The sequence below is a fragment of the Puma concolor genome, chromosome B2 (assembly GCF_028749965.1).
Source record: "Puma concolor isolate L17-30 chromosome B2, mPumCon1.1.hap2, whole genome shotgun sequence".
NCBI lineage: Eukaryota > Metazoa > Chordata > Mammalia > Carnivora > Felidae > Puma > Puma concolor.
The window spans coordinates 78,457,213-78,601,391 of NC_141671.1; the positions used below are offsets into that span (position 1 = coordinate 78,457,213).

Here is a 144,179-nt window from a genome sequence, read left to right on the forward strand (position 1 = left end):
TCAGCCACATTTCAGCCACTCTTCCAGCTTTGGCTGGCCTTCTTTCGATTCTGACACTTTTCAGGTTTGTACACACTGAGGACCTACACAGAGAAGTGACTGATCCCCTAACCAGGCCTGAGAAAAAAGCAATCAGCCATGCTCTCCATTTGACACCTTTTTCAGTGAAGCAATAGTGTAATTTTCTTCCTGATCTACAGAACTTATTCCAGGCTTGACTCCAAGAATTACTACTACTGAAACATAGGAATCCCTAATAATACCAAATAACACAATAAAACAAAGCAAAACAAAAAACCTACTAGATTGATTTGGTATAGTAGATACATGGGGCTAGATTAAAATGTATATGAAAGATCTGCCACAAGAAAGTGCTCAATAAGTATGTCTCCCTACTTGCTGAATCTTCTCTAGTACTTAGCACAGAATGTTTACTAAATATTTGCTGAATAAAACCAAAGAACAATAAAAGCTGAGACCCAAACAACCTTGATTCCAATATCAGATCTGCTACTCATGGAGAGTGAGGTTGAATAAATCATTTTACTTCTCAGAATTTCTATTTCCCCATCTATTAAAGAAGTTCATTGAGGGGCACCTGGGTGGCATCAGTTAAGCATCTGACTCTTGATTTAGGCTCAGACCATGATCTCATAAGTTTGTGAGATCCAGCCCCATGTCAGGCTCTGAACTGACAGCACAGAGCCTGCTTGGGATTCTCTGTCTCCCTGTCTCTCTGATCCTCCCCATCTCATGCATGCTTCCTCTCTCTCTCTCTCTCTCTCTCTCTCTCTCTCTCTCTCAAAATAAATAAAACATTTAAAAAAATTAAAAGAAGTTCATTGAAACAGATACTTTTTAAGATCTCTTCTAGCTCAAACATTTTATAATGTATAAAAAAAAAATCTCCAGGGCACCTGGGTGGCTCAGTCAGTTGAGTGTCTGACTTAGGCTCAGTTCATGATCTCACAGTTGGTTCGTGAGTTCGAGCCCCACATTGGGCTCTGTGCTGACAGTTCACAGCCTGGAAACTGCTTCAGATTCTGTGTCTCAGTCTCTGCCCCACCCCACTCATGCTCTGTCTCTCTCAAAAATAAACATCAAAAAAATTTTTTTTTTAAATTCTCAAACTCTTTCTCTGACTTCTCACTGCTTTAAAAATATTCACATGTCCTATCTGCCATTTAGGATCTTCCCCATTTGAATCCCAACTTCCCTTTATAGCAAAATAGCCTGCTACTCCCCTTATATGGACCCCTTTTCCAAACAAAATAAACAGCAAAGAAAACAAAGATTGATAATATCTGATTGGAATATCATCCCTAGTGTAGATGTGGAGAACTCAACACACTCACTGTTAGTGAGAAGACAAATTGATATAACTTATAGAAAGTAATTTGCCTATAATGCTTATTGCACTATTGTTTTTAATCCTGTACATAAGTGTGTGTGTGTGTGTGTGTGTGTGTGTGTGTGTGTGTGTGTGTATTATTATATATATAACCTAAACTTCCAGTAATAGGGGACTGACAGGATAAATTGTAGTGCATTCACATAGTGCATTATTCTGGAGCCACTGAAAATAATGAAATAGCTATGGATGTCCAAACATGTAAAGATATTCAGGTTACATTCTTAAATTAAAAAAAAAAAAGTCAGGGCACCTGGGTGGCTCAGTCAGTGAAGCATCTGACTTCCACTCTCCTAGTGATCTCCCCAGTTCGTGAGTTTGAGTGCCACATCAGGCTCTGCGCTGATGGTGTGAGCCTGCTTGGGATTCTCTCTCTCCTCTCTCTGCCCCTTCCCCACTTGCATACTCTCTCTCTCGCTCTCTTTCAAAATAAATAAACTTAAAAAAAAGTCACCTATAGAATAATGTAGAGTGTGACATTTATTCATTCAATTGAGCACCTTCTTTGTACTAAGCTCCATTGTATGCATGAGGCTTATAATGATGTATGTCAAGATATAGTCATAGGTGATCCCTGACTCATGAAGCTTGCAGGTCTGTATGTATGTGTATAACCAGGTAAGCATGGCTATAAAGATTTTTGCTTCTATAGGAAATAATTACAATTAGAGATAAGGATGGGGTGGAGGGAGACCATCACTTTTTACTTCATACACTTTGGTTATACTTTTTACGATAAATATGTATTTTTATTTTTTTTTAATTTTTTTAATGTTTACTTTTTGAGAGAGAGAGAGACAGACAGAGCATGAGCAGGCGAGGGGCAGGGAAAGAGAGGCAGACACAGAATCCAAAGCAGGCTCCAGGCTCTGAGCTGTCAGCACAGAGACTGACACAGGGTTCGAACTCGTGAATTGTGAAATTATGACCTGAGCTGAAGTTGGACGCTTAACTGACTGAGCCACCCAGATGCCCCAAATATGTGCTTTTAAAGAGTTAATCATTGTGCTTGCTTCAGCAGCACATATATTAAACTGGAAAGATACAGGGAAGATTAGCACGGCCCCAGCACAAGGATGACCTGCAAATGTGTGAAGCTCCCATATTAAAAAAAATTTTTTTAATTAAAAAAATTAAAAATTAATTAATTATTTATGTGCCTCATGAGTGTCTTTTTATCCATGAAGTAGTGAAAGGGTTAATTTCACTACAGTTAATGAAATGCAGGCATATAGGCATGCCTGTTTGAATTTTTTGTCATCCAAAATTCTTCCACTTAGTGCCACACTGTTTAGAAAAAAATCATATTTTCTTTTTTCTACATTTTCTAAACTTCCTTCAATTGCCATATATTACTGTGCTAATGGAGAGGGGATCCCAGAATTAACATAGGAAAAATCCACAATACACCATCATTCTTTCCACAGAACCATAAAAACTTAGAACCAAAAGAGACTGGAAGTCATTCAATTCCATCTTCCTAGTAATCAAGAAATTTTTTGGGGAAAAAAAAGTGGAGCTTTTTTTCCTTAAAATAGATTTTTTCCTTAAAAAGTGGATTCTTTCCTTAAAAAAGAATTTTTGCCTTAAAAAAAAGAAAGTATTTTGCAACATCCATGACATCTTATCTTTATGGTAATTAAAGAGTTGATGTGATAAAATTAATTCCTGCTTTGCAAAGACACTGCTAAAAGAATGAAAAGAAAATCTACAGACTGGGAGAAAATCTTTGCAAAGCACGTTATTTGTTAAAGGACTAATATCCAAAGTATGCAAAGAACTCTGGAGTGCCTGGCTGGCTCAGTCAGTGGAGCATGTGACTCTTGATCTCAGGGCTGTGAGTTAGAGCCCCAGACTAGGTGTAGAGATTACTTTAAAAAAATTAAAAATCTTAAAAACATATGTGAAAAGAATATTTAAAACTCAACAATAAGAAAGCAAAGAACTCTATTAAAAGATGAACAAAAGTTCTGAATAAATACCTCACCAAAGAAGCTATACAGATGGCAATTAAACATATGAAAAGATGCTCAACACCACATATCATTAGGGAGTTGCAAATTAAAATAGGGAAATACTACCACACACCTATTAGAGCCAAAATCCAAAATACCGACACTAAATGCTGGCAAGGATGTAGAGCAACAGGAACTTTCAATCATTGCTAGTGAGAATGCAAAATGGTATAGCCACTTTGGAAGACAGTTTGGCAGTTTCTTACAAAATTAAACATACTCTTGCTATATGATTCAGCAGTTGCATTCCTTGGTATTTACTCAAATGAATTGAAAACTTAAGTCCACACCAAAACCAAAAATGTACTGGGTGTTTACAGCAACTTTATTTATAATTGGCAATCTTGAAAGGAACTGAGATGCCCTTCAATAGGTGAATGGATAAACATACTTTGGTATTCATATAATGGAATATTATTCTGTGCTATAAAGAAATAAGCTATGAAGCCATGAAAAGACACAGAGGAATCTTAAATACATTTTGTTAAGTGAAAGAAACCAATCTGAAAGGGCTGCAAACTGTATGATTTCAACTGTATGACATTCCAGAAAATGCAAAGCTATAGAAAAAGGTCAATGGTTGTCAGGAGTTGAGAGGGAGGGAAGGATAGATAAATGGGTAGAACACAGGGAATTTTTAGGGCAGTGAAATGACACTATTATGATACTATAATGGTGGATACATGTCATTATACATTTGTCAAAACTCAGAATGAACTACCTGAAGAATGAACACTAATGTAAACTGTGGACTTTAGTTAATAATAATGTATCGATATTCACTTGTCAGTTGTAACAAACATACCAACTAACACACAATGTTAATAATAGGGGACACTGGGGTAGAGGAGGCCTGGGGAAAGGAGTATATGGAAACTATATTTTCTGCTCAGTTTTCTTAAACCTAAAAATGCTCTTTAAAAAATCTATTAATTTAAAAAATGCTAATGTATTTAAAATTTTTTTTTCGTGTTTATTTATTTTTGAGAGAGATACAGAGTGTTAGCAGGGGAAGGGCAGAGAGAGAGGAAGACATAGAATCTGAAGCAGGCTCCAGGCTCTGAGCTGTCAGCACAGAGCCCGACAAGGGGCTCAGACTTACAAGCTGTGAGATGATGATCTGAGTCGAACTTGGCCACTTACCTGACTGAGCCACCTAGGCGCCCCCCAAATGCTAATGTTTTAAATATATTTGAAATGGTAGACACTCCTTCCATTGCTTTTTAAAAATCTTAAAAAAAATCTTTTTAGGAAGAGAGAGAGTGAGAATAGGGGAGAAGGGGTGAAAGAGAGAGAGAGAGAGTGAGAGAGAGAGAGAGAGAGAATCCTAAAAAGGCTCCATGCTTAGCGCCCAACACAGGGCTCAATCTCACGACCTGGGATCATGACCTGAGATGAAACGAAGAGTTGGACACTCAACTAACTGAGTCACCAAGGCGCCCCTCTTTCTATTGCTTTTAGCTTCCTTTTCTTTTTTTCTTGTTTTTAAATTTGAAGTCCAATCTCAGGGGCACTTGGCTGGCTCAGTTGGAAGAACATGCAACACTTGATCTCAGGGGTGTGAGTTCGAGCCCCACATTGGGTATAGATATTACATAAACAAACAAACAAACTTTAAAGAAAAAAAGAGCCCAGTGTCATTTTGGCTGTTTGCATTTAACTTGTACAATGAAAGGTGACTGATTAAATTATAAGAAGTCACAAACTTTATACAGGTAACTACAAAAAGAACAATGATTATGTAAACATAAACCATAATGGTTTTATCAAAATATTCCCATTCTATTCTGAATGGACTCCCAGAATACAAGCAATCTTTGGTGGCTCAGATTTTCATGATGAATCATGGCACAAAAGAGGAAAATATAGTAATAATCTTATACTGAACATGCCCATCATGGTATGTCTGAAAGCTCTTTCCAAGGGTAACTTTGCCCAAAGTCCCTGCTAAGGGAGCAATCTAGGCTGTCAGAGTTTTACTCTGTATTACCACTCATCCTTGCCTTGCCACAGTTTATTAAACCAGCATCAGGCACCAGACCATTTCTAGAGAAAAACCAAAGATAGAGTCAGTATCTTGAGGAGGAAGTTAGAGCTGAACTATAGGAGATCATGTCAAACTAAAATTATAAGGAAACAGAAACCATAAATAAGCAGAAGGTAGGAGGAATCCACTTACTACATTCATCATTCCACGAACACATTTTGAGCACCAATTATGTGCCAGGCACTAAATTAAGCACTAGGAGAATAAAGCAGAAATATACCTCTTGCCTTCATGGAAATCACAGGTAAGTGAGAAAAATACAGAATAAATAAGGAAACAAAATATTTATAAAATATGATAAATGCAAAGAAGAAATTAACATAATATAGTGTTACAGAATGACAGGAAGGAGGACCTACTTAGGCTGGTCAAGGAAGGCCTTTCAGAGGAAGTGACGTATAAACCAAGATCTGAAAGAGTAAACCAAGGGAAGTGAGGAATAAAAGGGAGCTGGAAGAATATTTCAATGAATAGCATGTGCAAAAACTCTGAGAGAAGAAAGAGCTTGGTCTTTCCTGAAAGGAAGCCAGTGTGGCCAAGCATATTTGGTAAAGAAGATAATGGCTCAAGATGAATTTTGAGAAGTTGATAGGAGCAGAGCTAAATTATGCAGGACTATGTAAGTGCAATGGGACACCATTAAATTTTTTCACATGTTTAGGAACAAAATAGATATTGGGGGATGATGATAGAGGTGGAACCAGCTAAGGATGAAGTTACTTGGACGAAGGTATTGCAGAAGAAGTAGAAAGAGGTGGGACATATTCAACAGTGTATTTTGAACCTAGTTTGCCAAGGACCAAGTAGTGGACTGAAAGTAGGGAGTTAAGGGGAAAATTGATGGATGTTGATGCCATTTCCTGAGTTGAGGAATTCTGAGAGAACAAGATTTCAGGAGCGTATCAGTTAAGAATCAACCAGGGAAGCAGAAGCACTATGAGTATTATGGAGTAAGGAGTTTATTATAGGAATAAGAATTAATATGATGGGAGAAGAATAGGAAGCAATGGTTCAAAAGGGAAAGTTGGAGGATGAGGGCTGAGTCACTAACCAGCCCTCCTGAAGCCTGGGTGAATAAGGGAGACATTGAAGGGGAATACAGGAAGCTGGGCACATCCAGTTGCTGGAGTGGGGTCATGAAGGAGAACTAGTGGAGAGCTATAGGGAAGGATGTTCTGTGGCCTGTGGCAGGCCTGGAGTCACTGTTGGTTAGTAGGATTAACAGTTGGGAAAAAGAGTTGGATGCAGACCAGGGGAGGCAGAGACTAAACTGAAACCAAACAGAACCTTTGCATCTGTTTTTCACTACATTTAACAAAATTCACACATTGCATTTTATTGCTTTTTTATTTCTTTCAACTAAAATTTTTTTAAGTAATCTACCCCAAGATCAAGAGTCACATGTTCTACTGACTGAGCCAGCCAAGTGCCCCTCTTTTGTTTCTTTTCACCTAGAACAAAACTGTCCAATACCATAGCTACTAGCCGCATGTGACTATTCAACTTAATTAACATTGAATAAAATCCAAAGTTCAGTTCCTGAGTCACACTAGCCTCCTATCAAGTGCTCAGTAGCTACTTGTGGCTGGTGACTATGATATTGGGTAGCACTGATACAGAGCATTTCCATCACTGCAGAAAGTTCTATCAGACAGCACTAATCTATGAGCAATCACTCGCATTTTCAATTATCTTGTTATAAGAGTATTTATTTTCTTTTAATGTTTATTTATTTTTGAGAGAGAGAGAGAAAGCAAGTGGGGGAAGGGCAGAGAGAGAATGGGACAGAGGATCTGAAGCAAGGTCTGTGCTGACAGCAAAGAGCCTGATGTGGAGCTTGATCTCATGAACTGTGAGATCATGACCTGAGCTGAAATCAAGAGTTGGATACTTAACCAACTGAGCCACCCAGGTGCCCTTGCCTTTGTTTGTTTGTTTGTTTGCTTTTTAAATGTTTATTTATTTTTGAGAGAGACAGAGATAGAGTGCGGGAGGGGCAGAGTGAGAGGGAGACAGAAGATCTAAAGTGGGCTCTGTGCTGACACACAGTCTGTGCCACCCAGGTGCCCCTGTTTTGGTTTTTAAGATGGCAGAAGCATATTTACATACCTGTGGATAGAATTCAGTAGAAAGAAAAAGATGGAGGATACAGGAGAGAGAAGAGTTAACAAAGGAGTAAGGTTTTTGAGAAAACAAGAGTGAAAACAGTAGATATAAATAGTAGAAAGGGAGGGATTAGGCCAATGGGAAGCAGGAGGAAAAGAGACCAAAAATTCAGAGATGGACAAAAGATACTCTGAGAAAGAAAGACCATACACAGCAAGAGAGAAGACACAGAGTTGTCAGTCCCTTGAGCCTCCTGGGTCCTGTTGTCTCCCCAGGTCCATTTCTTGTGAGTGCTGACTGGACAATCAGTCTATCACTGAGTCTCAGATTCTTCAGTTCCACCCCGTGCCCCCAATGCTCATTCCCCTCCCATGTATCCTTCATGTAACAATCTATTTGGCTAAACTGAGTTCCTTGATCAAGCACAAAAGGGCCCTATTTGAATACTATCTAAGATTTAACACTTTATATGAATCTGTTGCATTACTTTGTCTATTTCTTCATCATAGCTGGTAAAATATGACATAATTTACTAGTTGTTTTTCTCCTTGTCTATGCATAGTGATTAGTGAAGTGGTAGAAAGGCCAGCAAGAAAAGTGTGAGGAAATATGGGGTGCCTGGGTGGGTCAGTCCGTTGAGCGTCTGACTGAATTTCAGCTCAGATCATGATCTCATGATTTGTGAGTTGGAGCCCTGAGTCCAGCTCTGTGCTAATAGTGTGGGGCCTGCGTGGGATTCTCTCTCTCCCTCTCTCTCAAAATAAATAAATAAACATTAAAAAAAAAAAAAAAGAAGCATGAGGAAATAAAAGTCCTAGGTAACTGGGTCACAGAATCTTCCAATAAGAGAAAGATCATCATATAGTTTATCAGACTACTAACTTGCATATCTTCAGTTTTGTTTGCATTTTAAATATATTTATTATTTTTTTATAAAAAATAATATATGCTCTTAATGAGAATTCAAGCATTAAATAAATACATAAAATTAGAACTAAAAATGTCCAGAACCTCATTTTCAGGGACAATTACTGTATAAAAATACAATTTTCTGATTTTTATCTCTCCAGATACTAATATTATATTCATATATTTGACAATAATTGTCTCATACCATATATGTGTGTATATATATATATATATATATATATAACTGATATAAAGTGCTTTTTTCACTTAATATGTGTATTTTACCTACTTTTCACATCATCACTAATTATTGCAATATTATACTCTTACAATAATAAATATACTATTATACTTCAGCTGACTGATAGGATTTCCATATATAAAGCATATGGTTTTTTCCTACAGGAACCTCTAAAATGCTTGTCCTATAAACAAATATTAAAAACATATCCAAATGACCCTCGTACACATTACTGATGTACCAAATCTGATTAAAAATCATAGTAATATACATGACCGCATGGTCATTAGTTTCACACAAGTTCAGAGCTGCCTTGAATTTTTTTGAAGTCAGCATTTGACAATTTAGTCTTCCACAGGCTAAAGGTCAAATGTAATAGTGTAACAGCAGATTTTAGCCTCATTCCAAACCCAAAGCCAAATTTCAGTGTAATATTCATAGCAAAATGTGTAGGCTGCAGCCAAAGCTTCACTTATAGGCAAATTTATGATGTTACGTATTTCCACTGTGGGAAAATACAGAACGATAATAAATGAACTAAGCATAACATTCCAATCAGAAATAGAGAACTATGGGGGCACCTAGGTGGCTCAGTTCGTTAAGCATCTCACTCTTGATTTTGGCTTAGGTCACAATCTTACAGTTCATGAGATTGAGCCCCACGTCCAGCTCCATTCTGGCAGCACAGAGCCTGCTTTGTTGGGATTCTCTCTCTCTCTCTCTCTCTCTCTCTCTCTCTCTCTCTCTGCCTCTCCCCTGCTTGCTCTCTCTTGCTGGTGTGCTCTCTCTCAAAATAAGTAAAATAAAATAAGAAATAAAGAACTATGAAATAACATAAGGTAAAATTTAAAAAGGAAAAATGAGGGTGATGGGCACTGAGGAGGGCACCTATTGGGATGAGCACTGGGTGTTGTATGGAAACCAATTTGGCAATAAATTTCATATTAAAAAAATAAATACATAAATAAAAATTAAAAAAATAAAAAGGAAAAATGAGGAAAAACAGAAAAAATTCATTGAAAAATAGGAGAAGAATGTAATTCATTTATATACCCCAAAACTATTTTTCCTTCTAAAGAATCAGTAATACAGACTAAAGTCAGGCAGCTTAATTGAGGAAAGAGGGTAAAAACACAACTCAGAAAATTAAGAATGATAACACAATTACATTTACAAGATTTTGTTTTTAATCATGAATACTTTATGTACTACTCCATAATGCTGCGCTGTAACTCTGGAAATTTGATAAAATTGAACATTTCCTAGGAAAATGTGTTATCAAATAAGTGAAGTAGAAGACAGAAAAGAATTAAAAACTAAGGGAAGGGTGCCTGGGTGTCTCAGTCAGTTGATTTCTGCTCAGGTCATGATTGCACAGTGGACAGATTGAGTCCTGCATCAGGCTCCATGATGGGCATGGAGCCTGCATGGGATTCTCTCTTTCTCCCCTCCCTGCCCTTCAAGTGTGCATTCGCTCTCTTTCTCAAAACAAATAAACATTAAAAAAAAAATACAACAGGAGAAATTAAAAAGATAAAGAATTAACTCCTCAAAGGGTTTTGGGCCTAGATAGTTTGAAGAGTGGATTCTTTCATGAAAAATATAATCATACGTTATAGAAATGGTTACATAGAATGGAAAAAGAAAGTCTCTTAGTTCATTTTATAAAATCAGCATAAACTTTGATATAAAACCTGACAAAGCACACACACACAAATTCAGAACAATTTCCACCATTAAAGAAATGTAAAAATCCTAAATAAAACAAGTACTTGCAAGTTAAATTCTCCAATTGGTTAGAAACATGGTCAAGTTTATCCTCAAACACCTGATCTAATACATCACATCAAGAGGTCAAATAGATCATTGCGACAGATGCCTAAAAGGCATATGAAGGGGCACCTGGGTGGCTCAGTTGGTTGAGCATCCAACTTTGGCTCTGGTCGTGATCTCACGGTTTGTAAGTTTGAGCCCTGCATTGGGCTCCATTGCTTCGGATCCTGTCCCTCTTTTTCTGCCCCTCCCTCTCAAAATAAATTAACATTTAAAAAAGGCATATGATAAAAATAAAACCTACTTTCGAGTTTTGTTTTGTTTTGTTTGAGCGAGAAAGAGAGAGAGCATGAGCAGGGGAGGAGAAGAGAGAGAGGGGGACAGAATCCCAAGCAGGCTCCACAAAGTCAGTGTGCAGAGCCCCATGTGGGGCTGGAATTGTCCAAACTGTGAGATCATGACCTGAGCTGAAATCAAGAGTTGGACGCTTAACTTACTGAGCCACCCAGGTGCCCCTGAGTCTTTTTAAAAAGTAATCTCTATACCCAGGGTGGGGTTCAGAATCACAACCCCAAGATCAATAGTTGCACACTCTACCAACTGAGCCAGCCAGGAACCCCCTATATTTGAGTTTTATTTTTCATTTTTAAATTCTTTTTTTTAAATTTGCTTTAATGTTTATTTTTGAGAGACAGAGAGAAAGAGAGAGAGAGAGAGAGAGAGAGAGAGAGACAGAGCATGAGTGGGGGGGGGGGTGGTGGTAGAGAGAGAGGGAGACACAGAAACTGAAGCAGGCTCCAGGCTCTGAGCTGTAAGCACAGAGCCTGATGCAGAGTTCGAACTCACAAGTTGTGAGATCATGACCTGAGCCGAAGTCAGACACTTAACCAACTGAGCCACCCAGATGCTCCTTAAATTCTTTTTAAAGTTTGTTTATTTGAGAGAGAGAGAGAGAGAGAGAGGGAGGGAGAGAGATGGACCATGCATAGGGGAGGGACAGACAAGGGAGACAGAGAATCCCAACGGGACTCCACTCTGACAGCATAGAGCCTGATGTGGGGCTCGAACTTATGAACTAGGAGATCATGATCTGAGCCAGTCAGATGCTTAACAGAGTAGGCGCCTTTTGAGTTTTAATAATAATAAACCAGAAAGTGAATAGAAATTCCTTAAGATAATAAAAAATACTTTCATGAAATATAAGAAATATCAGTTAACACTGAAATACTAGTGTTTCTGTTAAAGTACAGAATACAAAGGGGATCCTGCCCTTACCAGTATTTAACAAGTTTAGGAGGGTTGCCTTGGTGGCTCAGTCGGTTGAGCATGACTCTTGATCTCAGCTCAGGTCATGATCTCAAGGTTGGTGGGTTTGAGCCCCACATCGGATTTTGTGCTGACAGCCTGCTTGCAGTTTTCTCTCTCCTCTCTCTCTGCCCCTCTCCCTGCTTGTGTGTGCACTTTCAATTTCTCTCTCAAAATTAATAAAGAAAAATTAAAGAAAAAAACAAGTTCTGGAAATTCTAGCAATAAAGTGAGATGTGAAACAAACAAGAAGCATAACTGTAGAAAAGAGAAAATACATACATTATTATTTACATATAAGGTTGTGTACATCTATAACTAAAAGATCAATACAGCAGCCAGATAAGAAAGCCATCACCAATTCTATTAGATTTCCTATATGCCAGCAATACCTGGTAATAAAAATATGGTGGGAAAGACTTCAGATTCACAATAATAAAACTTTACACATGTGTGTGTATTCACACACACATACACAAACATATATAAAATGCATATAAAAATATAAAACATATAAAAACATATAAACATCCCTTTAAAAACATATAAACATCGCTTTAAAAACATATAAACATCCCTTTAAAAACATACAAAAATCCCTTTAAAGGGATTGTGAAGATCATATATCAGGAAAATTATAAAACTTATACTCAGTGCTCTAAAAATAAGACTTGTATGAATGGAGAGATATAGAGATATATATTCTAAATGAGGTCGACTGTTGTAAAAATTATCAATAGTTCCTAAATAGATTTGGGACAATAAGCCTCTGGAAATGAAGTTAATATATGTCGAGGATTTTAAAAGGAGTATGTTATTTAATCCAGTAATAATTTTGCTTCTAGGGCTTTATCTGAAGAAAATAATCACAGACCTTGAAAAAGATTTAAGTACAATGAGATGCATATATAATAGTGTAATATATTTTACTTAGAAAATAGAAAATATGTGGGGCACCTGGCTGGCTTAGTCAGTAGAGCATCTGATTTTTTTTTTCAAAAAAATTTTTTTTAAATGTTTATTTATTTTTGAGACAGAGACAGATTATGAACGGGAAAGGGGCAGAGAGAGAGAGAGACAGGAATTGGAAACAGGCTCCAGGCTCTGAGCTGTCAGTACAGAGCCCAATGCGGGGCTCAAACTCACAAACCTCGAGATCATGACCTGAGCCGAAGCCAGACGCTTAACCACCTGAGCCACCTAGGCGCCCCTCAAAATTTTTTATTGAAATTTTTTTTTAATGTTTATTTTATTTTTGAGAGAAGAGACAGAGCGTGAGCAGGAGAGGGGCAGACACAGAATCTGAAGCAGGCTCCGGTCTGTCAGCACTGGGCCCAACGTGGGGCTCGAACCCATGAACTGTGAGATCATGACCCAAGCCGAAGTTGGACGCTTAACTGACTGAGCCATGCAGGCACCCCTCAAATTTTTTTTATGTTTACTTATTTACTTTGAGAGAGAGAGAGAGAGAGAGAGAGAGCGCACGAGCTGGGGAAGGGCAGAGAGAAGGAGAGACAGAATCCCAAGCAGGCTCCATGCCATTTGTGCAGAGCTCAATGCAGGGCTCAAACTCACAAACCATGAGATCATGACATGAGCTGAGGTCAAGAGTCGGATGCTTAACCAACTCGGCCACCCAGGTGCCCTAGAGCACTTGACTCTTGATCTACAGGTTGTGAGTTTGAGTCTCATGTTGGGTGTAGATATTACTTAAAGGAAAAGAAAAAAAAAAAAGAAAAGGAAAAGAAAAGAAAAGAAAAGAAAAGAAAAGAAAAGAAAAGAAAAGAAAAGAAAAGAAAGGGAAGGGAAAGGAAAGGAAATAGGAAATGTGTTTTTAATTCAATGCAACATTATTTATTGAACACTTCCTATATGCCAGATTCTGTGCTCAACAATAGAGGATCAGATAAATAAAATAGTCATTGTCACTTCCCTCACAAGACCAAAGTCAGTTGAGCAGTTATACAATATGGTGATGAATTCAATGCTAGGAGAAAGGATTATACTGGAGCCCTTAGAAGAGTGACTCACCTGAACTTAGGGGTCAGAGAAGGATTCCCAAAAAGGTGATGTCTATACTAGATCTTCAAGACTGAGTATGTGTTATCTAAGTGAAGAGATAAAGAAAGAAGATTACAGGCTGAAAGAAGGCATATGCAAGCACTCAAGGGTAAGAGAAACATGGTGCCTTCTAGAAATTGAGAAAAGTTCATTGCAGTTAGAATGCAAAGTGCTGGGGCACCTGGGGGGCTCAGTCGGTTAAGCGTCTCACTCTTGATTTCAGCTCAAGTCATGATCTCACTGTTCATGAGATCAAGCCCCACATGGGGCTCTGTGCTAACAGCACAGAGCCTGCTTGGGATTTTCTCTCTCTGTCTCTCTCTCTGCCCATGCCCTGTTCCAGCTATAAATAAACTAAAAAAAAAGCAAAGTGCTTAGATAGGCAGAAGGCAGGTCTGGGAAAGGAAAATTAATATTGTAAGATGTGATAGTGAAGAGATAATCCACAACCTGATTATGAAGGCCTTTACCATCTAGAACTGAGGCTTTCACACTTTTTTGACTATGACTTAAAGAAAAAGATAGAGGGGTGCCTGGGTGGCTCATGTGGTTAAGCATCCGACTTCAGCTCATGATCTTACCATTCGTGGGTTCAAGCCCCGCGTCATGTTCTATGCTGACAGCTCAGAGCCTGGAACCTGCTTCAGATTCTGTGTCTCCCTCTCTCTCTGCCCCTCCCCCACTGAAACTGTCTCTCTGTCTCTCTCTCTCTCTCAAAAATGAATAAACACTAACAAATTAAAAAAAAATAAAATTGTCAGTACTGGAATATTATAAAGAGGAAAAAAAATTTTAAAAGAAAAAGATATAATTCACAATGCCACCAGTTTACAAATTTCATAGATATGTATACATGAATCATATTTCATGATAATATTTTTACTATGTGCAAACACTCCTATATTTTCTATTTCATGCTCAATTTTACTTTTAAAAAATGCTGTTTGCATCCCATGAACTTACACTAAGCCTTTGTGTGAATTAGAAATAAGCATTCACTCTGGGCAGTTGCAACTTGGAGACTCCAGGCCTGGCCTTGGAGAGTGAAAAGGGCAGTGGAGGGTGTCATTATCTAAAGAAGATGCCACTTCCTCATGGTGGATGAAACTCCACAGACTTGCCCCTAACATTTGCAGAGCTTAGGGCAAGAGTACAATTAGAGGTCCACATCTTAAAGTTGTAGATCACTCTAATTTACTATTGTGTTGTTCTATTCTAAATGTGTTCTATTCTTCTAACCTGACACTTATAACTTCATAATGACCTAAAAGACCAAGTTCAAATTCAAAATTCTTAGAGTCAGAGTTCAATGTTGGCATATGACTTCAATCCTGGTCCTCTTCTCTTCCTACTTCCAAGTCCATCCTATACCAAAAAGGGCCTCATTCGTATACATGTGGACTTCTTGATCCACTTGTCTTAGTTCTATTCACTATTCCCCTATCCCCCAGCAAACAGTTAGAAATAATTTCAGAATTGTTTGGACAGGGAATTCTATAGTTCTGGGTATCTGAGCCAAAATGGGTTTTTTATATGAAAGTGGCATTGCTTGAGGAGCCCAAGAGTAGGGTTCTCTAAAGCCTTGCTACTCAAAATGTGGTCCATGCACCAGCAGCATGAGTATCACATGAAAGCTTGCAAAAATCCAGAATATTGGTTGGCACCTGGCTGACTCAGTCAGTAGAGTATGTAACTCTTATCTAGGGGTTGTGAGTTTGAGCCCCACATTGAGTGTACAGATTACTTAAATAAAATCTTTGGGGTGCCTGGTGGCTCAGTCTGTTAAGCATCCAACTTAAGCTCAGGTCATGATCTCACGGTTTGTGAGTTAGAGCCCTTTATCAGGGTCTCTGCTGTCAGAGCAGAGCCTGCTTCAGATCCTCAGTCTCTCCCTCTCTCTCTGTCCCTCCCTCACCTGCCCCCCCAAATAAAAATATAAAACTTAAAATAAAAATAAAATAAAATAATTTTTTTTTTAAATGCAGAATCTTGGGCCTTATCCTAGACCAACAAAATCAGAATCTGCGGTTTAACAAGACCTCCCATTGATTTGCATGCACTTTAAATTTAACACTACTACAAAGCAAGCAGGCCAGGGTAGGGGCCTCTCCCAGGTCTAAGGTCAGTATCATACCACATGTCAGAGTGTGGTATGCAGGGCAAAGCAGGGCAGGTAGGGTGTAAGCTGGATTTCAGATCCTTTTCTCTTCCTTGAGCATCCTTGTGTAGAGTGCAACTGTAGGGTAAGGTTTTGACAAATTTCAGAAAGGCTTTAAACAAGAAAATGACTTAATAATGTTTATAATTTAGTTCATACTTGCTGTAGGATGGATTGGTGAAGAGCAACCTGAGCTGGCTACATAATTTGCTGGGTCTAGGACAAAATATATATGTAGGGCTTCTTGTTGAAAAAAGCAGGAGAAATGTGTTATAGGTACTAAAATATAAACCTTTTTTCATTCTTCTGCAGTCTTTTTCTTCATTTGTCATGGTACTTTCTATTTGTTATTTAACATTCTAACTAGAGAAAAATTAAAAATTTAAATTATTAGCATAAATTTTACCATTCATCTTTATATTGTGCAAAGTCAGTTTTAGATGCAAATATAAGAACAGTCAACTCATGAAGAATCGTTGAAATTTTATAATTTGTATTTCATAACTGATACATGCATATGTATTTTGTTCTTTCAGAACAGTGGAAACATTGTACAAACCAGCTCAACTTTTTCTTTAACTTTTTGATAGGTGCATTTTCTACCAATACTCTTTTGCATGCTGTTGTGTCAGGAGGGCCTTGAAGGAAAAGTAAGTATGGGTTTTCCCTCCTTCCTTTCTTTTTCTTTCTTTCTTTCTTTCTTTCTTTCTTTCTTTCTTTCTTTCTTTCTTTCTTTCTTTCTTTCTTTCTTCTTTCTTTTAAATATTTATTTATTTATTTATTTTGAGAGAGAGAGAAAAGGAGTGTGAACAGCGGGAGGGGCAGAGAGAGGGAGAGAGACAGAATCCCAAGCATTTCTTAGAATACCATTACCTTCTTTTTAACCTCAAAAGAAGTTGATTCCCCAGTGGAAACCATGACTTTCTTCTACTGACATACACTTAACACTCTTGCCTTGTACTCATTTGAGCCTCACTGAATTCCCACACATCGTGGGTCTACTGGAATTCTGTGCTCATGAGGCACTGTGGCCACAATATAGAAAGAGAGTGACAAGAAAAGGCAGACATGTATATTGCCTTTTTCTCCTCTGCTCACACACATGCTGTATTGTCCCATTGGATTTCACTTATAAAATATAAATTCAAAGATAAAAATATTAAGAATTTCAAGATGGTAGGGCACCTGGGTGGTTCAGTTGGTTGTGTCCAACTTCGGATTAGGTCATGATCTCACAGTTTGTGAGTTCAAGCCCCCCATTGGGGTTTCTGCTGTCAGCATAAAGCCCACATTGGATCCTCTGTTCCTCTCTCTCTCTGCCCCTCCCCCATTTTCTTTCTTTCTTTCTTTCTTTCTTTCTTTCTTTCTTTCTTTCTTTCTTTCTTTCTTTCTTTCTCTCAAAAATAAACATAAAAAAAAGAATTTCAAGATGGCAACTTCAGAACATAAAACCAAGTGAAGGGCTCTTTTGAGTGAAGGTTCTGCATGACTGCACAAGTCATCTGCCCCTGACACTGGCCCTAAGAGCAACGACAGAGGAAGGAGACAAATAAAAGAGGATGGTGTAATAATTGAGATGAGAGAGGATTGTGGCTGATCCTAAGAAGTAGCCTTGAAAATGAGGGAAAGCAGAGTTTCAAGAAATATTTGGACACCCAGACCAGTAGCATGTGTAGATTGCTTGGTGGTAGAGGGATAAGGGAAAGGGAAGTGAGGAATAAGTTCATGGTATGGTTTTGGCAATGGGAAGAATGGAAATGTTGTTTTCTGGGCATGTTAGAGAAAGAACTGGAATGGAGGGATGGGAAGGAGGTTAAAAATGTTAGTCTGAGGTACATGTATCATATGGTAGTGATGTTTATAGACAGGATATTCAGATCTGAATCTCTGGAGAGAGATATGAACCAGAGTTATTGACTTGGAACTATAGTTATTGATTTGCTTAGGAAGAGTGTGCAAAGTAAGAAAAGAAAAGGACCCAGCATACTATCTTGAGGGACATCAACATGTATATATATGGAAGAAACATCTTCAAAAGAATCTGAGAAGGACGAGCCCTGCATTGGGCTCTGTGCCAACAGCTCAAAGCGTGGAGCCTGCTTCCCATTCTCTGTCTCCCTCTCTCTCTGCCCCTCCCCCACTTGTGCTCTGTCTCTCTTTCAAAAATAAGTAAACATTAAAAAAAATTAAAAAAAAGAATCTGAGAAGGAACAGTCACAAAATGTGGAGAAAATATAGGAAAGAATAGCTTTTCAGACACCAAATGAAAAGAGAATTTCAGGAAGATAGAATGGTCAACATGGTCAGATACTGCTGACAAATCAAGCAAGGAGGGATTTAAGGTTCCCCTGGCTTTAATGACAAGTTCATCTGGGGACCTTGGCAAAGGGAATTTCAGTGGAATGGGGAGGAGAAAGGTGAGAATACAAAGGGTGAAGTGTGAGTAGAAGATCAATATATAAAGCAAGTATAGATGACTATTTCAAGAAATTTGGCTGTAAACAAGGAGCAAGGAATAACTGGTCAGTTAGAAAGGAACGCAAAGGCCAGGGATATTTTAATTTCTGCATGAAAAGATACTGGACACTTAAAGTTGGGAGGAGCCAGGAGAGAGGGAGAAGTCAAAGATAGAGGAGAAAGAAGGGATTATTTTGATATGCAGGTTTTGAATGTTTATTTCTTTCTGAGACAGAGAGACAGAGCATGAGTGGTGGAGGGGCAGAGAGAGAGGGAGACACAGAATCGGAAGCAGGCTCCAGGATCTGAGCTGTCAGCACAGAGCCCAACGCGGGGCTTGAACTCACAGAGGGTGAGATCATGACCTGAGCCGAAGTCGGATGTTCAACCGACTGAGCCACCCAGGTGCCCTAACATACAGGTTGTTAAGAAGGCAGGTAAGCTCCACAAACAGGCCAGGGATTGTTGCTTTGTTCACTGTTTTGTGCCTACGGCAGTATATTTGTTTCCTCGGACTGATGTAACAAAGTACTGCAAGCTGGGTGGCTCAAACAATAGAAATTTAATGTCTTACAGCTCTGGAGGCTCGAAGTGTGAAATCAAGATATTTTCAGAGTTATGCTCCCTCTGGAACTTTCCTTGCCTCTTCCTAGCTTCTGGTAGTATGCAGATAATCTTTGGCTTTCCTTGGCTTGCAGCTGCAGAACTTAAATCACTGCCTTCATTGCAACATGACATTCACTCTGTGTCTCTGCTTTCACATGATCATCTTCTTATGAGGACACCAGTCATATTGGATCAGGGGGTCTACCCTACTCCAGTATCACCCCATCTTAACTAATTACATCTACAATGACCCTATTTCCAAGTGAGGTCACATTCTGAGGTACTGGGGTTTAGGTCTTCAACGTGTCTCTTTTTTGGGGGGGCAGGGATATAACTTATAACAAATATAGGAAGTGTTGATTCAATATTTATTGCAAGAATGAATGTGATTTGTAGAACTGGAGGCAGAATTTGCCTTAGACCAGAGGGGGACACCATTCCATTATAATGAGATGGAAGGAAAAACTGGCTACATACAGTGCCTGGCATAAGGAAATCGTGTCAGCTGAAGTCTTGAAGAGAGGGCTGAAATCTCTGAGGTGAAGGGACAGTTGAGGTAGGGGAGTGAGGAGTTGGGAGGTTTGGAGGAAAAAGTAAGGCTGAAATGGGGGAGAAAACTAACAAGGGAAAGGGTGACTGCCTAGAATCACTGAGGGGCTGGTTGAGAGTAAAGGCCATGAATATATAATGGCATAAATCTACCTGGCTGTATCATTTAAAAAAAAAATGTTTATTTATTTATTTTGAGAGAGAACATGCATGAACAGTGGAGTGGGGCAGAGAGAGGGAGAGAGAGAATTTCAAGCAGGCTCTGCACTGTCCTCAGAGTCCTATGGGACCCCATGAACCGTGAGATCTTGACCTGAGCCAAAATCAAGAGTGAGATGCTTAGTTGACTGAGCCACCCAGGTGCCCTGGGAGAGTCCCCAGCCCTGCTATGCGATTTTTTGCAGCAGGGCAAATGGCTGGGGCAAGTCAGCCATTTGGTGCATCAAATACTGTATATTTGATATACCGTAGCTCCCCCTTATCCACAGTTTCACTTTCTGTGGGTTCATTTACAATGCCTACATCATTCACTTCACTTCATCTCACATCATCATGAGAAGGGTGAGTAGAGTACAAAAAGATATTTTAAGAAAGAACATGTTCTGGGGCGCCTGGGTGGCTCAGTCGGTTGAGTGTCCGACTTCAACCAGGTCACGATCTCGCGGTCCGTGAGTTCGAGCCCCGCGTCGGGCTCTGGGCTGATGGCTCAGAGCCTGGAGCCTGTTTCCGATTCTGTGTCTCCCTCTCTCTCTGCCCCTCCCCCATTCATGCTCTGTCTCTCTCTGTCCCAAAAATAAATAAACGTTGAAAAAAAAAATTTAAAAAAAAAAAAAAAGAAAGAACATGTTCACAGAAATTTTATCATAGTATTTGTTATAATTATTCTATTTCATTATTAGTTATTGTTATTTTAAAATTTTGAAAAAGATTTTAGTTTTACTAATTTCTATACCCAATGTGGGGTTCAAACTCACAACCCCAAGATCAAGAGTTGCACGCTTTACTGACTGAACCAGCCAGGCGCCCCTTAGTTATTGTTGTTAATCTCTTAATGTGCCTGGTTCATAAATTAAACCTTATCATAGGTATGTATGTATGAGAAAAAAACATAGCATATATAGGGTTTGGTACTATCCACGGTTTTAGACATTCACTGAGGGTCTTGGAAAGTACCCTCTGCAGATACAGGGAGACTATTGTATAATGAAGAGGTTCTTAATCATTTGTGCCGTGGACTACTTGCCACTCTGGTGAAGCCTATGGACCCCTTTTGAAAAAAATATTTTTAAGGGCATACAACAAACTACATAGGATTACATATAAAGTCTTACATTAAAATACAGTTATAAAACTATTTAAACAAATTAAATGTATGCTATAGTAATGTAGGTGTGCCATGGCCTGAATGTTAGTGTTCCCCCAGAACCCAAATGTTATAATCGTCACACCAATATGATGGTGTTAGGAGGTTGAACCTCTGGGAGATGATTAGGTCATAAGGGTGGAGCCCCCTCTTATAAAAGAGACCCAGGGGCACCTGGGTGGCTCAACCAGTTAGGCGTTCAACTTTTTTCTTGTTTTCATTTTTAAGGACAATTTTTAATGAAATGGGGAAAAATCTTTGAAGTTATCTCTACCACACAGATGTATGCTAACTTGGCAACTAGAAGACATTGGTCAGAAATTTTACACTTCAAACTGTAGTTTTATTTTTATTCATGGAGGAAAATTTGTCATCACAGAAAGAGTCATAATCTGGATAAAGTGAATGAATATATAGTTTACTTTCAAATTGAAGAGTAACTGACAACATGATTTTTAACCTTCTCTTTTAAAAATTTTTTCTCACATTTATTTATTTATTTATTTATTTAAAAAAAATTTTTTTTTTCAACGTTTTATTTATTTTTGGGACAGAGAGAGACAGAGCATGAACGGGGGAGGGGCAGAGAGAGAGGGAGACACAGAATCGGAAACAGGCTCCAGGCTCTGAGCCATCAGCCCAGAGCCTGACGCGGGGCTCGAACTCACGGACCGCGAGATCGTGACCTGGCTGAAGTCGGTCGCTCAACGGACTGCGCCACCCAGGCGCCCCTCACATTTATTTATTTTTAAGAGACAGAGAGACAGAACACGAGTAGGGGGAGAGGGCAGAGAGAGAGGGAGATACAGAATCTGAAGCAGGCTCCAGGCTCTGAGCTGTCAGCACAGAGCCTGACCCGGGGCTTGAACCCACGAACTGTGAGATCATGACATGAGCCAAAGTTGGACACTTAACCAACTGAGCCACCCAGGCGCCCCTAACCTGCTCTTTTTTTCAAGACTGATCACTACCAATTAAGAATATTGTTGTCAATGCTATTAATAATGCTGTTAGTAAAATTAGAACACTGAATGAAAAGATTTGATTATGGGATTTTGCTTAAGATTTGATTATTTGATTATCATGACTTATGTGCATCAGAACCCCAATCCTTTATTTGGGGGGATTTCCCACTTTAAGAATCTCGGAATTGACATTTGGATGCATTTGCTCTGAATATTGAATTGGGAGAAACTGACGCAATGAAGCAGGGACCACAGAAAACTCATTTTGATGGTGGTGGCAGACGATGTAGTGATGTCAAGACCAGCAACATTCAGAAGAATGAACCTGGACTACTTTCTTATGCCATACACAAAAATAAATTCAAAGTGGATGAAGGACCTAAATGTGAGAGAAAAAAACATCAAAATCCTATAGGAGAAAACAGGCAGCAACTTCTTTAACCTCAGCCACAGCAATTTATTTGACATGTCTCTGAAGGCAAGGGAAATAAAAGCAAAAATGAACTATTGGGATCTCATCAAGATAAAAAGCTTCTGCACAGTGAAGGAAACAATCATCAAAACTAAAAGGCAACCAACGGAATGGGAGAAGATATTTGCAAATGACATATCAGATAAAGGATTAGTATCCAAAATCTAGTACACACAAAACAAATAAGCCAGTGATGAAATGGGCAGAAGAAATGAATAGACCCTTTCCCAAAGCGTCCATCTCTTGATTTCTGCTCAGGTCATGATCTCACAGTTTGGTTCATGGGTTCAAACCCCGCATTGGGCTCTGCACTGACAGTGCGGAGCCTGCTTGGGATTCATGCCTCTCTCTGTCCCTCCCCCACTCTCATGTGCACTCTCTCAAAAATAAATAAATGTTAAAAGAGAGACAGAGAGAGAGAGAGAGAGAGAGAGAGAGAGACCCCAAAGAGCTCCCTCACTCCCATCCATTATGTGAGGATATAATGAGAAACTGTGACCCAGAAGAGTGCTCTCACCCACCCATGCTGGCATACTGGATCTTGCACTTCCAGCCCCTATAACTGTGAGAAATAAATTTCTGTTGTTAATAAGCTACCTAGTATGTGGTATATTGTTATAGCAGCCTGAATGGACTAAGATAATGTGCTTCTTTGCATTAAACAAGATCTAGTGGCAGGCTTAAAAAGGACCATAATTCCTAGGTAGAAATAAGCATAAATAAATTTTTTTAATTTTTTGTATATGATAGCAACTGAAATGCAATGTGTATAAAAATAGCTGTGTTTTCTATTGGTGATAAATTCATAGATACTGCTAATAGTTCTCTGGTATATTGCCTACTTTTGTTATTGAAATAAACATTACATTTCAGTTGATGCTTCATGAAACTGAAGATAATAGCTTTTTCCCTACCCAAGTTCATAGACCCCTTGATTTCCATCATGGCTCCTTGAAGGCCAGTAGATCCCAGGTAAGAGTGCTGGGTGTAGAGAGGAGAAAATGGAAGAAATCAAAGAACTGAGAAACCAAATTGTTAAGACATTGATGTGCAGACATTGGAAACAGATGATACAGAATAGCACAGCAAAGCTGGTCCTCAACTCCTCAAAATTTAATAAGGGTAAGTAACTAGACAGTTGGAAAATAATAGCCTTAAGGCAGGACACAGGGTGGCCAGTCAGGTGGAATGAACATGAAAAAAATCAGGGGGTTGTACATAAAGATGGAGAAATAATTGTCAAGAAGTGGCAGTAGGGTGCAAGGAAGATATTGGATTTTAACTTCCACACATGAGGGATATGGCTTCAGAAGTCTGCAAAGGGGGGCACCTAGCTGGCTCAGGTAGTAGAGCATTTAACTCTTGATCTTGGGGTTGTGAGTTTGAGCCCCATTTGGGTATGGAGGCTACTTAAAAAAAAAAAAAAAAGGATGCAAGGGGAAGTGGTGCCCTCAGGAGAGAAGCACAATTTACTTAAGGCAAGGAGCTGGAAGGTATGTATAAAAACATGGTTAAGGATGTTAGGTAGTTTCTTACCCCTATAGACTGCGCAGTGTAAAAGACTGGGAGAGAGGGTACATGATGGGGTGCAGTATGGACTAGAATGGCTGCAAATGGATGTGAGAAGATACATTATCAGAAATGTTTAATTCATGGATGGTAATATAAACTCACTATCCAGAAATAACCAGTGTAGCATTATTGTTTGGAATATTTATTGCTGTAAAATTTGTCATCATGACAAAATTCAAAGCAATCGAAATTTTCAGTCTTAGGGAATTGGTTAGTTATTGAATATCCATAAAAATGAAGTTTCCTAGATGTTGCCAATGAGAACAATGAGTAGAAGAATTTTTAGAGGCACTGAAAATTGTCACTATAGGGGCACCTGGGTGGCTCAGTCGGTTAAGCGTCCGACTTCGGCTCAGATCACGATCTCACTGTCCTTGAGTTTGAGCCCCGCGTCGGGCTCTGTGCTGACTGCTCAGAGCCTGGAGCCTGTTTCAGATTCTGTGTCTCCCTCTCTCTCTGACCCTCCTCTGTTCATGCTCTGTCTCTCTCTGTCTCAAAAATAAATAAAACGTTAAAAAAAAAAAAAAAAGAAAATTGTCACTATAGAATATTAAGTAAAAAAAAAAAATTAGGGGGACCCCTGGGTGGCTCAGTCTGTTGAGCGTCCGACTTCGGCTCAGGTCATGATCTCATGGCTTGTGAGTTCAAGCCCCGTGTCAGGCTCTGTGCTGACAGCTCAGAGCCTGGAGCTTCTTCAGATTCTGTGTCTTTCTCTCTCTCTCTCTGCCCCTTCCCCACTCACACTCTGTCTCTTTCTGTCTCTCAAAAACAAATAAACATTAAAAAAATTTTTCAAAATTAGGATAACAAACCATATACAGCATAATTCAAATTTTATTAAAATTTATATCTGCATACAGAAATAAATAAAACATTTTTTACAGTGGTTATCTCGGATTTGTGGAATTATTAGTTATTTTCATTTTACTCTTAATACCTTCCTTCTTTTTACATTTTTATATATTTTATAATTTTTTCTTTTTATAATTTCTTAATAGGTAAAAAAGAAAAAAATATAACTTTTAGGAAATTAGATACATTTAAATACTCCAGAACCTGTGCCTAAAGTTGAAAATGTATATTTTACTTACTCTGGAAGTTCGTGTTCTGTACATCATTCTTTTTTTTTCTTCTTCTTTTTTTAGAGAGAGCAAGTGGCATGAGAGCACATACAGGGGAGAAGGGGGAGAGAGGACAGAGAGGGAGAGAGAGAGAGAGAGAGAGAGAGAGAGAGAGAGAGAGAGAAAGAAAGAACCCCAAGGAGGGTCCTCGCTCAGTGCAGAGCCCAATGTGGTGCTTGATCTCACGACCCTGGGATCATGACCTGAGCCAAAATCCAGAGTCAGACGCTCAACCAACTGAGCCACCCAGGCACCTCCATTCTTCATTCAAGTTAAAAATTGATAAGTAATTTAAATTTCTAGTAAATGGCAAACAGAAAATTGCATAGGAGACAGTTTATTTTTTTTAATTTTTAGATATTTATTTATTTTAATTTTTGAAAGAGAGAATCTTAAGCAGTTTCCATGCTCAGTGCAGAGCCCAATGTGGGGCTCAGTTCCATGACTCCAGGATCATGAACTGAGCTGAAATCAAGTGTCAGATGCTCAAGTGACTGAGCCACCCAGGTGCCCCAGGAGATGGTTTCTTATATTTGGATTTCACTGGATCTAAATTTAAGAGGTTGTATTTATTCTATATTAAGAAGAATGTTCAAAGAAATTTGGGGTACTATAATATGAATCATCTATGAAACATTTATCTAGAGTAAACATTACCATGGTATTGAGCATATTTCCCTTCCTGAGATATGGCTGTTTATTGAGGTAGACAATGATACTATAGTCAGGACTGTTATCACTAGTTGACAGAAGAGTTTAAAGTGTATGAAACAAACTCATCTCCCCAAGATGCAACTGAAGCTGAAGTGATAAATCTCATGCTATTTTATTCATGTTAATAACTAGTTTTCTAGAGTTTTGTTAGACTCATTCAAGGAACTCTTTTTGGGGAGACTGGTGAGACATCTTGCAGATGTGTGACATTATTGCAAAGAATGGAGAGTGCTAATATCTTAGGGTAAATATATCACTTTTAATGGAAAAAATATTTAAAGCATATTTCCTGTGGAAAGTGGCTCTTTAAGTATCAGTATATCATTGACATGCCTCAAAACATCCAATCAACTACTTATATTCAGTTTGCTTCTCTTTTTCTTGATGTTAGCAGCCATTGACGATCATCGCTTAGATACATTAACTCATTAGATGTTTGCAAAGTGGTGACATTCTAACTATGTCAATCTTTTTCATTTATTAACTAGAAGACATCAATAAAGAGAAACTTTCTTACCTTCTATTTGATTATCTGTTACTAGAGTTGGTGTTGGAAAGTCTCTTGATTTGCCAGTTCTGAAATTGATAAATTGGTTTACCAACATCCTCTAACAGCATCAAAATCAGTTTTGTTTTGTTTTGGTATCATTATGAATTCATAGATTTGAACATATTTTATGTGTTTCTATCTATTGTAGTTATTATCCTTTGTAATAGTCTACATTACATCTTCGGATGGTAGAAGATACTCCAGGTTGGCTCCTTAGTTCTTTTAATACAATCTTAGCAGTCTTTGACAGCTTTCATGCTCTCTGCTATAGCAAAGGTGTACCAGGTTCATCTTATACATTTCTTGCCTCAGATCTGCAATCAGTCATTTCTCCAATGCGCCTTGTTTCCTTTTAATGGTAAATGATAGAGACTACAATCTGGGCCCTAGGGGGTAGGGTTCACATGTTTTGATGCTATGAATCACCCTTTGAGTTTCTGTTTCCTTTTTTTTTTTTTTCTTCTTTATTTTAGAGAGAGAGAGAGTGTGGGGGGGGGGAAAGGGGCGGAGGGAGAGAGAGAATCTCAAGCAGGCTGCAGGCTCCACGCTCATCACAGGGCTTGATCCCACAACCCTGGATCATGACCTGAGCTGAAATCAAGAGTCAGATGCTTAATTGACTGAGCCACCCAGGCACCCCTCTGTTTTCTTTTGCAGTCGTTCCCAATTTACTCAGAGTAAAATCTTTTCTTTTTTTTTTTTTTTTTGAAATTTTTAACGTTTATTTATTATTGAGAGACAGAGCATGAGCATGGGAGGGGCAGAGAGAGGAGGAGATACAGAATCCGAAGCAGGCTCCAGGCTCTGAGCTGTCAGCACAGAGCCTGATGCGGGGCTCGAACTCACAAACTGCGAGATCGTGACCTGAGTCAAAGTCAGACACTTAACCGACTGAGCCACCCAGGCGCCCCTAGAGTAAAATCTTTTCAATGATCCATAAGATTCTACATGAGAGGCAGGTCCATTGATTTCAAAACTAGCCTAACATTTCTGGGTATATGATCAGACTCTGAGCAATGTTATTGCATTCATTTTTGAAAAAGAAATGTAATATAAGCTGAAAGTCTTCATCAGTGATGAAACTAAAATATGAGAATTGAGATGTACCAAAGAATATAGCTTACTATTGCCTCAGAGAAGTTTAGTGAGCTTAATGTCTATGTTCTAATGTAATTAAATTGATCAACTATTGGCAACATTTTTGTAAAAATGGTTTATTAAAGTGACTTGGGGGTGCCTGGATGGCTCAGTTGGTGGAGCATGTCTCTTGATCTCAGGGTCTTAAGTTTGAGCCCGACAATGGGTATAGAGTTTACTTCAAAAGTAAATAAAATCTTTAAAAAAATATGGATTTCAAGGGCGCCTGGGTGGCTCAGTTGTTTAAGTATCTGACTTCAGTTCAGGTCATGATCATGTGGTTTGTGGGTTCGAGCTCCGCATCAGGCTCTGTGCTGACAGCTCACAGCCTGGAGCCTGCTTCGGATTCTGTATCTCCCCCTCTCTGCCTCTCACACTCTTTCTCTTTCTTTCTTTCTCAAAACTAAATTAACATTAAATTAAAAAAAAAAAAAACCAATATGGATTTCAGGCTACTATTGATATAGCAGGGTTAAGCTTAATCTGAGATTCAGATTTGTCTGGACTCATGAGGCTGAACCTTCCAGATTCTTAGGATGAATTGCAGGGTGAGAGTCTGCTAAGAAGAGATTAGAGATGTGGCAGAGAAAGATAGGGAAGTTCTAAACCCAAGCCTGACTACAGGCACCAGGTCTTAGTGCCATGGAAAAACATCTAGGATACGTTTTTATTTTTTATTTTGTTTTTTAAAGTAGGCTCTACTCCCAATGTGGGGCTTAAACTCATGACCTCGTGACCAAGAGTTGCATGCTCTACAGACTGAGCCAGCCAGGTGCCCCTCATGGAAAAACATCTATGAAAAAATGCTGAAGGGACTGTTTTTTGAGGGGCTTTGTGAGACAGAAGGAACAAGAAGAACTGCACAGATTTCTCTTTTATGAGGCATAGCAGTAGGAGAAGATTATGAGAATACAACACCTCTCTGTACCATGATAGTGTCAGCAAGAAAGGAGACTTTGATGCTTAGTGGGAGGCACTGGATGTATGGGGGTACCCAATAAAGGGGCCATAGTAATAGGCAGAATATCAGGAAGAGCATTGGGAGACTTATTTGTGAATACATGTGAGATACTCTAATGGGCCTCTCTGAAGGAATTTTATACGGGCTAGAGGTCCTGTGTTAACAGATGGGCAGTGAGCGAGTACAACATAATGTGATTTTACCCACTCTCATGGATTAATGAATTTTGAGGAAATTTATATTACCACTGGAAAAAACTGGGACATTACACTTATTGGACTGAATACTGGACTGAAAAAGGGATAGAAGATATTGGTTGTCATTTTGGACATTAAGTAGCTGGGTTACCTTGGGCAAATCAAAAATCTGAACTTAGACTTAGAAGGGTCTTCAAAGTTGATTAGGGCCAGCCTCCTTCCTCCAACTCACACTGACAAGAGACTATGATATGGAGGCTGCACATTCTCATGTTGGGAACTCATTTTTAGGCTCATTTGTGGATGGTCTCTTTTTATTTTATTGATCTCCTTTATGCCTTCTAGAGAAACATTTAACTACTCCTTTGGGGAAGGAATTTAGTGGGGGTAAGAACACCATCTCTAGACTTACAGTGCCAGATTTTAAATTCCAATTCCTTCACTTCCTATGCGACCTTCATTAGGTTACCTTTCTAAGTTTCAATTTCCTCATCTGTAAAATGTGCATACTAATAGTACCTACTGATGCCTGGATGGCTCAGTTGGTTAAGCGTCCGACCTTTCATTTCAGCTCAGGTCACAATCTCACAGTTTGTGAGTCTGAGCCCCATATTGGGCTCTGTGCTGATGGCATGGAGCCTGCTTAGGATTCTTTCTCTTCTCTCTCTGCCCCAACTCTGCTCATGTTCTTGTGTGCTCTCCCTCAAAATAAGTAAATAAACTTAAAAAAATTAATAGTACCTATCACATCGGATTATTATTATTACTATTACCCCATCTGATACACTTTCAAATATCTAAAACTAGTCACCGTGTTTTTCATTTTTTTGATGTTTAATTATTTGGGGGGGGGGTGCAGAGCTCAAGCAGTGGAGAGGCAGAGAGAGATGGACACAGAATCTGAAGCAGGCTTCAGGCTCTGAGCTGTCTGCACAGAGCCTGATGCAGGGCTCAAACCCACAAGCCATGAGATCATGATCTGAGCCAAAGTCAGATTCTTTTTTTTTAATTTTTTTTTTCAACGTTTTTATTTATTTTTGGGACAGAGAGAGACAGAGCATGAACGGGGGAGGGGCAGAGAGAGAGGGAGACACAGAATGGGAAACAGGCTCCAGGCTCTGAGCCATCAGCCCAGAGCCTGACGCGGGGCTCGAACTCACGGACCGCGAGATCGTGACCTGGCTGAAGTCGGACGCTTAACCGACTGCGCCACCCAGGCGCCCCAAGATTCTTAACTGACTGAGCCACCCAGGCACCCCTAAAATAGTCATCATGTTTTCCCTTGACTTTCATTTCTTCAGGTTAAATATTTCCAAGATCTTAAAAGATCACCCAAAATGACATGGTTTCTAGAACCTTTGTCTTTTTTTTTTTTTTTTTGATACTTCCTAGTTTGTCACTGTTTTCTTAAATGTGGCACCAAAACTAAAAAACAATACAAAATACATTAGATGATGAAATCATTCCTTCCACTGACCTGGAACTCAACCAGCTTATATTTTAAATATCTCAATCTTAGTTTATCACATATAAAATAAATGAATACTAAATAATGCCTACCTTATCTACCTTCCAGGGTTTCTCTGGGGGAGAACCCAAGATAATATATGTCAAAGTATTGTGAAAAATAAAAAGAGCTATGAAAGTGTAATTATTTTATATTAAGCATCTTTCATTAAATAGGGAACAATATCATGATAGGTGTGACCTATCAGTTATAAAAAATGTTAAGTTAAAACTTATTGTAATCTTTTTTTTTTTAAGTTTATTTCATTTATTTTGAGAGCGGGAGGGGAAGGGAGAGAGAGCGTGAGCAGGGAGGTGCAGAGAGAGGGAGAGAAAATCCTAAGCAGGCTCTGCTCTGTCAGCACAGAGACCTACATGGGGCTTGATCCCACAAACTATGAATCATTGCCTGAGCCAAAACCAAGAGTCAGATGCTTAGCCAACTGAGCCACCCAGGTACCCCAAAACTTACTGCAATCTTAATGTTTCTATAGAAAAAGGAAATTTTAGACTGAAATATTTAGTAAGCCTAAATAATTTGTGATATGAGGTGATTATGAAAGAAGTAATTTCATTTATATTAAAAAGTTTTTCCTGTGAAGCATAAGACCTCAGACAACATTCACTTTCTATCCAAGATAGTTTCATTTCAATTTCTGGTTTCTTTACTGATTTATTTTTATTTTTTAAGTAAGCTCTATGCCCAACATGGGGCTTGAACTCATGACCCCAGGATCAAGGGTCACATGCTCTACTGACTGAGCCAGCCAGGTGTCCCTCTTCCCAGGTATTTTTTATTGAGAAATTACCTATTTCTCAAATAATTGAACTTGATGATGAAACAAGTGGAGAGGAAGCTTTGTGACTAGCAGCTGTGTTTGCTAATATTCAATAAGAAAGTACATTGTAGATTTAGTTCCAGTGTAATAAATAGAAACCTAAAGGGAAAATGTATAAAGCCAGAGAGATTACATTGCATGGGCTTTTTTCATAGTTATTACTCATAATTCTTTAGCTAAATATAAACTCCCAAAATTATAGCAGTGGCCATTTATCCTCTGCTTCTTAGTCTGTTAGAGCTGCCATAACAAAATATCACAGACTGGGTGGCTTAAACAATAGAAATGAATTTTCTCTCACAGTTCTGGAGGCTGGAAGTTCAACATTCTGAGGCCTCTTGTCTTGGCTTGTGGGTGGTCACCATCACACTGTGTGCTCATGTGACCTCTTCTTTGTGGGAAGAAAGGCTAGGGGAGAGGGAGAGAGTGAGTTCTCTGGTGTCTTTTTTTATAAGGACACTCCTCCTCCCAGATCAGAGCCTTACCCTTATGAGCTTATTTAAACTCAGTTAACTTCTTTTGAGCTCTGTCTACAAATATAGCCACACTAGGGTTAGGGCTTCAACATATGGATTTGGGGGAACACAAGTATTTGTCCAAAACACCTTCCAACTTTTATTTCTTTTACCCCTTTTGGAGAGGTTAAATCACATCATTGTTGCCCACCTTAGATACACAAATTGAATTCCATTTAGACAATTTCTTATGGGAGTCATTACATTGTTCTAGGCAAAATTTGAGATTAAATGGCACAGTTTATTTTTGTAAAGGATTCACATTCTAGGGCCAGAGAGAGAGAAACCAACAATCAGAATACAACACACTATGGGTCATTTTATGGTATAACTGGAGAGGGCCTTATTTTACCTAGTTTTCAACAGTAAGTTTTCATGGTACATATGATCTTTGTCTCACTTGGGACCCTCACTTGTTTTGTGTTTTTCCCTAATCAGACTGGATCTCAAGGTTAATAATTTTAATAACACTTTTACCAAATCAATTCTCTTGGCTTGTTATTGTTTTGCTCTTCCTGGCCACTTTATTCCTAATTTTGGATGAATCCACTGATCTGCTTCCTGCTCCCAGGCAGATAAGTCCCATAGAACAGTGAATAATTATGCTGATTAACTATTAAAATCGGTAGTTTTTAGCCTCAGCAGGCACTTTGGCTCTGTAAGACAAACCTCTAACTTGTCTGTAGCTAACTCCACTTCTCTAAGTCTGCAGTGTCTGATGAAAACCCTTATCATACTTCCTAAATTCCTTATCTTATTCTTTCCTGAAGACTACTTTGCCCGATAATTTACAAAGTCTTTCTCAGATATTAACTCCTTCAATTTCTATGCTAAGGCTCTGCATTAAATCAAGGCTATCTTCAGCCCTATAGCCCAATTATTTGCTTAGTTTTCACCCTTGCTTTTATTCCAAAACTCCTTGATTTTCCATCTAGTTCCTTTTCTTGATATAGCAGTTGGACTTGACAATAGATTTCTGCTTCTCAATTTTTGTCCCAGGCACAAAATAATCTCCAGGATTTTAACTAAACCCAGAATCCCCTACTCTTAGAATGTTCCAGGACTCAACTCTTGGACCACTCCTTTTATCTATATTCACTCCTTTGGTGATCTCATGTAATCTTATGGCTTTAAATACACCATCCACATGTGGATGATTCCCAATTTTATTTTTCCAGCTCAGATCTCTCAACTCTGTACTTCTCTAAAACTTATGTTTTCACGGGTGTGTATCAAAGGAAAAACTCATCAAACTGTACATTTAAAAATGTACAATTATACTTTATATAGTTAGGAGGCAAGGATATGTCAAAAGTTTACTGACCTAAGTAACACATTATATGTGTAAATGTTATTTTCCTCAAATGCTAATTTCTGAGTATTCTTAAATGCTTTTTACATTATTACTATTTTGAAAAGAATTAGAATCAACTGAATGGGCATAATTAAGTTTCCAAAAAGGTTCGATTATAGTGTACTCAGGAATCTCACTTAAATGACATTAACTCATTTTGTTGTAACTCAGCCACATGGCATGACAGGACTCTAGCAGTGGACTAGTAATAAGGGGAAGAGGCCAGGTCTTGTAAGAATGAGACCAAGGAGTTCGATTGTCATTTTGAAAAGATACCCTCTCCTCCACCCCAAGATGGTCCATAAACCTTCCAGCACCTCATGGCAAACTTGTGCTTTGATCTGATCTTCATACATACCCAAATAAGTAGAATCAGTGAGGTGCAGCAAGGCCAGAGGCAGTGGCAATATTCAGTCAGGCAATTGTAATTACTATACTATGCTGTGAGTGCTACTTGGATCCAGAACCAAGCTTTTGGGAGGAAAGATAAGAGAGTCCCCACCTAAAGGGAGGAAGGACCAGCAAAAGATAAGCAGACTATCCTAGAAGACTGGAATTCAAATAAATATTCTAACTGGGAAATTGGGTGTTAAAAACCTGAGCACAACCAAGATTCCACACAGGATGGGTAAACAGTTAAGGATTTATGAAGTGTATTATCAATTCAGAGAGCACTTGATTGGGAAGTGCAGTTGATACTAGATTTCTGGCAACAGAATTTTAGAAAGCACCAAATGGTAGGTTTGAGCCTACTGTATTTGAAGATAACCTGGAAGCGTGATGGAAGGCATAAAGCATTCCTATTGGTTAAAGCCACTAAAGCCAGACACATGTAGGTTTTGCTTTCAACTTCTGGTATCAGTCCTAATGAAGCAGATCCCAGTCTATTATAGCCGTAGTCTTTTATTCCTCAGGTCTTGAAGGCTTTGTCTCCATTAAGTTCTCTATTAAATTGCACATATGCTCAGAGGGTTAAGTCCCTTAGCCAGGGACTTGAAAGGAATACCTGGTATGTTAACATTCATAAAACAGAAGGCTAGTAGAATGACAGTCCACACCACGTTGTATGAATGAAAAATACCACTTAGGTATATTACAGGTTTGAAACAATTAGTAATTTTAATGGCAGCTGATGTCAATTATAACATGTTGAGCTTTCAAGCTTAATTCCACTAAAGCGTACCTTTTTGGACCTGACTTACTTGTTCAAGTGTACACTCTGTATAGAGTCAAAGGGACTAAATGTGATTTTCTGCTATGTGCCTTCCACCTGAAAAAAATGTTTTAGGGAATTCAAATAACCATAGGTTTTTACTGTCACCCCAAAACATTTCAGCCTATCTTCTACCTTGTTTGTCCTACATCTAACCACACAATTGATACCTAAATTTCAAATTCATCATTCTGAGGTCCTGGAGCATATAATCTTTGCTCCAAGTGTTTATGCCAAAAATGTTATCTTTCTCACATCTCATCTGAGATAGTTTTGACTCAAATCCACTTGTTCAATCTCAAGACATTTTTTCTCACTTTCTTTATAGCCTGCCTTTGGTTTTCTTGGCATTTCATGTCACTATTAACAAAATGAGGACATAGTGTTTTACTTCTAACCTCCTTAGCAGAGCCCAGTAACACTGCAATCCATAAAATGCACATTATAATAAAGACATGTGACATATTACCAGATCAATTGAGAGGGTAAGGAGCAACAATAGAAATTGCAGGAAGAGGTCAGAGTGCTCCAAAGCAAATTTTATCTATTTCACAACTTGTTTTGAAGTGAGGTGCCAGCTTTGTCAAAAAGGGTAGACAGTTTCTTTTTTTTTTTTTTTTTTAATTTTTTTTTTTTCAACGTTTGTTTATTTTTGGGACAGAGAGAGACAGAGCATGAACGGGGGAGGAGCAGAGAGAGGGAGACACAGAATCGGAAACAGGCTCCAGGCTGAGCCATCAGCCCAGAGCCTGATGCGGGGCTCGAACTCACGGACCGCGAGATCATGACCTGGCTGAAGTCGGACACATAACCGACTGCGCCACCCAGGCGCCCCGGGTAGAGTTTCTTGAAAAGGCTGTACAGACCCCAATCACTTTTCTTTTGTTAATATAGCAAAATCTCATTACACACGTAATCTGTTATGCCAAGTGGCTTTTCCCTTTGCTGGATTTTAGCAAGCCTTAAGGCCTTTGCATTAAGGGGACCACACCTTGGTGTCTCAGTTTAGGGAGCTCTTGCTTCCTATGAATAATCCATGTAAAGCATGGTTATTTCCTGCAGACTTACAGTTCATTCTACACGTTCTCATGACTTATGGCCACTGTGGAATTCCTTGCACCTACCATATAAGTGTGTGGAGACCCAGATTATTTGAAGTCTGACAGCATTAATACCTATTTTAATATGGCTTCAATATACATTTTCCAAGGTGCATTTTGTACACCATTGCAATACGTGAGCAAATCTACTATGTACCTACCCACTAAATGGCATGGTTGTCACTGAGCCTCTTAAACTACATGGGTCCAACGTTGCATTTTCACTAAGAAAACATTTTAGGAAAAAAGGTAGTTCATAATCATAAGCTGACAAGAATATTCTTTTGACTAACACTGAAGTATAGGCTTAGCAACAATTTATTCATGTAGCTATTTAGGGAAAATGATCATGCATGGGGCCAAACCATCTTGGTTAGATCAGATGCTATTACTGTCTACACTAAATCCATTCTATGCAATGTTTGGTTTTATCAGTGAACTTCCCCCATGACCCGTTGTCATGCTGTGCTCTCTTCATTTTCAGCATTCCACATTTTCCCATCTTTTTTTTTTAAAGTAGGTTTCATGCCCAGCATGGAGGAGCTGAGATGTTTTACTGAGCCACCAAGGTGTCCCTCACATTTTCCATCTTAAGCATCCTTTCAAACTATAATTCATTAGGACCAAACATTCCAGAATTCAGTAATTAGAACCAGTAATACCTGGTATTTTCCCCTCCCCCAGTAATAGACTCAGTCTTTCCGTTTTGCTCACCACTAATCCAGTAATATTCAGTACGCTACAAAACCCAACATGATCTGTACCGTGTGATACTGCCAAAATGAATCATCTCTCCATAAAAATCTAAGGACTTTTCCACAATATTCAGTGTAAATTTTCACTCAGCTTTAATTACAATTGTAGATTTTAAATTCAAACAGGTGGCCAAAGGTGAAACATTCACAATAAGCTGATTACAAGTCTGGTTAACTGAAATCAAAGACTTCTCCATTAAAAATATGTACCTTCCTTTGCATGCCTGTATTTAAAATAGAAATAGATCTACAAAGTAATCTGCTTAACAGGTTAGGATTCTCTAGGGCAGTATGACATAAAAAGTAATGGCTTAAATCTTACAAATACATTAATCTAAATCTGATGCGGTTTCATAACCTGTTTACAGAAATAAAAAAATATTGTCTTGATTTGTAGGTTTTCTTCCCATGTCAGTTAAATGAAGAGCTTTTCCTTATCGATTTTTCACAAGTAAATCTGGTGGTATTAACCCTAGAAAAGGAAAAACATTTGAGATTTACAAGACTACCAACATCAAAAGAGCCAAAGAATTTTTAAAAAATATCATTGTCCTTATAATGGTCTATCTCAGAAGCCAGATCCGTATAAGTTTTCTCAACAGATATTCAGGTTCGGGATAAGATCATCATGGATTAAGACCAAGGACAAAGTACTGATGAACTGTTAAGGGAAAAAAATCTCTACTCACAGAAACGGGTTACATCTTAGGAAGGTCACAGCAAACTGGCCTCTTTCAGTGGAAAGACAGCGACCCCTCACTGTTGGCAGAGAAAAAAAAAAACCCACAACACATTTTGAGGTAGCAGTTCTCCCCCTACAAGATTTATAACCTAACAGAACCCTCTCAGTTATAAAATCCAGACTATAAAAACTTCAGTCTTATCTCAGAAGCCGAATCCGTATGTTTTTCTTCAGGTGGTCAGCTTCGGGATAGATTTCATCATTGATAAGACCATAATCCACTAAATTATGTTACAGTGAAATTTACCGTAAGCCAAAGCAACTTTAAGAGGTAAGCACTATATTAGAAACACTACAGTTGATCTTGTAAGTCACACAACTTACTTTAAAAATTACATTGCTAGCCAGTGACATTTGTAAGTCTGTTAGTATTCATCAACTCCCAGGATGCTGTTCAAGGACAAAAAAAATTTTCATTTTAATCTACATATGGACTAATCGCACTGAATCAAAGTAGCCCAACAATCAAATTATTAGCCCAACACATACCTGGGTAAAATGGTCAGGTTCCAACCAAGTAATTTCCCAGGAAATATTCCCTCACGTATTTTCTAGTTTTCCTTTGTATCTAGTAGGAAGCAAATTTCAAATGATGCACCATCTTTTCCTGTAAATCAACAGGTTTACTTCTTCAGTTTAAAAACTAAGCTCAACAGTACTTACGTGAACATCTCCAGGTAACAGCTCCGTTATGCCACTGAGAGCCATTGTTCCTGAAGGGGACCAAAATATTTAAAACTAAGCATTCTTACAGAATGACAGTTGAAGGTTTTCAGTACTAAAATCTTCCCAATCACTAATCTGGTTTGCACACAGCGCCACCTGGGCACAATACAACTCAATCTCAGGCAACGTCAGGGCTGCCCATTTTCAAATGACCTTTTGATCCGCGACGAGAAAACGACACTCTCCTTCTTAAAGGCCTCTTGCTCAACGTAAAACTCCCTGCCCCAAATACCGGGAATATGGTTTTCCCGCCGCCGCTCAGGCTTGGCCAGCCGGATGTCGGCGTTTAGCAAGCAGGCCGCGCACAGCGCTCGTGGCCATCAGCACCAGCCTCCACACGCCTAAGCTCGAAGCCTGCCGCCACCACTACCACTCAGGACACGTGGCGGCCCGGCTGCGTGTTTTCCACGTGCAAGTTTTCTACACACAGCACCCTAAACTTAAATCTCTAATCTTCCCACAATACTGCAGCGAACCTCAGTCTATTCCAATACGGCCCGCGCGGGTCCTCGCCCACAGCGCCCACTCACCGAAAACGACACAACGCCTCCCAAATCCAGACGTAAAAGACCGAGCTGCGCTGCCAGCAGTTCCCTTTATAGCCTCCCCTGAGTCAGACCGAGGCCGCCCCACCCTCTCGCTTCTATTGGACTCGGGAGATGACGGGGGCGTGGCCGTTTCCTGAGGGGAGAGAGCGGGAGCGCGCGCGGCGGCTCTTTTCTTTCGGGGGCTGCTTCCGGGGCGTGGTGCGCGCGTCGCCCTCCCGCTGCACGCCCGCCCAGTCCCCGGTGCGCGCCCGCTGCGCTCGAAGATCCGTCGCTTCCGAGTATAGCTCTACGTGGCGTGGGAGTGGCGCCAGAATTCAAACTAACAGCCGCAGTTGGAGGCGAGTCTACCGCCTGCCCCGGGCCAAATGTGCCCTGAACAGATTGGCCGGCTTGGGGCCGGGAGTGGGCTTGAGTTTTGTAGCGCAGGACGGCCTCAGCATTTGAGCATCTCGAAAAATCGGGCTGACTTGTCGCGGCGGGAGTTGACGCCCAGCGGGCGCCGCAGGAGCTGGCGGGCACTGGTCTCCGCACTCACAGAAAGATAAATTGGCGTGCAGAAGTGCTTAGATGAAAAAAGTATGTGAAAGCACCGCCTTTCTCCTGCGGTCCATGGCGAGAATACCGCGCCTCTGCGGGACAGCCGGCCCGCCGCGCCGCGCGCGGCCCAGTTGCGCCCCAGTGCGGGCGTCCGCGCCCTACCCGCCCCACCCCATCCCTGTTCTTCATTGTGCCAGGCGCTGCTGTTGCGTTATGTGGTCTGCGCTTAGAGTTCTCCCCGACGCAGCCAACCCGAGAGGTAAATACCCCGTTTGGTGGAGGAGAAAATTGAGTCCTAAAGCAGCTAAGTAATTTGTCTAAATTGACACAACTGAAAAGCTTTGCTATTTTTAATTTGTTTGGCCGAGTTCGTTATAATGAATGCAAGAGAAAATTTAGTTTGAGAAATATCCCAGAATACTATATACAAACGACTCTTAAAAAATTCAGTAGCCAAGATTGTATTAATATGTGTAAGTGAATACATGTGTATACACACACAAGCACACATGACATTTGAACATTCTAGCATTTGAAAACTCAGGCCTTCATGGCACTCATTACTAATTATTATTTATGTCTGGGTTTGTTTATTGTCCTCCCCATGTCTAAGGAACACATGGTTTTGTGTCCACTTTTTATTATTCGGCCTTAGAACAGTGTTCTGTCCAGCATAAAGTAGGTTGTCTGTAACTATTGGTTGAATGAATAAATGAATATATGTGGTGGCCTTTTAGAAAATTAAAATGAAGACCAAATTGCAGCTTAAAGGATAATAGTGTAAATCAAATTTCTGTAACAGGAACCTAAGTGATGAAATATTTACTTGGCTAGGTATTACATAGATATTTTAACAGTATTTTGTAATGTAAATGTAAATTTACATGTTGGTCATAGTAAAAAAAACTAAAACAGTACAAAAGGATATAAAAAGCAAAAAGATCCTTTCCATATCACTGGGAATCTCCTCACTGTTAGCAGTAACCACTATTAACAGTTTTTGAAACTTTTGAATTGTATATGCATATACAAATATTTCTATGCAAATACAAATACATATTTTTTAATATTTTATATGTACAGGTAAGATCTGCATACTTTTCTGCAACTTTCTTGCCCCCTCATAAATCTAAACATTTTTTCATACCAGTACTTATAAATGAACTTATTCTTGTTTATAGCCTGCATAGTATTCAGTTGGATATATCATAATTTATTTCCTCAGTTTCCGGTTTTTCACTATTTCAAATTGTGCTGAAGCGAATTACAGATATATTATAGGGATCTTGTTGGAAGATCTGCAAGATCAATTTCTAAAGGTGAGTCAAAGGTTATGTGCACTTAAGTTTGTGATAGATACTGCTTAATTGTTTGTACCATCCTTCCACTACCACAAAATAGTCATGTTGTGATGATATATTGAAGAGTTTTGCTAATTGAAAAACATGCATATTACTTTATGGGATGGCAGTTATTACACAATCAAAATTGAAAACTATTTCTCCGTGTTATCTTTGAATCACTGCTGTGTTGAAGACCATCAAAAGCAGTACAAAACAATAATTCCCTACCATGACTTATCAATTGAATTACTTGGAGAGCTAAAAAATATCAGATTTTTGGGCCCTAATGTGCAACAACCAAAGCAGAATCTCTAAAAATGGGACCCAGGGAACTTTTTTTTTTTTTTAATGAGAGAGACAACTGACAAGTGGGGGAGAGGGAGAGAAGAGGGAGAATCTTAAGCAGTCTCCATGCGGAGCATGAGCTTGATGTGGGGCTGAGTGCAGGGTCTCCATCCCGTCCCTGGAATCATGACCTGAGCCAAAATCAAGAGTTGGATGCTCAACCGACTGAGCCACCCAAGCACCCCAACCCAGGAAACATTTTTAAACAACCATATGAGCCAATGCTGTTCAACAGGAATATAACATGAACCACAAATGAGAATTGCATATGTAACTTTGAATATTATAGTAGCCACATTGTAAAAAATAAAAAGATTTGGATATAATTAATTCTAATGCATTTTATTTAACCCAATATAACTAAAATATTTTCATTTCAACATCTGATCAACACAAGTTATTGAGATATTTTCCATTCCTTTTTTGTACTCAGTCCTTGCAATCCAGTGTGTATTTTACAGTCACAGCATATCTCGGTTTGACTGTCCACATTTCAAGTGCCCCATTGCCATATGGTTAGTGGGTACTTTATTGGATGGCACAGGTCAATGGTGATTCATATACATATAGAAGTTTGAGAATCACTGTTTTAGGGTAAGTGTGGTACAGCATACCTGAAACATATTCCAGTCTTTAAAGAAAAAAAAATTTTTTCCATATTAGCTTTTGACTCCAACTAATAACTAACACATGCAATGCAAAATAAAATGAATCCAGAACTTGCTTATTGACAGCACTGCCCTCCAGTGAACATGAGTGATGACTGAAGCTGTTACACAACTCCTTCAAGGTGTTTATCTCTTCAAGAAACAGAAAAACAGTGAGGGATGAAGCCATCAGTCATTGCTCCTACACCTAAAACAGTCAAGCAAATTGCTACCAAATATTTGAAATGATTAAAGAAAGACCATATAAAGGTCAGAACTGAAATTTAAGTGTCCTTGAAGAAGGGATACAGGTGTGCTCTTTCAAAGGGGCACATGTACCCCAATGTTTATAGCAGCACTATCATCAATAGCCAAAGTATGGAAAGAGCCCAAATGTCCATCGATGGATGAATGGATAAAGAAGATGTGGTATATATATACAATGGAGTGTTACTCAACAATCATAAAGAATGAAATCTTGCCATTTGCAACTACATGGATGGAACTAGAGGGTATTATGCTAAGTGAAATTAGTCAGAGAAAGACAAATATATGACTTCACTCATGAGGACTTTCAGATACAACAGATGAACATAAAGGAAGGGTAGCAAAAATAATATAAAAACAAGGAGGGGGGGGCGCCTGGGTGGCGCAGTCGGTTAAGCGTCCGACTTCAGCCAGGTCACGATCTCGCGGTCCGTGAGTTCGAGCCCCGTGTCAGGCTCTGGGCTGATGGCTCAGAGCCTGGAGCCTGTTTCCAATTCTGTGTCTCCCTCTCTCTCTGCCCCTCCCCCGTTCATGCTCTGTCTCTCTCTATCCCAAAAATAAATAAACGTTGAAAAAAAAAATTAAAAACAAGGAGGGGGACAAAACATGAGACTCTTAAATACAGAGAACAAACTGAGGGTTGCTGGAGGGATTGTGGGTGGGGGGATTGGCTAAATGGGTAAGAGGCATTAAGGAAGACACTTGTTGGGATGAGCACTGGGTGTTATACAAAGGGGATGAATCACTGGAATCTACTGAAATCATTACTGCATTATATGCTAACTAACTTGGATATAAATTTAAAAATTAATTAATTAAATAAATAAATAAAAGTATCCTTGAAGAACTTAACATGCTAAAAATAGTTATCATATTCTTAACATACTTTTAGATGAGATCATCATTTTAATAATTTTTTTGGAGGAAATATTCATTGAGCTTCTGGTGTATGCCGTGTGCTTCAAGGAAAGCTAATACAAATACACAGAAGTCCTTGTCCTTCCTGAAAGAGTTTATAGTTTAATAAGAAGTCTGTAAACTTAATTTTAGATATCTCTGCTTTAAAAATTAAAATCATTAAAGTCTTTTTGATGAGATCATAATGTGAACCAAATAGTGTTTTAGGAAGTGTTTGGAGGAAAGATTAAAAGCACAGTTTAGAAATTAGTGCAGTCATTTAGATGAGATATTGTGAAGGACACCACTATAATGTTGGCAATGGAAATGGAAGGCAGGGAAGAGAAGAACACAGAACTTATGTGGTGTCAAGTTCTTATGTGTATTAGATCATGTAATCTTCAAAACAATCCTGGTATGTATTTTTAACCTTGTATTAGAGGTAAAAAAAAAAAAAAAAAGAGGCATAGAGATCTCAGTGAACTCACATTCTCAAGTCTTTCCCCGAATTCATAATGTCATGAGGGCATGATATTGCTGTGTTAAAGGAAGAAAAAGTAGGATGTGATGATGAAATGTGGGAGAAGAGAGAAAACAATGGAGCCCAGGCAGCCAAGAGAATGACAGCTCCATTGAGAGGAAGAGGTGAGTCAGAAGTTACTGATTTGGGAGAAGTGAAAAGAAGATTCATTTTTGCTTGTGCTAAATATGGGGTAGAACATTGAGTTCCATTTGTCCAGTGGATAATCAGAAATGTAGAAATGAAGCCCAAGAGAAAAGTCAGGGCTGGAGAAGGCTCATTGAGCAAATGAATGTAAAGAGGATGATTGAAGTTTTGTGCACAGACAAGTGTGGGAAGAAAAGAAAAAAAACACCAACAACAGTAGCCTAGAACTAGTACCATAGTGTAATCAGATATACTGCAGTAGACAGCTTTTGAAAACATTTCAATACACACAAAGATCTGGGTAGATAATTCATGAGAATAAAGTTCACTATTATAACTTTTTCTTAAATCATGGTAGAAGTATATATACCATATTAAATAGCGTAAGCATAATTATTCCAAAGCAGAAAAAAAAATCAGACTTCCAATATTAGAATTAAAGAATCTTCTCTTAGTACAATGTTCTTTTGTCTTCCTAGTTTCTAAACTGAACTCGTCAGTAAATTCTAGGTTTGATGGCAGAACAGACAAATGTAATTTGAAGAAAATTTGTGAAAACTCTGAAATAGTAAAGTGTTAAGTTCATGGAATAAAATTAAAGAACTTAAATTAGAGGAAAAGCCTTGTATATGTGGCAACATCAAGGACAGTTTGATACTTGAGTCCGAAGTTCAGAGGAGAGGTCAAGGCTTGAGTGTCTTTGGCATGAGTAAGATATTTAAAACATGACACTGAGGTCATCAGGGAAAGAGTATAAATAAAGAGGAGAAAGCCCAGGACAGAGCAGAGCCTTGGTGCCCTGCTAACTTTAGGGTTTTAGTAGAGAAGGAAGTGACAGCAAAGGAAACCCGCCTAAGGGGAAAACGAAAGTGTGATATCTCTGAAAGAGGTAAACAGGGAGAGAGATTCATTTATTCATTTGGGATGCTCCTGAAAGGACAAGTACGATAACAGAAATAACCTTTGGGTTTGGCAACATGAAGATTAGTGGTGATCTTGTAAACATGGTCTCAGTGAAATAGTGATGATGAAGAGATGAAGATGAAGATAATGCCTTGGGCCTGGAACATTTGCTTTCACAAAGATAAGGAGTCCTGATAGCCTGCTGGGCATATGGACTTATCTGGGATTATCTTTCCTGATTCAGGATTTCATATGTCCCTCTTTGTTCTGCTTAAAGCATGTGCGTCATAAGGCACCACACCAGCCCTACTGCAATATCTGTTTCTGGTGGGAAGGGAAGAGTGTTCTTCACCTGCTACATAAGAGGATTGAGTAGAGACTATCTCCCTGTGCCAACTTTGGGGCAAGATGCGCTGGCCATGATGGACTGATACTCAGTATTGAAGCTGATCTTGCTCTATCTCTGTGAATAAAGTATTATTCCATCCAGTGCCTGTGTGAGTCTTGTCTTTCTTGGCAGTGCCAATACCTGAAAACTCTAGTAGTAGGTTGACATCTTGCCACTGCTTTTCCTGGTGTTTGGTAACAGGTGTCAATTGCTCAACAGTTTAGTGCAGTGAGCAAGGTCACCAACCATGTTAGTACATGATGCAGATGCATGGCGTTCCTCAGTCCAGCCATCCTAGAGTGATGTCAGCTTCCTGGGGGGAGGAGGGCGTGACTGAGATACTGTGCTGTCTCTGGATGAGTAGGAATAAGTGAAACGTAGGCAGTCTCCCTGTCATCAAGGATAAACTGGTGTGATGGATGAGGGCAGAAATGCAAGAGGTGGGCCCTAAAAATATTGGGAAGTTAACCTGGCTTCTGGCCATCTTCATACTTCTACACTGTCCTCTAACTTCCACATGCCAGGAGCTGCAGATGACACCCAAGGGGGGTCAAAGGCCCCTGTGTAGGAAGCTCTGTTTGATCCAAGTTGCTTAAGAGCCCCAAGTAAGACTTGTTTTCACTAAATGCAAACCACCAATGATGTTGCTGAACATGAAACTGATCAAATGAGATCCTTTTTGGAGAGTGAAATACAAAAACTGAAAGATAGATTTGGGCAGAGGCCAGGGAATTCTCATGCAGCTTGGTTGGTGCCCCTGTTTGACGAGAAGGCCTTGCAGACCCAAATGTCCCAGGCTGGTGCAGTCGAAGCTAACCACTGACCTTTTGCTGCAATGCATTTTAAAAATCTACATTGAGTAGGGCAACCAACAGGATGAAGTGTGCATGTCACTCTTTTTTTTTTTTTTTTTAATTTTTTTTTTTTCAACGTTTATTTATTTTTGGGACAGAGAGAGACAGAGCATGAACAGGGGAGGGGCAGAGAGAGGGAGACATAGAATGGGAAACAGGCTCCAGGCTCTGAGCCATCAGCCCAGAGCCTGACGCGGGGCTCGAACTCACGGACCGCGAGATCGTGACCTGGCTGAAGCCGGACGCTTAACCGACTGCGCCACCCAGGCGCCCCTCTTTTTTTTTTTTTTTTTTTAATGTTTATTATTTTTGAGAGAGAGAGAGAGAGCGAGTAGGAGAGGGTGAGAGAGAGAGAGGGAGGCAGGATCTAAAGCGGGCCCTGTGCTGACAGCAGAGAGCTCAATGCAGGGCTTGATCTCACAAACTGTGAGATCATGACCTGAGCTGAAGTTGGACATTCAACTGGCTGAACCACCTAGGTTCCCTTCAGTCCATGTCACTCTTGATCTAGATTGCAAGGAGTATGAGAACAATATTCTTAACTGTGAGGACTTCCCTAGGACTAAGACCCCCTGGAAAGCCATTCATAAAGCCACAACTGCATTTCAGGTAAAAGCCATACCTGATTATGTGACCCTGTGGCTGGGTACATGGATGATGTATTGGAGGCCTTCATGCAACAGGACCATTCCCAGTGGAAGACCCTGCTATCACTGCTGTTGACCCTGAAATGACTGTGAGGGAAGCAATGGAAAAGCTCCACTGAAAAGTCTTGCTTGGGATAAAAATAAAATGATTTCAATGGTTTCCAACAACTTGGGCTGAACAGATAGAAAACAAACAAGGGGAAGCCATGCCCAGAGGGCCAAAAGGTGAATTCAAGAGATTACAAAGGGGGAAAAAGGAGAATAGGGTTGATCCGCAGAGCAATATGGCTTTGATTGGTAAAACTGGATAGATAAACGAAAGTAATGAGATTCCTACAGAAGACTTCCACCCATGCTATGTGGTAGAGAGAAGTCCCTCTAAATTGGGGGTTAAGGCCCTACTTCCATATTCCCATGTGATAGCCTGAGTGGTACAGGTCTCACTCAGACCTCCAAGCCATCCAAAACCAACAAGACTCAACAAACTCACTAGCTAAGGTGGTGATGAATAATTGAATAGCCTTGATTATCTGTTGGCAGAACAGTGAGGCATTTGTATTATTGCCAACTGTTGTAGACTCTGGGTCTGGAGTTCTGTCTTGTCCAGCAAGAAAATGGGATGCAGGATTTAAAAATGCGAGAGGCTAATGTCTGGGAGGAGACAAGAGCCCAGAGTAAGGGTCCTTGCTCCATTTTTATTAGGATAAGAGGGCTTAGAAACATGGTAATGGACGTGCACAAAGAGACAATGAAATCGTGAACATTAATTAACTCATGGGCATGAGGCAAAGGGGGTTTTGAAGATGTGTGGTGTTAGGGGTTTGGGTCAGTACAAAACAAAATCCTGGTTCCTGGTGAAGGTTGTTTACAGAGGACGTGAGGCCCCATGTCTGTTTACCTAAACTGGCCTAGGGGACAAGAAAGACAGCATGCTACCTCAGGGTCAACAAGGCTCCGCTCTGGGCAACCTCCCCCACCGCCCTATTTACGTGTTTACCTAATTTGGTCCTTCCTTCCTGTGAAACCAGCTTTCTCCTGTTGTACTAAGTTGGGGGGCATTTCTGCCCTGAATACCTAATCTTGTTTACCTCATTTTGGATGTTTTCATCCTGAGATACCCTATTCTTATACCTTTGTTCTATACTGGGGGTCTTTGCACCATTTACCTAATCTTATTTACCTAGTCTTGTTTACCCAAACTTGGGGGTGTACATCCTGTGGCTTTCTAATTCTTTATGCCTTGTTAACCCATCTGGTGCAAGCTCAGGGTATTCCTAAGCTTATTCCCCACAGCCAACAACTCTTGTGTATATATCAAGAATTCAGATAAGGCAAAAACTAAAGAACATCCATGCTCAGATGGGATGATTATTGACTATCTACCTGCAGTACCCCACCAGACTCCTTAGTTGGTTTATTCCAAGCCCTTGGGTCTCCTAATTAGAGACTGTCATCAAGCGTAGGCTTGATCATCATCCTGGGTCTGGTTCTCCTAATGATCCTGATGAAGTGCTATCTCAAAATGATAGGTCTCTGCAGGCAAACTGAATCTATATACATTGTTCAAGGGCCCCATTAGACCCAGCTCTATCTCTAAATTTGGGGCAAACAGTGGTCCTACCAGATTTTATGCACTTTATCTGCTATTTAAGCAGCTGAACAATGGTTGGTGGACTGTTGAACAATGGTGGACTGTTGGGAAAGGCAGTCATGCACAGTCTGTTGACCCTTGTGTGGCTGCATAACAGTTCTTTGGACCTGGTTCATTTCCTCACATGGAGATAAGGAGCCATCATACCCTGTGTTGGCATATAAAATTGTTTGGAAGTATCTTTCCTTATTCCAGATTTGATATGTACTTCTTTCCTCTGCTTAAAATGTGTGCATCATAGGGCACCTGGACAACCCCACTATTATATCTGTTCCTGGCAGGGAGAGATGGGGATCCTGCACTTGTATCACAGGAGGGGTATAGGTAGATCATCTCCTGGCTATAGTGATTGGTCTGCAGGTAGAAACAATCCAATTTGAGCTAGTGAGAGTCAGATTTGTCTCATCCAATTGTGGAGAAAAAGTCCTATTACATTTGAACATAGAGGATGTGAAATCTGGGAGTGCTACAACCATCTCTCTTATTTTTTAAAAAGTTTATATATTTATTTTTTTTGAGATAGAGAACCAGCATGGGAGGGAAAGGAAGAGGGGTTGCAGAAGATCAGAAATGGACTCTGTGTTGACAGCAGTCTGATGTGGGGCTCAAATCCACGAGCCATGAGATCATGACCTGAGTCTAAGTCTGACACTTAACTGAATGAGCCACCCAGGAGCCCTGATGATCTCTCTTAAAAAAAAAAAAAAAAATTGAAGTATAGCTGACACACAATGTTACATTAATTTGGGTGTACAACATAGTGATTCAACAAGTCTATACATTATACTATGCTCACTACAAATGTAGCTACCATCTGTCATCATACACTATTATAGTAACATTGACTGTAGCCCCTGTGCTGTTACCTTTCATCCTCATGACTTATTCATTCCATAACTGGAAGCCTGTACTTCCCATTCCACCCATTTGCCCGTCTCCCAACTTCCTCCCCTCTGGCAACTGTCACTTTATTCTCTGTATTTATGGTTCTGTTTCTGCTTTTTGTTTGTTCATTTATTTTGTTTTTTAGATTCCATATTATGAGTGAAATTGTGTGGTATTTGTCTTTCTCTGTCTGACTTATTTTACTTAACATAATATCCTGTAGGTCCATCCGTGTTGTCACAAATAGGAAGACCTTATTCTTTTTAACGGTTGAGTAATATTCCATTGTGTGTGTGTGTGTGTGTGTGTGTGTGTGTGTGTGTGTGTATCATATTTTCTTTATCCATTCGTCTATTGATGGACACTTGGTTTGCTTCCATATCTTGACTATTGTAAATAATGCTGCAATAAACTGGAGTGCATATATTTTTTTTGATTTAGAGTTTTTGTTTTCTTTGGGTAAATACCTAGTAGTGGAATTACAGGACCGTATAGTATTTCTATTTTTAATTTTTTGAGGATCCGCCACACTGTTTTCCACAGTGGCTGCACCAATTTACATTCTCACTAACAGTGCATGAGTGCTCCTTTTTCTCCACATCCTGCCGCAACCATCTTTTTGACCACAAGAGGAGAACCTCTGAGAATTAAGTCAACACACAGAAGGGAAAAGAGTAGAGCTGAATTGAGAGGCAGAGAGAATTGGGTTGTAGGAATATCATTTGAACATGATTGATTTCTGTAGCACTGGAGGTTAGCCATTCCTCAGTCAAATCAGGTTGTGTTCATTTATCTATTGCTGCATAATAAACCACCCCAAACTCAGTGCTTACAACAAAAACAATTACTATTTCTCATGATTCTGTGGGTTGACTGGGGAGTTTTTCTGAATGGGCTTACTCATGCTGAGGTGATCTGCTGAGGGCAAGGCTCAGCTGGGACATCCAAGACAGCTGGGCATCTCTTCCCACATGGTATTTCATTCTGGGCATCTTCATGGCCTAGACATATCAGGGCAGTATTCCAAGAATTTGCCTATTAACTTTTTGCTTGTATTATGTATGCTGATGTTTCTCTTGTTCATATCAAGTCACATGGCCAAGCCCAAGGTCAATATGGAAGGGGTGGTGAACAAGCATGTGGATACTGAGAGATGTGAATACTGAGAGGTGTGATTTGCCGGGGCCATTACTGTAACAATCCATGACAACCTACTTCTAATTCTTAAATTCCTTGAAGCTCCTTCATGGACCAAAGAAGATTTTTTTTTATCTCATTAAAAAAAAAAAAAATCTGGGGGCGCCTGGGTGGCTCAGTCGGTTGAGCGTCCGACTTCGGCTCAGGTCGTGATGTCACAGTCCGTGAGTTTGAGCCCAGCGTCGGGCTCTGTGCTGACAGCTCAGAGCCTGGAGCCTATTTCAGATTCTGTGTCTCCCTCTCTCTGACCCTCCCCCGTTCATGCTCTGTCTCTCTCTGTCCCAAAAATAAACTTAAAAAAAAAAAATCTGCCAAAAAAATTTTTTTTTGTTATGCAAACTATCTTACATTTCTCACTCTAGAGCCACGCTTCAACCTTCTCCACCTACTTTATGCTCTGGGAAGCTGACCTAAATTGATTGCATCAATGAATCCCGTGTCCTCTGGTTTTCCATTGGTTTGGGCCAATAGGGAACGTGAGCAGGAGATCAGAGGGAAGAGAGAGTAGCTGTTAGCCTCCACTAAAGGGATAGCTTCTTTTAAAGTGTCCCACTTCACCGTTCTCTTTCTTCCCTTGTCCTTTCAGACCTAAGGGTAATAAAGCTCAACTAGTCCCAGGATACTGTTCTTTTTGGTTTTCCTACATCTTGCCATCTTATTAAACTTACTGAACTTTTCTTAGATTTTCCATATGTTTTCTGTTGGGACCCTGAATAATATTTACGTGTAAAATCTTGGTTTAATTAAGTAGGATTAAGTATATTTAAATGTATACATGTACTCATGTGTATAATAAAAGATATTCTAGTCTTGTCAACTTTGCCAGAGTGAATTAATATTTTGGTTTCTGCATACTAGCTTGACTTGGTGGCTAGTCTCTCTCTCTCTCTCTCTCTCTCTCTCTCTCTCTCTCTCTCTCTTTTACCTTATTCTCCGAGATAATGTAACACTGTTTAAATGAAAGCTGTCTTACAATGCATCTGTGAGAAGCACATTACAACTGCCATTCTACTATAGTTCCTCACAAATACATTATAGTTAGTATTAAATAAGATGTTCAGATAATTCTTAAGCCCTGTTTATAATGGCTGCAAACAAATGATTGCCTGGAAACTGATTGGAAAATCTTATAATAACTGAATTTCATACCTTGTCAGTAAATGTATACAATTGCTCTTAGTTATCATTTTAGGATAACTTCAGGGACATAAAGTCCTAGAATCATAAATTTTCTAAGTCAGGTTTGTAAGATGTTATATCAACCCTTTTACCCTTTAGCTTTATAATCATAACATGTGTTATGTATTTTAAACTCTGGTTTTAGAGAATTTAATGATTCTTTAAATGATAAATAGCTAGGTGGCAAAAAACTAGTATAGATTTCTTAAAGATATATCAAAAGGATGTAATCATAGCTGTGTTTTGTATCCTGTTAAAGTAATTTCTCAGCACACTACTAAGTTTTGCCAATTGTCTTTTATCATATAACCAATGTGATGATTGACTATATTTTGTAAGTACTTAAACTATTAAATATTAAATATCATGAATATCATAAATGGTTGAGCAATTAGAGTTGGGAATTGGTTACATCATGTGATGTACATGTTTACTTTGCTATCCTCACACTGTTACTTTCCTGTGATGTTCTGAATGTTCTGTGATCTGTATTTCAGGTGTATGGAGGAACATGAAATGCATGTACTATTGCAGGGCAAGGCCATGGATCAAAAACCTTTATCTTAGAAACCTTATTTTTTATTTTATTTTTTCATTAAAAAATTTTTTAAAATGTTTTATTTGTTTTTGAGAGAGAGAGAGAGAGAGAGAGAGAGAGAGAGAGAGAGAGAGGAATGGATGGGGGAGGGGCAGAGAGAGAAGGAGACAGAATCTGAAGCAGGCGCCAAGCTCTAGCTGTCAGCACAGAACCTGACACAGAGCTCAATCAAACTCAGGAACCGAGATATCATGACCTGAGCTTAACCATTGAGCCACCCAGGTGCCCCTCGGAAATCTTATTTAATGGCCTGTCAGAGAAGGAATTTTCCTAACTCATATTGTGTAGGTAATTAGAACTTGTCAACTTTGTAAAATGATTATACAATGAGGGTATTGAATTGGAAGGATACTCAGAGTTTATTTCTGAGAGATATTTATGTATAAGAATAGAAAATGAAAGATAACCTTTGGGAAAGACACTTTGAAAATCAACTTGAAAGAGTTCTATTAAATTCAAAGATTCATTAACCATGATATACATTATGAATAGACTATGTATATATTGCATGCTCTGAAGATAAAGATCTTCAACGCATACCTATCATTCTGATTAAGAATTAGCAGATATGCTTGAGCAATCTGAAATCTGGATTGAAAAACTGAAGAACAATAATATAAGCTATAACTTTTTGGCAGTTCAAGGAAGCCATGTGGAGACAAATCTGATGGAGATATTTCTTAGAGTATTTCACACAATAAGAGCCAGTTTACTGGCTCAGTCTACAGTCATTCAGTAGAACAAAGATGTGTGATAATGCCAGTGAAGGTCACACTATATTTTTTAATATGTCAAATTTTTGCCATATTTCAAGACCTGCACTTGTTGGGGACTTAGTTGAGAGTACTTTGGCTCATGATACCCAACAGAGAATATTTCTAAGGCCCTTGTCAAATATCAGTTGGGGGGCCGCCTTGGTAAAGTACAATGAATTAGTTTCATTTCCTCTGACTCTTAGATTCTAGATGCTGAGAAGGAGAAGAGAGGGCCAAGTTAGCTTTTGGTAAAAGAGTGAGGTGGGAGAGAAATACCTCTATTGTGCTGGTCCCTTGACTCCATTCTTGCCCCTTGTTCTCAGTTTTAGGAAGAATTGAATAATTCACACAAGCTCTTTATATGATACATCCTTTTAAAATCAGCTTTCAGATTTTTCCACTATTTGGAAGTTTTTCATTTTTCATCCTTTAAATTTTTGCATTAGAAACTTAAGTATAGATGTATCTATTGCTTCAAAATATTTGCAATAATCTAACATCTTCTCTTCTGTTTTACATAGCAAGTGATCTCTAAAGTAGATTCTCAAGTATTTACAACTGAAGGTCTCTTACACAGATAAATGGAAATTGCCCTGGCATTCAGGGGATATAATGGTTAATTTTATGTGTCAACTTGGCTGGGCCATAGTGCTGATATGTTTCATCAAACATTCTTCTGGATGTTTCTTTGAAAGTGTTTTTTGGATGAGATTAACATTTACATCAGTGGACTTTGAGTAAAGCAGATTACACTCTATAATGTGGATAAATCTTACCCAATCAGTTGAATGCCTTAATAGAACAAAAACTGACCTCTTCAGAACAAGAATGAATTCTGCTAATTCTGCCAGAAGAACTGCCTTTGGGCTAGAACTACCACTCCCCTGAGTCTCCAACCTATTCGCCCACTCTATAGATCTCTCTCTCCCTCTGTGTGTGTGTGTGTGTGTGTGTGTTTGTGTGTGTAGATAGATATACATATAGATATAGATATAGACATAGATATCTATCTATCTAATCTATCTTATCCTATATTTCATATCTATCCATCTAATCTATCTATATCCTATATTTCCTATTGGTTTGGTTTTTCTGGAGGACCCTAATGCATATGATTTGTCTTATTTCTATTTGTTATTCTTTCTTTTCCATTGCTACTAGTATATTTGCCTTTTATTCTTCTTCTTTCAAAACTATCTCTTGTGCTGTGTTCATAGGAATTCCTCCAGCTTCTTTATTTTTTATTAAAGTTTATTTATTTTGAAAGAGAAGAAGAGCATGAGCGGGGGGGGGGGGGGGCGCAGAGAGAGAGGAGAGAGAGAGAGAGAGAGAGAATCCCAAGCAGGCTCTGTGCTGTCAGTGCAGAACCCGACGTGGGGCTCAGTCCCACAAACCGTGAGATCATGACCTGAGCTGAAATCAAGAGTCATTTACTTACCAACTGAGCCACCCAGGCATTCCTAACTTCTTTTTATCTAAATGTGTGTGATGCTTATGAATTTAGTCCAAAATATTGGCACACAAAGAATGTCACATTCCATAATTTCTCTAAAACTCAAATCTGCTTTAAGCCTCCACCTGTAGCATGGCACTCACCTCTGGGATCTTCTTCCCATTCCTTTAGTTTAGACAATGATGCCAGTCTTATCATCACACTAGGGGATTGATTGATTAATCCAAAGTGGTTGGCAGTGTCACTGGAATTTCTTCTACTCAATGAAGCTTTTCTTTTTTCTTTTTTCTTTTTAAATTTTTTAAATGTTTATTTATTTTTGAGAGAGAGAGAGTGAGCCAGAGTGCAAGCTGGGGAGGGGCAGAGAGAGAGGGAGACACAGAATTTGAAGTAGGATCCAGGCTCTGAGCTGTCAGCACAGAGCCCGATGTGGGGCTCAAACCCATGAGCTGGGAGATCATGACCTGAGCCGAAGTTGGACGCTCAACCGACTGAGCCACCCAGGCGCCCCTCAATGAAGCTTTTCTAAAGGTGGTCCTCTAGTTTAAGCATTTTTTGAGATGCATCTCTCAAAAAATGAGAGTCACCTCTCAAAAAGTGAGAGTCACCTCTCACAGTGACCATAGAGCTTCTTGAAAAGAACTTTACTGTTGCTCTCAACTTTGTGGTGTTTGGTGTTTATTTTCTTCTGTAAGTGTATCATTGGAACAATTTCACATGCAGTCTTTTATCCTTCATCCTTGTGGGACTGACTCTCTTCCATGTTTAATCCTACTTCCAAACCTTATCCCTCCCCTTTGTCTTAGAGAATCTCCTCCAGGCCTTTGGTTTGCCTAATATTGCTTCACTCATTTAAAGGATTTGTCTCCATGTCTCACTCTTAGAGATGACTTAGCTTTTTGGAAAAGTTGGAGTTGAGATGGTTTCCTAGAGGCAAACGCCATAGTTTTTATGGCTACCTGACTAGAATAGAGGAGAGAAAAATACTTTCAGCTGAGAGAGCAAATTAATATACCAATAGATTATGTTGTTATGTGTCTGCACAATATTATGTTTCCTCATCGTTTCTGTTTTTGCTTTTGTATAGATCTCTTTGTCATTATTTTCCATGATTTCTTCCTTAGAATCCTATTTCTTCCCTATTGAAGTACATATTTTTGTTAAGTATGAAATTTGACAACTATGACAGTTTGAGGACATGATGCTTCTGATCTTATCTATTACTCATTTCAGTTTCTGTTTGATACTTAGCATTTCTAATTCTTCAGCAAATTTAAATTGTCACTTCCAATTTCTTCTTTGAGTTCTTCTTTCTATGTGTGCAATACTTTTTCCAACTCTTATCTTTGGTCTTTCCCCTTGGTGATAATAATTATGGAGACATCTGAGAAATTGTTTCTGTGTCATTTACCATACAATTTGATTGTATTTAGTCCATATTCCTGAGGTGCCTCTGGCAGGAATTCCAGGCACAAAGGGCTGTCTCAAGGGTGGAGCCTCAGGGGGTTGGGTTGGATGAGCTTTTCCTAGAGCAGTTGGAAGCTTCTCAATTCAAGAGGTAAGTGGAGCAAGGGGAGACCTAAAGTCAGTACCAGCTGAAGAATATCAAGCCATCAGGTCCAAGGAGCAAGTTCTAAACTATAAGCAGTAAATGATGTAAGGATTCAAGAACCAAATTGACCAGGACACTTTCCTGTCTGGCTTCTGGGACACTTCTTTTCCTTTGTTCAGAAGATTTCTTCACTGCTTTCTCTTTCCCTACTTGTTTCTTAAATGTAGGTGCTCCCCATGGTTTTGTCTTTGGTTTTCTTCTCTTCTCATACTATTTATTCATTCTTTCTAAGTGATTTAATTTATTGAGTATCTGCTATGTGCCAGGCACCATTCTAGGAGCAGGGACTGTGGCAGTCACCAAGTCAGACAAGTTCTTCCTCTCAAAGAGCTTTTGTTCTAATGGAAGACACAGTCAGAAAAAGGAAATTAAGCAAGGTAATTTCAGATAATGGTAATTACTATAAAGAATATAAAACAAGATGATTTTTGTTTTATGGATTCTACAGAGCAGAAGCACCCTTCATTCAAAATGTAGGGGGAAATTGCTCTAAACAAAGGAAACAGTTGGTGTGAAGTCCCAAGACAGAGGGAAGAGTTAATGTAAAATTGCATTCTCCACACCCAGCATAGAGCACAATGCAGTGCTTGATCTCATGACCAAGAGATCATGACCTGAGCTGAAATCAAGAATTGGACACTCAGCCGACTGAGCCACCCAGGTGCTCCTATAATTATAGTCACCATGCTGTACATTAGATCCCCAGAACTTATTCATCCTGTAACTGGAAATTTGTATTCTTTGACTATCATCTTCCTATGGTCCCCCACTCCCCAGATCCTGGTAACCACTGTTCTAGTCTTTGTTATACGAATTCATTTTTTTTCAGATTACACATATAAATGCTATCATACAGTGCTTGTCATTCTCTGCCATATTTTACCTAGCTTAATGCCCCCAAGGTCAACTCATATTGTCTCAAATGGCAGGATTTCCTTTTTTATCATTGCTGAATAATAGTCTGTTGCATATATATACCACATCTTTATCCATTTATCTGTTGATGAACACTTAGGTTGTTTCCACATGTTGGCTTTTGTGGGTAATGCTGCAATGAACATGGAAATGCAGAATATCCTGTTTTCATTTCCTTTGAATATGTACCCAGGAATATATAAATATTTTTGGATCATATGGCATGGTTCCCTTTTCTCCACATCCATGCCAACACTTGTTATATCTTGTCTTTTGATTATATCCTGTCAGAATGTCATCATTCTGACAAATGGGAAGTAATATGGTTTTGATTTGCATCTCTCTGATAATTAGTGATGCTGAGCTGTTTGCCACGTGTATATCTTCTTTGGAAAAATATCTATTCAGATTCTCTGCCCATTTTTTCATCAGATTTTTTTGTTGCTGAGTGGTTCCAGTTCTTTATATTATTATTAGATATATGATTTGCAAATATTTTCTCCCATCAAGCTGCCTTTTCATTTTTCTGGTGGTTTCCTTTGCTATACAAAATCTTTTTAGTTTGATGTGGTTGCACTTTTCATTTTTGCTTTTGTTACCTTTGTTTTTGGTGTCAAATCCCAAAAGTCACTGTCAAGATGAATGTCAAGGAGCTTACCCACTATGTTTTCTTCTAGGAGTTTTACAGTCTCAGGTCTTATGTTCAAATATTTAATCCAATTTGAGCTGGTTTGTGTGTATGATGTGAGATAATGGTCCAGTTTCATTCTTTTGCATGTGTCTATCCAGTTTTCTCAGCATCATTAATGAAGGGACTGTCTTTTCCTATTGTATATTCATGTAACCTTCATTATAAGTTAATTGACCATACGTGTGTGGTTTATTTTTGGGCTCTCTGTTCAATTCCATTTATCTAGATGTCTGTTTTTATGCCAATACTGTACTATTTTGATTATTGTAGCTTTGTAATATAGCTGGAAATCAGGAAGTGTGATACTTCATCTTTGTTCTTATTTTTCAAGATTTCTTTGGCTATTCAGTGTCTTTTGGTTCTATACAAATTTTAGGATTGTTTATTTTGATTTCTGTGAATAATACCATTGGAATTTTGATAGGCATCGCATTGAATCTGCATAGGTGCACATTTTAACAACATTAGTTCTTCCAATCTATGAGCATAGAGTATCTTTCTATTTATTTGGGTCTTCTTCAATTTCTTTCATTAACATATTACAGTTTTCAGTATACAGATCTTTTACCTCCTTGGTTAAATTTGTTATGAAATATTTTATTCTTTTTTGATATAGTTGTAAATGGAGTTATTTTATTGATTTCTCTTTCTGATATTTTGTTGTTAATGTATAGAAATGCAACTGATTTTTACATATTATTTTATATTCTGAAACTTTACTGAATTCTTTTATTAGTTCTAAGTTTTCTTTGCAGAGTCTTTATGGTTTTTTATATGTAATATCATCACAAATAGAGACAATTCTACTTTTTCTTTTCTAATTTAGATGGCTTTTATTTGTTGTTCTTGACTAATTGCTGTGGCTAGAACTTCCAGTACTGTGTTAAATAGAAGTGGCAAGAGTGGGCATACTTGTCTTGTTCCCATTCCCAGAGGAAAAGCTTTAGCTTTTCAACCCTGAGTTCAGTGATGTTAGCTGTGGGCTTGTCATATATGCCCTTTATTATGTTGAGGTACATTCCCTCTATACCCAGTTTGTTGAGAGTTTTTTTTTTTTTAAATCATGAGTGCATGTTGAATGTTGTCAAAAGCTTTTCTGCATTTATTGAGATCATATAATTTTTAATTTTCATTTTGTGTGTGTATCACATCGATCGATTTGTGGATGTTGAAACATACTTGGATCTCTGTAATAAATCCCACTTGGTCATGGTGTATGATTCTTTCAATGTATTGCCAAATTTGGTTTGCTAACTTTTTAAATAATCTCTGTGCCCAGTGTGGGGTTTGAACTCACAACCCCAAGATTAAGAGTGGCATATTCTACTGACTGAGCCAGCCAAGTGCCCCTGGTTTGCTAATATTTTGTTGAGAATTTTTGCATCTGTTTTCATCAAGGATATTGGTCTGTAATTATCTTTTCTGGTAGTGTCCTCATCTTGCTTTGGTATCAGGATTATGCTGGCTTCATAAAATGAATTTGGAAGTATTCCTTTTTCTTCCATTTTTTGGAAGAGTTTGAGAAGGATTAGTAGAATCCTTAAATGCGGTAGAATTCACTAATGAAGCCATCTGGTCCTGGGCTTTTTTAGGAGGTTTTTGATTACTGATTCAGACTCCATACTAATAATAAGCCTGTTCAAATTTCCTGTTTCTTCCTGATTTAGTCTTGGTAGGTTGTTTGTTTCTAGGAATTCATCCACTTTTTTCCTAGGTAGTCATATTTGTTGACCTTTAATTGTTCATGGTAGTCTCTTATGATCATTTGTATTTCTGTGGTATCAATTATAATGTCTCTATTTTCAGTTTTACTTGTTTGAATCCTCTTTTTTTTTTGCCCCCTGGTATGTCCAATTAAATGTTTATTTTTTATTTTTTTAATCTTTTCAGAAAAACTAGCTCTTAGTTCCATTGATTGTCTATTGTCTTTTTTAGTCACGATTTTAATTATTTCTGCTCTGATTTTTTTTTTGTTATTTCCTTTCTTCCTCTTTAACTTAATTGTTCTTTTTCTAGTTCCTCTTGGTATAACTTTAGGTTGTTTATTTGAAGTCTATTTTTTTTTTCTTAATGTAGTTTTAGTGCTATGAACTTTCCTATTAGAAATAATTTTGTCGCATCCCTTAAGTTTTGGTATGTAGTAATTTCATCTTCATTTTTCATTTTTAGATATTTTTAAATGTTTATTTATTTTTGAGAGAGAGAGAGCATGAGCAGGGGTGGGTGGGGAAGAGAGGGACAGAGAGAGAATCCAAAGCAGGCTCCCCACTGCAGAGCCAGATGTGGAGCTTGAACCCACGAACCATGAGATCATGACCTGAATTGAAATCAAGAGTTGGATGCTTAACAGACTGAACCACCCAGGCACCCCATATTTTCATTTTTATTTCTCTTAAAACATTTTCTGATTTCTCTTTTGATTTATTTTTTGACTCATTGGTTGTTCAGGGGACTGCTTTTTAATCTTCACATATTTGTGAATGTTTTAGTTTTCTTCTTGTAATTAATTTTTAGTTGCAAAACATTTAAGTTGGAAAAGATGCTTGATATGATTCCAGCCTTTTTAAATTTATTATGGCTTGTTTTGTATCCTAACATATGATCTATCCTAGAGGATGTTCTGTGGGCTCTTGAGTAGAATTCTGCTGCTTTTGGATTGAATGTTTTGTAAATGTCTGTTAAGTCCATCTGGTCTAATGTGTAGTTTTCTTGTTGATATTCTGTATTATCTATCCATTTTTGAAAATGTGGTATTGCAGTCCCATACTATTGTTGTGTTGCTGTCTATTTTTCCCTTCAGATCTGTCAGCATTTGCTTTATATATTTGGATAAATTCATGTTGGGTGCATAAACACTTACCATTATTATATCCCTCTTGTTGGATTGACCCCTTTATCATTATATAATGAACTTCTTTGTCTCTTCTTACAGTCTTTGGCTTGAAGTGTATTTTATCTGATATAAGTATAGTCAATCCTGCTTTCTTTTGGTTTCCATTAGAATATCTTTTCCATCCCTTTAACTTTGGTCTAAGTGTGTCTTTAAAATTGAAGTGAGTGTCTTATAGGCAGCCTATAGTTGGGTCTTTTTTTTTTTTTTTCTTCAACCATATCTTTTGATTGGAGAATTCAATCCATTTACATGGAAAGTAATTATTATTATTAATTTTATTTTACTTTAAAGAGAGAGAGAGCACGCAAGTGGAGGAGAGGGGGAGAGGGAAAGAGCGAGAAAGAGAATCCCCAAGCAGACTCCACACTCAGTGTGGAGCCTGACGTGAGGCTTGTTTCCACAACCCTGGGATCATGACTTGAGTGAAAATCAAAAGCTGCGCACTCAACCAATTGAGCCACCCAGGTGCCCTAAAAGTAATTATTGATAGTTATAGACTTACTATTGTTATTTTATTAATTGATTTCTAGGGGTTTTTTTTGTTTGTGTTTTATTTTTATTTTTTTAAATTAATTAATTTTTTTTTTTTTTTTTTTTTTTACTAATTCCTTTGGTCCCTTCTTCCTCTTGCACTACTTTTTTGTGATTTGATGATTTTCAGTAGTGATGTGATTTGATTCCTTTCTTTTCATCTTCTGTGTATCTATTGTAGGTGTTTGCTTTTTGGTTACCATGGAGCTTACATAAAACATCTTAAATTTACAAGAACTTATTTTAAACTGATAACAAGTTAACTTTGAGCTACACTAAAGTTCTCTATTTTTACGTTCCTGCCCCCCCCCACTCATTTTATGCTTTTTGTGTCACAATTTACATCTTTTACACTATATATTCATTAACAAACTGTTGTAGTCATAGTTATTTTTAATTAATTAATTTAATTAAAAATGTCTATTTATTTATTTTGAGATAGAGAGAGAGTTTGAGTGGGAGAGGGGCAGAGAGAGAGATCTCTGACCTGAGCTGAGATCAAGAGTCGGATGCTTAACTGACTGAACCACCCAAGCGCCCCATTTCTTTTTCTTTTAACCTTCATACTGGGGTTATAAATGATTTACCTATCACTATTACAACATTAGGGTATTCTAAATTTAAACTATATATTTACCTTTACCTGTGAATTTTATAGTTTAACATGTTTTCTTGCTACTTATTACCATCCTTTTGTTTCAGTTTGACAAAGTCCCTTTAACATTTCACTTAAGGCTGATCTAATGGTTGGGGCACTTGTGTGGCTCAGCTGGTTAAGTGTCTGACTTCAGCTCAGGTCATGATCTCATGGCTCATGAGATCAAGCCCCACACTGGGCTCTGTGCTGACAGCTTGGAGCCTGCTTGGGATTCTCTCTCTTCCTCTCTTTTCCCCTCTCCCACTCTTTCTTTCTCTTTCTCAAAATAAATAAATAAAAACTTAAAGAAAAAGACTGATCTAATGGTGATGAACTCCTTTAGCCTTTGTTTGTCTGGAAACTCTATCTCTTCTTGAATTTTGAAGGACCCCTGGTTGGGTAGAGTAATTTTGATTGGCAGGTTTTTTCAACTCCTTGAGTATATCATCTTACTCACTTCTGCAAAGTTTCTGTTGAAAAATATGCTGATAGTCTTACAGGGGTTGCCTTGTATGTAACAAGTTGTTTTGCTCTTGCTACTTCTAAGATTTTCTTCTCATCTTAAACTTTTGACAACTTAATTACAATGTGGCTTACTAGGGGTCTCTTTAGATTATTTTATTTGATACTGTCTGGACTTCCTGGATCTGGATATCTGTTTTCCCCCCCAGGTTTCACCATTATTTCACCATTGTTTTCACCAATAAGCTTTCTACCCTTTTCTCTCTCTTCTCCCGGAACCCCTATAATGTATATATTGGCTTGATTAAGGGTATCCCATAAATCCCTTAAACTGTCCTCATTCATTAACATTCTTTTTTCTTTTTGCCCCTCTCATTGGATGAATTTCACTTCCACTTGGTATAGTTTGTTGTTGAAACTTTATATTGAATTTTTCTTTTTTTTTTTTTAATTTTTTTTTTCAACGTTTATTTATTTTTGGGACAGAGAGAGACAGAGCATGAACGGGGGAGGGGCAGAGAGAGAGGAAGACACAGAATCGGAAACAGGCTCCAGGCTCTGAGCCATCAGCCCAGAGCCTGACGCGGGGCTCGAACTCACGGACTGCGAGATCGTGACCTGGCTGAAGTCGGACGCTTAACCGACTGCGCCACCCAGGTGCCCCTATATTGAATTTTTCAAATCAGTTATAATTTTCAGCTCTTTGAATTCTGTTTGATAATTTTTTCTTCAAGATTTTATTTAAATTATAATTAACATACAATATAATATTAGTTTCAGGTATAGAATTTAGGGATTCATCACTTACATACAACACCCAGTGCTCATCACAAGTATACTACTTAATACCCATCATGTATTTAACCCATCCCCCTGCCCGCCTCCCTGCAGGAACTCTCAGTTTGTTCTCTATAGTTTATTTATTTATTTATTTATTTATTTATTTATTTATTTATTTATTTATTTAATATATGAAATTTATTGTCAAATTGGTTTCCATACAACACCCAGTGCTCATCCCAAAAGGTGCCCTCCTCAATACCCATCACCCACCCTCTCCTCCCTCCCACCTCCCATCAACCCTCAGTTTTTTCTCAGTTTTCAACAGTCTCTTATGTTTTGGCTCTCTCCCACTCTAACCTCTTTTTTTTTTTTCCCTTCCCTTCCCCCATGGGTTTCTGTTAAGTTCCTTAGGATCCACATAAGAGTGAAACCATATGGTATCTGTCTTTCTCTGTATGGCTTATTTCACTTAGCATCACACTCTCCAGTTCCATCCACGTTGCTACAAAAGGCCATATTTCATTTTTTCTCATTGCCACGTAGTATTCCATTGTGTATATAAACCACAATTTCTTTATCCATTCATCAGGTGATGGACATTTAGGCTCTTTCCATAATTTGGCTATTGTTGAGAGTGCTGCTATAAACATTGGGGTACAAGTGCCCCTATGCATCAGCACTCCTGTATCCCTTGGATAAATTCCTAACAGTGCTATTGCTGGGTCATAGGGTTGGTCTATTTTTAGTTTTCTGAGGAACCTCCACACTGCTTTCCGGAGCGGCTGCACCAATTTGCATTCCCACCAACAGTGCAAGAGGGTTCCCGTTTCTCCACATCCTCTCCAGCATCTATAGTCTCTTGATTTGTTCATTTTGGCCACTCTGACTGGCGTGAGGTGATACCTGAGTGTGGCTTTGATTTGTATTTCCCTGATAAGGAGCGACGCTGAACATCTTTTCATGTGCCTGTTGGCCATCCGGATGTCTTCTTTCGAGAAGTGTCTATTCATGTTTTCTGCCCATTTCTTCACTGGGTTATTTGCTTTTCGGGTGTGGAGTTTGGTGAGCTCTTTATAGATTTTGGATACTAGCCCTTTGTCCGATATGTCATTTGCAAATATCTTTTCCCATTCCGTTGGTTGCCTTTTAGTTTTGTTGGTTGTTTCCTTTGCTGTGCAGAAGCTTTTTATCTTCATAAGGTCCCAGTAATTCACTTTTGCTTTTAATTCCCTTGCCTTTGGGGATGTGTCGAGGAAGAGATTGCTACGGCTGAGGTCAGAGATGTCTTTTCCTGCTTTCTCCTCTAAGGTTTTGATGGTTTCCTGTCTCACATTCAGGTCCTTTATCCATTTTGAGTTTATTTTTGTGAATGGTGTGAGAAAGTGGTCTAGTTTCAACCTTCTGCATGTTGCTGTCCAGTTCTCCCAGCACCATTTGTTAAAGAGACTGTCTTTTTTCCATTGGATGTTCTTTCCTGCTTTGTCAAAGATGAGTTGGCCATACGTTTGTGGGTCAAGTTCTGGGGTTTCTATTCTATTCCATTGGTCTATGTGTCTGTTTTTGTGCCAATACCATGCTGTCTTGAGCATGGTAGTAGAGGCTAAAGTCTGGGATTGTGATGCCTCCTGCTTTGGTCTTCTTCTTCAAAATTACTTTGGCTATTCGGGGCCTTTTGTGGTTCCATATGAATTTTGGGATTGCTTGTTCTAGTTTCGAGAAGAATGCTGGTGCAATTTTGATTGGGATTGCATTGAATGTGTAGATAGCTTTGGGTAGTATTGACATTTTGACAATATTTATTCTTCCAATCCATGAGCAGGGAATGTCTTTCCATTTCTTTAAATCTTCTTCAATTACCTTCATAAGCTTTCTATAGTTTTCAGCATACAGATCTTTTACATCTTTGGTTAGATTTATTCCTAGGTATTTTATGCTTCTTGGTGCAATTATGAATGGTATCAGTTTCTTTATTTGTCTTTCTGTTGCTTCACTGTTAGTGTATAAGAATGCAACTGATTTCTGTACATTGATTTTGTATCCTGCAACTTTGCTGAATTCATGTATCAGTTCTAGCAGACTTTTGGTGGAGTCTATCGCATTTTCCATGTATAATATCATGTCATCTGCAAAAAGCGAAAGCTTGACTTCATCTTTGCCAATTTTGATGCCTTTGATTTCCTTTTGTTGTCTGATTGCTGATGCTAGAACTTCCAGCACTATGTTAAACAACAGCGGTGAGAGTGGGCATCCCTGTCGTGTTCCTGATCTCAGGGAAAAAAGCTCTCAGTTTTTCCCTGTTGAGGATGATGTTAGCTGTGGGCTTTTCATAAATGGCTTTTATGATCTTTAAGTATGTTCCTTCTATCCCGACTTTCTCAAGCGTTTTTATTAAGAAAGGGTGCTGGATTTTGTCAAAGGCCTTTTCTGCATCGATTGACAGGATCATATGGTTCTTCTCTTTTTTTTTGTTAATGTGATGTATCACGTTGATTGATTTGCGAATGTTGAACCAGCCCTGCAGCCCAGGAATGAATCCCACTGGGTCATGGTGAATAATTCTTTTTATATGCCATTGAATTCGATTTGCTAGTATCTTATTGAGAATTTTTGCATCCATATTCATCAGGGATATTGGCCTGTAGTTCTCTTTTTTTACTGGGTCTCTGTCTGGTTTAGGAATCAAAGTAATACTGGCTTCATAGAATGAGTCTGGAAGTTTTCCTTCCCTTTCTATTTCTTGGAATAGCTTGAGAAGGATAGGTATTATCTCTGCTTTAAATGTCTGGTAGAACTCCCCTGGGAAGCCATCTGGTCCTGGACTCTTATTTGTTGGGAGATTTTTGATAACCGATTCAATTTCTTCGCTGGTTATGGGTCTGTTCAAGCTTTCTATTTCCTCCTGATTGAGTTTTGGAAGAGTGTGGGTGTTCAGGAATTTGTCCATTTCTTCCAGGTTGTCCAATTTGTTGGCATATAATTTTTCATAGTATTCCCTGATAATTGTTTGTATCTCTGAGGGATTGGTTGTAATAATTCCATTTTCATTCATGATTTTATCTATTTGGGTCATCTCCCTTTTCTTTTTGAGAAGCCTGGCTAGAGGTTTGTCAATTTTGTTTATTTTTTCAAAAAACCAACTCTTGGTTTCGTTGATCTGCTCTACAGTTGTTTTAGATTCTATATTGTTTATTTCTGCTCTGATCTTTATTATTTCTCTTCTTCTGCTGGGTTTAGGCTGCCTTTGCTGTTCTGCTTCTATTTCCTTTAGGTGTGCTGTTAGATTTTGTATTTGGGATTTTTCTTGTTTCTTGAGATAGGCCTGGATTGCAATGTATTTTCCTCTCAGGACTGCCTTCGCTGCGTCCCAAAGCGTTTGGATTGTTGTATTTTCATTTTCGTTTGTTTCCATATATTTTTAAATTTCTTCTCTAATTGCCTGGTTGACCCACTCATTCGTTAGTAGGGTGTTCTTTAACCTCCATGCTTTTGGAGGTTTTCCAGACTTTTTCCTGTGGTTGATTTCAAGCTTCATAGCATTGTGGTCTGAAAGTATGCATGGTATAATTTCAATTCTTGTAAACTTATGAAGGGCTGTTTTGTGACCCAGTATATGATCTATCTTGGAGAATGTTCCATGTGCACTCGAGAAGAAAGTATATTCTGTTGCTTTGGGATGCAGAGTTCTAAATATATCTGTCAAGTCCATCTGATCCAATGTCTCATTCAGGGCCCTTGTTTCTTTATTGACCGTGTGTCTAGATGATCTATCCATTTCTGTAAGTGGGGTGTTAAAGTCCCCTGCAATTACCACATTGTTATCAATAAGGTTGCTTATGTTTGTGAGTAATTGTTTTATATATTTGGGGGCTCTGGTAGTCGGCGCATAGACATTTATAATTGTTAGCTCTTCCTGATGGATAGACCCTGTCACTATTATATAATGTCCTTCTTCATCTCTTGTTACAGCCTTTAGTTTAAAGTCTAGTTTGTCTGATATAAGTATGGCTACTCCAGCTTTCTTTTGGCTTCCAGTAGCATGATAAATAGTTCTCCATCCCCTCACTCTCAATCTAAAGGTGTCCTCAGGTCTAAAATGAGTCTCTTGTAGACAGCAAATAGATGGGTCTTGTTTTTTTATCCATTCTGATACCCTATGTCTTTTGGTTGGCGCATTTAATCCATTTCCATTCAGTGTTATTATAGAAAGATACGGGTTTAGAGTCATTGTGATGTCTGTATGTTTTATGCTTGTAGTGATGTCTCTGGTACTTTGTCTCACAGGGTCCCCCTTAGGATCTCTTGTAGGGCTGGTTTAGTGGTGACAAAGTCCTTCAGTTTTTGTTTGTTTGGGAAGACCTTTATCTCTCCTTCTATTCTAAATGACAGACTTGCTGGATAAAGGATTCTCCACTCATATTTTTCCTGTTTAGCACACTGAAAATCTCGTGCCAATTCTTTCTGGCCTGCCAAGTTTCAAAAGAGAGATCAGTCACGAGTCTTATAGGTCTCCCTTTATATGTGAGGGCACGTTTATCCCTTGCTGCTTTCAGAATTTTCTCTTTACCCTTGTATTGTGCCAGTTTCACTATGATATGGCGTGCAGAAGATCAATTCAAGTTACGTCTGAAGGGAGTTCTCTGTGCCTTTTGGATTTCAATGCCTTTTTCCTTCCCCAGTTCAGGGAAGTTCTCAGCTATAATTTCTTCAAGTACCCCTTCAGCACCTTTTCCTCTCTCTTCCTCCTCTGGGTTACCAATTATGCGTATATTGTTTCTTTTTTTTTGTGTATCACTTAGTTCTCTAATTTTCCCCTCATACTCCTGGATTTTTTTAATCTCTCTTTCTCTCAGCTTCCTCTTTTTCCATAACTTTATCTTCTAGGTCACCTATTCTCTCCTCTGTCTCTTCAATCTGAGCTGTCGTCGTTTCCATTTTGTTTTGCATTTCGTTTAAAGCGCTTTTCAGCTCCTCGTGACTGTTCCTTAGTCCCTTGATCTCTGTAGCAAGAGATTCTCTGCTGTCAGCTATACTGTTTTCAAGCCCAGCGATTAATTTTATGACTATTATTCTAAATTCACTTTCTGTTATATTATTTAAATCCTTTTTGATCAGTTCATTAGCTGTTGTTATTTCCTGGAGATTCTTCTGAGGGGAATTCTTCCGTTTGGTCATTTTGGATAGTCCCTGGAGTGGTGAGGACCTGCAGGGCACTTCCCCTGTGCTGTGGTGTATAACTGGAGTTGGTGGGCGGGGCCTCAGTCTGACCTGATGTCTGCCCCCAGCCCACCGCTGGGGCCACAGCCAGACTGGTGTGTGCCTTCTCTTGCCCTCTCCTAGGGGCGGGATTCACTGTGGGGTGGCGTGGCCCGTCTGGGCTACTTGCACACTGCCAGGCTTGTGGTGCTGGGGATGTGGTATTAGCTGGGGTGGGTAGGCAAAGTGCACGGGGGCAGGAGGGGCAGGCTTAGCTCGCTTCTCCTTAGGTGATCCACTTCAGGAGGGGCCCTGTGGCAGCGGGAGGGAGTCAGATCCGCTGCCAGAGGTTTGGCTCCGCAGAAGCACAGAGTTGGGTGTTTGTGTGGAGCGAGCAAGTTCCCTGGCAGGAAGTGGTTCCCTTTGGGATTTTGGCTGGGGGATGGGCGGGGGAGATGGCGCTGGCGAGCGCCTTTGTTCCCCACCAAACTGAGCTCTGTCTTCCGGGGGGGCTCAGCAGCTCTCCCTCCCTCTGTCCTCCAGCCTTCCCGCTTTCTGAGCAGAGCTGTTAACTTATAACCTCCCAGACACTAAGTCGCGCTTACTGTCAGAACACACTCCGTCCATCCGGCCCCTCCGCTTTTGCAAGCCAGACTCAGGGGCTCTGCTTGGCTGGCGGGCCGCCCCTCCACCCCGGCTCCCTCCCGCCAGTCCGTGGAGCGTGCACCGCCTCGCCGCCCTTCCTACCCTCTTCCGTGGGCCTCTTGTCTGCGCTTCTCTCCGGAGACTCTGTTCTGCTAATCCTCTGGCGGTTTTCTGGGTTATTTAGGCAGGTGTAGGTGGAATCTAAGTGATCAGCAGGACGCGCGGTGAGCCCAGCGTCTTCCTACACCGCCATATTCTTCCCTCCTTCTCTATAGTTTAGAGTCCGTTTTGTTGTTTGCCTCTCTCTCCACCCCCATCATGTTAATTTGTTTTGTTTCTTAAATTTAACATAGGAATGAAATCATGGTATTTGTCTTTCTCTGACTGACTTATTTTGCTTAGCATATAATACATTTTAGCTCCATCCACATCATTGTAAATGGCAAGATTTCATTGTTTTTGCTGGCATATATATGTATGTACATATGTATATATGTACATATATACCTACATATATGTATATGTACATACATATATATGTACATACATATATACATATATATACATACATATATGTATATGTACATACATATATATGTACATATATACATATATATGTGTGTGTATATATATATATATATATATATATATATATATATACATACATATACATATGCCACATCTTTTTTATCCATTCAATAGTCAATGGACATTTGGCCTCTTTCCATAGTGTGGTTCTCATTGATAATGCTGCTGTAAACATTGAAGTGCATGTATCCCTTTGAATCAGTGTATTTGTATCTACTACTTTGGATAAATACCTAGTAGTGAAACTGCTGTGTTGTAGGATAGTTCTATTTTCAACTTTTTGAGAATCCTCTGTACTGTTTTCCAGAGTGGCTGCACCAGTTTGCATTCCCACCAACACTGTAAGAGTATTCCTATTTATCTGCATCCTTGCCAACCTTTATTGTTTCCTGTGTTGTTAATTTTAGACATTCTGACAGGTGTGAGGTGGTGTCATTGTAGTTTTGATTTGTAGTTTCCTGATAATGACTGTTGTTGAGAATCTTTTCATGTGTCTGTTAGCCATCTGGATGTCTTCTTTGGCAAATTGTCTACTCATGTCTTCTGCCCATTTTTTAACTGGGTTATTTGTTTTTTGGGTGTTTAGTTTGATAAGTTCTTTTTAGATTTTGGATGCTAACTCCTATTATAATATATGTCATTTGCAAATATCTTCTCCCATTCTGAAGGTTGTCTTTTGTTTTTGTTGATTGTTTCCTTTGTTGTACAGCAGTTTTATCTTGATGAAGTCCCAATAGTTCATGCTTTTGTTTCACTTGCCTAAGGAGATGTATCTAGTAATTGCTGCAGCTGATATCAAAGAGGTTATTACTTGTGTTCTTCTGTTGGATTTTGATAGTTTCCTGTCTCACACTTAGGTCTTTAATTCATTTGGAATTTATTTTTGTGTATGGTGTAAGACACTGGTCCAGTTTCATTTTTCTGATGTTCAGTTTTCCCAAAAGCATTTGTTGAAGAGACTGTCTTTTTTGATATTCTTTCCTGCTTTGTAGAAAATTTAGTTGACCATATAGTTGTGGGTCCATTTCTCAGTTTCCTATTCTATTCCATTGATCTATGTATCTATTTTTGTGCCAGTAACATAATGTCTTGCTAACTACAGCTTTGTAATATAGCTTGAAGCCCAGAATTGTGATTCCTCTAGCTTTTTTTTTCTTTTTCAGGATTGCTTTGGCTATTTGGGTGCCATACAAATTTTAGGATTATTCTAGCTCTGTGAAGAATGCTGGTGTTATTTTGATAGGGATTGCATTAAACGTGTAGATTGCTTTGTGTAATAGAGACATTTTAACAATATCTGTTCTTCCAATCCATGAGCATGGAATGTTTTCCCATTTCTTTGTGTCCTCTTTAATTTATTTTCATAAGTGTTCTATGCTTTTCAGAGTACAGATCTTTTACATCTTTGGTTAGGTTTATTCCTAGGTATCTTATGGCTTTTGGTGCAATTGTAAATGGGATCAGTTCCTTGATTACTCTTTCGGCTGCTTCGTTAATGGTGTATAGAAATGCAATCGATATCTGTACATTCATTTTTGTATCCTGCAACTTTGCTGTATTCATGTATTAGTTCTAGCAGTTTTTGGTGGAGTCTTTGGGTTTTCTACATAGAGTATCATGTTATTTGAAAATAGGGAAAGTTTGACTTTTTTTTTTCCATTTTGGATGCCTTTTATTTATTTTTGTTGTCTGATTGCCAAGGCTATGAATTCCAGTATTATGTTAAATAACAGTGGTCAGAGTGGACACCCCTGTCTTGTTCCTGACTGGAAGATAAGCTCTCAGTTTTTCCCCATTGAGGCTAATGTTAGCTGTGGGTCTTTCGTATATCACCTTTATGATGTTGAGGTTGTTACATCTATCTTACTTTGTTAAGGACTTTCATCAAGAATAGATGCTGTATTTTGTCAAATGCTTTTTCTGCATCTATTGAGAGGATCAGATGTTTATCCTTTCATTTATTGATGTGGTATATCACATTGATTGATTTGCAAATAGCAAACCAGCTCTGCAGCCCAGGAATAAATCCCACTTGATCATGGTTTAATCTAGTGTTGGATTTGAGGCTAATATATCTTGTTGAGAATTTTGCATCCATGTTTATCAGGGATACTGGCTTGTAATTCTCTTTTTTAGTGGTGTCTTTGTCTAGTTTTGGAATCAAGGTAATGCTGGCTTCATAGAATGAGTTTGGAAGTTTTCCTTCCATTTTTATCTTTTAGAACAGTTTGAGGGGCGCCTGGGTGGCGCAGTCGGTTAAGCGTCCGACTTCAGCCAGGTCACGATCTCGCGGTCCGTGAGTTCGAGCCCCGTGTCAGGCTCTGGGCTGATGGCTCGGAGCCTGGAGCCTGTTTCCAATTCTGTGTCTCCCTCTCTCTCTGCCCCTCCCCCGTTCATGCTCTGTCTCTCTCTGTCCAAAAATAAATAAACTTTGAAAAAAAAATTTAGAACAGTTTGAGAAGAATAGTATTAACTCCCCTTTAATTTTTTTTTTTTTACATTTCATTTATTTTTGATAGAGACAGAGCACAATTGGGGTAGGGGCAGAAAGAGAGGGAGACACAGAATCCGAAGCAGGCTCCAGGCTCTGAGCTGTCAGCACAGAGCCTGACGCGGGGCTCAACCTCAGAAACCACAAGATCACGACCTGAGCCGAAGTCGGACGCTTAACCGACTGAGCCACCCAGGCACCCTTAACTCCCCTTTAAATGTCTGGTAGAATTTCCCTGGGAAGCCATCTGGCCTGGACTTTTGTTTGTTGGGAGATTTTTGATTAGTGACTCAATTTCTTTATTGGTTATGGTTCTGTTCAAATTTTCTATTTCTTCCTGTATGAGTTTTGGTATTTTGTGTATTTCTAAGAATTTATCCGTTTATTCCATATTGCCCAGTTTGTTGGCATATAATTTTTCATAATATTCTTTTATAATTGTTTGTATTTCTGTGGTGTTGGTTGTGATCTCTCTTCATTCATTCATGATTTTATTCATGTGGGTCCTTTCTCTTTCCCTTTGATTAGTCTGGCTAGGGATTTATCAATTTTATTAAGTCTTTCAATGAACAAGCTCTTAGTTTTGTTGATCTGTTCTGCTGGTTTTCTATCTGTTTGTTTCTATAGCATTTATTTCTGTTCTAATATTTATTATTTCCCTTTTGTCCTGCCTTTAGGCTTTATTTGCTGTTCCTTTTCTAGCTCCTCTAGGTGTAAAGTTAGGTAGTGTATTGGAGACTTTTCTTGCTTCTTGAGGGAAGCTTGTGTTGTATATACTCCCTCTGAGGACTGCCTTTGCTGTATCCCTAAAGTTTTAGACTGTCATGTTTTCATTGTACTTTTTTTATTTCTTCTTTAATTTCCTGCCCATTCATTCTTTAGTAGGATGTTCCTTAACCTCCATGAATTTGTGGTCTTTCCAAATTTTTTCTTGTGGTTGATTTCAAGTTTCATAGCATTGTGGTCTGAAAATCTGCATTGTATGATATTGATCGTTTTGAAGTTGTTAAGGTCTGATTTGTGACCCACTGTTTGATCTATTCTGGAGAATGCTCCATGTATACTTGAAAATAATGTGTATTCTGTTGCTTTAGAATGAAATGTTCTGTGTAGATGTGTTAAGTATATCTGGTCCAGTGTGTTATTCAAAGCCATTTTTTCCTTGTTGATTTTTGACTTAGTTGATCTGGCCATTGGTGTAAGTTGGGTGTTAAAGTCCCCTACTGTTATTGTATTATTATCAATAGTTTCTTTATATTTGTGATTAATTGGTTTTATATATTCTGGGTGCCTCCAAGTTGGAGGCATAAATATGTATAATTGTTAGATATTCTTGGTGGATAGACTCCTTAATTGGGATACAGTGGCCTTCTTCATCTTTTCTTATAGTCTTTGTTTTATGTGTTTTTTTTTTTTAAGTTTATGTATTTATTTTTGAGAGAGAGAGAGAGAGAGTGAGAGCACATAAATGGGGTTGGGGGTGCGGAGAGAGAGACAAAGAGAGGGAGAGAGAAACCCAATCAGTGCAGAGACCAATGCAGGGCTCGAACCCATGGTCTGTGAGATCATGACCTGAGCTGAAGTCAGATGCTTAACCAACTGAACCACCCAGGTGCCCCTACAGTCTTTGTTTTAAAATCTAGTTTGTCTGATAAGAATATGGCTACTCTAACTTTCTTTCAACATCCATTAGCATGATAGATGGTTCTCTATTCCCTCACTTTCAATCGCAGGTGTCTTTAGGTCTAAAATGAGGGTCTTATAGGCAGCATATAGATGGGTCTTTTTTTTTTTTAAATCCATTCCGAGATCCTGTGTCTTTTGATGGGAGCATTTAGTCCATTTACATTCAGAGTGATTTTTGATAGATATGAATTTAGTGCCATTGTGTTACCTGTAAACTTGGTTGGTGTGTTTGTGATGTTCTCTGTTCCTTTCTAGTCATTGTTGCTTTTGGTCTTTCTTTCCCATTCAAACAGTCATCTTTAATATTTCTTGCAGGGCTGTTTTAGTGGTCACAAACACTTTTTTGTCTGGGGAACTATCTCTCCTATTCTGATTGACAGCTGTTCTGGATAAAGGATTGTTGGCTGCATTTTTTTTTTTTTTTCATTCAGCACATTGACTATATCATGCCACTCCCTTCTGGCCCGCCAAGTTTCTGTGGACAAGTATGCTGCAAACCTGATTCTGTTTTCCTTTATAGGTTAGGGATTTTTTTCCCTTGCTGTTTTCAGAATTCTTTCTTTGTTTGTGTATTTTGCAAATTTTACTATATATATTGGTGTTGGCTGGCTTTTGTTCATTTTGACGGGCATTCTCTGTGCCTTTTGGATTTTGAAGTCTGTTTCGTTCCCCGGATTAGGGAAGTTTTCAGCTGTAGTTTGCTTAAATAAGCCTTCTGCCCCCCCTTTCCCTCTCTTCCTCTGGGAATCCTATGATACAAATGTTATGCTTTATGGAATCACTGAATTCCTAAGTCTATATTTGTAATCCAAAACTTTTCTTTCCCTCTTCTTTTCACTTCATTTTTTCCCATAATTCTATCTTCTATATCACTGATTCTTTCCACTGCTTTATCCATCCTTGTCAGTGCATCCAGTCAGTTTTGAATCTCGATTATAGCATTTCTTATTTCAGCCTGAGTAGTTTTCAGTTCTCTTATCTCTGCAGTAAGGGGTGCTCTAGTGCCTTCTATTCTTTTTTTTTTTTAATTTTTAATTTTTTAAAATTTACATCAAAATTAGTTAGCATATAGTACAACAATGATTTCAGGAGTAGACTCCTTACCCATTTAGCCCATCCCCCCTCCCACAACCCTTCCAGTAACCCTCAGTTTGTTCTCTATTTATGAGTCTCGTCTGTTTTGTCCCCCTCCCTGTTTTAATATTATTTTTGTTTCCCTTCCTTTATGTTCATCCATTTTGTGTCTTAAAGTCCTCATATGAGTGAAGTCATATCATTTTTTTCTGGCTGACTAATTTCACTAAGCATAATACCCTCCAGTTCCATGCACGTAGTTGCAAATGGCAAGATTTCCTTCTTTTTGATTGCCAAAGAATACTCCATTGTATATATATACCACATCTTCCTTATCCATTAATCCATCGATGGACATTTGGGCTCTTTCCATACTTTAGCTATTGTTGATAGTGCTGCTATAAACATGGGGGTGCATGTTTGTACATGCACCTGTATCGAACTGCACACCTCTATCCCGTAGACAAATAACTAGTAGTGCAATTGCTGGGTCGTAGGGTAGTTCTATTTTTAGTTTTTTGAGGAACCTCCATACTGTTTCCAGAGTGGCTGCACCAGCTTGCATTCCACCAACAATGCAAAAGAGATCCTTTCTCCTCATCCCCGCCAGTATCTATTGTCGCCTGAGTTGTTAATGTTAGCCATTCTGACAGGTGTAAAGTGGTATCTCATTGTGGTTTTGATTTCTGTTTCCCTGATGATGAGTGATGTTGAGCATTTTTTCATGTGTCAGTTGGCCATCTGGATGTTTTCTTTGGAGAAGTGTCTATTCATGTCTTTTGCCCCTTTCTTCACTGATTATTTGTTTTTTTCCGTGTTGAGTTTGATAAGTTCCTTATAGATTTTGGATACTAACCCTTTGTCTGATATGTCATTTGAAAATATCTTCTCCCATTCTGTCGGTTGCCTTTTAGTTTTGCTGATTGTTTCCTTCACTGTGCAGAAGCTTTTTAGTTTGGTGAGGTCCCAGTAGTTCATTTTTGTTTTTTGTTTCCCTTGTCTCTTGAGTAAGAAGTTGCTGCAGTCAAGATAAAAGAGGTTTTTGCCTGCTTTTTCCTTGAGGATTTTGATGACTTCCTGTCTTACATCGAGGCCTTTCATCCATTTTGAGTTTATTTTTGTGTATGGTGTAAGAAAGTGGTCCAGGATCATTCTTATGCATGTCGTTGTCCAGTTTTCCCAACACCATTTGTTGAAGAGACTGTCTTTATTCCATTGGATATTCGTTCCTGCTTTGTCAAAGATTAGTTGGCCATACATTTGTGGGTACATTTCTGGGCTCTCTATTCTGTTCCATTGATCTGAGTGTCTGTTCTTGTGCCAGTACCATACAGTCTTGAAGATTACAGCTTTTTAGTATAGCTTGAAGTCTGGGATTGTGATGACTCCTGCTTCGGTTTTCTTTTTCAAGATCGCTTTGGCTATTTGGGGTCTTTTCTGGTTCCAAACAAATTTTAGGATTATGTGTTCTAGCTCTGTGAAGAATACTGGTGTTATTTTGATAGGGATTGCATTAAATATGTAGATTGCTTTAGGTAGTATTGACATTTTAACAATATTTGTTCTTCCTATCGAGGAGCATGGAATCTTTTTCCATTTTTTTGTGTCTTCTTCAATTTCATTCATCAGCTTTCTATAGTTTTCAGTGTATAGATTTTCACCTCTTTGGTTAGATTTATTCCTAGGTATTTTATGGTTTTTGGTGCAATTGTAAATGGGATTGATTCCTTGATTTCTCTTTCTGTTGCTTCATTGTTCGTGTATAGAAATGCAACTGATTTCTGTGCATTGATTTTATATCCTGCAACTTTGCTGAATTCATGAATCAATTCTAGCAGTTTTTTGGTGGAATCTTTTGGGTTTTCCATATAGAGTATCATGTTATCTACAAAGAGTGAAAGTTTGACCTCGTCCTGGCTGATTTGGATGCCTTTTATTTCTTTGTGTTGTCTGATTGCAGAGGCTAGGACTTCCAATACTACGTTGAGTAACAGTGGTGAGAGTGGACATCCCTGCCTTGTTCCTGACCTTAGGGGGAAAGCTGTCAGTTTTCCCCATTGAGGATGATATTAGCATTGGGTCGCTCATATATGGCTTTTATCATCTTATGGTATGATCCTTCTATCTCTACTTTCTTGAGGGTTTGTATCAAGAAAGGATGCTGTATTTTGTCAAATGCTTTCTCTGCATCTGTTGAGAGGATCATATGGTTATTGTTCTTTCTTTTAATGATGTGATGAATCATGTTAATTGTTTTATGGATATTGGACCAGCCCTGCATCCCAGGTATAAATCCCACTTGGTCGTGATGAATAATTTTTTTAATGTATTGTTGGAGCCGTTTGGCTAGTAACTTGTTGAGGATTTTTGCATCCATGTTCATCAGGGAAATTGGTCTATAGTTCTCGTTTTTAGTGGGGTCTCTGGCTGGTTTTGGAATCAAGGTAATGCTGCTTCATAGAAAGAGTTTGGAAGTTTTTGTTCCATTTCTATTTTTTGGAAAGTTTGAAGAGAATAGGGGTTAAATCTTCCTTAAATGTTTGGTAGAATTCGCCTGGAAAGCGATCTGGCCCTGGACTCTTGCTTTTTGGCAGATTTTTGATTACTAATTTGATTTCCTTACTGGTTATTGGTCTGTTCAAATTTTCTATTTCTTCCTGTTTCAGTTTTGGTAGTGTATATGTTTCTAGGAATTTGTCCATTTCTTCCAGATTGCCCATTTTATTGGCATATAATTGCTCATAATATTCTCTTATTATTGTTTTTATTTCTGCTGTGTTGGTTGTGATTTCTCCTCTTTCATTCTTGATTTTATTTATTTGGGTCCTTTCCTTTTTTCATCAAACTGGCTAGTGGTTTATCAATTTTGTTACTTCTTCCAAAGTACGAGCTTCTGGTTTCATTGATCTGTTCTACTGTTTTGTTTTGTTTTTTCGTTTCAATAGCATTAATTTGTGCTCTAATCTTTATTATTTCCTGTCTTCTGCTGGTTTGGGTTTTGTTTTTTGTTTTGTTTTGTTTTGTTTTTTGTTTTTGTTGTCATTGTTTTTTCCAGCTCCTTAAAGTATAAGGTTAGGTTGTGTATCTGAGATCTTTTGTCCTTCTTTAGGAAGGCCTGGATTGCCATATACTTTCCTCTTATGACCACCTTTGCTGTGTCCCAGAGGTTTTGGGTTGTGGTGTTATCATTTTCATTGACTTCCATACACTTTTTAATTTCCTCTTTAACTGCTGGGTTCGCTCATTCATTCTTTAGTAGGATGTGCTTCAGTCTCCAAGTACTTGTTACCTTTCCAAATTTTTTCATGTGGTTGATTTTGAGTTTCATAGCGATGTGGTCTGAAAATATGCACAGGATGATCTCTATCTTTTTGTACTTACTTAGGGCTGATTTGTGTCCCAGTATATGGTCTATTCTGGAGAACATTCCATGTGCACTGGAGAAGAATGTATATTCTGCTGCTTAAGATGAAATGTTCTGAATATAGCTGTTAAGTCCATCTGCTCCAGTGTGCCATTCAAAGCCATTGTTTCCTTGTTGATTTTTTGATTAGATGACCTTTCCATTGCTGTGAGTGGGGTGTTGAAGTCTCGTACTATTATGGTATTACTATGGATGAGTTTCTTTATGTTTGTGATTAATTGATTTATATATTTGGGTGCTTGCACATTTGGCGCATAAATGTTTACAAGTGTTAGGTCTTCTTGGTCTATAGACCCCTTGATTATGATATAATGCCCTTCTGCATCTCTTGTTACAATCTTTATATTAAAGTCTAGATTGTGTGATATAAGTATGGCTACTCGGGCTTTCTTTTGTTGACCATTAGCATGATAGATGGTTTTCCATCCCCTTATTTTCAATCTGAAGGTGTCTTTAGGTCTAAAGTGGGTCTCTTGTAAACAGCATATAGATGGGTCTTGTTTTCTTATCCATTCTGTTACCCTATGTTTTTTGATTGGAGCATTGATTCCATTGACGTTTAGAGTGAGTCCTGAAAGATATGAATTTATTGCCATTATGCTGCTTGAAGAGTTGGAGTTTCTGGTGGTGTTCTCTGGTCCTTTCTAATCTTTTGTTGTTTTTTGTACTTATTTATTTATATATATGTATTTTCATCTTTTCTCCCCTCAGAAAGTCCCCCTTAAAATTTCTTGCAGGGCTGGTTTAGTGGTTACAAACTCCTTTAATTTTTGTTTGTCTGGGAAACTTTTGATGTCTCTTTCTATTTTGAATGACAGCTTTGCTGGATAAAGAATTCTTGGCTGCATATTTTTCTGATACAGCACACTGAATATATCCTGCTGCTCCTTTCTGGCCTGCCAAGTTTCTGTGGGTAGGTCTGCTGCAAACTTGATCTGTCTTCCCTTGTAGGTTAGGGGCTTTTTTTTCCCTTGCTGCTTTGATGATTCTCTCCTTGCCTGAGTATTTTGTGAATTTGACTATGATATGCCTTGTTGATGGTCGGTTTTTGTTGAATGTAATGGGGGTCCTCTGTGCTTTTGGATTTTGATGTCTGTGTCTTTCCCCGGGTTAGAAAAATTTTCCACTTAGATTTGCTCACGTAACCCTCCTACCTCTATTTCTCTTCCTGTTCTGGGACCCCTGTGATTCTGGTGTTGTTCCTTTTTAATGAGTCACTGATTTCTCTAATTCTTAAAATCGTGCTCTTTTGCTTTAATCTCCCTCTTTTTTTCTGCTTCATTATTCTCCTATGTTTGTCCTCTAATCACTGATTCTCTGTTCTGCTTCATCCGTCTTTGTCACCGCGGCATCCATCCGTGATTGCAGCTCAGTTATAGCATTTTTTATTTCATCCTGACTAGTTTTTACTTCTTTTATCTCTGCAGAAAGGGATTCTAACCTATTTTTGACTCCAGCTAGTATTCTTATTATTGTGATTCTAAATTCTGGTTCAGACATTTTGCTTGTATCTGTGTTGGTTACACCCCTGGCTGTTGTTTCTTCATGTTCTTTCTTTTGGGGGTGAATTTCTTCATTTTGTCATTTTGAAGGGAGAAAAGGAATTAATGAGATAGAAAAATTGAAATTAAAAAAATTGAATTTAAAAAATGTTAAAATTTAAAAATTAAACACACACACACACAAAATCGAATAAATGATGCTAGATCCTAGGTGTGTTTTGGTCTGTGTGTTGAAAGTGGTTTGAAATTTTAGAGAAAAAATTGGGGGGGGGAAGAAATTGTTTGAAAATTTGAAAAAGTAATACACTGTAGTAGACCAAAATAAAATGATGGAAGTAAAATAGAATGGAAAAATTTACATAAAAATAAAAAATATAGGGGTGCCTGGGTGGCTCAGTCAGTTAAGAGGCCAATTCAACTCAGGTCATGATTTCGCAGTCTGTGAGTTCGAGCCATGCGTTGGGCTCTGTGTTGATAGCTCAGAGCCTGGAGCCTGTTTCAGATTCTGACCCTCTCTCTGACCCTCCCCCATTCATGCTCTGTCTTTCTCTGTCTCGAAAATAAGTAAACGTTAAATTTTGTTTTAAATGTAAAAAACATAGTAAAAAAATTAAAGAAAAAATATTTTTAGTAGAAATTGAAAATAAAAATGAATTTTTTCTTCTGTATTCAAGAAAAAGAAAAGATACAAAAATAAGACAAAAGAGAAAAAGGAAATTGAGTATTTGAAAAAGCGAATACACTGAATTTTAGTAAAATAAAATGATGGAAGTAAAATAGAATTTGATAAAATTTACACAGAAGTAAAAAATATAGGAAAAAATATTACAATATTTTTTAAGAAAAATGAATTTGTTCTCTTTTTGTATTCAAGATAAAGAAGTGAAAAAGGAAAAAAAAAAAAGAAAATTGAATAGATGGACCTGGACCTGCTAACAGATTGAAATAGGACTGAAATTACTTCATTTTCCCCTAGAAGTAAGACTATGAAGTGCTTTATAGTCCATAAACTAAGCAGGTGGGGAAACTTGTGTTTTTGAAGAGTGAGATTGGCCCAGTTGGGCAGGGCTTAGTGTAATGGCTCTGTTCTCCACTAGATGGCGCTGCTAGCCTACTGGGGTGGAGTGTTGTGGCGCTCATAGGTGCCTATGTGCATGCGTGGGAGTGGTGAAAAAGGCCTCACCCAGTTACCCAGTCTCTAGTATCGGAACTCTGTTCTCCCCGATCAGCAATTGTGCACCCATCCTCTGTCTTCAGCTCTTGTCCACTCCCTGCTTTTTCACTGTCCACGACCAAACCCCAGGCAGTACCTCTCTCCCTAGGTTTGTCTCAGATGAGGCTCTTTTCCCCAGTCCCTTATGTCTGAAGGACTATGGCTTTGACTTGTTCTGCCCCTCTATGGGAGGGTCTCACTGAGCAATGGCCAAATGTCGGCTGCAACCAGGAACACTTGCTGGCCCTGCTGTTGCTGGTGCCCTGGGACTGTGGCCAGGTGCCAGCCTGCCCCGGAAAAAATTTGCGAGATAGTGTAGCAGCAGCGTTTCAGGGATTATGGAAAATCACAACACACATCTGGCACCAGGCCTCACCCTTAATGACCTTGTTGCAGCACCAGCAAATCTGGCCATTCTCTGGGGTCTGCTGGGACCAGGTGGCTTCAACAGTCTCTACCAAATGTCCTTCTAGCAGTGGAACCGCTTTTCCCCATGTGGCCTGAGAACCTCCCAGACCCCACTCTCTTCCTGGGGATTTGCCCTTCCCCCCAGAGCACCGCCAGGTATCGAGCTGCAGAGTTGTAGACTTTGCGCTTCCCTTGTTTACAGTCTTAATGGAATTTAAACCCTCTCCTTTCTCCTTTCTCCCTTTTTAGTTTAGTCCCTGCAGCTGTTTTCAATTTTTCACTTTCTCTCTAGCTGCTTTTGGGGATGAGTGCTTTTCCTGTATTCTTCCCCCAGTCTCTGTCCTCTGTCCACCCACAAAAGTGGCTCCCTGCCCGCTGCAGCTTCTTTCTCCCCATGTTCACGTCTCTGAGCCGTGTACCTGCTGAATTCTGTGGTTGAGGTTGTGCAGATTGTTGTGTTAATCCTCAAATCAGTTTTCTAGGTGTGCAGGATGGTTTACTGTTGGTCTGGCTGTATTTCATGGATGGGAAACACACAAAAAACTTCTATGCTATTTCCCCATCTTGGCTCCTCCCCTAGTGCCTTCTATTCTTTTCGCAAACCTAGCTAGTATCCTATGATTGTTCTTTTAAATTCTGTTTCAGACATATTATTTATATCTGTTTTGAATAAATTCCTAGCCATCACCTTTTTTTGTTCTTTCTTTTGGGCTGAATTCCTTGTGTGTGTGTTAGGAAAGCCTGTTATAGTTCTTGCTCCTGAGAGTAATGGCTAGCTTAAGGAGAGGTCCTATACTGTCTATGGCCTAGTGCTTTAGGAAGTCTTTCAGAGTGTGAACTCTGCTTTATGTTTTGGCTGCTCTTTCCCTTAGGTCAGTCCTCTGCAGAATTTCTCCTTGCCAGCAGTGGGTAGTGTTTGGATCTTATCCTGTGTGTGGCATTTTAACTAGGTGTGCTTTGGTCTGCTTGTTAAAATAAGCCTGATTCTATTGTCACTAGAGCTGAAGCTTTGCAGCACTCTATGATCAGTAGACTTGGTGCATGCCAGGGCTTTGTGCTGGTCTTCTGGGATATGGGCCTGCTGTGCTGGTTCTCAAGCTGACTTGCGCTGGTAAAGATGCACTAGCAGTGCACAGGAGGCGGGGCTTGGTGTAAGTGGCTTCAGTCTGGGAGCTCTGTGTTGCTCATTGAGGTCTGTAAGTGCCCAGGGGCAGGGAGATAATGGCATTGCCCAGAACTCTTGATCCCAAAATGGTGAGTTCCTACCTGCCACTGTTTAGCTGTGTTACAAAATTCCACATTTTAGGGACCTGGCACATGTGGACCCAAGCTGATCCTTTAGGGGAGTGTCTCACCATGCTGCGGCTGGTCCTGGTTTGTCCCAGAAAAGCAGTTGCACAATTCTACAGGCGCTCAAAGTTTATGGTAAAGCAGAGCAAAAAGCCAACAACAAGGTTTGTTGCCCTCAGCAGGTGTCTCTGTTCTTATACTAATGAACGGGACAGCATTGATGCTGCCAGCTCTTTTTTCCCCTGGGAGGCCATACCGTCTCTCCCAAGTGCACTCCAAGAAAGGGATCTGTCTCTTCCAGTGCATTCCAGGGGACCCTCAAACAATGCTGTCTGCTCCTGGACCTCTGGCTCCTTTCCTACAGGAGCACCACTATGTTCACCAGGGTCCACTTGGTGGTGGCAGAGACTTCTAAAACTTAAGACTTTGAGCTCCACGGCTTGTAAAAACTTAGGATAATTAGCCACTCTAGTTTTCCTAGTCACTGGTTTTGGGGACATGTTTGTCTTATGTAGTTCCTTGTGTGGTGCTTTCTCTCTGTTTCTCTCTCTACTCTCTCTGAGATCAAGGCTCCCTCTCCTCCACAGCACCTGTGATTCTTTTCTCCCCAGAATGATGTCTCCAAACTCCTACCTTCCATGATGTGGCTTCTTTTCTTCCTCTAGTTCTGCAATTTGTTCTTTCAGCATTCAGATCTACTTCTTGGGTGTTCAAAATGATTTGATATTTATCTAGCTGTGTTTGAGGGATGAAGCAAGCATAGGGTCCTAATACTTCTCCACCATCTTAACTTCTCCTAGAATGCTCTGTTATATTTAAATATGCAGTCCTTTCTACTCATTTCTCTGAAGTCACTATCTTACTTTTATTCAGTCTTATATTTGAGTTTAGTATTAATTTCTGAAATTCCTTCATTTTTAATTCTTTTCTGAGTTTATGAGTTTTTCTAACCCTATGCTTTTCTTTCACACTTTAACATATTTAAGCTTATTTTGAAATAGTAGACCATAGTTTTCATCTGTTTTGTGTGCTTTCAACATTTATAGGCATGGTATTCTACTCCTTATCTTCCTTTTTGCTTATAGTATCTTTGTACGTATAAAATTTGGCCTTGCTTTCTGTTGTTTATTTTTATGAAAAAATAATCTACCTGACTTTCTTAAAGTAGACTGTTGCAGATGGGTTTTCTAACTTCTTTTTTCTAGAGTTTCCTTCTCTGTTATGCTAGTGAAGTGTTAAAAAATATGATGGCTTCTTTTTTGAGCTATATTGTATTCCCCTCCCCAGTTTTTACCTGAATATTCTCTTTTCTTTATCTCTACTGTCACTATACTACTCAATTTGATTCTTATCTCAGATGTTTCTCCTCATTGTGGGGCTATACTTGAGAGATCCTTTACATGATTAGCTTTGAGAGATATATGGTCAAGACTGCTTCATCCTCTTCAGACCGTAATACGGACCCCTGATGTTAGAGTGTGCAAAATCCTTCCTAGTTTTAGCTGCTATTCTTAAGTTCATCCCTTGAACTTTTCAGTGAACACCTGTTGGGGTTTTTTTTTTTTTTTTTCAGTTCAATCAGCTGTTTCTTGCTTCTCTTTTCTTCTCTCTGTTATTGGTACTGTGCAGCTCTTGTAGTTTTTTTTTTTTTATGCCTACATTTTGTGTTTTGTAGCGCTACCTTTACCCTAGTTTGTTTTAAATATTGTTCCTGGGCTTTTTATATTGCTACCATAATTGCTTTATCTGTTTCTATGGTGAGACTTAGGTAGATTCCAAAACTATGTTGCTTCTGTTGCTATTTCCTAGAATCCTCTATGATTTGTATTAAAAAAAATAAAAGCTATGCTTATGTCTTCTTTTGCCTACAATTTTTATATTAGTTTGTTATTCGTTTGTCAGGGCTGCCATCACAAAGTACCACAGACTGGATGGCTTAACAACAGAAATTTATTTTCTCATTGTGAGAAGTCAAAGGTCAAGGTGTTGGCAGCATTGGCATTTTCTTGAGGACTATGAAAGAAGGTTCTGTTCCAGGTGTGGATGGCTGTCTTATCCCCATGTCTATATATTATCTCCTCTCTTTTTCTGTGTCCAAATTTCTTCTTCTAAAAAGGACACCAATCATATTGGATTAGAGCCCACTCTACACCTTATTTTAATTTAGTATCTCTTTTAAAATCTTATCTCTAAATGCAGTCACGTTGTGAAGTACTAGAGGTTAGGGCTTCAACATACAAATATGGGGGGACACAATTCAGCCCATGTCAACTATGTATGTTTTAATGGCTTGAAGATCTGTAGCAATATCTCTGGTCAAAATTCTTTTTTTGAGCTTCAGATCATATAGTCCAATACCACTTGGACAGGTACACTTTCATACCATGTATATGCTCTCAGTGGTTAGCACAGTTGATTGGATGAATAAGTTACCTACTAGGCAGTTGGATATGTGGTCCTGCAATGCTTCAGACATAATATGTCCACAGTTGTGCTCATTTTATTTTCCTTAAACTTGTTATTCTTTTTGCCTTCATTATCTTGGTAAGTGGCATTAATATGGTCACTTTGTTTCTTAGTTATTATAACCAGGGTTATTATAAACTCTTCTCTCTCACATGCTATCTCTGAAGAGTTATAAAAGTCTTTAGTTCCTATTTCCTTAACATTTTTTCTCTATTCCGTTTTCTCCACCTGTGACAACTGATATCTTGATTCAGAGCCCCCTTTATATCTTACTAGAATCACCCCTTTAAATTAACATTGATTTTATTTATTTAGGAATTGGCAATACACTCACATGGTTCCAGGTTAAGAAGTTCTAGTGAAATGTCTGTTCCCACTCCTATTTCTCCACCTGGTTCACCTCTCCAGAGGTAATTAATGTTATCAGTTTCTAGTGTTTCTTTCCAGAGATATTTTATGCATATGCTGTTTTTCATGTACTGTGTGTATATTAAAATCATAAAATTCTTTTGTCTTTTTTACTTAAATGATGGCATACACTACGTGTTGTTCTACAATTTTTGTTTTTGTAATTTAATAATAACCTTTTGAGATCATTTTATATCAATACATAAAATGTTTTTTTAGCATTAAATTAATTCATGTTCTGGATGACTATTAAGCATTTAAGTGCCATAAATAATCTTGTATATAACCTTCTATGCATGTGCAAATGTAGCCATAGGATGAATTCCTCCAAGTGGAATTGGTGAGTCAAAAGGTATATAGATTTTCAATGCTGACAGATGTTGCCAAATTGCCCTTAAATTTGTCTTTTGCAAGTTATTTTGACTGATCTCTCTGCTTTGAATTCACCCTCTTTGATGCTGCCAGAGGCAATTGCTAAAATGAAACTCTAATCATGTTACTCTGTTTCTTAGACTCACAGTTACTTACCAGAAAAACACGAACTCCTTGGTTTGGAAACCATAACCCTCCTTTTTGGGTATTTGCTTATATGGTCAGGCTCACTTTTCATCATTTCTCTTGGTACATTTTACACTCTGGTTAAACTAGTTCATGTTTCTCATACAAGCTGTGCTTGTTTCCTCTGCTTGGAATACCTGATAATCCTTCAAAACTCAGTTTTGTTGCCTCCTATGAAATGGAGTAGAACACATGTTGATTCTTGGTATCACAGTGCCAGGGACGTACCTCTAAGATTGCCCTATTTCACTGAAGAGTAATTACCTGTTCATATCTGTCTTTCCTAGCCTGTCAGTTAAATAGCTATAGAATTGATACCACACAAAGAAAATATAAAAGGAATATATAGAATCTAGTCAGGCAATAAGGAGATTCATTGAATCCAAGGAAATGAAGGAAATCATCTGTAGCCCCAAGTGGGTAAAGCAAACCATTTGCCCAAATGAGATGATAAAAAAAAAAAAAATAGAAGTTATGATCAAAATTGGATAAACGTGAAATGTATAGGACACCCATGGGAAGCATAATGCCAATATGCACAGCTACCTTTCCGGTCTCCTCCCTCTCACTTTATCTCCAGTAATATCAGACTACAGTATATAATTGTTCCTTAGACTAACCATACTGTTTTTACAGGTCATGCATTCTGCTTAGAACTTCCTTACTTATTTTAGCAGCTCTTCCCTCAAAACTCAGATCACACGTTAACTCCTCTGGAAAACTGTCCCTAGAACTGAATCATTTCTTCCATTCTAATACTTCTGAAACTTGAACTTCTTTTTTCATTATTCAATCATACAATATTGCAATTCAGTTATTTGCATACCTATTGGCTTTGCCTAGCAAGACCAAGAGCTCTTTGAAGGCAGAAATATGTCCTGTTCAGTACCTCCAGGGCAGTGTTTTAGACATAGTAGTTGCTCATAGTAGTCAACTGACTGTGTACTCTGTCATCTGTAGTATAATCTAGCGGCCAAAGCATGGGCTCTGCAATCAGACTGCTAGTTATTTTATTTTATTTTTTTGGGGGGGAAGTGAGTTTCTGATTTACTTATTATCCTAACAAAGGAACCACAGTAAAATAGTAGATGCTAAATAGTTGTTGAATTAAATCAAACTTCTGGTTAAAATTTCCCAATTAGAAGGAAATTTTTTTTAATTTTATTTTTTTTAATTTACATCGAAATTGGTTAGCATATAGTGCAACAATGATTTCAGAAGTAGATTCCTTAATGCCCCTTATCCATTTAGCCCATCCCCCCTCCCACAACCTCTCCAGTAGCCCTCTGTTTGTTCTCTATATTTATGAGTCTTTTATGTTTTGTCCCCCTCCCTGTTTCTATATTATTCTTGTTTCCCTTCCCTTATGTTCATCTGTTTTGTCTCTTAAAGTCCTCATATGAGTGAATTCATATGATATTTGTCTTTCTCTGACTAATTTCACTTAGCATAATACCCTCTAGTTCCATCCACATAGTTGCAAGTGGCAAGATTTCATTCTTTTTGATTGCCAAGTAATACTCCATTGTGTGTGTGTGTGTGTGTGTGTGTGTGTGTATGTATGTGTATATATATATATATATATATATATATATATATATATATATCACATTTTCTTTTTTTTTCATTAATAAAGGAATGTGTTTATTTTTTTTTTAATTTTTTTTTAATTTTTAAATTTTTTTTTATTTATATATGAAATTTATTGTCAAATTGGTTTCCATACAACACCCAGTGCTCATCCCAAAAGGTGCCCTCCTCAATACCCATCACCCACCCTCTCCTCCCTCCCACCCCCCATCAATCCTTAGTTTGTTCTCAGTTCTCAACAGTCTCTTATGCTTTGGCTCTCTCCCACTCTAACCTCTTTTTTTTTTTTTGTTCCCCTCCCCCATGGGTTCCTGTTAAGTTTCTCAGGATCCACATAAGAGTGAAACCATATGGTATCTGTCTTTCTCTGTATGGCTTATTTCACTTAGCATCACACTCTCCAGTTCCATCCACGTTGCTACAAAAGGCCATATTTCATTTTTTCTCATTGCCACGTAGTATTCCATTGTGTATATAAACCACAATTTCTTTATCCATGCATCAGTTGATGGACATTTAGGCTCTTTCCATAATTTGGCTATTGTTGAGAGTGCTGCTATGAACATTGGGGTACAAGTGCCCCTATGCATCAGTACTCCTGTGTCCCTTGGATAAATTCCTAGCAGTGCTATTGCTGGGTCATAGGGTAGGTCTATTTTTTTTTTTTTTTTTTTTTAATTTTTTTTTTTTTTTCCAACGTTTATTCATTTTTGGGACAGAGAGAGACAGAGCATGAATGGGGGAGGGGCAGAGAGAGAGGGAGACACAGAATCGGAAACAGGCTCCAGGCTCTGAGCCATCAGCCCAGAGCCCGACGCGGGGCTCGAACTCACTGACCGCGAGATCGTGACCTGGATGAAGTCGGACGCTTAACCGACTGCGCCACCCAGGCGCCCCGGGTAGGTCTATTTTTAATTTTCTGAGGAACCTCCACACTGCTTTCCAGAGCGGCTGCACCAATTTGCATTCCCACCAACAGTGCAAGAGGGTTCCCGTTTCTCCACATCCTCTCCAGCATCTATAGTCTCCTGATTTGTTCATTTTGGCCACTCTGACTGGTGTGAGGTGATACCTGAGTGTGGCTTTGATTTGTATTTCCCTGATAAGGAGCGACGCTGAACATCTTTTCATGTGCCTGTTGGCCATCCGGATGTCTTCTTTAGAGAAGTGTCTATTCATGTTTTCTGCCCATTTCTTCACTGGGTTATTTATTTTTCGGGTGTGGAGTTTGGTGAGCTCTTTATAGATTTTGGATACTAGCCCTTTGTCCGATATGTCATTTGCAAATATCTTTTCCCATTCCGTTGGTTGCCTTTTAGTTTTGTTGGTTGTTTCCTTTGCTGTGCAGAAGCTTTTTATCTTCATAAGGTCCCAGTAATTCACTTTTGCTTTTAATTCCCTTGCCTTTGGGGATGTGTTGAGTAAGAGATTGCTACGGCTGAGGTCAGAGAGGTCTTTTCCTGCTTTCTCCTCTAAGGTTTTGATGGTTTCCTGTCTCACATTCAGGTCCTTTATCCATTTTGAGTTTATTTTTGTGAATGGTGTGAGAAAGTGGTCTAGTTTCAACCTTCTGCATGTTGCTGTCCAGTTCTCCCAGCACCATTTGTTAAAGAGACTGTCTTTTTTCCATTGGATGTTCTTTCCTGCTTTGTCAAAGATGAGTTGGCCATACGTTTGTGGGTCTAGTTCTGGGGTTTCTATTCTATTCCATTGGTCTATGTGTCTGTTTTTGTGCCAAATATATCACATTTTCGATGGACATTTGGGCTTTTTCCATACTTTGGCTATTGTTGATAGTGCTGCTATAAACATGGGGGTGCATGTGTCCTTTCAAAACAGCATACCTGTATCCCTTGGATAAATACCTAGTAGTGCAATTGCTGGGTCATAGGGCAGACTGCTAGTTATTAAAACAGGATCTATCACTTGCTAGTTGTGTGAACTTGGAGAAGCTACTGATCCTCTTCAGTGCCTCAATTTCCTTATGTCTACACTAGAGATATTAGTATTTACCTCATAGGATTGCAGTGAGAAGTGAAATAACCATGTGATTAGCATATAGTATATACTCATTTAAATATATAGCTGGCTATGTCAAATAATTTCTTTGGTCAATTTTGTTAAAAGCAGTGCCCAGATTCCAAAAGTCACACTTCAAGTCCTTGATATTAATGTCAATTCCACATTCCAAGTTCTGGACTCTTTAGATGCTTCCTACCTGCCTCCCCCCACCAACCTGCTGTTGATCTCTGGCAACATTTTTTTTTTAATGTTTATTTTTGACAGAGAGAGAGGGAGAGAGAGAAAGAGAATGAACTTGAGCAGGGAAGGGGCAGAGAGAGAGGAAGACACAGAATCTGAAGCAGGCTCCAGGCTCTGGACTGTCAACGCAGAGCCTGGCATGGGGCTCTGACCCATGAACCGTGAGATCATGACCTGAGCTGAAGCTGGGTGCTTAACTGACTGAGCCACCCAGGGACCCCTCTGGCAACATTCTTGAGTAGATCATTACTTAGTTGGCATACAACCACTTAGGAAAGAAAGCAGTGTTAATCGAGATTGAAGAGGATTCATTAAGAACTAGTGATGGCAAATTACTCTTAATCTCACTTTTGAAGAGAGCATTATTAGACTCATATCTAAGGGTATGGATTCCCAAGTGGGTCTGAGGTAACTACTTAAGCACATACAGAAAAGAAAAATAAATAAAATATCCTAGGAGAAGAAAAATTAGGATTGAATACTCAAATTAAGGGGAGATGTTAGATAATACATGATGTATTAGTTACTAGGACTGCCATAGCAAGATATCACAGATTGGGTGGCTTAAACAACAAATATATATATATATATATATATATATATATATATATATATATATATATATATTTAACAATTCTGGAGGCTTGAGACTGGAGATCAAGGTACCAGCAGAGTTGATTTCTTCTGAGGCCTCTCTCCTTGGCTTGTATATGGTCATCTTCCCCTTATGTATTCACATGTTCTCTTACGTTTGTGTTTTAACCTCCTCTTCTTGTAAGGACACCAATCAGATTGGACTAGGATCCATCCTGATGACCTTTTAACTTAATTATCTATTGTGAGATCTTATCTTAAATACATTAATGTATTTTGTAATGGGGTACTGGGGCTTAGGACTTCAATATGTGAATTTTGGGGAGACATATTCAGTGAATAACACACAGTACTATATAGCATACAGTTCTGTCCAACTGCAAGAAGGGGACCATATGTTTGGTTCTGTAATTCCTTTTTTAAAAAAAATTTTTAGATGTTTATATATTTATTTTGAGAAAGAGACAGAGAGTGTGAGTGGAGGAGGGACAGAGAGAGAGACATAGAATCCAAAGTAGGCTCCAGACTCTGAGTTGTCAGCACAGAGCCTGACATAGGGCTCAAACCCGTGAACCATGAGGTCATGACCTAGGCCAAAGTTGGAGGCTTAATCAACTGAGCCACCCAGGTGCCCCCAGGTTCTGTAATTCCTAAAAGTGAAAAAAAAAAAAAGCTGGGGGGATAAAATCACTTACAATATCCGCCATACCACCATTCATTTGAGCTAAGACCTAAATGATGACACTGATATAGAAGCTGAGAATTCCAGGAAGAGGGCCCAAAGGCCCAAAGATGGGAAAGAATTTGGCTGGAGTATTTGGCCAGGTCTGGCAAATTCAGTAAGGGATTTTAGATTTTATTCTTTTGGCATGGGAAGGCTTTGGAAAGTTTTAAGTTGGGGGTAACATGATACAATTAATGGTTTAAAAATAATAATTGGCTTCTAAAGAAAGAAGGTGTGTGTGTACAAATGGGCAAGAGTAGCAGCAGTGAGACCAGCAACAATGCTACTCAAAGGGCTAGTCCTCAAAAAGATAAAGATGAATCCCTTCTATCACTAAGAAAGTCTTCTGATGGAAAAAAAGACAGTCTCTGCAGCGAATGGTGTTGGGAAAACTGGACAGCGACAAGCAAAAGAATGAAACTGGACCACTTTGTTACACCATACACTAAAATAAAATCAAAATGGATAAAAGACCTAAATTTATGACAGGAAAATCCTAGAGGAGAAAACAGGCAGGCACTTCTTTGACCTCAGTCACAGCAACTTCTTACTAGACACGTGTCCGGAGGCAAGGGAAATAAATGCAAAAATGAACTACTGAGACCTCCTCAAGATAAAAACCTTCTGCACAGCAAAGGAAGCAATCAACAAAATTAAAAGGTAGCCTACAGGGGCGCCTGGGTGGCGCAGTCGGTTAAGCGTCCGACTTCAGCCAGGTCACGATCTCGCGGTCCCTGAGTTCGAGCCCCGCGTCGGGCTCTGGGCTGATGGCTCAGAGCCTGGAGCCTGTTTCCGATTCTGTGTCTCCCTCTCTCTCTGCCCCTCCCCCGTTCATGCTCTGTCTCTCTCTGTCCCAAAAATAAATAAACGTTGAAAAAAAAAATTAAAAAAAAAAAAAAAGGTAGCCTACAGAATGGAAGAAGATATTTGCAAATGACTTATTGCATAAAGGGTTAGTATCCAAAATCTTTAAAGAACTTACCACACTCAACACCCAAAAAACAAATAATCTAGTGAAGAAATGGGCAGAAGACATAAATAGATACTTTCCCAAAGAAGACATCCAGATGGCTGGCAGACACATGAAAAGATGCTCAGCACTGCTCACCATCAGGGAAATACAAATCAAAACCACAATGAAATAACACTGCACACCTGTCAGAATGGCTAAAATGAACAACTCAGGAAACAACAGATGTTGGCAAGGATGTGGAGAAAGGGGAACACTTTTGCACTGTTGGTGGGAATGCAAATTGGTGCAGCCACTCTGGAAAACAGTATGAAGTTCCCTCAAAAAATTAAAAATAGGGGCACCTGGGTGGCTCAGTCAGTTAAGCAGCTGACTTCGGATCAGGTCATGATCTCTCGGTCCCTGAGTTCAAGCCCCGCGTCGGGCTCTGTGTGACAGCTCAGAGCCTGGAGCCTGTTTCAGATTCTGTGTCTCCCTCTCTCTGACCCTCCCCTGTTCATGGTCTGTCTCTCTCTTTCTCAAAAATAAATAAAACGTTAAAAAATTTTTTAAAAAATTAAAAATAGAATTATCCTATAACTCAGCAATTGCACTACTAAATACTTATCCAAAGGATACAAAAATACTGATTTGAAGGGGCACATGCACCCCAATGTTTGTAGCAGCACTATCAATAATACCCAAATTATGGAAAGAACCCAAATGTCCATCGACTGATGAATGGATAAAGAAGATGTGGTATCTGTATACAATGGAATACTACTCGTCGATGAAAAAGAATGAAATCTTGCCATTTGCAACAATGTGGTTGGAAGTAGAATGTATTATGCTAAGTGAAATAAGTCAGAGAAAGAAAAACATCATATGATTTCACTTATATGTGGAACTTAAGAAACAAAACAGATGGACATTGGAGAAGGGGAGGAAAAATAAGATTACAAAGAGAGAGTGAGAGGCAAACCATAAGAGACTCTTAATACAGAAAACTGAGGATTGCTGGAGGGGTCTTGGGTAGGGGGATGGGCTAAATGGGTAATGGGCATTAAGGAGGGCACTTATTAGGATGAGCACTGGGTGGTATATGTAAGTGACGAATCACTAAATTCTACTCCTGAAACCATTATTACAGTTTATGTTAACTAGCTTGGATTTAAGTTAAAAATAATAAAATAAAATAAAATAAAATAAAATAAAATAAAATAAAATAAAATAATAAATAAAATAAAATAAAATAATAAAATAAAATAAAATACAACCATTATGAAAAAGAATTCCAGAAATTAAAACAAAGGAAAACAATCCACTGTATTACTACCTTAACGAAGCAGCTCTTTCCCCTATATTCTTTCTCAGGCCTTTATATAAATGCAACCATAATTTTTGTATAGTTGTGAGCACATCATGGACACAATTTTATATTGGGTATTTGACATTATACACTAAGCATTTCTGTGATGCTGCATGGTAATTATAAATTATTATAAATGCATGTTGTAAACATTTTAGCAACTTCTTTTTTTTTAAATGTTTATTTATTTTTGAGACAGAGAGAGACAGAGCATGAACGGGGGAGGGTCAGAGAGAGAGGAAGACACAGAATCCGAAGCAGGCTCCAAGCTCTGAGCTGTCAGCACAGAGCCCAACGCGGGGCTCCAACTCAGGGAAGGCGAGATCATGACCTGAGCCGAAGTCGGACGCTTAACCGACTGACCACCCAGGTGCCCCTAGCATCTTCTTGTGTGTGTGTGTGTGTGTGTGTGTGTGTGTGTGTGTGAGAGAGAGAGAGAGAGAGAGAGAGAGAGAGAGAGAGAGCGCGCACAAGAGTGAGGAGGAGGAGGGGAGAGAGAGAGAGAGAGAAAGAAGTGGGGCTCACCCAAAGCAGGGCTCATGTTTTACCTGAAGCAGGGCTGGTGTTCACCCAAAGTGGGGCTCATGCTCACCTGATGTGGGACTCAAACTCGCTGTGAGATCATGACCTGCTCCAAAGCCAGATACTTAATGACTGAGCCACCCTGGCGTCCTTTAGCAACTTCTTATACAATTAAGTCTTTATTGATCACATACATACACACAAAAAAGAAAGTTTTCCTATGGGGAAAAAACTGTTAGCTGAACTAAACATACACTTAGTGAAGTAGTTGATTTTCATTTTGGTGCAAGTTTTTTAAGTAATTTTTTTTTCAACGTTTATTTATTTTTGGGACAGAGAGAGACAGAGCATGAACGGGCGAGGGGCAGAGAGAGGGAGACACAGAATCGGAAACAGGCTCCAGGCTCTGAGCCATCAGCCCAGAGCCCGACGCGGGGCTCGAACTCACGGACCGCGAGATCGTGACCTGGCTGAAGTCGGACGCTTAACCGACTGCGCCACCCAGGCGCCCGCAAGTTTTTTATATTATTGTGGATTAGAAACAAACAGTTCTTGTCTGTGGATCTCACTTTGAGTTATACTTCTAAGGCTATTACAGTAGTCCAGGTTAGAGATAACAGTTGCTTGGACTAGCATGATAATGGTAGAGGTGGTAAGAAGTGGCACATTAGGGCTCTATCACAGTGGAAGAAATGATGCGACTTATTTAATTTCATTGGGGTGGGAGTAAGAGGAATGCAGAATAGCTCTCAGATTTGGAGCTTGAGTAAGAGGGTGAATGGTAGTATTATTTACTGAGTTAGAGAAGAGTGGGAGAGGAGCAGGTTCGATGGGAGAAAATCAAACGTTGTTTTAAACATGTCATATTTGAGAAGACTGTTAGACATTTCAGAAATGTTGGGCAAAGAGTCTTTAGTTCCAAAGAGAGGTCAGGACTTTACATTTAAAAAATTTTTTTGAAAAGTCAATTTGTTCACATAGTTCAAAAATCTAAATGTAAACTGTAATGAAGTGCAAATTCTTTCTTCCATTCTTGTCCTCCATCTGTCTAGTTCCTTCCTTACTTTAGATTCTTATGTATACTCAAACATATTTTTTTATGTTTATACAATTATATACAAATACACATTCTTGTTTGTTCTCTCTTTTTATAAGGGACTACTTATATTGTTTTGCACTTTGCTTATTTCTCTAAATAGATCTCTTAATAGATCTCTCTTGAGATCTTTCTATAACACCATATAGCTTCTTCATTCTTTATTTAACAGCTGCATAATATTTGGTCATATGGGTATTTATTTGACCATAACTTATTTAACCAGTCTTCTATTAAAGGACATTATAATTGTCTTAGTCAGCTTGGGCTGCTTAAACAAAATACCATAGTCTGAATGGCTTAAATAACAGCCATTTAATTCTCACAGTTCTGGTGGCTAGGAATTTCAAGATCAAGGTGCTGGTAAATTCAGTCCTTGAGGACTCTTTTCCTGGCTAGCAGATGGCTACCTTCTTACATTCTTACGTTGTCAAGAGAGGAAGTTCTGTTTTCTCTTCCTTTCTTATAAGGGTACTAATCTCCTCATGGGGTTCCACTATCATGGCCTTATCTAAACCTGAGTTTAAACTTCAACATATGAATTCTAGGTGGACACAGACATTCAGTCCATAACAATGATAGTTTCCAACTTGATTATTTCCAAGATCCCTTTTCAGTTTTAAGATTCATGATACTCATTATCAAGTGATTATTCTCAGTACTATCTCTTTCTTCTGTCTTCTCCAAAAATGATGTATAAATTGTGATCTGGTACTTTTAATTATTTTTAACAAGTTATCTTTATGATGAGCTAACAAACTCTTCAACATTTATTATAACAAATATTTGATGAGTATCAGCTAACAATATGTGCCCATCACTCTTCTAGGTATTAGAGATATAGCAATGAACAAAGATCTCTGCCATGAGCTTACAAGGGCAAGACTAAAGGTAAATAAAATATGTAATAGACACCTATAAGAACTAAGAAGAAAAACAAGAGAGCTAGGGAAGAAGATGAATGTGTGTGTGTGTGTGTGTGTGTGTGTGTGTGTGTGTGTGAGGCAAGATATCACTGTTCAAAGTATTTTTCAATGATTCCAGTATTTGGGTTATTGGAGATCTCTGGGTACCTGTTTGGGTCTGTCTTCTATCACTTCTCACTCATCCTCTAACTTCCTCAACTAGCTCACTAGCTTCCTTCTCTGGATTCTAGGAGTAACCTACACTTTTTTTTTTTTTTTTACATTTATTTATTTTTTTGGGACAGAGAGAGACAGAGCATGAACGGGGGAGGGGCAGAGATAGGGAGACACAGAATCAGAAACAGGCTCCAGGCTCTGAGCCATCAGCCCAGAGCCCGACGTGGGGCTCGAACTCACGGACCGCGAGATCGTGACCTGGCTGAAGTCGGATGCTTAACCGACTGCGCCACCCAGGCGCCCCTAACCTACACTTTTAAGCCTTTATTTCCATCTCTTTTCCCAGGCTACTATCCTTTTGTTTGGTTTGGCCTCTCTGCAGCCCTGCCATCTTGGTCCCTGATTATTGCTGATATGCCTTACCTAGCCTCTGTAACAACTTTAATCCAAGACTGAGCCCATAAGATCAAAGCTTGTTCAAAATGAAGCTGAGTCTGGTGACCAAATTAACTAAACTAAAAGATTGCAGACATTTCAACTATATAAATAAATAAAAGGGAAAGCAGGAAAATCAAAGCCAAAATCCAGGTCAGTTACTGATACTCAAAAATACCCTCAAGCTTTAAGTTTCTTTGTTGGGCCCAGCATTACTCCCTAGGGTGAGTACCTTTTAAATTCAACAGGGTGGCCTCAGGCCAAAGATATCCCATTGATTCAATTAACTCCACTTTCTCAGCTCTGATCTTTTATTCCAACTTTTGTGTACTATACTTTTTTCTCTGTTTAGGTCCTTACTCAATCCCTGGTGTCTGATATAATACTCCAACTTTTTAGAAAGAGCCTATCTACATTTCTTCTCTCTCTGGTTTACACTGGTTTCCAACATCTGGATTACTGTTTTTTGTTTGTTTTGTTTGTTTTTTTCCATCTATTGCTTTGCTATAACATCCCTGTGAATCAAAGTCCCTAGTCGTGAATTCCTATCCCTGAGAGGGCAATGTGGCATCATCATATTCGCTGCTCTTCTCTAATAAAAGCCTGTACAGTTCTGTTTTTCCATTTGGGTTATCTGTTGAGAGGCCATTTTATAGTGATATCAGGATATATAGAATGGTGCTAAATTAAAAACATTAATTCAAGGAAGTAAGGATGGTGTAGGAGTTGGAAAAAATCCAACAGACTCAGAGAGTTATGATAAAGAAGGCTTCTTAAAAATTTTAGTTAGTGTAAGTTTTGTTTCAAATTTTCTGCAAGGGCAAATATCCCTTGTAAGTCAATTCAAAGAATTTTACTCCCATTAGGAACATTTTATAGGAAAAGAGAATGGTTATATAATCCTTAGACTAGCCATGTTAAAAAAAATCTAGTTCAATAGAGATCAATAGACTTTTCACTGGCAATTGCCTGGGTTAGAAGAATGGAGTTTCCTACAAGTCTTACTTTATTATTATTATTACTTACTTTATTATTTGTCATTGTGTTTCTTTTTTTTTAAGTTTCTTTTTCTTCTAAGTTTTTATTTAAATTCAAGTTAGTTAACATATAGTGTGGTATCAACAAGGCTTATTTTTAAAAGTAAAGATGCTAAATATAGGTTGAACATTTATGTGTACCAGGCACTTTACATGTATTATCTCATTTTGTCTATACAACTACTAACAGAATTAGAGTAACTCATACAAAGCCATACAGTGAGTGATGGAACGGGTATGAACCCAGGTATTTCTGAGCCTGTGCTTTTGAGTGTTATACCATCTTCCCCCTAACCTTGCTTGCTCATAAGAACATATTTAAAACTGCAGGTTTCCAGGCCTTTCTCTTAGACATTTTGGCTCATTGGGTCTGGAACAGAACCCTGGAATCTCTATTTTTATTAAGATCCTTGTGTGAGTCTAGTAGGCAGATGAATTTAGGATACCTTGCCCTTTTACTCTTTAATGCTAAGTAATAAAAATAAACTTTTATTCATCTCTAAATACCTAGTGCTTACATATTCAAAGAAATGAAACCAAGCCAAGCACATTATCTTATTTGTAAAGAGAGTCAAGTTTTTATTAAGACACAAAAAGTCACATCTGGTTATAATGCTCCTTTCCTTAACATGTAAACACGATCAAGTGTTCATCATTCTTGAAAACTAGCTGCCATCTTGTCTTTTTCTTGCCTTCCTTCTTGCCTTGTCAAGCTTCTTTGAACAGTCACCCAAATTCATGGTCTACAATTCCTTATTTTTCCTTTATTCCTTATCTCACAATGGTTTGGTTTTTGCATTATGTTTCTATAGAAACTGTGCTTATCACCAATAACTTCCTGGTTGGATTCATACCACATCTTACCTAACCTAACCTGACTTTCCTAGAAAAAGTCTTAATTCTATAAAGTTTTTATGAAAATTGCTTACATATTTTATCAGGAATGCTCATTTCTTCCAGAAAGAAGCTTTTGATTATATCAACTAAAAAGTGCCATCACAGACCAGGTTTGGAACAATTTTTCTCTTATAGTTGGCAGCTGATTTTGAAAAGCAAGGGATAATAAATAGTCCAAAAGAAATGATAAGCCAATAGCCAAAATGGATATATGAAAGGAAAGAGCATGGTTAGATGGAATGGAGTCCAGAAGGAAGAATGGATAATGGGCAGAAGGGACAATGGGAGCTATGGCTGATCAAACTCTTCTGGCCCCAGGAGAAGGACAGAGGCTTGGTATTTATAACATGGATGGAAGGAAGATAAGTCTTTGTAATGATTACCTATTGACCTTATTATACATTATTAGGAAGTTACAGCTAAGAAATTATTTTAATCTCATTTCATTTTACCTACGCACACCTGGACAAATTTGTAACAGATTAATTCATTCTTTCTTTTCTTTCTTCCTTCCCCTTCCTTCCTTCTTTCCTTCCATTCTTTCCTCCTTTTTTCTTAAAAAAAATTTTTTTTTAAACAATGTTTATTTTTGAGAGGGGGACAGAGTGAGAGCAGGGAAGAGGCAGAGAGAGACAGACAGACAGAGAATCTGAAACAGGCTTCAGGTTCTGAGCTGTTAGCACAGAGCCCGATGTGGGGCTTGAACTCACAAACTGTGAGATCATGACCTGAGCTGAAGTCGGATGTTTAACTGAGTGAGCCATCCAGGTCCCTCTTCATTTTTCTGATTTTAATTCTAGTGTAGTTAACATACAGTGTTATATTAGTTTCAGGTGTACAATATAGTGATTCAATTCTATACATTACTCAGTGCTCATCATGATAAGTGTACTCTTTAATCCCCATCACATATTTCACCCAACCCCCTACCCACCTCCTCTCTGGTAACCATCTGTTCTCTATAGTTAAGAGTCTGGTTTTTGGTTTGTATATCTTTTTTCCCTTTGTTTATTCATTTTGTTTCTTAAATTCCACATATGAGTGAAATCATATGGTATTCGTCTTTCTCTGGGTAACTTATTGTGATTAGCATTATATTCTCTAGATCCATCTATATAGTTGCAAATGGCAATATTTTACTTTTTTAATGACTAATAGCCCATTCTATATATCAAAGTATATTAATACACACACACACACACACACACACACACACACACACACACACACCCCTTGTTTATCCATTCATCTACCAATGGACACTTGGGCTGCTTCCATAATTTGACTATTATAAATAGCACTGCAATAAACCTAAGAGTACACATGTCTTTTCAAATTAGTGTTTTTGTATTCTTTGGGTAAAACCTAGTAGTGGAATCAGTGGATCATATGGTATTTCTATTTTTACTTTTTTGAGAAACCTCCATACTGTTTTCCACCATGGAAACTAGTTTGCATTCCCACTAGCAGTGCACAAGAGTTCCTTTTTCTCCACATCCTTGCCAACACCTGTTGTTATTTGTGTTTTTCACTTTAGCCATTCTGACAGGTATGAGGTGGCATCTCATTATGGTTTTGATTTGTATTTCCCCTGATGTGAGTGATGTGAGCATCTTTTCATGTGTCTGTTGACCATTTGTATTTTTTTTAAGATTTTATTTTTAAGTATCTCTACACCCAATGTGGGGTTTGAACTTACAACTCTGAGATCAAGAGTCACATGCTCTACCAACTGAGCCAGCCAGGTGCCCCAGCCATCTGTATTTCTTTGGGGAAATATATGTTCTTTTCTGCCCATTTTTAATAGGATTTTTTTTGTGTGTGTGATCAGTTGTATAAGTTGTTGACATATTTTGATACAAATCTTTATTGGATATGTCATTTGCAAATATCTTCTCCCATTCAGTAGGTTGTCTTTTAGTTTTGTTGATTGTTTGCTTTGCTGTGAAAAAGATTTTTATTTTGAGGTAGTCCCAATAGTTAGTTTTTGCTTTTGTTTCCCTTCCCTCAGGAGACATATCTAGAAAAATGCTACAGCTGATGCCAGAGAAATTACTACATGTACTCTCTTCTAGGATTTTTATGGTTTCAGGTTTTGCATTTAGGTCCTTAATCCACTTGAGTTTATTTTTGTGTATGGTGTAAGAAAGTGGTCCAGTTTCATTATTTTGCATGTAACTGTCTGGTTTTCCCAACACCATTTGTTGAAGAGACTGTCTGTTTTCCCCATTGCATATGCTTGCCTCCTTTATTGAAGATTAATTGTGGGTTTATTTCTGGGGTATCTGTTTTGTTCCATTGATAAATGTATATTTTTTTGTGCCAGTACTATTATATTTTGATTACTACAGCTTTGTAGTATCTCCTGAAATCTGAGGTTGTGTTACCTCTAGCTTTTTCAAGATTGCTTTGGCTATTCAGGGTCTTTTGTAGTTCCATACACATTTTAGGATTGTTTGTTCTAGTTCTGTGAAAAATGCTATTGGTATTTTGATAGAGATTGAATTAAGTGTGTGGATTGCTTGGGTAATATGGACACTTTTAACAATATTTATTCTTCCAATCCATGAGCATGGAATATTTTTCCATTTCTTCATATTGTCTTCAATTTCTTTCATCAATGTTTTAAAGTTTTCAGAATATAGGTCTTTCACCTCCTTGGTTAAGTTTATTCCTAAGCTTTTTATTATTTTTGGTGCAATAGTACATGGATTGTTTTGTTAATTTCCCTTTCTACTGCTTCATTGTCACTGCATAGAAATGCAATGAATTTCTGTACATTGATTTCTTATCTTGTGACCTTACTGAACTCATTGATGAGTTCTACTAATTTTTTTTGGTGGAGTCTTTATGGTTTTCTCTCTCTATAGTATCATGTCATCTGCAAATAGTGAAATTTTACATCTTCCTTACCAATTTGGATGCCTTTTATTCCTTTTTCTTGTCTGAGGGGTGTGGCTAGGATTTCCAGTACTATGTTGAGTAAAAGTTGTGAGAGTGGACATACTTGTCTTGTTCCTGGCCTATCTACCCCCCTAAAGTCATGAAAACAATGTTTTTTTTTTCATAAATTTGTAACAGCATGATAGTGATATAAGGGCCCTGGACTCCATATATGAACATCTAGCTGCAACTTCCTCTCCACCCAACACTCCATATTAAGTAGCAACAATAATATCTCATGGAAATAGAGAAATACGGGAGTCTAAATTAAAATATTTGTCCATTTTCATCCAGGTCGGGTTTAAAAAAGAAGAGCAGCTGCAGTTTTGCCAAGTTCAGATTCACTTAGTGAAAAAATGAATAGTCCTTGAAACTCACTTCCTGGGAAGGTTTTTGTCCAGGGTACTACTTTGCATAGGTACATGTTTACCAAGTCATAGCTATTAAAGTCATAACCTTAAATGAAGCAATGAAGCACATAATAAATTGTTTAAAAATACAGTAAGCTGTAAGCTCTTGTTAAGAGAGCAAGAGGCTTTCTGTTTCTTTTCGGTGCTCAAGATGTTGAAGCAAGGACATGGTTGGTCCTCTGGTGCAAGATTCTGGATTTCCCTTGGTCTTCCAGTACGAGCTGTGATCGACTGTGCTGACAACACAGGAGCCAAAAATCTGTTTATCATCTCTGTGAAGGGGATATCTATCAAGCATGTTACTTATCTCTGTTTTGCTTTGTTTAGCTCTCTGCTGTGATTTTGTCCTGGTCTTTCATTTAGGACATATTCTTCTGTCTCCTCATTTTATCTAACTCTCTGTGTCTGTTTCTATGTGTTAGGGAAGTCAGCCACATCTCTTGCTCTTGAAAGTAGTGACCTATATGAAGAAGAGGTCTTGAAGCCCTGCAGTGAAGTGTTCCCTCTTCACCAGAACCTAGTGCTTCAGGAGTGTCTTAAAAAAAATTTTTTTTTGATGTTTATTCACTTTTGGGAGAGAGAGAGAAAGAGCACGAGTTGGGGAGGGGTAGAGAGAGAGGGAGACACAGAATCTGAAGCAGGATCCAAGCTCTGAGCTGTCAGCACAGAGCCCAGTGTGTGGCTCGAACCCATGAACCATGAGATCATGACCTGATCCAAAGTCAAATGCTTAACTCACTGAGCCATCCAGGCACCCCTCAGGGGTGTCTTTTATAAGTGTTATATGTGCCCTACTGTTGTGGCTGAACTGCTTTTGCCTTTTTTCCACTCATCTGCAGTGGTTCTCTTTGCCTATTGTGGGCAGGGTTTGGTCCCTGAATTGTTAGTGGATCAGTCTGGGACCACCTTGAACTTGAGCTGAGTCAGACCAGGCATTTTCCAGAGATGCAGTAGCACTGAACTACAGGGCACTTTCCCTGTGTTGTCCCCTCAGAAACTTTTGTTGGTGAGTGGGGTCTGCAGTCAGACAGATGTCTGCCCCAGCCCACTGCTGTGCCTGCTGGAGTGTGTGGTTATCTTCCCTTTCCTCTGGGGAAGGAGTCACTTTAGCATGGTGCTGGCCCCTGTTGGGGCTACTTCCACAGCTCCAGTCTTTTGACCCTGTTTTGGATGGGCTCTGGCCAAGGCAGTATTGGAGGGTGCAGGTCTGCAGGAGAACATGGGGGTGGGGCACGCTGTTAGCAAGCTGGTGGAGAGTGTTGGTACCATGCTCTTCCTCATAGGTGTTCACATATCTAGGCTGGGGTGCAGGAGAAGGAAATGGGCCCATCAGTTCTTTTGTTCTTTGAGAAGTCTCCTAAGGCACATGCTATGAGATTAGTAAACAAATCTCCCTCCTCTATACCTTAGGTATTTTTCAAACTATTGGTTCTATGCTGTATCTCCATGGGGTTGTTTGTTGTGTTGTCTCTTTAAGGGTAAGGACTCAGTTTCAGTTTCCTATCACCTTTCCAGCTCTCCCAGAGCCAAGCCTGCTGATTTTTAAAGTTCTAGGTGTTAAGTCCCACTGATTGTTGGGCCCCTTTGGTTTTCAAAGCCAAATGTTATGGGGATTCTTCTTCCTATGCAGGCTCCCTATGCCTGGGTTACCTGGTGTGAGAGTCCCTTCCTTCCAAGGACACATCCCTTCCTTCCAAGGACAGCCTGACGGGTGTGTTTAGTTCCCATCCTCCTCTTTGCCTTTCCTACTCCCCTTCAGTGTGGCCTCTTCTCTACATTTAGCTGTGGACCATCTGTACTTCCAATCTTTGTTTTCTGGGTTATTTACACTTATGTGGCTGTTATCTGGTTGTGTCTATGGGATGAAGTGAGCTTAGGATCCTCTTACTCCACCATCTTCCCCAGAAATCTAGATTAACACCTTTATAATCAAGAAAAGCATTTTCTTGAGTGATTTTACCGGATCTTGTTCTTCCATTGAATGATCTAACACAACTCGGGACCCTGATTACAGTCCTGTGGCTACTTTTCAAGCTAACTTAAGTGTGGTCAAGACTGAATCTCTCCCCTTCAAATGATGACATTCTCATTATTGCAAATATTGTTTTGGTTATACCTCTAGTTTGTCCTATAAAACAACTTTTAAATTTTTGTTCATTATTTCTTTTTTTTTTCTTTTTTTTAATTTTTTTTTTTCAACGTTTATTTATTTTTGGGACAGAGAGAGACAGAGCATGAACGGGGGAGGGGCAGAGAGAGAGAGAGACACAGAATCAGAAACAGGCTCCAGGCTCTGAGCCATCAGCCCAGAGCCTGATGCGAGCCTGACGCGGGGCTCGAACTCACGGACCGCGAGATCGTGACCTGGCTGAAGTCGGACGCTCAACCGACTGCGCCACCCAGGCGCCCCTTGTTCATTATTTCTTACTATGTTCCCTTTCTATCAAGGCTCATTTCCTTTCAGCGGATGTCCCTGGCAAGCTTTAGCATCATTATTAGGTAATCTCTAAAACCTCAGAACTACCCATAATTTATTCCACCTGTACTCTTTGCTAAGTGCTTGGCTTTATGTCAGACAATGTTAATATTTCCATACATTTCTATGAGGCACATATGTTATTCACCTAATTCTAATGTTTATTACATGGGTAGGGCAAGTATTATCAAATTGTGTTTTATTTATTTTTTTATTGTATCCTGGCTCTCAGTCTCCCATAAACATATATCATATTGCTTTAATTATAGTAGATAATCAGTAAATGATTGATGATGATGATGACACAAAATACTTTATATAAATCAGAGTCTTTAGCACGTTACATAACATTAATATTATGCAGTGAAAATTATATCCTTTAAAAAATGGGAAAATGGATGCAGAAAAAGCAAGTGACTAATGTAATGTTATCCAATAAATTAATGGTTATGCTGTCTTCCCACACCTACAGGAATGTTTCTCTTTTATTTATCTATTTATCTACTTATTTATTTTTGAGCTATTTAAAAAAAAGCATTTTATTTATTTAAATTCAAGTTAGTGAACATACAGTGTAGTAATGCTTTCAGGAATAGAACCCAGTGATTCATCACTGACATACAACACCCAGTGCTCATCTTAATAAGTGCCCTCTTTAATTCCCATCACCAACTTAGCCCATCCTCCCTGCCCACCTCCCCTTCAGCAGTCCTGTTTGTTTTTTGTATTTAAGAGTTTCTCATGGTTTGCCTCCCTCTCTGTTTTTATCTCATTTTTCCTTCCCTTTCCTATGTTCATCTGTTATGTTTTTTTAATTCTACTCATGAGTGAACATATGAGTGAAATCATATGATATTTTTCTTTCTCTGACTTATTTCGCTTAGCATAATACACTCTAGTTCCATTCACATTGTTGCAAATGGCAAGATTTCATTATTTTTCATCAATGAGTAATATTCCATCATCCCTCTCTCTCTCTCTCTCTCTCTACCTCCCCCCCCCCATATATATGTATATAATGTATATATCCTCCACACACATCATTTTTATTCATTCATCAGTTGATGAACATCATTTGGGTCCTTTTCATAATTTGACTATTGTTGATAGTGCTGCTGTAAACATTGGGGTGCATGTGCCCCTTTGATTCAGCAGTTTTGTATCCTTTGGATAAATACCTAGTAGTGAAATTGCTAGCTTGTAGGTCTGTATTTTTAGTTTCTTGATGAACCTCCATACTGTTTTCCAGAGTGGCTGGAAATTCCAGTTTGCATTATCACCAACAGTGCAAAAGTGTTCCTCTTTCTCCACATCCTAACCAACATCTGTTGTTTCCTCAGTTGTTAATTTTAGCCATTCTGACAGGCATGAGGTGGTATCTCATTGTGGTTTTGATTTGTATTTTCCTGATGATGAACAATGTTGAGTATCTTTTCATGTGTCTGTTGGCCATCTGGATGTCTTCTTTGGAAAAATGTCAATTCATGTCTTTTGCCCATTTCTCCAATGGATTATTTTTTATTAGGTGTTCAGTTTGATAAGTTCTTTATAGATTTTGGATACTAACCCTTCATCTGATATGTTGTTCCCAAATATCTTTTACCATTCTGTCAGTTGCCTTTTAGTTTTGTTGATTGTTTCCTTTTTTTGGGTGGAAGCTTTTTATCTTGATGAGGTCCCAGTAGTTCATTTTTGTTTTATTTCCATTGCCACTGGAGATGTGTCTACTTAGAAGTTGTTATGGCTGAAGTCAGAGAGGTTGCTGCCTGCTGTCTCCTCTATAACTTTGATGGTTTGCTGGCTTACATTTAGGTCTTTCATCCATTTTGAGTTTATTTTTGTGTATGGTGTAAGAAAGTGGTCCAGTTTCATTTTTCTGCACGTCCCTGTCCAGTTTTCCCAGAACCATTTGCTTAATAGACTTTCATTTTTTCCATTGGATATTGTTTTCTGCTTTGTTGAAGATTAGTTGGCCATACATCTGTGGGTCCATTTCTGGGTTCTCTATTTTGTTCTATTGATCTATGTGTCTGTATTTGTGCTAGTGCCATATTGTCTTGATGATTACAGCTTTGTAATATAGCTTGAAGTCTGGAATTGTCCTGCCTCCAGCTTTGGTTTCATTTTTCAACGTTACTTTGACTATTCAGGGTCTTTGTGGTTCCATGCAAATTTTAGGATTGTTTATTCTAGCTCTGTGAAGAATGCTGGTGTTATTTTTTTTAATGTTTATTTATTTTTGAGACAGAGAGCAAGCATGAGCGGGGGAGGGGCAGAGAGAGAGGGAGAGAGAGAATTCAAAGCATGCTCCATACTGTCAGTGCAAAGCCCAACATGGAGCTCAAACCCATGAACTGTGAGATCATGACCTGAGCTGAAGTTGGATTCTTAACCTACTGAGCCACCCAGGTGCCCCATGCTGCTGTTATTTTGATAGGGTTGTGTAGAATGTGTATATGCTTTGGGTAGTATAGATATTTTAACATGATTTGTTCTTCCAATCCATGAGCATGGAATGTTTTTCCATTTCTTTTTTTCTTCTTCATTTTCTTTCATAAGCTTTCTATAGTTTTCAACAAACAGATCTTTGACCTCTTTGATTAGGTTTGTTTCTAGGTATCTTATGGTTTTGATGCAATTGTAAATGGGATAGAATCCTTGATTTTTCTTTTTGCTACTTCATTTCTGGTGTATAGAAATGCAACTGATTTCTGTATATTGATTTTATATCCAGTGACTTTGCTGGATTCATATATCAGTTCTAGCAGTTTTTTGGTAGAATCTTTCAGGTTTTCCATGTAGATTATCATGTAATCTGCAAAGAGTGAAAGTTTGACTTCTTCTTTGCCAATTTGTATGCCTTTTATTTCTTTTTATTGTCTGATTGCTGAGGCTAGGACTTCTATTTTAAATAACAGTACTATTTTACAGTACAATTTTACAGTACTATTTTAAATAACAGTGGTGAGAGTGGATATCCCTGTTGTGTTCCTGACTTCAGGGGGGAAAGCTCTCAGTTTTTCCCATTGAGGATGATATTAGCTGTGGGCCTTTCATATATGACCCTTATGATATTGAGGTTGTTACATCTACCCCTATTTTCTTGTGGGTTTTTATCAAGAAAGGATGCTGTGTTTTGTCAAATGCTTTTTTTCTGCATCTATTGAGGATCATATGGTTCTTATCCTCTTTTTTATTAATGTGGTGTATCACATTGATTGATTTGTGAATATTGAATCAGCTTGCATCTCAGGAATAAATCCTATTTGATCATGGGGAATATATCTTTCAATGTACTGTTGAATTTGATTTGCTAGTATCTTATTGAGGATTTTTGCATCCAAGTTCATCAGGGATATATGCCTGTAATTCTCCTTTTTATTGGGTCTTTGCCTGGTTTTGGAATCAAGGTAATGCTGTGTTTAAGAGTTTGGAAGTTCTCCTTCCATTTCTATTTTTTTGGAATAGGTTGAGAAGAATAGTATTAACTCCCCTTTAAATGTCTGGTAGAATTCCCCTGGAAAGCCATCTGGCCTGGACTCTTGTTTCTTGGAACTTTTTGATAACTGATTTGATTTCTTTGCTGGTTATGGGCCTGTTCAAATTTTCTACTTCTTCCTGTTTCAGTTTTGATAGTGTGTGAGTTTCTAGGAATTTGTCCATTTCTTCCAGATTGTCCAGTTTGTTGGCATATAATTTTTCATAGTATTCTCTTATAATTGTTGGTTTTTCTGTGGTGTTCTGTGGTGTTCTTTCATTTGTGATTTATCTGGCTTTTTGAGAAATTTGGCTACAGGTTTATCAATTTGTTTGTTCTTTCAAAAAAACCAGTTTATAGTTTTATTGATATGTTCTACTGTTTTTGTTTTTAGTTAGTTTGTTTCTATATAGTTTATTTCTGCTCTAATCTTTATTGTTTTCCTTCTTCTGCTGGCTTTAGACTTTGTTTGCTGCTTCTTTCCTAGCTCCTTTATGTGTAAGGTTAGATTGTGTATTTGGGACCGTTCTTGCTTCTTGAAATAAGCCTGAATTGCAATGTACTTTCCTCTTAGGACTGCTTTTTCTGCATCCCATAGGGTTTGGACTATCGTGTTTTCATTTTCATTTGCTTACACGTATTTTTCTTATTTCTTCTTTAATTTCTTGGTTAACCAATTAAGATGTTCTTTAACCTCTATGTATTTGAGGGCTTTCCAAATATTTTTTTGTGGTTGATTTCAAGTTTCATAGCATTGTGTTCTGAAAATATGCATGGTATGATCTGAATCTTTTTGTATCTGTTGAGCGCTGATTTGTGATTTAATATGTGATCTATTCTGGAGAATGTTCCATGTGTACTCGAGAAGAATGTGTATTCTGATGCTTTAGGATGAAATGTTCTTTATATATCTGTTAAGTCCATCTAATCCAGTATGTCATTCAAAGCCATTGTTCTCTTGTTGATTTTCTGCTTAGTTGCTGTCCATTGTTGTAAGTGGGGTGTTAAAGTCTCCTACAATAATGATATAATTATCATGAGTTTCTTTATGTTTGTTATTAATTGACTTATATATTTGGGTACTTTCCATTTGGGGACATAAATATTTCTAATTGTTAGATCTTCTTGTTGGATAGGCTTCTTAATTATTATATAATGCTCTTCTTCTTCTCTTGTTACAATCTTTATTTTAAAATCTAGTTTGCCTGATAAAAGTATGGCTACTCTGGCTTTGTCCATCCCCTTACTTTCAGTATGTAGGTGTCCTTAGGTGTAAAATGAGTCTCTTGTAGGCAGCATATAGATGGATCTTGTTGGTTTTTTTTTTTTTAATCCATTCTGACACCATATGTTTTTTGATTAGAGCATTTAGTTCATTTACATTCAGAGTGATTATTGAAAGATATTAATTTATTGCCATTGTATTGCCTTGTAGAGTTGGTGTTTCTGGTGATGTTCTCTGGTCTTCCATAGTCTTTGTTGCTTTTGTATTCTTTTTTTTTTTTTTCTCTCCACTCAGAGAGTCCCGTTAAAATTTTTTGCAGGGCTGGTTTTGTGGTCACAGACTCCTTTAGTTTTTGTTTTTCTGGGAAAGTCTTTATCTGTTCTATTCTGAATGAGCAGCCTTGCTGGATAAAGGATTCTTGGCTGCATATTTTTCCCATTCAGCACACTGACTATTTCCTGCCCCTCCCTTCAGGCCTGCCAAGTTTCAGTGGACAAGTCTGTTACTCACCTTATGTGTCTACCTTTGTAGACCAAGGACCTTTTGTCCCTAACTGCTCTCAGAATTCTCTATTTATCTTTGTATTTTTGCCAGTTTCACCATGATGTGTCATGGTGTTGATTTGTTTTTGTTGATTTTCAAGGGAGTTCTCTGCACCTCTTAGAGTTGAGAGCCTGTTTCCTTCCTCAGATTAGGGAAGATTAGGGAAGTTCTCAGCCATACCTCCCCCTTTTTTTTAATTCCCCCTAAAAAATGTAAGTTCTACAAGGCCAGGAATTTTTATCTTTTTTTTTTTTCTTTCTTGTTTTGGCTAAGAATAGAGACTGGCACACAGCAGATGCTAAATAATGATTGATAAAATGTGTGAGTAAACGTATTATGGCACTTTGGCTATTATTTTGTCTCATGGAATCCAAAGTAGGACAATTATATATCAAAATATGCTCATCGATGTGAAAATTACTGTGTGTAAACTTACTGTGTAAATTCAAGGAAAAAACGGAAGGAACTCATAATAGGTGTTTGAAAATTTTAGCATTAATGTCATAATTCAGAGAAACATAGGCCATTTATATTAGTTGGGCTAGTTATATTCACAATTTCCTGGATAATTTAAAAATAATTTAAAAATGAGGTAGAGACCTTTTTATCTGATGCTGTTGTTGGTCATGTCACCGCAAAAAACTATGCTCAGACTTATAAATGCACACCTTTGGTCAGGATTACAGACATTTGTTATCTGCATAAACCTTTTATACCAAATATTGATGTCAGTAATGTAAAAGCACTATAATTTTAGGGGTTAAAATTCATTGAAATATTCCTAGTGTCAATGCCAAATGTTATGGCTCAACTTCCCAGTTTTATTGAGAAATAACTGACATACATCACTGTATAAGTTTAAGGTGCATAGCATGTGGTTTAATTTACATATATTGTGAAATGATTACCACAATAAGTTCAGCTAACATCCATCTTCTCATGTAGACACAATAAAAAGAAAGAATAAAGGAAAAACATGTATCCCCACCCCCACCTCTGTGAACCAAAAGACTGATCTCTTTTCCTATGAGTTTGTTTTAGGTTTCACATATAAATGAGACCATACAGTATTTGCCTGTATCTGTCTAATTTATTTTACTTAGCATAATGCCTTCAAAGTCTATTGATATTGTCACAAATGGCAAGACTCCTCTTTTTGCAATGGCTGAATAATATTCTGTTGTATGTGTATATACCACAACTTCTTTATCCAATCAACCACCAGTGGATTCTTAGGTCGTTTCTATAATTTGGCTGTTGTAAATAATGCTGCATGAACATGGAGGTGCAGATATCTTTTTGATTTGGTGTTTTCATTTCCTTTGGATATATTCCCAGAAGTGGAATTGCTGGATCATATAGTTCTATATATAATGTTTTGAAAATCCTCCATACTGTTTTCTATAGTGGCTGTATCAATTTACATTCCCACCATCAGCATATAAGGGTTCTCTTTTCTCCACATCCTTGTCAGCATTTATCTCTTGTCTTTTTAATGATGGCCATTCTAATAGGTATGATATGATATGATATCTTTTTGTGGTTTTGATTTTCATTTCTCTAATGACTAATAATGTTGAGAATTTTTTCATATTTCTGTTGACCTTTTATATATTGTTTTTGAAGAAATGTCTATTTAGGACCTTTGACTATTTTTCAATTGGATTATTATTTTCTTCGTATTGAGTTGTATGAGTTCTTTATATATTTTAGGTACTAACTCATCAGATATATGGTTTTTCAAATATTTTTTCTCATTACATAGGTTTCCTTTTCACTATGTTGATGGGGTTTTTTGCTGTGTGGAAGCTTTCTAGTTTTATATAGTCCCATTTGTTTATTTCTGATTTTGTTGCTTATGCTTTAGGTGTCATATCCGAAAAATCACTACAAAGACCCATGTAAAAGAACTTTGTTCCTATATTTTCTTCTAGGAATTTCGTGATTTTAGGTCTTACATTTAAGTATTTAATCCATTTCAAGTTAATTAAAAACACATTTATTTATTTATTTATTTTGAGAAATAGAGAGAGAACTGGTGAGGGGCAGAGAGAGAAGGAGAGAGAGAATCCCAAGCCAGCTCTTTGCTGCCAGCGAAGAGCCTAACGTGGGACTCAATTCCATGAACTGTGAGATCATGGCCTAGGCTCAAATCAAGAAATGGGCAGAAGACACGAATAGACACTTCTCTAAAGAAGACAGCCAGATGGCCAACAGGCACATGAAAAGATGCTCAACGTCACTCCTCATCAAAACCACACTGAGATATCACCTCACGCCAGTCAGTGTGGCTAGAATGAATGAATCAGGAGACTATAGATGCTGGAGAGGATGTGGACAAATGGGAACCCTCTTGCACTGTTGGTGGGAATGCAAACTGGTGCAGCCACTCTGGAGAACAGTATGGAGGTTCCTCAAAAAATTAAAAATAGATCTACCCTATGACCCAGCAATAGCACTGCTAGGAATTTACCCAAGGGATACAGGAGTGCTGATGCATAAGGGCACTTGTACCCCAATGTTTATAGCAGCACTTTCAACAATAGCCAAATTATGGAAAGAGCTTAAGTGTCCATCAACTGATGAATGGATAAAGAAGATGTGGTTTATATATACAATGGAATACTACTTGGCAATGAGAAAGAATGAAATATGGCCTTTTGTAGCAACGTGGATGGAACTGGAGAGTGTTATGCTAAGTGAAGTAAGTCATACAGAGAAAGACCAATACCATATGTTTTCACTGTTATGTGGATTCTGAGAAATTTAACAGAAGACCATGGGGGAGGGGAAGGAAAAAAAAAGTTAGAGAGGGAGGGAGCCAAATCATAAGAGACTCTTAAAAACTGAGAATAAACTGAGGGTTGATGGGGGGTGGGAGGAAAGGGAAAGTGGGTGATGGGCATCGAAGAGGGCACCTGTTGGGATGAGCACTGGGTGTTGTATGGAAACCAATTTGACAATAAATTTCATATTAAAAAAAAAGAGTCAGATGCTCAACTTACTGAGCCACCCAAGCACCCCATCAAGTTACTATTTGCAAGTGGTATAAGATATGGGTCCAGTTTAATTTTTTTACATGTGAATATCCAATTATACCAGCACCATTATTGAAGAGAATTGAGTATTTTTTTTTAAAAGACAGAGACAGCTCAACCAACTGAGGCACCCAGGCACCCCATCAAGTTAATTTTTGTAAGTGGTGGAAGATATGAGTCTAGTTTATTCCTTTACATGTTAATATCCAGTTATCCCAGCACCATTATTGAAGAGAATTGAGTATTATTACTGTTTTTTTTTTTTTTTTAGGAGAGAGAGACTGAGAGCAGAGAGGTAGGGCTCAATCCCACAACCCTGGGGTTGAGCTGAGCTGAAGTGAAGAGTTGGATGTTCAACCAACTTAGCCACCTAGGCATTTCCCCATTGAGTACTCTTGATTCCCTTGTCAAATATTAGTTGATTGTATATGTTTGGGTTTATTTTTGGGCTACTGATTCTGTTCCGTTGGCCTATTTGGGTCTGTTTTATGCCAGTAGTATACAGTTTTGGTGACTATACCTTTATAGTATAGCTTGAAATCAGGAAGTGTGATGCTTCCTCCTTTGTTCTTCTTTCTTAGAATTTATTTGGCTTTCTAGGGTCTTTTATGGTGCCATATAAATTTTAGGAGCATTTTGTCTACTTCTGTAAAAAATGCCATTGGAATATTGATGTGGATTGCACTGAATCTATAGATGGCTTTCAGTAGTATTGACATTTTAACAATATTAATACTTTAAATCCATGAACACAGGATACCTTTCCATTTACTTGTGTTTTCTTCAGTTTACTTCATCAATGTCTCGTAGACATTGTCTTGTAGAGATCTTTTATCTCCTTAAATTTATTACTAAGTGTTTTATTGTATTTGATGATGTTGTAAATAGGATCAATTTCTTTATTGCTTTTTCAGAAATTTTATTTCTATGTGTAGAAATTGTTGATTGTTGATTGTTGTATGTTAATTTTATATTTCACAACTTTACTGAATTCATTAATTAGGTTTAACAGATTTTTTTTTGTTTTTCTCTTGTTTTTGTTTTCTTTTTCGGCTGAATCTTTAGGATTTTCTATATATAAAGTCATGTAATGTGCGAATCAAGGCAACTTTACTTTTTCCTTTCTAATTCTGATATCTTTTCTGGCCTAATTTCTGCAGCTAGAAGTTCCAGTACTATGTTGAATAGTAGTTGTGAGAGTGGACACCCTTGTCTCATTTCCATCTTAAAGTTTTCATCCCTTTACTATTGAGTAGGATGTTAGCTATGGGCTTGTCATATATGGCCTTTTTAAAAAATATATAATTTATCGTCAAATTGGCTAACATACAGTGTGTACAGTGTGCTCTTGGTTTTGGAGGTAGATTCCCATGGTTCATTGCTTACATACAACACCAAGTGCTCATCCCAACAAATGTCCTCCTCAATTTTCATCACCCATTCCCCGCTCCCCCATAAACCCTCAGGTTGTTCTCTGTATTTAAGAGTCTCTTATGGTTTGCCTCCCTCTCTGTTTGAAACTATTTTTCCCCCTTCCCTTCCCTCATGGTCTTCTGTTAAGTTTCTCAAATTCCACATATGAGGGAAAATGTATGATATCTGTCTTACTCTAACTGACTTATTTCACTTAACATAATACCCTCCAGTTCTGTCCACGTTGTTGCAAATGGCCAGATTTCATGCTTTCTCATTGGCAAGTAGTATTCCATTGTAGATATAAACCACATCTTCTTTATCCATTCATCACGATGTACATTTGGGCTCTTTCCATAATTTGGCTGGTGTTAATAGCGCTGCTGTAAACTTGGTGTGCATGTGCCCCTATGCATCAGCACTCCTGTATCCTTTGAATAAATTCCTAAAAGTGTTATTGCTGGTTTGTAGGATAATTCTATTTTTAATTTTTTGAGGAACCTCCACATTGTTTTCCAGAGCAGCTGCACCAGTTTGTATTCCCACCATCAGTGCAAGAGCATTCCCATTTCTCCACATCCTCACCAACATCTGTTGTTACCTCAGTTGTTAATTTTAGTCACTCTGACCCAGTGTGAGGTAGTATCTCAGTGTGGTTTTGATTTATATTTCCCTGATGATGACCTATGTTGAGCATCTTTTTATGTGTCTGTTGGCCATTTGGATGTCTTCTTTGGAGAAGTGTCTATTCATATCTTCTGCCCATTTCTTCACTGGATTCTTTGTTTTTTTGGGTGTGGAGTTTGGTGAGGTCTTTATTGATTTTAGACACTAGCCCTTTATCTGATATGTCACTTGCAAATATCTTTTCCCATTCCATCGGTTGCCTTTTAGTTTTGTTGATTATTTCCTTTGCAGTGCAGAAGCTTTTTATCTTCATGAGGTCCCAATAGGTCATTTTTGCTTTTAATTCCCTTACCTTTGGAGATGTGTCAAGTTAAGAAATTGCTGTGGCTGAGGTCAGAGAGGTTTTTTCCTGCTTTCTCCTCTAGGGTTTTTTTCTAAATTTAATTTTTTCATTTTTTAAAATTTACATCCAAATTAGTTAGCATATAGTGAAACAATGATTTCAGGACTAGATTCCTTAATGCCCCTTACCCATTTAGCCCATCCCCCCTCCCACAACCTCTCCACTAACCCTCATTGTGTTCTCCATATTTATGAGTCTCGTCTGTTTTGTCCCCCTCCCTATTTTTATTATTTTTGTTTCTCTTCCTTTATGTTCATCTGGTTTGTCTCTTAAAGTCCTCATATGAGTGAAGTCAGATGATTTTTGTCTTTCTCTGACTGACTAATTTCCCTTAGGATAATACTCTCCAGTTCCATCCACATAGTTGCCAATGGCAAGATTTCATTCTTTCTGATTGACAAGTAATACTCTATTGTATATATATACCACTTCTTCTCTATCCATTCATCCATTGATGGATATTTGAGCTCTTTCCATACTCTGGCTCTTGTTGATAGTGCTGCTATAAACATGGGGGTGCATGTGTCCCTTCGAAACAGCACACCTGTATCCTGTGATAAATGCCTAGTAGTACAATTGCTGGAGGTTTTTTGAGGAACCTCCATACTGTTTTCCAGAGTGGCTGCACCAGCTTGCATTGCCACCAGCAGTGCAAAAGAGATCCTCTTTCTCTGCATCCTCGCCAACATCTGTTGTTGCCTGAGTTGTTAATGTTGGCCATTCTGACAGGAGTAAGGTGGTATCTCATTGTGGTTTTGATTTGTATTTTCCTGGTGATGAGTGATGTTGAGCATTTTCTCATGTGTCGGTTGGCCATCTGGATGTCTTCTTTGGAGAAGTGTCTATTCATGTCTTTTGCCCCTTTCTTCACTGGATTATTTGTTTTTTGGGTGTTGAGGTTGATAAGTTCTTTATAGATTTTGGATACTAACCCTTTATCTGATATGTCATTTGCAAATATCTTCTCCCATTCTGTCGGTTGCCTTTTAGTTTTGCTGATTGTTTCCTTTGCTGTGCAGAAGCTTTTTATTTTGATGAGGTCCCAGTAGTTCATTTTTGCTTTTGTTTCCCTTGCCTCCGGAGACGTGTTGAGTAAGAAGTTGCTGCGGGCAAGGTCAAAAGGTTTTTGCCTGCTTTTTCCTCAAGGATTTTGATGGCTTCCTGTCTTACGTTGAGGCGTTTCATCCACTTTGAGTTTATTTTTGTGTATGGTGTAAGAAAGTGGTCCAGAATCATTCTTATGCATGTTGATGTCCAGTTTTTCCAGCACCACTTGCTGAAGAGACTGTCTTTATTCTATTGGATATTCTTTCCTGCTTTGTCAAAGTTTAGTTGGCCATACGTTTGTGGGTCCATTTCTGGCTTCTCCATTCTGTTCCATTGATCTGCGTGTCTGTTCTTGTGCCAGTACCATACTGTCTTGATGATTACAGCTTTGTACTATAACTTGAAGTCTGGGATTGTGATGTTTCCTGCTTTGGTTTTCTTATTCTAGATTGCTTTGGCTATTCGGGATGTTTTCTGGTTCTATACAAATTTCAGGATTATTTGTTCTAGCTCTGTGAAGAATACTGGTGTTATTTTGATAGGGATTGCATTAAATATGTAGATTGCTTTGGGTAGTATTGACATTTTAACAATATTTGTTCTTCCTATCAAGGAGCATGGAATCTTTTTCCACTTTTTTGTGTCTTCTTCAATTTCATTCATCAGCTTTCTATAGTTTTCAGTGTATAGATTTTCACCTCTTTGGTTAGATTTATTCCTAGGTATTTTATGGTTTTTGGTGCAATTGTAAATGGGATTGATTCCTTGATTTCTCTTTCTGTTGCTTCATTGTTTGTGTATAGAAATGCAACTGATTTCTGTGCATTGATTTTATATCCTGCAACTTTGCTGAATTCATGAATCAATTCTAGCAGTTTTTTGGTGGAATCTTTTGGGTTTTCCATATAGAGTATCATGTCATCTGCAAAGAGTGAAAGTTTGACCTCGTCCTGGCTGATTTGGATGCCTTTTATTTCCTTGTGTTGTCTGATTGCAGAGGCTAAGACCTCCAATACTATGTTTAATAACAGTGGCATGAGTGGACATCCCTGTCTTGTTCCTGACCTTAGGGAGAAAGCTCTCAGTTTTTCCCCATTGAGGATGATATTAGCATTGGGTCACTCATATATGGCTTTTATGATCTTGAGGTATGCTCCTTCTATCCCTACTTTCTTGAGGGTTTGTATCAAGAAAGGATGCAGTATTTTGCCAAATGCTTTTTCTGCATCTGTTGAGAGGATCATATGGTTCTTGTCCTTTCTTTTAACGATGTGATGAATCACGTTAATTGATTGCGGATTTTGAACCAGCCCTGCATCCCGGGTATAAATCCCTCTTGGTCGTGGTGAATAATTTTTTTAATGTATTGTTGGATCTGGTTGGCCAATATCTTGTTGAGGATTTCTTGCATCCATATTCATCAGGGAAATTGGTCTATAGTTCTCGTTTTTTAGTGGGGTCTCTCTGGTTTTGGAATGAGGGTAATGCTGGCTTCATAGAAAGAGTTTGGAAGTTTTCCTTTAATTTCTGTTTTTTGGAAAGTTTGAAGAGAATAGGGGTTAACTCGTTTTTTAAATGTTTGGCAGGATTCCCCTGGAAAGCTTTCTGGCCCTGGACTCTTGTTTTTTGGCAGATTTTTGATTACTAATTCGATTTCCTTACTGGTTACGGGTCTGTTCAAATTTTCTATTTCTTCTTGTTTCAGTTTTGGTAGTGTATATGTTGCTAGGAATTTGTCCATTTCTTCCAGATTGCCCTTTTTATTGGCATATAATTGCTCATAATATTCTCTTATTATTGTTTTTATTTCTGTTGTGTTGGTTGTGATTTCTCCTCTTTCATTCTTGATTTTATTTCCATGGGTCCTTTTCTTTTTCTTCTTGATCAAACTGGCTAGTGGTTTATCAATTTTGTTAATTCTTCCAAAGAACCAGCTTCTGGTTTCATTGATCTGTTCTACTGTTTTTTTGGTTTCGATAGCATTAATTTGTGCTCTAATCTTTATTATTTCCTGTCTTCTGCTGGTTTGGGTTTTTTTTCTTTTTCTTTTTTTTTCTTTTTGCTGTTCTTTTTCCAGCTCCTTAAGGTGTAAGGTTAGGTTGTGTATCTGAGATCTTTCTTCCTTCTTTAGGAAGGTCTGGATTGCTATATACTTTCCTCTTATGACCGCCTTTGCTGCGTCCCAGAGGTTTTGGGTTGTGGTGTTATCATTTTCATTGACTTCCATATACTTTTTAATTTCCTCTTTAACTGCTAGTTTCGCCCATTCATTCTTTAGTAGGATGTGCTTCAGTCTCCAAGTACTTGTTACTTTTCCAAATTTTTTCTTGGTTGATTTTGAGTTTCAAAGCGATGTGGTCTGAAAATATGCACAGTATGGGGCGCCTGGGTGGCGCAGTCGGTTAAGCGTCCGACTTCAACCAGGTCACGATCTCGCAGTCTGTGAGTTCGAGCCCCGCGTCAGGCTCTGGCTGATGGCTCGGAGCCTGGAGCCTGTTTCCGATTCTGTGTCTCCCTCTCTCTCTGCCCCTTCCCCGTTCATGCTCTGTCTCTCTCTATCCCAAAAATAAATAAACGTTGAAAATATGCACAGTATGATCTCGATCTTTTTGTACTTACTTAGGGCTGATTTGTGTCCCAGTATATGGTCTATTCTGGAGAACATTCCATGTGCACTGGAGAAGAATGTATATTCTGCTGCTTAAGATGAAATGTTCTGAATATAGCTGTTAAGTCCATCTGCTCCAGTGTGCCATTCAAAGCCATTGTTTCCTTGTTGATTTTTTTTTTCTTTTTTTTTTTTTTCAACGTTTATTTATTTTTGGGACAGAGAGAGACAGAGCATGAATGGGGGAGGGGCAGAGAGAGAGGGAGACACAGAATTGGAAACAGGCTCCAGGCTCTGAGCCATCAGCCCAGAGCCCGACGCGGGGCTCGAACTCACGGACCGCGAGATCGTGACCTGGCTGAAGTCGGACGCTTAACCGACTGCGCCACACAGGCGCCCCTCCTTGTTGATTTTTTGATTAGATGACCTTTCCATTGCTGTGAGTGGGGTGTTGAAGTCTCGTACTATTATGGTATTACTATGGATGAGTTTCTTTATGTTTGTGATTAATTGATTTATATATTTGGGTGCTTGCACATTTGGCGCATAAATGTTTACAAGTGTTAGGTCTTCTTGGTCTGTAGACCCCTTGATTATGATATAATGCCCTTCTGCATCTCTTGTTACAGTCTTTATATTAAAGTCTAGATTGTGTGATATAAGTATGGCTACTCGGGCTTTCTTTTGTTGACCATTAGCATGATAGATGGTTTTCCATCCCCTTATTTTCAATCTGAAGGTGTCTTTAGGTCTAAAGTGGGTCTCTTGTAAACAGCATATAGATGGGTCTTGTTTTCTTATCCATTCTGTTACCCTATGTTTTTTGATTGGAGCATTGATTCCATTGACGTTTAGAGTGAGTCCTGAAAGATATGGATTTATTGCCATTATGCTGCTTGAAGAGTTGGAGTTTCTGGTGGTGTTCTCTGGTCCTTTCTAATCTTTTGTTGTTTTTTGTACTTATTTATTTATATATATGTATTTTCATCTTTTCTCCCCTCAGAAAGTCCCCCTTAAAATTTCTTGCAGGGCTGGTTTAGTGGTTACAAACTCCTTTAATTTTTGTTTGTCTGGGAAACTTTTGATGTCTCTTTCTATTTTGAATGACAGCTTTGCTGGATAAAGAATTCTTGGCTGCATATTTTTCTGATACAGCACACTGAATATATCCTGCTGCTCCTTTCTGGCCTGCCAAGTTTCTGTGGGTAGGTCTGCTGCAAACTTGATCTGTCTTCCCTTGTAGGTTAGGGGCTTTTTTTTCCCTTGCTGCTTTGATGATTCTCTCCTTGCCTGAGTATTTTGTGAATTTGACTATGATATGCCTTGTTGATGGTCGGTTTTTGTTGAATGTAATGGGGGTCCTCTGTGCTTTTGGATTTTGATGTCTGTGTCTTTCCCCGGGTTAGAAAAATTTTCCACTTAGATTTGCTCACGTAACCCTCCTACCTCTATTTCTCTTCCTGTTCTGGGACCCCTGTGATTCTGGTGTTGTTCCTTTTTAATGAGTCACTGATTTCTCTAATTCTTAAAATCGTGCTCTTTTGCTTTAATCTCCCTCTTTTTTTCTGCTTCATTATTCTCCTATGTTTGTCCTCTAATCACTGATTCTCTGTTCTGCTTCATCCGTCTTTGTCACCGCGGCATCCATCCGTGATTGCAGCTCAGTTATAGCATTTTTTATTTCATCCTGACTAGTTTTTACTTCTTTTATCTCTGCAGAAAGGGATTCTAACCTATTTTTGACTCCAGCTAGTATTCTTATTATTGTGATTCTAAATTCTGGTTCAGACATTTTGCTTGTATCTGTGTTGGTTACACCCCTGGCTGTTGTTTCTTCATCCTCTTTTTTTGGGGGTGAATTTCTTCGTTTTGTCATTTTGAAGGGAGAAAAGGAATTAATGAGGTAGAAAAATTGAAATTAAAAAAAATTAAAATTAAAAATTAAAAACACACACAAATAGAATAGATGATGCTAGATTCTAGGTGTGTTTTGGTCTGGGTGTTGAAAGTGTTTTGACAGATTAGAGAAAAATACAAGGGGGGAGAAAAAAAGGAAATCGTTTGAGAATTTTAAAAAGTGAATACACTGAAATAGACTAAAATGAGATGATGGGGGTAAAATAGAATTTGTAAAACTGTACACAAAATAAAGAATATAGTAGAAAAAAAATAAAGAAAAATATTAATAAAAATTAAAAAAACTAATTTTCATTTTCTGTATTTAAGAAAAAAGAAATGCAAAAGAGAAAAAAGAAAAAAAGAAAGGGAAAAAAGCAAGGAAAAATGAAATCGATTGAAAATTTGAAAAAGGGGATACACTGCAATAGACTAAAATAAAATTATGGAAATAGAATAGAGTTTGAAAAAATTTACCTAAAAGCAGAAAGTTTAGTAATGAAAATTAAATAAGAATATTTTTAATAGAAATTGAAAGTAAATAATGAAGTTGTACTCTTTCTACATTCAAGAAAAAGAAAAGAAACAAAAAAGAGCAAAAACAAGAAAAGGGAAATTGTTTGAAAATTTGAAAAGGTGAATACACTGAAGTAGACTAAAATAAAATGAAGGAAGTAAAGTAGAATTTGAGAAAATTTACACAAAACTGAAAACTATAGTAATAAAAATTAAAGAAAGATATTTGTAATAAAAATTGAAAATAAAAATGAATTTTTCTCTTCCTGTATTCAAGAAAAAGAAAAGAATTGTAAAAGAGTAAAAGAAACAAGAAAAAAAAGGTAAAGAAAAAAATAGATTAGAGGAACCTGCTAACCGATCAAAGTAGGACTGAAATTCCTTTGTTTTCCCCTAGAGGTCAGTCTCTGTAGCTCTTTTTAGTCCATAAATTAAGCTGGCGGTGAGACTTGTGTTCTTGAAGAGCGAAGTTGGCCCAATTGGGTGGGGCTCAGTGTAACAGCTCTGCTCTCCACTAAATGGCGCTGCTAGCCTACTGGGGTGTATTGTTGTGGAGCTCCTAGGTGGGTATACCCATGTGCGGGAGTGGTGGAAAGGGCACCACCCAGCTACCCAGTCTATTCTCACGGATCAGCAGTTGTGCACCCATCTTCTGTCTTCAGCTCTTGTCCACTCTCTGCTTTTTAACTCTCCGTGACCAGGCCCCAGGCAGTACCTCTCTCCCAAATTTTATCTCAGATGCGGCTGTTTTCCGTGGCCTCTTACTTTCGAAGGACTGCGGCTCTGACCTGTTCCTCCCCTCTGTGGGAGGGTCTCACTGAGCAATGGCCGAATATCGGCTGCACCAGGAACACTTACTGGACCCTGTTGTTGCTGGTGACCCGAGACTGCGGCCAGGTGCCAGCCTGCCCCAGAAAAAGTTCATGAGATAGTGTAGCAGCAGCATTTCAGGGATTATGGAAAATCACTACACACATCTGGCACCAGGCCTCACCCTTAATGACCTTGTTACAACACCAGCAAATGTGGCCATACTCTGGGGTCTGCTGGGACCAGGTGGCTTCAACAGTCTCTACCAAATGTCCTTCCAGCAGTGGAACCGCTTTTCCCCATGTGGCCTGAGAACCTCCCGGACCCCACTCTCTTCCTGGGGATTTGCCCTTCCCACCAGAGCACCGCCGGTTGTCAACCTGTGGAGTGCAGCCTTTGCTCTCCCCCTGTTTACAGTCTTAATGGAATTTAAACCCTCTCCTTTCTCCTTTCTCCCTTTTTAGTTTAGCTCCTGCAGCTGTTTCCAATTTTCCACTTTCTCTCTAGCTGCTTTCAGGAAGGGGTGTTTTTCCCATATTCCACCCCCTCCCCAGTCTCCATCCTCTCTCTGCCCGAAAAAGCCTTTCATGGCTTCTCTCTCCCCAGGTTCAGCTCTCTGTTTTGATACCTGCTGAATTCTGTGGTTCAGGTTGTGCAGATTGTTGTGTTAATCCTCCAATCAGTTTTCTAGGTGTGTAGGATGGTTCAGTGTTTGTCTGGCTGTATTTCATGGATGTGAGACACAGAAAAAACTTGCATGCTGTTTTGCCATCTTGGCTCCTCCCCTCTCCTCTAGGGTTTTGATGGTTTCCTGTCTCACATTCAGGTCCTTCATCCATTTTGAGTTTATTTTTGTGTGTGGTGTAAGAGAGTGGTTCAGTTTCATTCTTCTGCATGTTCCTGTCCAGTTCTCCCAGCACCATTTGCTAAAGAGACTGTCTTTTTTCCACTATATACTCTTTCCTGCTTTGTCAAAGATTAGTTGACCATACATTTGTAGGTCCAATTCTGGGTTCTCTATTCTATTACATCAGTCTATGTGCCTGTTTTTGTTCCAATACTATACTGTCTTGATGATTACAGCCTTGTAATAGAAGCTAAAGTCTGGGATTGTGATACTTCCTGCTTTGGTTTTCTTCTTCAGTATTACTTTGGCTATTCAGGGTCTTTTGTGATTCCATACAAATTTTAGGATTGTTTGTTCTAGCTTTGAGAAGAATGCTGGTGCAATTTTGATTGGGATTGCATTGAATGTGTAGTTTGCTTTGTTAAAATACATTTTAACAGTATTTCTTCTTCCAATCCATGAGCATGGAATGTTTTTCCATTTCTTTAAGTTTTTTAAAATTTCCTTCTTAAGTTTCTTATAGTTTTTAGCATGCAGATCTTTTACATCTTTGGTTAGGTTTATTCCTAGGTATTTTATGGTTCTTGGTGCAATTGTAAATAGGATCGATTTCTTGATTTCTATTTCTCTTGCTTAATTATTGGTGTATGGAAATGCAACCAATATCTGTACATTGATTTTTGTATCCTGAAACTTTGCTGAATTCATGTATCAATTCTAGCAGCCTTTTGGTGTTGTCTTTCAGGTTTTCCATGTAGAGCATCATGTCATCTGTGAAAAGTGAAAGTTTGACTTCTTTGCATTTATGGCCTTTCTTATGTCGAGATATATTCCTTCTATGCCTAATTTTTAAAGAGTTTTTATTATGAATAGATGTTGAATTTTGTCAAATGCATTTTCTGGCATCACATGATCACAATTCTTTTCTTTCATTCTATTAATGTTATGTATTATATTGGTTGATAAATATATGTTGAACCATCCTTGTATCCCAGGTATAAATCCTACTTGATCATGGGGAATGATTTTTTAATATGCTGTGGGATTCATTTTGTGATATTTAATGACAGACATATTTCTTGTATTTCAGGTCATACAGACCCAAATTCATTTTAGAATCTGGCCATATACATATTCCATAAAAGTTTTCATCTAAATATATATATAACATATGAGCATTTGGAAAAAAAAATTCAGGTTGAGTGAATAAAAAAAAATTTAAAGTAGAGGATCATTCAAAGAATAACATGTATCTAAAATATTTTATTTTAGTTTAAAATATAAAAATGAATATTGTACCAGTCTTTTGATTTGGGGCCAAAGCCTTTATTAACAGTTATTGTTCAAGTAGTCTGCTGATGGTTTGGTGCTGTTGATTTTAGAATACCTGTAGGTTTTTATGACTTTTATTCTTAATTTTTATAGTTTTCTTACTCATGTACAATTCCAAAGTTTTTCCTTTTTACTTTGAATTTTTTTTAATGTGTATTCATTTTTGAGAGAGAGAAAGAGATAGATAGATAGAGAGAGAGAGAAACAGAGATAGACTGTGAGTGGGGAGGGGGAGAGAGAGAGGGAGACACAGAATCTGAAACAGGCTTCATGCTCTGAGCTATCAGCACAAAGCCTGATGCAGGGCTTGAACCCATGAACCATGAGATCATGAGCTGAGCCATAGTCAGCTGCTTAACCAATTGAGCCACCCAGCACCCCCCAGTTTTTTCTTGATTACTTCTTCTGAAGTCCAAAGTGTTCAACTTAGTTATCTTTTACTTCATAACACATCCTTTTTCTTTTAATAAATAAAACATTTTTTTGGATATTATTTAATTTAAGTATGTAATTTGAATGGAAATACAGTTGACATAAGTATGTTCAAGATCCAACAATGACCCTTAGGAAGTAAACACCTCACCCAGTGAAAGTCAGAGTGGAGACATACTGGAACCTACCTGCGTGGTCCTTTGACTCTTTCTCGTTCTGGGATCCTGTCTAGTCACTAAGTAGGAATGGAGAACATTTGTCAGACACTTAAGTATGATCAGTTTAAAGAGCCTCTATCATACTCAGCTTTTGTTGGAGCTACAAGAACAATTGAAGGAATGGAATTTTAGTGTGATTTATTCATATTGTCTATTAACATTAACCAGTTCTTCATGTACTTGTCCTCCCCACATTTAAAAATACTGATACAGGGGCGCCTGGGTGGCGCAGTCGGTTAAGCGTCCGACTTCAGCCAGGTCACGATCTCGCGGTCCGTGAGTTCGAGCCCCGCGTCGGGCTCTGGGCTGATGGCTCAGAGCCTGGAGCCTGTTTCCGATTCTGTGTCTCCCTCTCTCTCTGCCCCTCCTCCGTTCATGCTCTGTTTCTCTCTGTCCCCCAAAAATAAAATAAACGTTGAAAAAAAAAATTAAAAATACTGATACAAATTGGCCTGGCAATAAAGGGCATTTTGTGTTTGTGAAATGATTTGGTTCAAATTATTTCATATGCAGTTGAGAAGTATTTATCAATTCATTTAAATGTCTATTCTATCACAAGAGGGCACTCATGCCTCATTCTTTATATCAAGTGCTGTTTCAGGCACTGATTTGAGGGAATTATGACTGAAATAAAATTTCAACCTACAAATTGAATTTAAAGTTTAGTAAACTGTTTATTATCTGGTAGAACTGGGAATTAGTAATTATGCTTATGCAAATACAGAGATTCTTAATATGTTAATGTTATAAAAAGATTTTCACACACAGAATATAAGATATGCAAACTTGCTATGGTAAAACAATATTTCACTTTTTTGATGAGTCATTCCGAGGTCTTAATTATTTTTAAATGTGATTATTATTTTATTAATTATTGAATTAAGTAAGGTTTCCAATCACCTAACACACAATCAACATACGAATCATCTACTCTTTGTTGTTTATTTGTTGGACAACAGATTTACTGTATTTTAGAGAACCGATTATCAGGTATTGCATCAGTTTATTTAAATTGCAGCTCTAATAATTTTGGCATGTATTAGTTTTCTATTGCTGCCTAATTGCCCCAAAACATAGTAGCTTAAAATAACAATCATTTATTATCTCATAATTTCTGAGGGTCAGGAATTTGGGAACAGTTTAGTAGGGTGCCTTTTGCTCAAGGTCTCTCACAAGATGGCAGTCAAGCTCTTGGCGAAGACTGCAGTAATCTCAAAGCTCAGCTGGGACTGAAGTATTTGCTTCCAAGCTCACTCACATGGGCCTCTCCACAGAGCAGCCTCACAGTGTGACAGTTGGCTTCCCTCCTGGCCAAGTGGATCTAAGTGGAAGAAAGATAGAATCCTTAAGATGGAGGCCATGGTCTTTTTATAACCTAATGACTGAAGTAACATCTTTCTGCTATATTATGTTAGAAAATGAATCTAATTCCTTCTACACTCAATGGAAGGGGATTCCATAAGGGTGAGAATACCAGGAGATAGGGGTCTTTGGAAATTAGCACAGCTATGCTACTACATAGCTAAATAAATATGGGCCATATAAAGACTGAAATCTCCCCAGGTGAGTTAGGACCAAGGATTATTACTTTGTCAGTGGGTGAAATTGCACATGACAGAGTTGTGGTACTCAAAATTTTGACCAGAATGGGAGTAAAACAAATATCTGAATTTGAACTTTAGGTTCTAAAAAATTTCTTTATTAACCGAAGATTGTGTCTGGCATAAACAAATAAGCAAATAAATAAATAAGGAAAATGACTGAAAAATTGCTAAAATTTGAAGGAAAATGGAATCTAAAATGTTGGGTTTGGAGTTGACAATATAGTAAGACTAGGTGGTATTGGAACTGGATTTGAGTCCGTGTTCTCTAGCCAGAGCTAACCCTGAGCTATGGTGTGATATGAAATGTGCAAAGTCAGATCACCACTCTGAAGACTTTCTTGTGCTCCTGAAGGAAACCCGTGTATCAAGAACCCCCTGAGATCTTGAGAATGGGCAAGGATCTTGGTGATTTTATTACTTAACTGAGTAAAGTAATTTTAGTCTTCATCCCAGGCTTTCCTTACAAAGTGATCTGTTAATTGTCCACCTTTATGCAAAAAGAATGGATGGGTTTTGCCAGTTTTGTGATATCCTGATACTTGTTCATTTGGGTATTAGTTTCATGTTGTTTGTAACTTTCCCAAGTACGGATTAAAATATGCTGCTCACCTATCTTATTTTACTGCTTATTTTATTTTCATTTTATTTTGAGAGAGGGGGCGCAAGTGAGGGAGGGTCAGAGAGAGAATCCTAGGAGGGGTGGGGGGGGTGGAGGAGAGAGAGAGAGAGAGAGAGATGTGTGTGGCTCATCCGAAGCAGGGCTCTGGCTCATCCGATGTGGGACTCGAACTCATGAAGTGTGAGATCATGACCTGAGCCGAAGTCAGATGTTTAATGACAGAGCCACACAGGCTCCCACTTTTTATTTTATTTTAAATATTTATTTTAAAATGTTTGCTTCATTTATTTTAAAAACAGGTGATACAGTGACTTAGCATAAAATTCAAAAGCTTTCAAGAATCTATTCTAAAAGTCTTCCTCTTACTTTTATTTCTCAGCCCCCAATTTCTTCCAATTTACCCAATCCTAGGATATCCTTTTTAAGCTATTAAATGTACATATAAGAATTATATGTACAGATAAAAGTTTTTTTTCTTTTTCTTAGGCAAGCAATGTATTCCATATACATTTCTCTATTCCTTTCTTTTTTCATTTAACAAAATATCTTGGCATTCTTGTCATATGAGCATATATAGTGCTTATTTATTCTTAAAGAATATGTAATATTGCATTTTATGGATGTACCATAATTTATTTATCCTGTTCTCTATTGATAGACTTGAGGTTTCCAATTCTTTGCTGTTTAAACAGTGTTAAAAAAATCAAACTTATCTATTAATTTTACTTTTATTTTTAAAATTTAAACATCACTAATCTTCGATGATTCAGGAGGCATATTTAAAAATGTTTACAGTGTCTAAGGGTTATTGGTTATCAGTTAGCAGTGTACAATGTTATAGATATAAAAGCCATAAATATTAGCCCAGATTTTTAGTAACTATAACATATACTTTAAAGTTTGTCATTTCTCTGCTTATTATGAAAAATTTTAACCATACAGAAAAGTTGCAGTAATAGAATAATGAATACCTATATGCCTATCATCTAGATTTAAAGTTTGTTAACATTTTGCCACATTTGCCTTATTTTTTTCAAGTATTTATTTATTTTGAGAGAGAGAAAGCACGTGTTGGAGGAGTAGAGAGAGAAGGAGAGAGAGAATTCTAAGCAGGCTCCATCCACACCATCAGCATGGAGCCTGATCTGGGGCTCAAACTCATGAACCGTGAGATCATGACCTAAGCTGAAATCAAGAGTCAGATGCTCAACTGACTGAGCCGCCCAGACTTCCCACATTTGCTTATTTTTTGCTCCACAGAAAATCTCCACCTATCAACTTAGCATGCTTTCTGACAAAGCATAGAGTATAAAATACACAAGGAGAGAAACTTTTGGCTATTTGAATTTTACTTGTTCTGACAAAGCTTAGAGTATAAAATACACAAGGAGAGAAACTTTTGGCTGTTTGAATTTTACTTGTTTCAGTTCTGAAAAAATGGGCTTTATCATACTTATTCTCAGCAAAAGATTTACTAAGGTATCCAGGCCTTATAATGTTTGCAGCTAAATAATGTTTGATATTGTACAGACTAAGTGTAAATTATATGAGCCCAAGGAACTTAATGCAGTGGTTTTAGGGACCAAGGAGCCCTGTGTCCAGATGTCCCACAGAATCTGCTCCTTCTCAGCCTGCCTGTCTTCCTTCCTTCTTCTTCTTCTTCTTCTTCTTCTTCTTCTTCTTCTTCTTCTTCTTCTTCTTCTTGTTTAGAGAGAGAGAGAGAGCATGAGCAGAGGAGAGGGGCAGAGGGAGAGAGAGAGATTCTCAAGCAGGCTTCCATGCTCAGCGCAGAGCCTGACACGGGGCTCGATCCCATGGACCTGGGATCATGACCAAAGCCGAAATCAAGAGTCAGATGTTCAACTGACTGAGCCACTCAGGAGCTCCTTAAAATTTTTTTTCTTCCTTTCTATTATTACTTTGACAACAATAATTGCAGGAAACATTTATTGTTCACTTTTCCCATATCAGGCATTTCTCTAATTAGCTTACACATATTAACTTATTTAATCCTTACAACAAATCTGTGAGCTAGGCATTAATTATTATTATCATTACCCCAATTTTATAGATGAAGAGGGAATGGAAGCTCACATACATGGAAATAATGGCAGGAAACATGTCTTGTCATGAGATTCTATTTTTATCTACTCTTAAATAATTCCTTAGTAGTAAACTAGATTCTATTTATGGATCCCCATTACTGGCATTTGTTGAAGAAGAGTGTTATAAATAAAAAGAAGTGTAACAGGTTGTATTGTCTGGGGTTCAAATAGACAGGTGAGTGAAATTAGGGGACATGGCTCTTCACCTTTTAGCCATTTACATAAGCTGAGTTCCTTCTAGGGAAAAGATGTGAACCCTACCATTCAATAAAGATTCAGACACATTTTGAGCAAGTCAAGAGAGAGGGCTGCCAATGAAAGTCTTAGATTGTAGAGAACATGGTGAAGGCCTTGAGAAAGAATTCATTAAAAGAGAGGAGGATGTCTGACAAGTTAGGTCATGCTTAGGAACAACACACACATCTTGAAGAGGTTCCAGCCACAACGTAGAGGTCAAACCTTGGTCTATGTATCCCAGGAGAAAGTGGTTGTGTTACTAATTGCTAGCACAATTACTGAGATACCGCATTAATTGTAATGAAATACTAACTTTGAGACTCAAGAGAGTTTATTGTGGGACACTTAACTGAGTGTAATACAGAAAGAATGGCCTCTATATGTTGCATAAGCATCAGTGCCATCTCTTGTGAGCAGTGGTGTTCTGATTCTACCCACAATAGAATAATTTTGGACACTGATGGTGAGAGAAGAGTTCCATCTCAGAGTGATGCCTCTGAAAGACTCTTGAAGCTTGAAGCTGTGGGTTGTTGGCCTGGCCATTTGTAGTGGCTAACCGTAAATCAGGGGTGACTCGCTGGCTAGTGAAAATACCCCTGATTCTTCCTGGAAATTCTTAAGGAGAAATGATTTCCTTCCTGTGGCTAAGGAGATGAGTACATGTACATTTGGAATTCTTTTTTATACTTTTATGTGAGAGTTTACAGTCTCACTGACAGCTAAAGATATGATTTTGATAGAGATAGATCTGTATCACTATAAAATATGTTGCTGGGTCACAACACATCCTTCTAGTGGCCAGGACCCCTAAGGCTCCAGGGTAACAGGAGGGCAGGACTATTTGGCTCATAGGATCTTAGAGGAGGCATTGTTTAGCCCATGGATGTCCACCCAATGGGAGTCAGGCAGTCCCCAGTCCAAGTCTGATTCAGATAGGGACATCCTCACAAAGACTATTGAACAAGTATGATAATATCTTCTGAGTTGTTTTCCAATAATCCCCCAGTCCCTATTTTCTTGGAAACCTAGTAAAGGAGCAGTAAGAGAAATTGTGCTGTTATTTGCAGGAGTTTTGTTTTATCTTTTCATATTCTAAATAGATCATTATGAGAAAACATCCTGAATTACCTAGATTTTTAATATCAGACAGAAGGCATACTTCATGTTTCCTAATCTACATGATCATTCACAAGGAAGAGTCTGTAACCAGTCCCAGCAAGGACACTTTCAGACTCTGGCAGATAGATTCTGAACTGATTAGTTGGGAATGAGAAAATCAATAGCAAATGCATTATGTATATATGGGCCATTCAAGATTACCTTGAAGACATAAAGTTAGATATTTAGCAGAGAGGGGGAAGGATGGGAGCAAATAAGAAATTCATTTAGATTATGTTTTAATATTAGTCCTCCTTGTCATTACCAGCTATAAACTGTGTGTGTGTGTGTATATATATATATATATATGTGTGTGTGTGTGTGTGTGTGTGTGTGTATAGATATATAGCTAAATACCCTATATATATACAGATATATATGTATAGTATATATACTATAAATTATAAATATTCCACAGGTTTTATATTGAGTTTTCAATTGATTTTAAAAGTCTGATTTATATATGGCCACAATGTAGGTAATATATGAGACAGAATTTGGTTATAAGCTGAACAGAATTAGTATTTTATAGAAAATGTATAGTTTGTTGAAAGTCCCTGCAGATTCACCAGAGTATTTATATATTTTTCTTTGAAGATCATTTGAAAATAAAAGATAAAATCTATGATGAAATTACTTGGTCAGCTTTGAATATTTTCATTTTATAACATTAAAATGAGAGTATTTTTATGCTGGCTTTGTAATGTGTTGACTAGGCTGAACTACATTTCCCAGAATTTCTTTCCTGTATATTTCCTGTTAGGGTAGGCCACAAGAGATCTTCTTGTGTAAGATTGATAGAGTGTAAATGCAGCAGTAACCGTTTTATAGCTCACACACTTTGCCACGATGCTGGTTCACATTGTTGAAACTGCAACTGTTCTACCTGCCCCCAGGTCCTCTTTCAGTTTCTCTGACTCTGCCAGATGTGTGTTCACTTTGTTCTTGCTCATCCCCACTATCTCCCATCTTCCCTTCCTGACTGCCTGCCATGTGGACTTCAAGCTCCTTTATCAGGTTTGGTGACATTAGCCTTTCCAGAGCCTACTTAACCAGCTCTTACAATCCCTAAATCAAATCCATTCATACAAGTGGTTTTCAACAGAGGGCAATTTTGGACCCCATGGGACATTTGGTGGTCTCTGGAGACATTTTTTATTGTCTTGATGGGAATGAGGGAGAGGAAGGAATAGTGGTGCAGGCATGAGGGTTGCTGTTGGCATCCTTTTGGGAGAATTCAGATATATGGCTAAATACCCTACAGTGTACAAGTCAGTATGTCCCCCGCCCACATGCCTAACACACACAAAGAATTATCTGTCCAAAATGTTAATTTTGGAAATTAACAAAACTCGCAGGATTTTGAACTGGATAGTTCTTTATTATGGGGTGGGGGTAGAGGGGCTATCGTTTTGCTTTTCAGATTGAACCCTGACTGATACTAATATTTTATTAATATCCCATGCTTAGCATGGAGCCTTATGTGGGGCTCAATCCCATGATCCTGGGATCATGACCTGAGCCAAAATCAAGAGTTGAATGCTCAACCAACTAAGCCACCCAGATGTCCTTTGATACTAATATTTTAAAACATAAATACTTTAGCAGTTTCCTTCTTGTCAGCAAAATTATATTTTAATTAAAGACTAAAAGATAAGTACTTTTAATGAACATGCACACTAATAACTATCAATTTATGGTGATATGGTTAGATTCTAATCTCTATGAAACACATGCTGTATAGTAAAAGTCACAAAAGTTCTCTGTTAAAGTGTTTTTGTAATTAATAGATTTTCTTTTTTTATCAGAAGTCATTGAGTTTACAGAAAAATTGAGTAAAAAGTAGAGTTCCCATGATATTATACATGGAAAATCCGATAGACTCCACCAAAAGTCTGCTAGAACTGATACATGAATTCAGCAAAGTTGCAGGATACAAAATCAATGTACAGAAATCAGTTGCATTCTTATACACTAACAATGAAGCAACAGAAAGACAAATAAAGAAACTGATCCCATTCACAATTGCACCAAGAAGCATAAAATACCTAGGAATCAATCTAACCAAAGATGTAAAGGATCTGTATGCTGAAAACTATAGAAAGCTTATGAAGGTAATTGAAGAAGATTTAAAGAAATGGAAAGACATTCCCTGCTCATGGATTGGAAGAATAAATATTGTCAAAATGTCAATACTACCCAAAGCTATCTACACATTCAATGCAATCCCAATCAAAATTGCACCAGCATTCTTCTCGAAACTAGAACAAGCAATCCTAAAATTCATATGGAACCACAAAAGGCCCCGAATAGCCAAAGTAATTTTGAAGAAGAAGACCAAAGCAGGAGGCATCACAATCCCAGACTTTAGCCTCTACTACAAAGCTGTCATCATCAAGACAGCATGGTATTGGCACCAAAACAGACACATAGACCAATGGAATAGAATAGAAACCCCAGAACTAGACCCACAAACGTATGGCCAACTCATCTTTGACAAAGCAGGAAAGAACATCCAATGGAAAAAAGACAGTCTCTTTAACAAATGGTGCTGGGAGAACTGGACAGCAACATGCAGAAGGTTGAAACTAGACCACTTTCTCACACCATTCACAAAAATAAACTCAAAATGGATAAAGGACCTGAATGTGAGACAGGAAACCATCAAAACCTTAGAGGAGAAAGCAGGAAAAGACCTCTCTGACCTCAGCCGTAGCAATCTCTTACTCGACACATCCCCAAAGGCAAGGGAATTAAAAGCAAAAGTGAATTACTGGGACCTTATGAAGATAAAAAGCTTCTGCACAGCAAAGGAAACAACCAACAAAACTAAAAGGCAACCAACAGAATGGGAAAAGATCTTTGCAAATGACATATCGGACAAAGGGCTAGTATCCAAAATCTATAAAGAGCTCACCAAACTCCACACCCGAAAAGCAAATAACCCAGTGAAGAAATGGGCAGAAAACATGAATAGACACTTCTCTAAAGAAGATATCCGGATGGCCAACAGGCACATGAAAAGATGTTCAGCGTCGCTCCTTATCAGGGAAATACAAATCAAAACCACACTCAGATATCACCTCACGCCAGTCAGAGTGGCCAAAATGAACAAATCAGGAGACTATAGATGCTGGAGAGGATGTGGAGAAACGGGAACCCTCTTGCACTGTTGGTGGGAATGCAAATTGGTGCAGCCACTCTGGAAAGCAGTGTGGAGGTTCCTCAGAAAATTAAAAATAGACCTACCCTATGACCCAGCAATAGCACTGCTAGGAATTTATCCAAGGGACACAGGGGTACTGATGCATAGGGGCACTTGTACCCCAATGTTCATAGCAGCACTCTCAACAATAGCCAAATTATGGAAAGAGCCTAAATGTCCATCAACTGATGAATGGATAAAGAAATTGTGGTTTATATACACAATGGAGTACTACGTGGCAATGAGAAAAAATGAAATATGGCCTTTTGTAGCAACGTGGATGGAACTGGAGAGTGTGATGCTAAGTGAAATAAGCCATACAGAGAAAGACAGATACCATATGGTTTCACTCTTATGTGGATCCTGAGAAACTTAAGAGAAACCCATGGGGGAGGGGAACAAAAAAAAAGAGGTTAGAGTGGGAGAGAGCCAAAGCATAAGAGACTGTTGAGAACTGAGAACAAACTAAGGGTTGATGGGGGGTGGGAGGGAGGAGGGGGTGGGTGATGGGTATCGAGGAGGGCACCTTTTGGGATGAGCACTGGGTGTTGTATGGAAACCAATTTGACAATAAATTTCATATATAAATAAAAAAAAAAAAAAAAAAAAAAAAGTAGAGTTCCCATATATCCCCCACCACTTAATGAGTTTTTACTATTATTATTTCTTAATTTGAGATATTATTGACACATAACACTATATTAATTTCAGATATACAGAATAATAATTTGATATTTACATATATTGCAAAATGATCATCACAATAAGTCTAGTTAACATCCAGAGTTTTCCTATTATTAACATTTTCCATTGGTGTGGTATATTTGTTATAATTGACAAACCAATATTGATAATTACCAGTAATTAATGTTCATAGTTTCCATTAGGGTTCACTCTGTGCTTATATTAGCCTGCTTGAGTTGCCTTAAGAAAATACCACAGATAGATAATGTGATGCTTAAAACAACAGAAATGTATTTGCTCACAGTTCTAGAAGCTGAAAGTCCAAGATCAAGGTTTGGTAGGATTCAATTTCTGTTGAGAGCTCCCTTCCTGGCTTGTAAATAGTTGCCTTCTCACCCTGTGTCTAATGGTCTTTCCTCTATGCTCAAGTACAGGGAGATAGATAGATAGATAGATAGATAGATAGATAGATAGATAGACAGACAGATAGATACACACACACACACACACACACACACACACACACACACACACACACAGAAAGAGAGAGAGAGGGAGAGAGCAAGCCCCCCTGGTGTCTCTTCTAATAAGGACACTAATTCTATCATATCAAGGCACTTCCCTTATGACTTCATTTAACCTTAATTACCTCCTTAGGAGCCGAACTCTTTTCTTTATTCCCATCCCCTCTTCCCACCCCATTGGTCCTGATACTATGATTGCTTTCTGCTGATTTTGCCATGTCAACTGTTTAAGAAAACAGTTGATCTGTCTGGAGTTCTGTCCTGAACCCCCACTCAGTTTGGCTATTTCTGGACCACAAAGACCCTAGTTCCAATCAGTCCCTCATTGGATTGCCTTATTTTCTCCCCAACCCTATAGTACAAGATCTCCTTCTGCTCCTGACTTTTTTCTCTGCAGGGTAGGCCCTGTGATGCTGGTGACCTATCATACCTCAAAACAGTTCTTTTTTCCCCTCTTCTTTTTAAAACAAATTTAAACCCAAGTTAGTTAACATATAGCGTAATAATGGTTTCAGGAATAGAATTTAGTGATTCATCACTTGCATATAACACCCAGTGCTCATCCCGACAAGTGTCCTTCTAATGCCCCTCACCCATTTTGAACCTTCCAACCCAACACCTGCTCAGCAACCATCCATTTGTTCTCTGTATTTAAGAGTCCCTTGTGATTTGTCTTCCTCTCTATTTTCATCTTCTTTTTGCTTTCCTTGCATTATGTTCATCTGTTTTGTATCTTAAATTCCACATGAGTGAAATCATATGATATTTGTCTTTCACTGACTTATTTCACTTAGCATAACACACTCTAATTCCATCCATGTTGTTGCAATGGTAAAATTTCATTCTTTTTGATCACCAAGTAATATTCCATTGTATATATGTACCACATCTTCTTTATCCCCTCATCAGTTGGTGGGCATATGAGCTCTTTCCATACTTTGGCTATTATCAATAGTGCTGTTATAAGCATTGGGGTGCATGTGCCCCTTTGAACCAGGATTTTTGTATCCTTTGGATAAATACCTAGTAGTGCAATTGCTGGGTCGCAGGGTAGTTCTATTTTTAATTTTTTTTTTTGAGGAAGCTCCATATGCTTTTCCAGAACAGCTGCACCAGTTTGCATTCTCACCAACAGTGCAAAAGTGTTCCCCTCTCTTCACATCCTTGTCAACATCAGTTGTTGCTTGAGTTGTTCATATTGGCCATTCTCACAGGTGAGCTGGTATCTTAATGTGGTTTTGATTTGTATTTCCCTGATAATGAGTGATGTTGAGCATTTTTTCATGTGTCTGTTAGCCATCTGGATGTCTTCTCTGGAAAAGTGTCCATTCATGTCTTTTACCCATTTCTTAACTGGATTATTTCTTTTTTGGATGTTGGGTTTGATAAATTCTTTATAGATTTTGGATACTAACCCTTTATCTGGTATGTCATTTGCAAATATCTTCTCCCATCTCATTGATTCCCTTTTAGTTTTGTTGATTGTTTCCTTCACAGTCCAGAAGCTTTCTATCCTGATGAGGTCCCAATAGTTCATTTTTGCTTTTGTTTCCCTTCCCTTTCTTCATGTCTGGAGACATGTCAAGTAAGAAGTTGCTGCAGCTGAGATCAAAGAGGTCATTGCCTGTTTTCTCCTCTAGGATTTTGATGGCTTCCTGTCTTACATTTAGGTCTTTCATCCATTTTGAGTTTATTTTTGTGTTTGGTATAAGAAAGTAGTCCAGGTTCATTCTTCTGCATGTTGAATTTTGTTCTTTATTTGAAAAAAGTTTCTATTTAAGAATAATTTTAGATTTATGGATGTTGCTGTATTTGTTTCCTGGATGCTGTAACAAATTACAACAAATTGGGCAGTTTACAACAACAGAAATTTATGGTTTCACAGTTTTGGAGGCCAGAAGTCCAAAATCAAGGTGTCAGCAGAGCCATACTGACTTGAAGGCTCTAGGGGAAAATCCCTCCTTGTTTCTTCCAGCTTCTAGTGGCACCTGGTGTTCCTTGGTTTGTGGTAATGTAAGTCCAGTCTCTGCCTCCAATGTCACATGCCTACTCTCTGTGTCACTTTACTCTTCTCTTCTTAGAAGGATAATAGTCCTAAGACTTAGGACCTACTCTAAATTCAGAATGATCTCTTCTTGATATCCTTAATTTAATTCCATCTTCAAAGACTATTTCTAAATAAGTTCATATTCTGAGGTTCTGGTGGACATGATTTCCTGGGGGGATACTATTCAACTTATCACTGTTATAAAAAGATAGTGTAGGAAATTCCTGTATACCTTTTGCCCTCACATCAGCTTTTAATCTGAAGTAGACACATCCTCAAACCAGGTAAACCAAGTAAATCTCTGTAGTGCAGGGGCTTCATGACCAGGTGCCCAAGGCCACATAACTTTGTGCCCAGTCACCTTAGACACCTCATTGAGTGATTTCTCCCTGAGGTTCCACTACATCAGAGATGCAGAGTGAGAGCAGGTTCAAGCCTGTGCTCAGTGGAGAAACTGAAAACACTTATTTCCATTTTTTAAATGTTTTATTTATATTAGAGAGAGAGAGAGAGCGCACAGTGGGGAGGGGCAGAAAGAGAGTTGGACAGAGGATTGGAAGTGGGCTTTGTGCTGACAGCAGCAAGCCTGTTGTGGGGCTCCAACTCACAAATTGAGATTGTGATCTGAGCTGAAGTTGGGTGCTCAACCCACTGAGTCATGCAGGTACCCCACTATTTCCATTTTTATTCCCTAGGATCTACCCTAGGTGTTAGTGTTGGCTTATTATTTTTATTTTTATTTAATTTTAATTTTTTAAATGTTTATTTGTTTTTGAGAGAGACAGAACACGAGTGGGGAAGGGGCAGAGAGAGAGGGAGATACAGAATTTGAAGTGGGCTCCAGCCTCTGAGCCATCAGCACAGAGCCCAATGTGGGACTCGGACCCACAAACTGTGAGATCATGACCTGAGCTGAGGGCACACTTAACCAACTGAGCCACTTAGGCACCCTGGTGTTGAATTTTTAAATTAAATGTTTTATTTTGAGACAGTAGTTGATTTACATTAGATATATAGTTGAAATATGTAGTAGAGGGAGATCCTTTTTACCCTTTCCCAAGTTTTCCCCAATAGTAACCTCTTACAAAACTACTGTATAATATCACAACTACGATATTGACATTGATACAATGCACTGATCTCACTCAGATTTCTTCAGTTTTTTTGTATGCACTTCTCTCTCTATTCTTCCCTTCCTTCCTCTTTCTTTCTCTATATTTAATCTATACGGGAGGTTTTTTTTTTTTCTTTTAATCCCTTAAAGTGGGTTCCATTCCTCAATTTCTCCTACAACAGAATTTGAGTGCTCATTAAAAAGAACTTGAAAATCCATTAGAGAGAACCATATTTAGAAACTCAAAACAGCCTGCTCTCCTTCCTGGCGATAGAATAAAAGTAGAGTCAAAAGTAGAGTACCCACCCTAAATAAGGTTGAGAAAATGCCTTTCATTCATTACTGAAGGATTGGTCCTATTAAGGGGATGACTTTAACCAAACATAAGCCATTTTCTGTAAGTCATTTTACTTAAGACATGGGCTTTGAATTCAAAGAGATGTTTGAATTCCTGCCCTGCAGTTCACTAGTGGTGAAACCTGGACATTTCATAAATGCTCAGAAGAGGTTAGCAGGTGTCAGATCAGGCTATGCCAAAGTTGTTTGGATCGTAACTTGAAGCTAATGGGGTGCTATTGAAGTATTTTAATTGGGGGGGGGTGACACAAGAAGATTTGTATTTTAGAGAGCTCTAGAGAGAAGAAATTATTCTTAAATAGAAACTTTTTTCAAATAAAGAACAAAATTCAACATGCAGAAGAATGAACCTGGACTACTTTCTTATACCAAACACAAAAAATTCATACCATTTTTAGGTTACCAGCCTTTTTGAGACTCTGAGGAAAATCACCAATCTTTTTTTTATAAAGATGCAAAAAATGTGCATATACAATAACAGAATATTGAATACAATTTCAGGAGGCTTCTGAAGACCATGGACACTAGTCTACAAACTCTGGAGTGGAAGAATTTTCTTTTTCTATTGGGGGTAATGGAGTGGATTGGGAGAAGGTGAAAGATTTGAACATATTCATCTCCTGAAGGCACAGAGCCAGCAGAGAGGGAGAGGTAGGAGATATAGTGGAAGAGAGAATTATGGAAATTATCGCATAATTTTAACCCTAAGTAGGCTAGAAGGATTCAATCTTCTGTAGAATAAAGGAGATTGGATCAACTCAGGCTGTAAGAGTGACCCTTCTAGTGCATCAAGAAAGAAGGAAGAATGGGCATAGGTAACAGTGGGACATGGAGGGAGTATTTATGGGATTTATTTTTTCTTATTTTTTTCTTCCTGTGTAGAAAGTGAAGCGATTGGCTGAGAGTGAAAGGAAAGAAGGTTTGGGAAAAGTAGAGGTTTGGATTAGCTGCTGAGAGAAGTGTAGAAGGAAGCTGAATAGAACATGAGAAAGACAGCAGGAGCTGGGAGCTAAGCTGCAGTCAGAGATCATGGGTTTGGAGTGGCACCAATCCTCTGCAAAGTGTGATTCTTCTCCAGGATCTCTCAGCACACTGCTAAGAGGCAAGTGTGTATGTGGCATTTTACAGAGAGAGCACAGAAATATTATTTCATTGTATAAAACAAAGTGAGAGTAGTGCATTGATTGATAATTTGAATATGCATGCATGGAATAATTTGAATATATGTCAATATACATCTTGGTCTTCTGTGGCCTGACACACATTGATATCAGCAAAAGATCCAGGCTGACTCTTGAGACTGTGCCAAAGGTACATAATTCTATGGAAATTGACAGAGGAGATTAAGCCCCCATACTTCCTTCTTTCTCACTTCTCTGTGGTATCAGGCTTGTAGGGAATTTCTGAGCTAGTAGATGCCACTGTTCCTGCCCCAAATTTAAAAGCACAAATTATTCCAGGAGATACTGGGAAGATTCTCTTTTGCCTTATGAAGTAGCTAATTTTTTCTCTGAGGTTCCACAAGAAATGGTGAGGGGAGATAGAAGGATACATTTGTATCCTTACAGATACATTTGTAAGTACATATATTTCATGACTGCCTGGATGGCCACTACTGTGAAACATTTTTATAAAATTGAAGTATGATCAATATCCTTCTGGTCATAATATATTTCATTTTTTATTTCTCTTACTTTTTCTTTTCAATCCTGTAGGGGATATTATAAGAGTTATGAACTATATCTTTCATTACAAAGGCTCTGGGATATAGATATTTGGTAAAATAAACATTTACATGGCTGATAAAGGACATGGTTGTCCTCAGTTGGATTGAGAGGTAACTGAGGGAAGATCAACCCTGGCATTCAGAAGTACTACTTTTCTGAGTCTTCTATGCAGGAAGTGAGTTGTAATGAGTCTAGTGTGTTAAAGACTGGTAGCTGAAGTCCAGGTGTATTATTTTCTCTGGTCACTTCTGTTACCACTTCTTTCTCACTGGGCTAGAAACAAAGTCTACAAGAAGTTCAAAGAATCTCTATTAACAGGCTATCACTATCCCCTATAGTGCTAGCCCTTCTTTCTGGGCCCCCCTTGCAGGATTTGGTGTGTGGAGCTTGGGCTGGAATCCAGCCCCCATTTAGCTCCTCAGGTAGGCTCCCCTGGGCAATTGTACACAGTATTTCTACTTTCTCTCATTCTTCTGCTAACCTCCAAAGAGCACTATTTCACAGAAGCTGCATGATACCCAGTGGTAGATTTTAGAGTACAGTGGAACTCAACAATGGTTATTATCCACTTTGCTTCCTCTCAGCTGGGGGGGGGGGGTTATGATAATGAGGTCATATCTCTGAAGTGTCTAAGGATATAAAGTGATAACAATAATAATTGATATTTCATTGTAAAAGCTTAATACAGAACTCCAAACACCAGCTAAACCATTCCTGTATGACTTCAGTGTTGATCTCTCACCCCACTCTCACCCCGTTGTCACCCTCCTGTAACCCCATCTTACTGTTCACTCCCTCCTCATGGCCTCCCTTGCTTGTTCAGCCTAGATCCCAAGATCCCAAGATCCCAAGATCCATCACTGTAATCACTTCTGTAAAAGCTCTCAACAAGCTTTGGTCCCTTCTCTTTCTGTCATATTTGCCTGTCAAAACTGCAACTCTGAATAGATCCCACTCTTTGGTGAGAATTTGCTCATTTTACCACCAAGTCTACCGGTTTGTATATGAGCACATAAACTCTCCATTAATTTCTGTTCTAGCAAATAAACTTTCCATGTACATGTCTGAGGCCATCCTCTCTTGTGTTTTAGGAATCACATGCTTTCACCTACAAAAAGACTTGGTGATTTTTCTTTCTCTCTCCTCCATTGCTAATTTCTCCCCCTCTACTGATGATCCTCATCAATATACAAACATGTAAACATAATTCCCATCTTAAAACTAAAAACGCTGCTCTTCACACCCTCTTCCCATTAACTTCCTGTTTCTCTTCTCTTTCACAGTTAACTTAATTGAGATAATACTTAGTCTCTAGTCATACTCTATACTTTCTCACCTCACCTCCTTTTACCAGCCCATTCCAGTCAGGCTTCTGTCATTTAGGTCACTGATGACAGACTTGGTGGTAAAATGAGCAAGTTCTCATCAGAGAGTGGGATCTAATTAGAGTTGGAGTTTTGACAGGCAATTATGACAGAGAAAGAAGGGGCCAAGGCTAGTTGAGAACTTTTAAGCTTCATATTTTCCAATGGTTAGAACCATCCCTAACTTTTTCAAGGTCCAGGGCAAGCGTTCAAATAGTGATCTCTAAACCATATAACTAAGTAGTTGTGAATCAATTAACAGACTGCTTAAAAAATATGTTCCATTCTCTTATCTTGACAAATATAACTTTATAATGACCTAGAAAATCAAGTTTGGATCTCAAATTCTCACACTCTTCATAGTTTCATGGTGGAATATGGCAACATAGGAACAACTATCCCCTGACACCTCCTTTTCTTCCTGATCATATCTTGCACCTTTTCATGACTTGATTAGTGTTCCTCCAAAAGATATGTCCAGGTATTAATCTCTAGTACCTGTGTATGTGGTCTTATTTGGAAATAGGGTCTTTGTAGATGTGATTTAGTTAAGGATTTCGAGATGAGATCATTCTGGATTCAGGTAGTCCCTAAATCCAATGACCGGAGGAAAAAAGAGAGGGAGATTTTATATATTGACTCAGTAACACAGGGGAGAAGGCCATGTGAAGACAGAAGCAGAGATTGAGGTTATGCAGCTACAAGCCAAGGAATGCTAAGGGTTCCTGGCAGCCACCAAAACCTGGGATATAGGCATGGGACACATTCTCCCTCAGCCTTCAGAAGAAACCAAACCTATGACACCTTGGTTTTGGACTTCTGGCTCCCAGTGAGTGAGAAGATAAATTTCTACTGTAGATCACAAAATTTCTGGTAATTTGTTATGGAAGCCCTAGGAGGTTAATACATACTTTAAGTGACCTTGCATGCATGAGAATGGACTCCTCAGTTCACAAATTACAGCTATGACCTCACCCCCTGCAATCAGTCATCCCTTGGCTACTCCATGGGCCAATGAGTGTGCACAGTGGTTCAGTTAGCTCTTAGAGCAGACCTGGGGAAGGAGCCAAAGCAGGCCTTGAAAGTGGGCTTGAGACTATATAGTCAGGGAGTTCTGGGGTTCAGGGTATGCATATGTCATCTAGAAGGATGTGGATTCTTGTTGGTGTATCTTTTGGCCTTGAGGATTCCTTGCCCCACAGCCAGCTGGAGAAATGTCAGAGTGGGGCTTGCTAAGTGCCCTGTTAGTAGCTCTAAGGGTGATACTGCTAATGGTCTCTTTGTGCTTAACTTATCTAACTTCTTAGCATTCTGTCCAGTTGGCCTCATCCCTGAACCACTTTTCTCGTTTGGCACCTGTGACTGACTCCTCTCCTCATGTTACTGCCAGCTAATTGGCCACTTTTCAGTCTTCTTTGCTGAATTATTTTCTTTAAATGTTGTAGCACCCCACTTCTCTTTTTTGTTTATATTGTCTTTAGTGTTCTCATCTGTTTTCCCTTAAAAACATTTAAATGCTCATGACTATCAAATTTGTACCTTTACCTCAGACCTCTCCCCTGAGCTCTTGACTTTTGTATCTAATTGCCTGTGTAATGTCTCCAGTTGAAGCATTTAGCAGGTGTCTAAGAATCCACACGTCCAAAGGAACTCTCCCGTACCCCTCATAGCCTTTATGATCTCTATTAGTGGACTTCCACCCTATTCTATTGATCAGGGCAAAAGCTTTGGAGATGTTCTTGATTCTTCTCTTTTTCTTATTCTCTGCATTTAATTTGTTGACAAGTTCTGTTAGCTGGATCTCTGAAACATATCCTGAATCTGACCGCCTCTCTTCACCTCTGTTTCTTCCATCCTAACCCTAGGCCAAGCCAGGAGTGGTTTTTCTGTTTCCCTTCTTGCCTCCACATAATCTTGTGCATAGTTTGAATGGAAGTGAAATTAAATTATGTAAGGGTGCTTGGGTGGCTTACTCAGTTAAGCATCCAACTCTTGATTTTTGGCTCAGGTTCACGAGATCAATCCTAGTGTTGGGCTCCCCGCTTGGAATTCTCTTGCTCCCTGTCTGCCCCTCCTCGCTCACGTGTGTGCGCATGCACACATGCACACACACACTCTCTCTCTAAAAATAAATAAATATTTTAAAAACTACATAAACCAGATCCTATCACTTCTCCACTTCAAGCTGTCATTAACTTCTGGTGGCACTTTGAATAAAACCCCAGCTCCTCTCCATGGCCTCTGTGACTTGGCCCCCACCCACATCTCTTCTCAACCCCACCATTCTCCCCCTTGTTCCTCACAGCTCATAGTTCAACTAAATTGACTCTTTTTTAGTTTCTCAGATACGCCTCAGGATATGCCTTAATACTGCCTCAGAGACTTCACACCTGTATTTTTCTCTTCGCATACCTCAGATCTTTGCACCTGGGTGCCCTCACTTTCTGATCTCTACTTTCTTTTTCTTTTCTTTTTTTTCAATTTACATACAAGTTAATTATCATATAGTGCAACAATGATTTCAGGAGTAGATTTCTTAATGCCCCTTACCCATTTATCTCATCCCCCCTCCCACAACCCTTCTAGTAACCCTCTGTTTGTTCTCCATATTTAAGAGTCTCTTATGTTTTGTCCCCTCCCTGGTTTTATATTATTTTTACTTCCCTTCCCTGTGTTCATCTATTCTGTGTCTTAAAGTCCTCATATGAGTGAAGTCATATAATTTTTGTCTGTCTCTGACTGACTAATTTCACTTAGCATAATACCCTCTAGTTCCATCCATGTAGTTGTGAATGGCAGGATTTCATTCTTTTTGATTGCCGAGTAATACTCCATTGTATATATACACCACATCTTCTTTATCCATTCATCCATTTATGGACATTTGGGCTCTTTCTGTACTTTGGCTCTTGTTGATAGTGCTGCTATAAACATTGGGGTGCATATGTCCCTTCGAAACAGCACACCTGTATCCATTGGATAAATACCTAGTAGTGCAATTGCTGAGTCATAGGGTAGTTCTATTTTTAATTTTTTGAGGAATCTCCATAAGTGTTTTCCAGAGTGGCTGCACCAGTTTGCATTCCTACCAGCAGTGCAAAAGAGATCCTCTTTCTCTGCATCCTCACCAACATCTGTTGTTGCCTGAGTTGTTAATGTTAGTCAATCTGACTGGTGTGAGGTGGTCTTTCATGTGGTTTTGATTTGTATTTCCTGGATGATGAGTAATGTTGAGCATTTTTTCGTGTGTCAGTTGGCCATCTGAATGTCTTCTTTGGAGAAGTGTCTATTCATGTCTTTTGCCCATTTCTTCACTGGATTACTTGTTTTTTGGGTGTTGAGTTTGATAAGTTCTTTATAGATTTTGGATACTAACCCTTTATCTGATATGTCGTTTGCAAATATCTTCTCCTATTCCATCAGTTGCCTTTTAGTTTTGCTGATTGTTTCCTTCACTGTGCAGAAGCTTTTTATTTTGATGAGGTCCCAATAGTTCATTTTTGCTTTGGTTTCCCTTGTCTCTGGAGATATGTTGAGTAAAAACATCTTGCTGTGGCCAAGATCAAAGAGGTTTTTGCCTGCTTTTTCCTCGAGGATTTTGATGGCTTCTTGTCTTACATTTAGATCTTTATCCCTTTTGAGTTTATTTTTGTGTATGGTGTAAGAAAGTAGTCCAGGTTCATTTTTCTGCATGTCGCTGTCCAGTTTTCTCAGCACCACTTGCTGAAGAGACTGTTTTTATTCCATTGGATTTTCTTTCCTGCTTTGTCAAAGATTAGTTGGCCATACGTTTGTGGGTCCATTTCTGGGTTCTCTATTCTGTTCCATTGATCTCAGTGTCTGTTTTTGTGCCACTGATCTCTACTTTCTATTCTCCTATTCAAAAGAGGCATGTCCCTCCCCAGTCATTAACTATCCAATTACCTTATTTTTGTTTTTTTATA

At 38.4% G+C, this 144,179-nt stretch overlaps 2 non-coding genes and 2 pseudogenes across 3 annotated transcripts; 1 reads left to right on the plus strand and 3 right to left on the minus strand.

The window, feature by feature from the left end:
- Nucleotides 1–2,416: 2,416 nt before the first annotated feature.
- On the plus strand, nucleotides 2,417–2,531 carry LOC112862959 (U6 spliceosomal RNA; annotated as a pseudogene).
- Nucleotides 2,532–35,517: 32,986 nt separating this feature from the next.
- LOC112862551 (uncharacterized) lies at nucleotides 35,518–81,307 on the minus strand (annotated as a pseudogene). The gene is made up of 7 exons (XR_015251757.1): nucleotides 81,216–81,307; nucleotides 37,971–38,683; nucleotides 37,378–37,427; nucleotides 37,204–37,282; nucleotides 37,039–37,104; nucleotides 36,662–36,731; nucleotides 35,518–36,444 (listed from the first exon to the last, which is right to left on the minus strand). The product of XR_015251757.1 is annotated as an uncharacterized LOC112862551 (transcript).
- LOC112863005 (small nucleolar RNA SNORD50) lies at nucleotides 36,538–36,607 on the minus strand. The gene has a single exon (XR_003223846.1). It is a non-coding gene; the product is annotated as a small nucleolar RNA SNORD50 (small nucleolar RNA).
- Nucleotides 36,855–36,922, minus strand: LOC112863006 (small nucleolar RNA SNORD50). Its single transcript, XR_003223847.1, has one exon. It is a non-coding gene; the product is annotated as a small nucleolar RNA SNORD50 (small nucleolar RNA).
- Nucleotides 81,308–144,179: the final 62,872 nt, after the last annotated feature.